A 144,179-nucleotide genomic window follows, 5' to 3' on the forward strand; every position below is an offset into this window, starting at 1 on the left:
CCCATTACCAGTCTACCTAAATAGCCAAGTGTGACTCCCCAAACCCTATCACAAGAAAAGACCCTACCAGACAAGGCCCACCAGTTCCTAGCTTTATAGATTATTTATAAGGAGGCTGCAGCCCTGTGGACTCAGAATTTGCAAAATAAGGGTCCCAGAGCTTCAAAAATAGTTGTTTACATTTGTAGGAGCCACTCGCCTCCTTAGCTTCCCAAGTGGCCAGTATATGAATCTGGTTACGCCAATGCCAAGATATTGCAAGCTCCCTTTCAAATTCTAAAGGAGCCTCGAGTTTAAGATCTAAAAGTTTTGGTAGTTGTTCCATAAGAAAAGAGATGAAGTCCGTTCCTTCGGAGTTTTCCAGCAGACCTAATATGTGTGTTATTACACCTATTTCGATTTGAGAGGTCTTCAAAATATCTTTTTAGTTGTAAGATCGGGTTTATCGAGTCTTTGCAATTCAATCAAAATGTCATGTGTGTGTTCTTTAAAATTACCTATGTGATGTTGAGCATCAGCGAATTGAGAGAGATTCAAATTCTGAACAAACTGTCCTTGTTGCATTTACTTGTTTCATCATGATTTATTTAAGATATTGCAATGCACTATTTTGCTGCCATTTTGTCAGGCATGCTCGGCTCAGGCTTAGATCTCTTCATATTGGAGGCTATCGCAAAAGATGAATCAGACTTGCTATTTTTGGATGTCGCCATCAGAGCTGAGTGACTGTTGCTCATCCCCCCAGTATCTAGTTTAAAAGCTGCTCTATCAGAGCTAGGGATTTCAAGATGGCCACTGCTAGCTCAGTCTGCACGCACCCTGTTTTCCTGTGCCGTTTCAATGGGAAAGTGAAAGGGGAGTTGGCACTTTTCTCGACATCTGGGGCATAGCACAATGCAAGAGATGCAGTCCGAGCAAACCCTGACCTCGATGTTGCCACTGGAGGGAGTGAGAGGCACTTCATTTGGGGAGGTCACTCTTAGTCTGGACCAGAGAGCTATCCCTCCGCAGCCCAGAGTTCTCCATTACCATCTGTGGTGGCGCCATGGCGTTGATTCAAGAACATGCCACTGCTTCTGGAGCACAACCGGGTTTGGATGGGGGCCCCTCTGGTTCATGTGGGGCCCCATTCTTTCTCATAAGATATTGCATATTATAGCCACCCAGCTCTGAACTGCTGTCATCTGTTTAACTATTCTGCCACCTCTGCAATAACGCTACCTTTCTTCAGATTTCTATCTCCAACCACTGATATAGCTCTCAGAATTACAGAGTCTCTTGATTGGGGCAATACTTCTGAACCTCTGACTGTGAAAGTAAACTATCTATACTTATTCAATAAAGCAAAATAAAGACGCTTCAGGTGTGTGCTGATGTGCCGAGGTTATACTTCTAGGATATTAAAGCTGCACAGATATTACGCTGTAAAGGGCCTTGACAGGAAATGATTAAGGATTTAACTGCTTTAAAATTAAGAAATGAGACTGGAAAATACAGCTCAGAGTTGTAATTTACATGTTTTGAACTTTCCTAAAACTCCTGCAATTTCGGCAAAGGAACTGTTTGAAAGTTATTTACGAGAAGTGTTGATGGTTCCTGAAGCTAATTTTCCACGTTTGGCTCAGGTTTATCATTTGCCAACAACAAAACAAAGAATATCATGTGGAGTGGAGGAGTGGCCTAGTGGTTAGGGTGGTGGACTTTGGTCCTGGGGAACTGAGTTCGATTATCGGCACAGGCAGCTCCTTGTGACTCTGGGCAAGTCACTTAACCCTCCATTGCCCCATGTAAGCCACATTGACATACATAGTAACATAGTAGATGACGGCAGAAAAAGACCTGCACGGTCCATCCAGTCTGCCCAACAAGATAACTCATATGTGCTACTTTTTGTGTATACCTTACCTTGATTTGTATCTGTCATTTTCAGGGCACAGACCGTATAAGTCTACCCAGCACTATCCCTGCCTCCCAACCCACCGGCTCTGGCACAGACCGTATAAGTCTGCCAGCACTATCCCCGCCTCCCAACCAGCTCTGCCTCCCACCACCGGCTCTGCCACTCAATCTCGGCTAAGCTTCTGAGGATCCATTCCCTTGGAACAGGATTCCTTTATGCTTATCCCACGCATGTTTGAATTCCGCTACCGTTTTCCTCTCCACCATCTCCCCTGGGAGAACATTCCAAGCATCCACCACTCTTTTTGAGCCTGCCATGAGTGGGAAAGCGCAGGGTACAAATGTAACAAAACTAAATGCTGAGCTCCCTGAATTAGAGGTTGATAGATCAAATGTTTTAGAGTTATTAGAATCTTCTTTATCTGAGGAATGTGCTGCTTCCACATTGATAGTGACTTTTACACTATATTCAGAGAATGGCTCCTAAAATTGTTCTTTAGACATAGAGAAAACATGTTTCATTCTTTTAAAGTTTCTGTGTTTTCTGATCTGGCCAGGAAGACACAAAGAAGAAGGAAGAAGTTCCTGTAGTTCAAGCCTGGAATTGTGCAGTCGGGGATGTTATTTTTCCTAAAGTTTCCATGTAAATGTGTAATTAAGTTTCAAGCTGCTAAGTATGCTTTTTTTTTTTTAATTCTGTTCATTTGTCTATGTTTCTAGCTGGTAAACAGATTGAACAAATTCCTCCTCCACAGGACTGGTCTTGTAACCTCTGGGATTTAGCTCTGGTATAGGAGAACTGCGCTCAGACCAGCTACCTATAATTTTTCTTTCTAGTTATGTTTATTCTCCCTTATTCTCCTCTTGGATCTTAATATAATATTGAGGACTTTAGCTGTATGTATTTGGGGAAAAATTTTCCTTATTATACTAATAGCCTTTTCTCTCGAGATTTTATTCTCTCTTTATTCTCATTCATATGGCTTTTCTGTACAAGTTGTGTTTATTGCTTGATTGTATTTGGAAAAGTGAGTGATAAAGCTGCTCTATCTCCTTTTTTTAAATGTTGATGCCAGCAGCCTGGTTCCACCCTGGTTAAGGGTGTTGCCCAGTTTCTAACAAATCTAAAACCCTCTTCTCCCTGCATCATTGCCTTATCTATGCTTTGAGACTCCAAAGCAGTGGCGTTCCTGGGGGGGGAGGGGGTGGTGGGTGCGGTCCGCCCCGGGTGCATGCCACTGGGGGGGGGGGGGTGCCACGTGCCTGTCGGCGCCACTCGTTCCATGCTCCCTCTGCCCCCCAGGGGGGGGAATCGGCGATCCGCCCAGGGTGTTAGCCGCCCTAGGAACACCACTGCTCCAAAGCTCTGCCTGTCTCTTGGGTCTTGCATGTGGAATGGTGAACACTTCTGAAAATGTTACCCTGGAGGTTCTGGATTTCAGGTTTCTACCTAAGAGCCTAAATTTGGCTTCCAGAACCTCCCTCCCACGTTTTCTTGTGTCATTGGTACACACATGTACCAAGACAGCAGGCTCCTTCCCAGCACTGTCTAGGTGACACTTGAGGTCCACCACACTTGAACCAGCAGGCAAGTGACCAAGCGATCCTCTCCTCCACCAGCCATCTAGCTAACTAACTACATGCCTAATGATCAAAACTCCAACTATACCAGCTGTTCTAACCCTTCCCTCCTTAGAGGAAGGGATAGATAAAGGACCATTTGGCCTAACTAATCTGCCTATCCATACCATCTACTGTTTCAATTTTCTATATTTCTATGTCTGCAATAATTTAGCCTTGCTCCTTGGTCCTCAAAAGATTGCCTCAAAAAACTGGTTAGTCTATAAGGTGCTACCTGCTTCTGTCAATTTTGTTACACCAAACTAATAGGGTTATTCCTTTGAAAGTTCTTCTCAATACTGGTGTTTCAGAGATGGGCTACAGTATAAGTTCTGTACCTTGTTATAAGCTGGGAAGTTTGCCGACAAGTCATGTGACCATGTTTTAAAATCCTTTAGGAACAATTTTTTATTTTGCTCACACAGGTGTAAAGTCGGCGGCTATCGTTTATCAAAGGGAAGTATGTGGGTACTTTTCGTTTCAAAACTGTTGAAGGGAAGAGTACCTAAGGACACTTATGTCTCCTTTTTCTGCAGGCAGTTTTGAAAATACAGAAGTATGTCAGTTATTTTGCCCCCAGGAACATCTCTTCTAACTTCTGTCACCACTTTAGGCATTTTCAAACTTTGCTTTGAAACCTTCTGCTCAGTGTGCAGTGGCATCTAAGAAAGCAAATAGAATGTTAGGAATTATTAGGAAAGGAATGGAAAACAAAAATGAGATAATTCTTTTGTATCTCTCCATGGTGTGATTGCACCTCGAATACTGAGTGCAATTCTGGTCACCACATCTCAAAAAAAGATATAGCGGAATTAGAAAAGATACAGAGAAGGGTGACAAAAATGATAAAAGAGATGGGATGATTTCCCTATGAAGAAAGGCTAAAGCGGCTAGGACTCTTCAGCTTGGAGAAGAGATAGCTGAGGAGAGATATGATGGAGGTCTATAAAACTGTTGTGTACCAGTGTGGCAATGCTTATGATCTTATAATGTACAGTGTTTGCCTCATAAGATAATTGGCTAGTGGCAGGGCAGCTCTAATGATGCTTGATGACATTATATATACCAGCCTCCAGGACATTTCAGCAACTACTTAGAAATGGTGACTTGGAAATGTGACTAAAATCATTCTGTAAGTTTTATATACAATGAATATAATGATGACATAATCATAAATGCACATGGTTAAAATGCAATAATTATGATGTATTTATATATTTTTTGTTACATTTGTACCTTGCATTTTCTCCACTCATGGCAGGCTCAATGTGGCTTACATGGGGCAATGGAGGGTTAAGTGACTTGCCCAGAGTCACAAGGAGCTGCCTGTGCCTGAAGTGGGAATTGAACTCAGTTCCCCAGGACCAAAGTCCACCACCCTAACCACTAGGCCACTCCTCCACTCTCTATATAACACGCATTCACTATTAAACTAGTAAAATATTTGTATGTCTCCCTCCTTTTTCTATATGTATATACAGATAAAAATAACATTCCTAAATTAATTAAATGCAAATTTGTAGACAAATCTAGTGATTAATGTATAGTTATATACAGAAGTGCTGATGAATTGTACATTGCTGCACAGTAAGTATAGAAATGAATCATTTCTGTACAGTACACTTGTGTTGATTAATTTTACAGTGACTATTCAGATTTTCCTTTCTGCCCTGACTACACAATGCTTTCAGCTGGGCGCAGGGACAGGGCCTTTTTTTTTTTTAAACATTCTTCCTGTTTCATATCAGTTATATTTTTAAGGCTCACTGACAGATTATTGAAGAAATGTTTGTGTCCTTGCTCCGAGGGAGGGAGCTCAGCCATAAATGATGTCACTCCTTATCAGCCTGAATCCAGGACTCTTCCTTCACTGACCTATATAAGGAGGCGGGGAGGGCAGAGCATCTCTACAGAGCAACTGAGCACTGCTGTCCCTGCAGCCCAGCGTGAGAGGGCAATCAGACAGCCATGCTGCCAGCCACTTTTAAGCTCTGTGCTGGAATCTCTTACAGACACATGAGGAACTTGAAAGGTACCTAATGCAGCTTTGCTCCCGCCTCCCCTCGTTACTGCTTTTGCAAGGGTTTTTACTCTCCCGTTTGCTACTGGCTTTAGTACGCTTATCTAGGTCTCTTAGCATCTGCTGAGGTGAGGTACTAAGCAGGCGTTCAGAGGGGCTAAGAGACAGCGCATAGTTTGCCTTTCTCTGTCTTTCCCAGCGCTACTGAGGAAGAGTTTTTCTTCATTGTATTTGGTTTTATACTTAACAGTTTAGAGTGTGAGGATCGGTGAGAAGTAACTGTCCACGTCTTCCAATTTAGTCTTTTTTTTTTTTTTAATTTATAATCTTTCTTTCTTTTGTATACTACACTATGTGCAAGGACATGGGTTTCTGCTTTCTCTAAGAAAAGTAAAACTACGGGTCCCTGCATGGCACCTGCGAAAGGTCAGGTGTGAACTAGCCTTTCCCTTACGGAACACCAATTGACAACCGGGCTGGTAAAGTGCCTGTCATTTATAGGCAGCCTTCGTAATTAACTTCTTCATGCATCCCGTTGAAAAAAAATGCCTAAAAATACCATCAAATCCTGAAAAGGCAAAAACGCGTGATAGGGAGTGATCGCTTAGAAAGAACATCTGTAGCTTAGACTGGAGCACATGGAATAGTCGGCAATCTGCGCGCGTAGTTTACTGATTTGTTGCGCACATCATCCCGTTGCTGAGTTCACGTTATTCCTGCTCATTTCCATTTGTCAGTATGAAAAAGGGAGAGCGTGCAACTGTCGCATCTCAATTATGGCATTCCTGTATCAGAGGAAGCTGTCCTATTCTATGTAGTGTCAAACAGCTCTCATAGGTAACAACAAGCAATATTATCCTGCCGACTCGGAGAAGAGAGAGAGACTGTGATTTAAGCTTGTGTTTCAGAATTGCTGCATTACATCTCAAACCCTGCCCAGCAGACTGAAGATTTGTTCCCATCCCCCACAACGACTCTCGTCACGACTCATACTTCAGTGACATTCTCTCTCCCTATTTTCAGGTTTGAGACGAACAGCGGCTGCTGCCATTAGCCACGAACTGGACAAACTGGCTTTTGCTGGACCGGGTCCCAGTAAATGGATCAATCAAGTTCGCAGAAGAAGCTCCTTACTTAGTAAGTAGGCCACCACTTATTTTGTTATTGTTTTTAACATACTGCAAATTGGTAGGAAAATGTGGGATACAAATGCTACAAATAATACTTTTTAATTTGTTCATCTGGAACTGCTGTTTAGGAGACCTCATAGGGCTGGTGTCCCAGGGGCGTAGCCAGACAACAGATTTTGGGTGGGCCTAGACAAGAAGTGGGTGGGCACCAAGTGTTCTCCCCTCACCACCACCAAAAAAAATATCTCAGCTGGCGTGAAAACACTGCTTTCCACCTTAGCACTCTGCAGCAGGCCTGTGCTGAAAACTGAGAATGCGCAGGTGTCGGTATCGTGGAGAGTAGCATTTTTGTTACCATCAGGGGGAAAGACTTCAGCTGGTGGAGCTTGGACTCCCCACCAGCTACTGCTAAAAGTGTGTTACTGTCGGGTGGGCTTGAGCCCTAAGTGGGTGTGTCTACACCACTGTGGTGTCCTCTTCATCCACAGCAGGGCAGCTATGGGACCACCCACTTGTATTGCTGGGGAAGACACAATAGCTACTGCTACTTTGAGTGGCTCTAGCCCTATCCTCGGCTGTGCTGCTTCAACAGCAAAGTGTTTGCTCGTTCTAGGTTGCAGGGTCGAAGAGAAGCCATACAGTGATGTGGAAATGTCCTACATCCAACAGGGAGAGGAGGCGCTGCAGAAGTCACTGAGCATACTGGGAAATCAGGAGGGCTGGAAAACTGAGATTACAGCTGTAAGTGAGCATTTGTTTTTCTAAGCCTTGTTTAGATACCCCCATCTAACTGTTACAGATCAAGGTTTGGCCTCAACCTTCAAGTAGCCCATCTGTCTATTGTGAGTAGAAGCAGTTGGGTTGGAGGGAAGGAAGATCAATGGTCGTTCAATTGTGGTCTTTTTTTTTTTTTTACCCTGTAGTATCCAAATATTGTAGGCTACTAGGGTACAGTCCTTGCTCACTGCCATGGAGGCAGTAGAATTGGTGGTATTCATCGCTTGAAGAGGTGACATCTCAATTTAAAGTTGTGTGTGTGTGTGTTTTTTTTTTCTTTTAATCGCCACTTAGGAAAATGGAGATAAAGTTCTGAGTAAGGTCCTGCCAGACATTGGCAAAGTCTTCCGGCTGGAGGTGGTCTTAGACCAGGCCTTAGATGATATCTACCGGGAGCTAGTGGACAACATGGAGCAGATGGGAGAGTGGAACCCTAATGTCAAAGAAGTCAAGGTACAGCATATGATACTGGAACATTTAGATAGTATGAGTAACAGACTAAGTTAAAATAAAACATTTATAAACATAAAAAAATATATAGCATATGTCAAACTAGCAAAACCAAAAAAAAAAAATATATATATTACTAAAAACAGTCACAATGTATTCAAAGGAGAAAAATTGACAGCCTGCTGATCAAAGGTAAATATGGGTACTAGCATCCACATTTATCTTTGTAGCCATGAGTACTAGGCAAACAGCATCTGCACCCCTCAATTGCACACAGCTCTGATCTTAGGGGCAAAATAGCACCTTAACCCTACAGCAGCTCAGAGATGGCCTTAAGGTTAAGGCTCTGCTCCTCCCCCCACCCCAGGTCAGAGTCAAGCAGCCTGGCCTGTTTACTGGGGAGGGGGGTCCATTGGACCCCTGGCATCGCTTCAGCCCTGGTGACCAAGTATTCCCCCTCAAGCTCCCACCTGATACAGGGGCTGGAGGTCCAGCAGACCACTAGTCCTCCTGACAACCCCCCCCCCCCCCCCCAACACAAGGGCCCAGGGGCTGGAGAACCAGTGGCTCTCCAGCCCCTCCCACAACTCCCATCACTGCTGGCTCTGAGTTGCTAAGCTAACCCTGGGGGTCTAGCAGCCAACCCCCCCCCCCCCCCTTCACGATGGAGAAAGGAGTAGCACACCGCCACCTTCAAAATGGTGGCTCCCTGCACTGGGCATCCTTAGATGGTAGGGAAGCCCCACCCAGCACGCACTGGGCAGCTGCCACCATTTTGAAGGCAGTGCACTACTCCCTCCTCCATCTCACAGTAGTAGCAGCCTACTGGGACAGCAGTGATTTTTCTTTTGGAGGTGGGTTCAGAGGGACTAGAGATCCACCTGACCGCTACCTCCTCCATTTTGCTATTTGAATGGGGACACTAGGTTACCAGAGCTGAGTAGTGGCAGTGGGTCCAATGGACATCTGTCTCCTGCCTGTGACAGGTCCAGCTTTTGACAGGCTGGACCTGTCAAACAAGTACTCAGGCACAAACCTCCTGCACTTTTTCCCTATGATCAGAGCTAGTAGCTCTAATCATGGGGGCATTATTGCCTCATGCTGTTTTGGCACAGTGCAGGGCTTCTAATCATCAGGGCCTGAGAATATATTAAAGATGGTGATAAAAACCTCAGACTAACAGCAACTCAATACAGCTTGAAATAATTGACAGCTTCACAAGTTCTATTGTTTGAATGAATTGATCGCTTTACAAGTTCTATTGAGTGGTGGTTACAGTTCCCTGTGCTGTTCCCAAACAGCACTGTAAAATTACTGCTGGCAAAGTGTGGGGAAAGATTGCCCTTATGATTAACACTAATAACATACAAATATAGGCATGTTATTAGTGTTGATCACAGAGGACTTCTGCGGGCGGCCTGGGTGTGCACTCTGCCACAATCTTTCTGCAGCACAGGTTTGAAAAGTCCAGCCTTTTTTCTAGGACCTCTCACACTTAAAGCCCTAGTGGAGCTCTAGACCCCCCCCCAATAAATATCCTAATGGTCCAGTGGGACACAATGTGACCCGCCCTCCTCTCATAACTTGAAGTGCCCAATTCTGGAGCTCAGAAGCAAACTGAGGGCTAGAGTTAAAACAAAAGATCATTTACTAAGATAAGCAAAACAAGTTTGGTTGCTTGCTAATGTACTAGTACTGATACCACTAAAACAGGCGGTCTTTCTTTGATTACCTATACAGGTCCTGCAAAAAGTTGGGAAAGACACATTGATAACCCATGAAATTGCAGCAGACACACCAGGAAACATTGTGGGCCCCAGGGATTTTGTGAGTGTGCGCTGCAATAAGCGACGGGGTTCTACCTGTGTCCTGGCTGGTATGTCCACCAGATTTGGGGCGATGCCAGAACAGAAAGGATATGTGAGGTATGCTGTGCTAGTTATAAATTTGCTTTCACATGTAGTTTGGGAGGCAGGAGTCCCCACCCTTTAAGGGAAAAGACACATAGGACATTTCAAATCACCAACACGGCAGCCCTCTGGAGTCTGCCAAATTGAAGACTTGGGGGTGGGGGGGAGGTTGTTTTTTTTTTTTTTTAAATAATAGTTCTAATTTGTTTTTTTTCTTAGCAGTTGACAAGCTTTTCTTTTCCCCCTGCCTTTGCCCTGAAAAGCACTGACATGTATGCATAGGTATGTGGTGCATTCTTTCCCTCCACCCCCAATCCCCTCCTGTAAAAAAAAAAAAATTTTTTTTTTTTTAAACTTCTTATTGGGACTGGTCACCACAGGTTGCAGGCCTTGCATGGCTGATGTGGTGCACACAGCAGCTGCCTTACCATTCGGTTAAGATCCATAGAAGGGCCCAGAAGTGGAAAAAAAGAACACACCTGATCACTACTGCTAGCATATAGAGGAAGCAACACAGAAAATAGATAGCAAACCCTGAAGTGGGAACTGGAGGCATGGTGCATTAAAAATAGGTCCAAAAAGTAAATTCAGGGGCCCAGAGAGATCTGGGTTATCTATCAGAGGACAGTAACTATTTTCATTGAATAGTGCAGTGAAATTTATTGCCTTTTTAAACTTTCCTAATGCCAAAACTTTACTTCTCCTACAGAGCAGAGAATGGCCCAACCTGTATGGTTTTACATCCTTATATTGAAAACCGTGGACAGACAAAGCTAACCTGGCTCCTCAGCATCGATCTGAAGGTTTGGGTCTTTAGAATTTGTACCTAGATTAAAAATAGCTGAGGTAGAGGCATTCTAATCAAAACAAGCTGATGGATGGGTACAGGGCCATCTGGGGTATAACTCTTCTCTCTTTGCCAAACTATGCCAATAATTTCTAAGTGGTGCAGGCCAAATTTTTTTTTCTTTAGTTTCTGGTTTCATTTACAGACTCTTTAAAATTCATTCCAGCAGCAAAATTGTCAATAGTGCCTTATTGACACCAAGGGGGAAAACTTTTTTTGTCCCCATTACAGGTTAGAAAACTACACATTCCTAATTTTTCTGAGCTAAGAATTTTATGTAAAAGTAGCTACTGTCTCATTTAGTGGTGGGTTTGGTAAGTTAATTTAGGCAAGGCAGCATGAGTTAAGATGCTGCAACAGATAGTTCACATGTGAATGCAATTCTAGCTTTTGTTGAAGCCAGCTGGTTAACGGTTTGCCAAGATGAGCGTGAGTGTTAGCCTGGGCATTTCTACATTAAAAAAGGGTCCAGTTTATCTGAAAAATAAAAACTAGTGGTAAGGTAATTGTGATAACATACCAACAGCAAGAGGGGGGATCTATGTATAAAAATATCTGAACAAATATGTATGTCAAACATGAGGAACAACCTTTCATTTTTTGCTAGTAGATAAAAGTGAAACCTAGTTCTCATTGGCTAAGCAACAGTATGGTAAATGGAAGGCGGTATCAGATTCAGGAAGAAACTGAAAATGTAATTACTTAAACAACTAACTTCTGAGGGAACTTTTATGCTGTAGCTTCCCAATTTAAAATTGGCTGTTAATGTAATCCGCATTCAACCTAGAAGGCAACTCAGAATAAAAATATGGTAGTAATTGTTACGAAAGAATGGCAAATTCCATATTTAGTGATGGGGTAGGGGTGTGTGTCAGGGTGCTAGCTCTTTCCTGGTTTAAGTCTGTTTACTAATACATGTGTACTTCTCTTTCAGGGTTGGCTGCCCAAATCAATCATCAATCAGGTTCTCTCTCAAACCCAGGTAAATTTTGCTCACCACCTTCGCGAGCACATGGCTGTCAGACCTGCTCTGAATGCAGCAATTGCCTGTTGAAGACACACCAACCATATGCATCTTACACCATTCTGGCAAACGGGTGCCTTGTACTTTGGCAAGACCTTTTCAGATGTAATAAAGTTAACAGTTGCTTCTGGCCACTGATCCAAGACAAAAGCCATAGCTTACATTAAGGGCTGGATTCGGTGCCGAAAAAAAATCAGCACTGAACAGTATTCTATACTTGGCGTTCTGGGATCAGCACCCTTTACACAACAGCATGTAGCGCTGGGATCCATGCCCAACTTCGGGCGTAAGGATTTACACCAACTGAAACCTGGTATGAGAGTTAGGTGTGGATCCCAGGTATTCAGTAATATTACACGAATCTTTACTGAATGCCCCCGACTACGACCATGCCCCCTTCTGAGTTGCACACTAAAGATCTACGTGAAAAGCTTACAAAGAATGGAGCTTAGCAAGATGCATGTGAAAATCCAAATTGTTGGCAATGCCAATAAATTGTTAGCACCCAATTATTGCTGCTAATTTAACTGTACACGCAGCTCAAGATGGCATGCAATTTTGCACAGACAAAAAAACAGAAGGAAGCAGGCTGAACAAACAATGGGATAAACACACGTTTATCTGCCACACTATATAAGACTCGACACGGTGCCATATTTCAGCACAGAAGTACCTGCCTCAGGAATCTACAATAAAAGATTTTTAAAAAATGGATAACACTAACATACAAATTATAATATTACTCAATTACAACCACCTAAAATGGTAAAAGATATGTATTAAAAATTAACAGTTACCTTTTGGTTCATGCAATTTTGCACACAATCTATAGAATCCAGCCCTAAATGTATTTGCAACTCAGTAGAAAAACTGTTTTCAGGGGGGGAAGTATCGTACCACTGAGGTAACAGCAGTAATCTTCCTGCATGTATGTACCCCTCTGGTTTAAGACTGCAGTAGAAGTAGGAACTGGAGTACTTTTTCCAGGACTAGCTGATACTGCCTGCCACTAACAGCCCTATAGAAACCATTTCCTGTATTACAAATCACTCCCATTAAAAAAAAAAAACTACAGCTAACACTAGAATAAAATGCCTCAGTCAAGCTATGGCTAAGCTGCACCTTGCAGGTATCTATTTATTAAAATGAAACTGTACTTTGATATTTATTCATTCTGTATAACAAGAATTGTAGCTTTAATTATGTAAAATATGTAAATTAATTGTATATAGACTAGGTGATAAGGTCACAGGATATACAATGTACACCTCTTTCACCGTATTGTATTCCTAATTTAAAGGGCAACATTAAAATGGTGTTTACTAAACTGCTTTTCCTTTGTGAGAGAGAGCGAGTGTATGTGTGACCATGTGTAACAAAGGGGGGGGGGGGGGGGGGAGGGAGGAAGAAATACTATCCTCTAAAGACTACTGTTATAACTTAAGCAACCCAACTCTGCTTAGAACTGGTGTGGCAAGGACATTTTTCTGTGCTACATTAAGCCATAGACTTTTTTTTTTTTTTTTAAATCACTAACTGAGAAGTATTTTGTGGCAATAGCAAACACCTTCAGATGAAGTAAATCAAAAGTTCATGGCCCAGCCACAGTAGGCAGATTTAGCTGATAAACACCACCACTTTTAAAATAGAACATTGGTAAAACATTCCTCCTAATCGGAGAGCTATGGCATACTTTGTGTTTGACCGTAGGCATATGAATGGAAGAAAAAACACAGGCCATGATCTGCACAGGGAGGGGGGGGGGGATACAATGGCAAAGTGAAACTAGAATCATGGTTTCAGCTGGTATTATCAGTCACTGCTGCTGTAGACAGACTAGTGTACCAAACTAGACATCCTCCTAGAGAAAATGCTGCAGCCCAGTGTTCATGCAAGAGGAAGAAAAAGTGGTTCAAAAAAATATTTGATACAATCTCTTAAATGCAGTTTTTCTACCACGAGTGCTGTAAAGTCACACAGGCGTGTCAAGATTCATTTTTATTTTATTAATTAAAATTCACGTTTCCAGTGTTCAGTTTGATACCATTAGAACTTCAATTATGAAAAACTATTTACAATAAAAAAAAATTTAAATACGAGTCTGTAACATCTGTTCCCCATTGTAATACATCAGCAAGCTGAGACAAACTGCATGGTAGATGTACTACAACCAGGCCATCTTATTTGAGCATTAATTCTTTCATTTCCTGTATACAATTTAAAACACCTGCTCAACACTTATACAGAAGACAGCTCACAAGCTGCATGGCACCTGTACCAACCTGATACTTGACACTGACATTTGTTAAATCTGACACAAAAGGATAAGGTGTTGGCAGCAAGCAATAGCTATTTTTAAAAAATCTGTTCCTAAACTGGGAGGGGGGGTGGTGAGAGAGTCTACAAATTAGAAGGTTTAAAGAGCCCTCTCACACTGGACTAGAGTTCTGATCTACTTTTCTGGAAATCTACCACAGTGGAGATGGGCAGCAATACACCAAGTTCTAGCTGTGTGGATGGATTGCTCTCATTATCAGTTCTTGCCTGGTCCATATACTATTTCACAGAAACACTATCACTAAATGAACAAATAGCTTTGGCAAGTAACATCTTGTCAGGAGGTACAGTCTATCCAGAACCGAAATCCACCTCTAAATTCAGCAGTTTTATGTCAGCTTTGTATTGTTAGCCTTAATTACTTTCCTACTACAGGATGCGCCTGCAGAGTAGAAAAGTGGAAAACAAAAACTTGTCATACCTGATGACAATTTTATTCCTTTTAGTCCTACCAGACCAGTCCAGACCTATAGGTTATGTTCATCTACCAGCAGAAGGAAACAGAGAAAAAAAAAATTATAGTTCCAAGTAATTCACCCCTTAAGGGTATCATTCAGCCTAGAATGATCAGTATTTTGAATAGCCAAACAATGTTAGGCAATACAAATAGTGTACAGAATTGCATAATGTCCATGAAGATGGTAGGCACAGAGCCTTTACTGCCATGTCATCGCTGCCTCAGTGTTTTTTGTTTAGCACTACAGTAGTTGACTCTTCTCACAGTCTCTATTGTCATTTTAAGCTTATGCTTGGTGCATTCACTATCACTAGTCTTTTTAAAGGCTTGATTTGGCTTCCTCGCTTATGTTGCCCCATTCACTGGTTTACACAACAGACAGATTCCTGAAGCAGGTGTTTTTCACCGAAACACGGCACTGTGCAGAGTCTTTTCAGTTTTTTTAACATTGTTTTTTAAATAAAGTATTATCTATTACTCGCCTCCACGGTGTCTTGGAAGTGTCTTATTGATCTCGCTATTTTTTATCTTTACCCTCGTAACAAGAGGAAGGAGCCATGAGCAGTGTGAGCTGCTCAAATGCAAAAAGTTAAGACCTTACTATGCCCCATATCAGAGAAGTTCCTCAGTGAAGGAGAAGGGAACAATCACCCTTTAGTACTGTTAACAAGACAGCATACCCTGTAGCTGAAATGAAGAGGCCACCATAGGTGCCAGACTCAGAGACAATGCTCTACAGCATGGATGGATACTGCAGTTGTACCACAGCCAAGAAAGTATCTACCCCTGGAGAAGGCAAGGACACTGCCACTTTGCAGCCACCCTTTAATGCTCTGCAAGGGTGTAATTACCAAGGCAAGTTGACACCATAAACCTAACAAGAGGCTGCCACTCTGAAGCATCCAAGAAAACTACCATGCTGTAGCAACAAACAATGAGGACAACCTGATACACTGTTTATTAGGGTGCTTGATATACAGTCTTTCAAAACAAATCAAAGCGGTGTACAACAATGTTTCCTAAGTTGGTCACAGAGTACCTCATTCCAGTCAAGTGTTCAGGATATCCATCATAAATATGCATGATAGATTTGCATACAATGGAGGCCGTACATGCAAATCAATTTCATGCATATTCATTGTGGATATCCTGAAAACCTGACTGGCAAGGGGTATTCCAGGGCCGACTTAGGAAACACTGGTGTACAACACTATATAGGAATAAGAAAAAAGGAACACCAATTTTAAGAAAGGACAGGCCTTGTATCAGAGATTGGACACTGCCACCCTGCAGATATCCAGTGTGCCTCCACACTGCAGACTACAAGGGCAGTGCTACTAGAAGTGCTGAAGAACACTGGCATGTACAGCACAGCCAGAAGCTGTCACCTTGCTGTGACCAGTATGGAAGCACATGGTACCATACCAGGACAGAATGAGCCCTCAGCCTTCGCGACACTGGAACCATGCAGCATACCCAGATGGTGGAATCTGCAGAAGACAAAAATGCTGTCTCTCGACAGCCAACTAAATGCTGTGAACTGTAGCAACAAGCAGCACACAGAGATGCTGTCACCCTGCCACCGACCAAGATGCTGTTACTCCATAACAGGCAAGCAGGCCAACACAGATGCCGAAGACTGTAGCCCACAAGAACGCAGGCCTCCACAGAAATAAGCAAATGGCTATTGTGCAGCCAATAGCAGAAAGACCTTAGTCTCCAATGCAGAGCAGAAACCAAAAAGAAGTAGACACCTTGAAGGCTGAGAGGCTGCTAAACCATCACAGTCTAAAGGGCACCATCACCGCACAGGCCGAGAATCTGTCAAAATCAAGCAGACTAAGACTGCAGCCAATGTGCAACCTCAGAGAAAATCACTCCAGTGAGCGCATCGTGCAGCTATTACCTTGCTGATCAAAAAGTTGCTGCCAAGCCCGGGACACCACTGCCAGTGTCAGCTGATAGGGTGGAACTGCCCCATAGTCTGAGAGGCCACTGCCCCAACAGAAGTACAGAAAAGGGGTGCCCCCAAAAGATAGTGGTCAACTTACAGTAACCACCGAGGATGTGGCATTTGCGAAAAGGCTATAGGCACAGAGAAACCCCAAAAGGGAAAAGTGCCGAGATACAGCCCATTGTAAACCTAGCCTAGGCATAAGGCTAGAACACCCTGGTGAATCCGAGGACATTCAGGTGCTAAGATGGCCGTTGTCCCCAGCGGGACTCCGCACTAAAGCAGCACAAGTGCTACTTTCTTGGAGGCAAAAGGACCATGGACACAGCAATGACTGAAAAGGCAGCGGCCACAAGTCGTCTTGGAGGCTGCCAGCTTAGGACCACATTAGAAAAGCCAGCCTAAGGTATGCAGCAGTTGCCATCCCACAAAAGACAAGCTAGAACTGCCATCAAGGGCCCATAAGAATGCAGCTGCAAAGGTTATGCACTCTAGCATCTCCTGGTACACAAGGCTGCCTTAAAAATAAGCCTTACCAGGGGCCATGAAGAGACAGAGGACAGCAACAGAGGGTGTACACAAACGCCCCATAGAACAGATTGTGGGAGGAACGAGAACCCTCCCGTCTGTGACAGCTTCCCCTCCAGAAAGTCCGCAGTAGCTATGCCATAACTGATAGTGCCTGATGTGCAGAACTGGTTAAAACTGAAACGCTCAGAAGACTGGTCTGGCATAATGTGCGTTTGTTTCCCTCCGGCTGCCTTTGTTGCTCAAAATGGTGGCACGAGCAGGGAGACAAAAATCCCAGACTCACATTTAAGTGACAAAACCTGATAAACTCCTCTACAGAGTTCAGAAAAAAACACTTAAGCCAGGTAACATTTTTTAAATGCTTCAAACTGTGCCAATCAATGGGGCAGATAGCTACCTACCAAAAAGGCAGAGCACCTGATGGTCAAAGTCTAGAATATGAAATAATACCCGAGCTTACCTGTATGATGAAAAAGTGAAGACCATATACTAGCCAAATACCGTTAAAAACAGCAAAGGAACAAATCCTGCTTCATAAAAGTCTCTTCGTGCAAATAATGCCAACAGAAGTGCAGGTGGAAAGTGGAGGGAGCTGATAACACTGGCTGGTGGATGAGGGACCCAGCACCACTGGGTATCAATCCTCACCCACACAACCTGATAAAATGCCATGCGCCTTTAAACCAGCAAAACTCCTTGCTCACCAAGACCCAGACCAGCCAGGAAAGGAGCCACCAAAAAACCACCAGCCAGGAGCCACCAGAAAACCACCAGCCAGGAGCTGCACAATCCATTTACCATCTGTTTGAAGGCAAGGTGCAAATTACTTGGAACTAATTTTTTCCCCATCCTTTCCACTAGTAGATGCACATAACTTATTGGTCTGGAGCAGTGGCGTAGCCAGTATGGGGTCACGGGGGCCTGGGCCCCTGTAGATTTGTCTCTGGACCCACCTGCCGACGACCCTCTCGACCTCCCCTCCCGCCGCCAACCCGCCGTCGTTCTAGTCTGACAGAAATAGAACGAAGCCCTGCAGATCGCACGTCAGACTAAAACGAAGCCTTGCGCGGGATTGGGAAGAAGAGGACCTCGGTTCGGCTGACGGGGGTTGGGGTCCCCCGTCAGCAAAGGTAGGCAATGGCGGGTTGGCGGTGGGTAGTCAGCGGGGGGGGGGGGGGGGGGGGGGGGGTCAAACTTTGACGATCAAAGTTGGTGGCGGGGGGGGGGGGGGGGGGGGGGGCGCGCTAAAATGTGACCCCTCACCTTGGGCTCTGGACCCCCCTCCTGCCAAGGTCTGGCTACGCCCCTGGTCTGGAGTGGACAAAAAGGAAAGGGGGAATATAACCTACAGTTCAAGTACCAAGACACAGGAATTCTACAAAGCAGGCTCAGATTTTGTAAAAGGTACAATTTATCCACAACTTTCAGACATTTTTTTTCTTACATTATAAGCCTTGTTGGTGTGACTGGATGATCCAACTTGTAAAATAAACTCACCCGAGGAGCGCATCTAATATGGCATTAATTTCCAAACTAGTACCTGGCAACAAACTCTAGCTTGTATGACTATAACCTACTGGGAATAGAAGCTAAGAGAGCAGGGTAGCAAAGTTTTTCTCTCTTTTCCATAGCATCTAAAAATAGGAAAACAAATGTAGTAGAGTCCATAAAATCTAGTAATTGTTATGACTCCCAGGGTGGACTTCGCCTGCCATCTACTTCTGTTTCTACATGATACAGAACATCTGCTAGTGTGTGCTCCAGCACAGCTCCCCAGCCCATGTCACTCATCTGTGGACAAAACAAAGAAGACAGCAGGATGATTTTAGTCCCTAGGCCTGATCCTAGTAGTCATGTGCAACACACAAACAGGCCAATTCACACACAAATACAGCACCTTGTCACTCACTGGAAGCAAAGGAATGTAATTATTTCATCTTATCCTTTCCCTTGAAAGGAATTTTGTGTCCTTCTGGAGACTAACTCCCAAGCAAGAACCCATAAGGTAGCAATAAAACTATGAACTAAACAAAAAATTCTTAATTCCATTTCAGAGTCAAAAAAGGGGCAAACTCCTCCAAGCTCATTTGCTTCCATTGAGATTAGCAAAAGAGATTTACTACCTCTTTATGGCAAATTCAACCATGAAGTCCTGTAGTATAGGAAAACTCTAGAGATGGACTTCCACCCCCTCCACACACACCAAGCTCATTGCCAGGTAGTACTTACTGGGCGGTAACTGATTTCTTTTGGAGGATATTTGAAGTATGGTCCAAAATTGATTGAAACCTACAAAAAAAAAAAAAAAAAAAAAAGTAAAGATTATTTAAAAGATAGCTTAATAAAGAAAATATGACAACCACCACACACAAACTTCCTGGATTTTTGTTCCTTAGTGGACTAACACGGCTACCACACCTCTCTACTTGTTCCTTAGCAAAACAAAACAATTCACCCCGGCCTCCCCCCCCCCCCCCCCCCCCAACTCATTGGCTATACAAGAGACTTAACACACAAGTAAAAACTTCTAAAAGTAGTCTGATGGATGCTTCAACACTTGATGCTTTCTGGGAATCCCCAATATTACCACCAGAGATGTTCTGTATTTTCCTGGCATTGTATGAATTTAAACTCCCTAAATTAGCCCGTCTCTAGTTTAACAATGGCATTAGTAACTAAGGGTGGCATACAAACCAGCGGGCTTTTATATACATTAAAGTGGGCCTGATGCAATAAAGTGTGCTAGGCCTTAAATACAGGTTAGCTTGGCGCAGTTTTATGGGCACTCAATGTAAGGAGAAATTAGACCTTACCTGCTAATTTTCTTTCCTTTAGGCCCTCCAGACACTGACACTTGGGTTATGCTCGCCTACCATGAGATGGAGACAGACAATTTCTGATTTCTGTATAATAGCACTGTGCACACCCTCAGCCAGCCAGTATCCACCTGTCAAAGCAGATGAGCTAATCGTCTACATGTCCCCCTGGCTGTTCTCTGACTGCACACCTTAATCAAAACACCAAGCGTGAGAGGAAAGGAGGAAGAAAACAAATCTTGCTCTGCCTTATGGTCTTTTTTTTTCGTAAAATGAATACAGAAAAGACGCAGAAACCAAGGCCTCCAGAACCAAGCGAAGATTCCACTGTGTAACAATCATCCGATGAGGTGGACAAAGAATCTTAACGCCCCTCAGAAAACATCCCATGTCCGGAAGAGAAGACAAGGTCTTGCCTCTTATGAGATCCCAAGAACAAGCCAAGGCTGCAACCTGCACCTTCAACGATGCCACCGCCAACTCTTTCTCCAGACCTCCCTGAAGAAAGTCCAAAATCTCAGCCACTGAAGATCAAAATGGAGAGATTCCTTTCTCCTGTCACCAAGCTTTGAAAATCCTCCAACACTCACACATAAGCCAGGGAGGCAGATCACCTGCATGACTTCAGCACAGTAGAGATCACTCTCGAACAGCATCCCTTGCACCGTAAGTGTGCCCGTTCATGGCTGCAAGCAAGAATGGAGCTAGATCCGGCAGGACTACCGGTCCCTGAACCAGAATACTGGGCAAGGACCCTAGCGGAAGCACAGCCTCGTCGCCAACTATACCAGATCCCTGTACCATGGACGAGGCCAATTTGGCACCACCAGAATGATGGACCCCGAGTGCAGCTTCATTCTTTGGGTGACATGGCTGATCAGCAGCCATGGGGGAAACACATAACAGATTGGGCATCGATGCATTGATTCAGTCATGGCCAACGCACAATGTTCATAAGGTTCATTCCTGCAACTGAAAAACAGAGCTACCTTGTCACCATGCGATTCATTACCGGAATACCCCACGTCCTCACAACGGCATCGAAAGCTTATTGCGTTAAACTCCACTCAGCGAGGTCAAGCATATGTCTGGCTCAGAAAGTCTGCCTGCTGATTTTTGATCCCTTGCACATGCCTCGCAGACAGATCTTGCAGATGCAGCTCCACCCAAGCTAACGGAGACGACACCTCTGCTGCCACATGCACACTCCGGATACCCCCCCCCACGACGGTTCACACAGGCCGCCGCTGTGGTTGTAGGAGAGCACCCAGACCGACTGACCCTCCAGAAGGTCCTGAAAGGCCAACAGTGTGAGGAAGACTGCCCTGGTCTCCAGTCTGTTGATGGACCACTGACCAGTCAACTGAACACAATGGGCTCCCCAGCCCGACAGGCTGGCATCTGTAGTGACCACCGACCAATCCACAACCTGCATACTTGTGCCCCGACTCAAACTGTCCTGGTGCAGCCACCATCGGAGATTATGTTTTGCCTCCCCCCTCAGAGGAAGCCCCATGTCCAAGTCATCCACCTGAGGCGACCAGCAAGATACAAGAGCCTGCTGTAGGGGATGCATGTGAGCCCTGGTCCACTGCATCACCTCCAAAGTAAGCTGCCATGGACCCCAGTACCTGCAGATAATCGTGGGACTGAGGCGCCCTGACAAACAGAAGATACTGAATCTGTCCCTGCAGCTTCCGAGTTCGGGCATGAGGAGGAAACACTTCCCAACTTACGTTATCAAAATGAACTCCCAAATACTCGAGTCCGAGATGGGTGAAGGTGACTCTTGGTATGGTTGACTACCCACCCTAAATGTTCCAACCCGCAGACCTGTTGGTGGCCCATTTGCTCTCCTGAAAGGTCTTGGACCGAATCAACCATACATTAGGGTGAACCAAGACTGCTTCCGGAAGCAGCGCTGCCGCTACTCTCACCATCAGCTTGGAAAAAGTTTGCGGAGCCACTGCCAAACCAAAAAGGGAGAGCACAAAATTGATCATGCTGCCCAAAACAGCAAAATGTAGGAAATGCTGGTGCCCTGGTTGAATGGGGATATGAAGGTACACCTCTGATGTCCAAGGCCATCAGATACTCTCTGGGCTGAACAGCCACGATGACTGACTGAAGTGTTTCCATGCAAAAGTGAGGCATCCTCGGGGCTCTGTTGACTCTCGAAATCAAGAATGGGACGGAAGGCCCCTTCCTTCTTGAGAACCATGGAATAAACACCGGTTCCTCGCTCTGACTGGGGCACTGGTACAATCGCTTGCAGTTCCACCAGCCTCTCTGCAAGGTAGACCATCACCATCACGGCCTCCAAACGAGTCTGACACAGACTCCAAAAACAGATCTGGAAGGGGGTGCATGGAACTCCAAGGCATAGCCTTCCCTGCACTACCTTGAGGACCCAATGGTCCCAAGTAATCGGGGCTCACCTCTGACAAAAGTTCTGCAGCCAGCAGAGGGGGGACAGATAACTTTCATTGGGAGGAGAAGGACTGGCACGCAGAGAAAGGAGTGGACTCTCAAACCCATCTGCGTCCACCTGAAAGGACTGGGTGTGCTGGAAAAACCAACCCCGCTGAGGTCCATTTGACTTGCCTCCCTAAGTCTACCTTGCCCCGAGAAGAGCCTACTTGCACTCCTGGCCTTGTCCTTGTGCAAATGTGGAACCTTGGCCTCACCCAGATCTTTCACCAACTTGTCCAATGCATTGCTGAACAGCATGGAACCCTGAAAGGGTAAGGAGCACGGATTCCCTTTAGAGGCTGCATCCACTACTCAAGCCAAAGGGCTCTCCAAGTGGCCACCAAGGCCATATTTTTTGCTGCTCAACTACCATCTGCTGGAGACAGAGAACAAACTGGTTGGCTGAGGGTGGGTACAGTGCTATTCTACAGAGGTCAGCAATTGTGTCTCAAGTCTCCATCTGCTGGTAGGAAAGCATAACCTAAGCATTAGCATCTGGAAAGGTCTGGAGGACTACCAAGATAAAAGGAATTTTGCACATGACCTGTTCGCAAACCTCAGCACACAGCACTTAAAATCCCATGGTAATGAAGATATTAGCTTTTCAGCACAGAAAAAAAAAGACCAGAAGGCTGAGCTCAATGCTGGGGTTTTAACAAGGGTAAAGGGCTAGCTCAATCTTGTGCTGTCAGCATTAGTGAGGAATTTATATCCGTTTTTCAAATCTTTACCATGAACATACAGGACCTGCAACTTTTTCTGGCTTCACTGGAAGAGATGTGGTGGGCGGGTGAGGAGGAATATGCCGGAGCAAATAAATGCTGGACACAAAAGCTAGTATTTGCAAAAACTGTATTAGCACTTGCAGTTACATGTCCATACATCTGCGTGAGGACTGGAATGTTGGCACCTAGAGTTTCCAGCACTTGCATCGATGTATGTGCATGTAACTCTAGGTGCCAATACAATTTTTCTACTCCAAATATTGTTGCCTTGAGTGCAGACCCAAGTGCACATGCATTTGGCATGCTCTCCCACATTAATGAATACTTCTGTGCACTGTCAATTTGAATGCAGTTTGCTTACTCCATCAGGGAGCAATTTTTTTCATTTATACATATGTTAGGAAAGCCTGCACTGAACTGAGTTTTAGTGCTGAGCCCTAACACACATTTTCTGCATTGGCCCCCTTGTGAAAACTGGGGTTGTCATTGTTTATCTGGATCATATAAACAACATTTTTCATACAGAAGAAAGACAGTATGATACTGAAACAACTCACTCCACATTTACTTACTGTGCAGCACTTATATAATGAGATGGCAGGATAATAAACTCCTTCAAACACATCTTTAAAGGCGACACCTTGGCTGACTCCATTTTTATAGAAAATTATCTGAAGAATAGCACAGAATACACTGCTTACATGTCAAGAGCCTTTTGAGCCACACCAATAGGAGAAGAGTAAAAGCTTAATATAAACACATTTATTCTATGACTTCCAATACACAATACAGCCAAAATCACATGTATGTTGATGCTATACATATAAGTAAAATGCCTCAGTGTTTTCCTGGTTGTCTAAATATTATAGCACTACTAATACCACCTTTTGTAATTAACAGCAAAGCAATATGAGCAATGCAATACTACCCCGAACACAAACCCATTAAAAAAAAGTTACATATATATATATATCTTACCTTGCTGTCAAAAGCTTGCTTCAGGCTCTTCTCTGCTTTGTCCACAAAATCTTTCTCCTCAAAATATAAGTAGCTCTTGAACTTGATCAAAGCCTTTCAGATGCAAGTAAGAAACAATGTAAGTTATCACACAGCTCGGATCAATTTTACTGATCATAACATACTGGAAACCATGTGATAAACAGTAGTATTTATTTAGATTATAAGCTCTTTTGAGCAGGGACTGTCTCTTTATATCAGGTGTTCAGCGCTGCGTGCGTCTGGTAGCGCTTTACAAATGCTAATAATAATAATAATAATAATAATAATAGTAGAAGGAAGAATGAACTTATTTTGACTATTAGCTTTTGCACCAACATAAGAATCTAAGGGGCTCATTTTCAAAGCACTTAAACTTACAAAGTTCCATAGGTTACTATGTAACTTTGTAAGTCTAAGTGCTTTGAAACTACGTCTCAATATGGTAAAAATATGCCTTACCTGCTGATAATTTTCTTTCCTTTAGTAGCAGCAGATGAATCCAAGAACTGGTGGGATGTGTCCATCTACCAGCAGGTGGAGATAGAGATTACAAAGCTGAAGGCAGCGATACCAGACGGCCAGCTCCTCCCTCACCTCAGTACATGTCTTATCACCAAGCAGAATCAGACAAGAAACCAGGAAGCCTTCCTCACCAACCATACAAAAGAGAAACTTGTCAGTCTGACTTAAGAGAAGCCACGACTGCAATGAAGTCCTCTTCAGTGGTTTCTGCTCTCTTTCCTCTTCTTTCTTTTTTTTCAGAAACTGAAGACCAGGACAAGAGCATATAGGCAAAACAAGCATGGCTGACAAAGGGTGGGATTCTGGATTCATCTGCTGCTACTAAGGAAAGAAAATTATTTTTTTATTTATGTTATATTTGTACCCCACGATTTCCCACTCATGGCAGGCTTAATGTGGCTTACATGGGGCAATGGAGGGTTAAGTGACTTGCCCAGAGTCACAAGGAGCTGCCTGTGCCTGAAGTGGGAATCAAACTCAGTTCCTTAGTTCCCCAGGACCAAAGTCCACCACCCTAACCAGCAGGTAAGGCATAATTTTACCTTCCTTAGTGTATGTAGCAGATGAATCCAAGAACTGGTGGGATGTACCAAAGCAATGCCTAAGTAGGGTGGGAAGTTGCCGCTCTCTGAAACAGAACCGCCACTGCAAAGGCAGCATCTGAATAATGAAAGCATACCCATGCCGCCCAAGAAGTAGATAGCAAACTTGTGAAACGACCTGGAATGCCACCGGTGGGATGCAACCTTTCCAAAAAACCCACAAAGTATCTGCAATCCAATGAGAAAAAAAAATATCAGTTCAGACCAGAGGCTGCCGTCCCACAGCAAGAACCAGCGACAAGAGAAGATCTGAACGTTGAAAAACATGCAACATCTGCAAACACTGGAGAGCCCTCTGAACATCCAGAAGACGAAGCGCGGTGTACTCCGCGTGAAAATTCCCCTCCCGAAGAGAGAAGAGAGGCTGAAAAAGAAAAGCCAAACCACAGCCAGAAAAGAAAGAAGGAACCGAAAGCAAGGTCCAGATTCAGCAAATTGCAGAAAAAACACAGCTAGGCATGGCTGTGCTAAAAATTCAGACACGCTGTGTGCAGAAGAATTTGTGACCAAGAACACTGCTTGTAAGTTCCTAAGCAAAGCATTCTGCAAAGGAACAAAAGGAGTCCGAAGCAATGCTTGGTACACAAGGAGCCCCAAGCTAGACTCGGAGAATATGAACGAGGGTTTCGGGGAGAAGAAGGTCGCAGCAGCGGAAGAGCAAAGCACTCTGCAAGAAATGCACCACCTCGGAGTGCAAGGCCAGGCTCTTCTGCAACCCATCCTGCAGAAAGAACTCAATCGCTGAGGAACAGACGCCCACAATGAAGACCAAGCGTGTGCTGCAACCAGCCTCAAAAAATCCTCAACACCCGAGAATATGCGGTTGCAGCGGACCGTGGACCACATACAAAATCGCAACCGAACAGTAACCATAGCGTCCAAAGAACTCTGTTCCTCAGAGTCTGCCTCTCAAAAAAAACAGGTTGTAAGACCAAAGCGGAGTGGACCCAGAAGGAAGAGCCCGGAGTGAAGTGGATCCAAAACGAAGGCACCACCAGAAGCCTCACTATATCCGCATACCAAGTGCGCTGTGGCTAATCCGGAGCTACCAGAATGACTCGACCCCGGTGGAGAGCGATCCGAAAAGAACTCTGCCGCAGAGAGGCCACGGAGGAAACACTATCGAAGAACGTCCTCCAGCTAAGGAAGTGACAGAACCACCAGCCCTGCTGAATCACCTTCTCTCCGATGACAGAAGAAAGAAGGCACCTGGGCATCCAGCAGGAATGCCATCAGATCTACCTACGGAGCTCTCTACCTGAGGCCATGTTGGAGAAGCACTGGTGCGGAATAACCATTCTGCCGAGACGGCAGGCAGAAAAGAGAACTCACCGAAGGAAAAGCCCGCAAAGTGGGCTGCGTAGAAATGAAACACAAGGCCCTCTGCCCACTCCATGGGGGTGAAAAGAAGCAGCCACCTGCCGTTGTAGAACATGAGGCGAAGAACCGCCTAGCCCGCAATGTGTCCTGAAGTGCTAGAAGACGAACAGCACCAAAAGCAGGTCCAGGTGGGGGAGACGGCACAAGAACCGCCTGACCTGCAATGTGTCCTGAAAGGCTAGAAGACGAACAGCACCAAAAACAGATCCAGGCGGGAGACCGGCTACACCGTCCCCTGTGCCATCCACCACCCCAGAGACGGAAGGAGGAGGCAAAGGGCTCTTCAGTTCGAGAGACTCGCATCAGTGACCACCACCATCCACTGAGGAGGCGCGAAGGCATCCTTTCCACAAGGAGGAATTGCAAAACCACCAGTTCATGCGCAGGCATACCGAGAACAGCCATGGAAGATGTAGGAAGTTCTCCTGTACCCAGGACCTGCCCACCAGGGGATGTACTATCCTCTTGCACCGAGGATGGGTCTCCCGGTGCTGCACGGGAGGGAAGGGGTAGGACAGCTGTTGTAATAGGTGATTCAATCATTAGGCACATAGATAGCTGGGTGGTTGGTGGATGTGAGAATCGCCTGGGGACTTGCCTACCTGGTGCGAAGGTGTCGGACCTCACGCGTCACCTAAACAGGATTTTAGAAAGTGCTGGGGAGGAACCGTCTGTCTTGGTACATGTAGGTACCAATGACGTAGGAAAATGTGGGAGAGGTTCTGGAAGCCAAAATTAGGCTCAGTAGAAATCTCAAAACCAGATCCTCTAGAGTAGCATTCTCTGAAAAGCTACCCATTCCACGCGCAGGGCCCAAGACACAGGCAGAGCTCCGGAGTCTCAATACTTGCAAGGAGGAGGGTTTTAGATTTGTTAGGAACTGGCCAACATTCTGGGGAAGGGGGAGCCTAATCCGAAAGGATGGGCTACACCTTGACCGTGATGTGGGTCCAGGCTGCTGGCATCGATATTTTAAAAAAATTGAGCAGCTTTTAAACTAGAAACGAGGGGAAGGCCGACAGTCGCACAACAGCGTATGGTTCGGAATGAGGTATCTTATAAAGATATTGCCCAAACAGAGAGGATGGGGGTTCCTGATGGTGAGGTTGCAAAGGCGACCGTAATAGATTCATCTGTAAATAGAAATAATAAAAATCAGGCAGAAGATAGTAAATTAATACAGTCAAGTAATCAACATGTGACTAGGAATAACAAACCTTACTTGAAGTGTCTTTATGCAAATGCCAGGAGCCTAAGACATAAGATGGGAGAATTGGAATATATTGCACTAAATGAAAAAATAGATATAATAGGCATCTCTGAAACCTGGTGGAAGGAGGATAACCAGTGGGACACTGTCATACCAGGATACAAATTGTATCGCAGTGAAAGAGTGGACCGGATTGGGGGAGGAGTAGCACTGTATATTAATGAGGGCATTGAATCAAATAGACTGAAAATTTTACAGGAAACAAACGACCTCTTGGAATCATTATAGTTCGAAATTCCATGTGTCAAGGGGAAAAGGACGGTGGTAGGAGTGTACTACCGTCCGCCCGACAAGGATGAGCAGACGGACGCAGTCATGTTAAAAGAAATTAGGGACGCTAATAAAATGGGCAACACGATAATAATGGGTGATTTCAATTACCCCAATATAGACTGGGTTAATGTAGCATCGGGGCACGCCAAGGAATTCCTTGATGAAATCAAGGACTGCTTTATGGAGAAGCTGGTACAGGAGCCGATGAGAGAAGGAAAAATTCTAGATCTAGTCATTTGTGGAGCACATGATCTGGTACGGGAGGTAACGGTGTGGGGGCCGCTTGATAACAGTGATCATAATATGATCAGCTTTGAAATCTGCTTTCAAAAAAGTAGACAACGGAAGTCAAATATGTTGGTATTTAACTTCAAAAAAGGGAGCTATGATAAAATGAGAATGGTAAAAAAAGAACTTAGAGGAGCGAAGGATGTACAACAGGTGTGGATGCTGTTCAAAAACACCGTCCTGGAGGCCCAGGCCAAATATATTCCATGTATCTGTAAAGGAGGGCAGAAGACCAAACGACAACCGGCGTGGTTAAGAGAGAGGTGAAGGAGTCTATTGGAACAAAAAGAGAATCCTTCAGAAAATGGAAGAAAGAACCGACTGAAGATAATAAAAAGTGGCATAAGGAATGTCAAATCAGATGCAAAGCGCTGATAAGAAAGGCTAAGAAGGACTTTGAAAGAAAGATAGCTATAGAGGCAAAAACACATAGTAAAAATTGTTTCAGGTATATTAAAAGCAGGAAACCGGCAAAAGAATTGGTTGGGCCACTGGATGACCGGGGAGTAAAAGGGGCACTCAGGGAAGATAAAGAAATAGCGGAAAGATTAAATGAGTTCTTTGCCTCGGTCTTCACTGAGGAAGATTTGGTTGGGATACCGGTGCCGGACAGGGTATTAGAGGCTGACGAGTTGGAGAAACAATGAAATCTCTGTAAACCTGGAGGATGTAATGGGGCAGTTCTGCAAACTAAAGAGTAGCAAATCTCCTGGGCCGGATGGTATTCATCCCAGGGTACCGATGGAACTAAAAAATGAGCTTGCGGATCTACTGTTGTTGATATGTAATTTATCCTTAAAATCGAGCGTGGTACCGGAAGATTGGAGGATCGCTAATGTAACGCCAATTTTTAAGAAAGGTTCCAGGGGAGACCCGGGGAATTATAGACCAGTGAGCCTGACGTCGGTGCCGGGCAAAATGGTAGAGACTATCATTAAGAACAAAATAAAGCACATTCTAAAGCATGGACTGATGAGACAAAGTCAGCATGGATTTAGTGAAGGGAAGTCTTGCCTCACCAATCTACTGCATTTCTTTGAAGGGGTAAACAAACATGTCGACAAAGGTGAGCCGGTGGATATTGTGTATCTGGATTTTCAGAAAGTGTTTGACAAAGTCCCTCAGGAAAGGCTCCAGAGGAAATTGGAGAGTCATGGGATCGGAGGTAGTGTATTGTTATGGATTAAAAACTGGTTGAAAGATAGGAAACAGAGAGTAGGGTTAAATGATCACTATTCACAATGGAGAAGGGTAGTTAGTGGGGTCCCTCAGGGATCTGTGCTGGGAACGTTGCCTTTTAACATTTTCATAAATGACCTGGAGGTGGGGGTAACTAGCGAGGTTATCAAATTTGCTGATGACATAAAGTTGTTCAAGGTCGTCAAATCGTGGGAAGATTGTGAAAAGTTGCAGGAAGATCTTGCAAGACTAGGAGACTGGGCATCTAAATGGCAGATGACGTTTAAATGTGAGCAAGTGCAAAGTGATGCATGTGGGAAAGAGGAACCCAAACTATAGCTACGTCATGCAAGGTTCAGCGTTAGGAGTCACGGAACGAGAAAGGGACCTGGGAGTCATCATTGACGATACGTTGAAATCTTCTGCTCAGTGTGCTGCTGCGGCTAAGAAAGCAAATAGAATGTTAGGTACTATTAGGAAAGGGATGGAAAACAAAAATGAGGATATTATAATGCTACTATATCGGTCCATGGTGTGACCAGACCTAGAGTATTGTGTTCAATTCTGGTCGTCGCACCTCAAAAAAGATATAGTGGAATTAGAAAAGGTGCAGAGAAGGGCAACGAAGATGATTAAGGGGATGGGGCGACTTTCCTATGAGGAAAGGTTAAAGCGGCTGGGGTTCTTCAGCTTGGAGAAAAGGCGGTTGAGGGGTGATATGATAGAGGTATATAAAATGAGTGGAGTGGAACAGATAGATGTGGAGCATCTGTTTACGCTTTCCAAAAATACTAGGACAAAGGGGCATGCGATGAAGCTGGAGTGCAGTAAGTTTAAAACAAATAAGAGAAAATTTTTCTTTTACTCAGCGCGTAATTTGACTCTGGAATTCGTTGACGGAGAATGTGGTTACGGCGGTTAGCTTAGCAGAGTATAAGAAAGGTTTGGACAGCTTCCTGAAGGAAAAGACCATAGAATGTTAATAAATGGACATAGGGAAAAAATCCACTATTCCTGGGACAAGCATTACAAAATGCTTTGCTCCATGGATCTTGTCGGATGATCACGACCTGGATGGGCCACTGTTGGGAGACAGAGTGCTGGGCTAGATGGACCTTTGGTCTGTCCCAGTGTGGCGATGCTTATGTCTTAAGACACTGCTGACACTCCTGGAAAACAGGAGACCACCCGTCGAGAAGCAAGAGCTATAGAAGTAGTTTATGAGCACCGCCCACAGCACTACCTCCAAAGTGTCCACCATAGAGCCCAAGACATGAATGGATAGCCAGGCCCGAGGACTCAGCGCCCTGAGCAGACTGCGCACCCAAGTCTGAACCTAGATCCTCCAGTCCTCAGTCAAGAAAAAAAATTGTACCAGAGCTGTCTGGAATGGGACTAGGTGGCTCATTTGAAGGGTGACCACCCAGCTCAAGGATTCCAAGAAGACCCGGGAAGATAAAACTCTCGGATCTTGCCTAGAGCGAGGTGCACTCTGATGCTGTCCTTGCAGAGAATGCCGCAAAACTCCCAAACCTAGAAAAAGATGAATGGAGCCATAGCCATGCCGATAGGCAAAGCCTGGAACTGAACATGAGGGCTCAGAACGGCCAAACAGAGGAACCGCAGATGATGGGGCTAAAGAGGAAAGAAAAGAAACGCTTCCTAAGGGAGAAGTGCAGGGAAAATTGAAGTGCAGGCTAAATTGAAGTAGCTCTGAATATAGCTAGCTGTCCAATATAAAGAAAAAGTGCAAAACTGCAATAAAAGCCTTAGAGACACTCAAACAAACAGCTAGCTAGAGGCGCCAGATACAGTGGAATCTGGAGCTGGAATGCAATAGTTTGATCATTGTCAGAGAGCAAACCTAGAAGAGCAGAGCTACTGTGGGAAACCACCACAGCTAACCTTTGCCACTGTAGCCTAGTGTAAACTGTCCCAGCTATGGAAAGAAGTGCTTGTCAAGGCAAGCAATATGAGAGAGGGAAGTAAAATATGCCCCACAGAAAGGGAGCCAAGGCCTACAGCTTCTAATATGATGCACAAACCAGCCTTAAACCTGTGACCTTCAGGCTGAAAGCCAACTATCTTCCAGAAAAATAAAACTATTTTGCTGAAACTACTGCACCTGGAGCAAATGCCCCCATGACAGCACTGAAGTTCCATGGTTACCATGGAGACCAGAGCACTAGCCCCAGAAAAAAACAATAGGTAACATTTCCCACAGAAAGGTGGAGTCAAAGGCACTAAGCCTAGAAACTCCAATTTGTAAAGGAGCAAAAGTAGCAGAAAAAAAAAAAAAAGAAAACCTACTGCACCAGTATTCCCAGGCAGTCTCCCATCCAAGTAGAAACCAGCCAGGCCCAACCCTGCTGAGCTTCCAAGATCAGAAATCAGGCACACTCAGGGTGCTGTGCTCATAGGCAAAGCCTGTACTGCCAGTATAAAAAGAGTTTCACAAAGGATGGAGGGAAACTTCCAAGCTGTTCAAGCAACTGCCCTCAGAGAAAAACTGAGGGGACAGAAAAGTCTGTAAATAAAAACACTAAATAGGCCCTTTCACAGGCCCAACATACAAGGAGCCCTGCTCTGATGCTGTTCACTGTTTCCCACACCAGGAACAGCCTTAGCCAACGCAGGAACTATAAGAAAATCTAAACTCACCACAGACAGCGAGGCATATTGCTATCAAAGTACCCACTTAGGCAAACATGGCTTTCCAGCTCAGGTGATTCTTGCTGCCTTGTGCAGAAAGCAACTGCCCTGAAAAGACTCCCTCCGAATAGAGGAAGACAGGGGAGAAAATGTACCCTATTGCTGAACTGGAGAGAAAACATCCCCTCTTTGGGGCAGGGTCCATCAGAGAGACTGAGACAGGGAACAAGCCAGAAAGAGAAGTCCCCGGTGGCTGACATGCATCCCGAAAAAAAAACAAGGCACATCACAGGACCATCAGATTGCTTCTGGAAAACTTAGCCCTCTAGAACCCATCTACCCGAGATGGGCATAAAAACTCCCCCAATCACGAAAAGGGCTACCGAGGCCAAGCTCTCTTAAGAAGAAAGGTTCAAATTAAGGGTCCCAGAAGATCCTGCTCAGAAGATATAGAAACAGCTTAAAGTAATTCTGTTCTTCCCTTGGATCCCCTTGCACAGTGGGGGCAGTTTAAGAAGAATTTGTGCCACTGCCCCAACTACATGCAAACAGTTTCTGACTCAACCGTGATTTGGGTAAAAGAAACCAAAGGCTGGAGAAAATAAAGGGGAATCTCCTGTACCAGCAGTCTCTAATGGAACACAAGGTCCTTTAGGAGAAGCTGCCCACATCAAGGCCGCAGGGTGGGAAAGGATCAGAGCTGATATCAGGAGAAAAAGCCATTTTAGTGCGGGAAAAGGCTGCTCTGGGAAGGAAAACTTCAGCACTTCCCTCCCCAGAATTCAAACACACCACCACACAGAGTCCTGCTGCAGAGCATCTGCTAGCTCAGCGGGAACCGCTGTCAAACGCCAGCGTTGCCCACATTAAAGCATGGTACCTCCGCGCCAAAAAGAGAAAGGCAGGGACTCACCGAACAGCAGGTGTCTCCAGAGGAGAAGCCGAGTCAAACGCCAGCGTCGCCCACATTAAAGCATGGTACCTCCGCGCCAAAAAGAGAAAGGCAGGGACTCACCAAACAGCAGGTGTCTCCAGAGGAGAAGCCGAGTCCCACAGATGCAGCAGCCTGCTGCCTAACCGGACTGAAAGCACAGCACTAAGACAGGGAAACCCTGTACTGCCCGGTCCGGTCAGAAATCTTCTGTTTCTTCTGGGTTTTTTTTTTTATTTTTTTAAACACCGAATGAAGGCAAAGGAGCTCTAAAGACTGGGAGGCAAGGGGGGAAAGGGTGAAGCAGAATATGAATATGCCCCCAAAGTCGGCACCAACAGCTACCCCTAAACTCAACTGGCCCACAAGACCCAGGAGTATCCCCAACAGACAAATCCAGGAGCTTCTGAAGCGTCACCCACCACCTGCTGGAGATAGAGATGTACTGAGGTGAAGGAGGAGCTGGCCTCGCCACCTGCAGGTAGATGGACACAACCCACCAGTTCTTGGATTCATCTACTGCATACGCTAAGGAAGTTCCATTTCCCAGGTATTTAGATAAATATGAAGTGGAAGATGGTCATCTCATGGATCCTAAGGGCTGGCCAGGAAACAAATCAGCTGGAGAGATATGCACTCTGAATGGCTATAAGCAAAGTCTGTTAAGTTACAGCTTTCAATGTCCTCTTGGTTGTACAATGGAGGGTTTATGAACCGAAAACTTCCAAGAAAGATATCTGTTTTGAACAGAACCTACTGATTACACTTCAAGCATGGCTGCTGCCCACTGCCCACAATGTCTATGTGATACACCATGCAAAGAATACAGATATCGGACACTTCAAATCATTTAGGATAGGTCTATTATAAGCAGCATTATAAAAACACAAAACCTAGCCTATTCCCATGATTGATGCATTTTGACAGTTCAAAGGAATGAAAGTGAAAAAGATATCTGGTTGGTTATCACAAGTCCAGCATATACAGCTGACCTGAAGAGCATACCTTATCTTTGTAAGTGTCCGGAAGGGCTTTAGCTGTCTCTGTATCCTCAGGAAGAGAAATATAAAAGCCCAATACATCGCCTTGCCCATAACCATCGGAATAATGCTTCCCGATGGATTGATGGAACTTTGTTCCTTTCTTGCTGCGCCAGGAGTAGCTAAACTTGTCATAGCCCAGAGGAGCCTGAAGGTTTCCTGACCATGCATAATAAAAAGAAAGGGAACTTAAACCATTTTAAAATAAAGCTACATCAAAAGGCAACATAATAAGGGGCTCATTTTCAAAACACAGACTTACAAAGTTACATAGGTTACTATGTAACTTTGTAAGTCTAAGTGCTTTGAAAATACGCCTCTAAATCAACTTACAGGTTTCTTATTGTTGCTCCAATGCAGATACCAGCCAAGTATAGACATACTCTACCTAGAGCCTGAGACCACCCAAGTCTGGCAGCTGTGTCTGGGGGCATTTCATCTACAGATATTTCAAAGTACCAGGCTCCTTTACGCACACCATGTGAGGCTCGGACCATGGAGTATCCTTTCTCCCCAATCACAGTCAGTCGGTCATCGGAGATCTTTAACTGTGGAGCTAATACATAAAAGATGTGTCATGAGCACTCCATTGTACAGAGGACACAAGCAGGAAAGTGACTGCTCTCTAGTAGTTCTAGTCTCCTGCAGGTATACATTTAGCAAAAATGACTGCAATTCAAACTTAGTGCATATAAGCCTGAGAGAGCTTGAAAGAGTTCCTCACCCTCTTATGGTCCTCGTACTCTGACTAGAGACCAGGGAACTAACTTTTTTGCATGGATGTTTGACTTTTAGAAAACATGAACACGGCCTACTGCTCAGAAAACAGGTAGGATTTTTCTATGTACACTCCCAAACACAAGCTAGTTAAGTACCTCATCTCCTCATTCATTTTTTTTGGACAGAAACTCTAAATGGCTGCACAAGTTGTTTGCTTTTGAACATGCTTCGTATACACCATCCAGATTTTCTTTCCCATCAGAATGGCCCAATGTGAGGCACAAGACCCTTTCTACCTCTGTCATGTAGTGCTAGGAGAACCCTCTCATATAGGCAGGCTCTGTAGAGATCTCCAGGAATAGGCTTTCCTGCCCAGCAGTCAAGCTCCAGCTTTTCTGGATCAGGCGCATGGGGGTCAGGCTCTGCCAGAATGTAACGGTAACCATCTTTATTAAATGGGTGTTCCAGCGGGTAGCCATGAGGGGGAAGGCGCTGAGCAGAAAACAAGGGATCACTGCAAGAAAGAACAGGAAGCACCCATCACTTAAAACAAAAAAAATTATTAGATTCTTAATATACCGCCTTTCTGTGGTACATAACATTGGCATAAACATACCTGCCTAATACTTCACTCTTTACTAAATAAAGCTCATTCCTGTACTAATATGTTAATTTTAAATGTTATGCTCACCATTTGCAAATGCCCTGTCTACTTAATTGTGGCAACCCCCCTCCCACCCCATATCTCTAAAGTTTGGCCTTGGACATCATGGTTGTAGTGAGGAAAAAAGATAACTATGGATAACGGGAGCCAGATTAGATGTAGAAAAGGACAATTTCTGAACTATCCATATATGTTTCACACAAAATCTTTGCACCAATTTTCAAAGGAAAAGCGTGTAATGATTTTCCTTTTAAAAGATGCTATATGTAGAAAGTGCATCAGAGGTTTGCACCCACTTTTTGTGCACAGAGGGGTCCTTTTACAAAGGCGCGCTAAACACTAGTGACACCCATAGAAATATATGGGCGACATTTAGTGTGTGCTAAAAACGCTAGCATGCCTTACATTACTTCACAGTGAGTGGCCAATTTTCAACTATGTAAATCTTACTGAAAATTATACCACCCCCCCTCCAATGGTTAAAGTTTATATTATAGGAATATATACCAAAAGTCAGCTCCATGCAAAAGATGCAAAATATGAGAGTTGCTGCCAGCAGGACCAGAGATGACTCACAGCAAAGCAGGCGAGATGTACTGACTGGTGAAATCAGTGCAATACTGAACACTGGAACATGACTTATAAACCTTATAGTTTAATGAAGTAAGGAACTATCCCCTTATAACTCTGAAGAGGGGGACAATGGACACAGGTTTTTTGTTGCTCTACAGGACTGCGATAGATAACTCTTGCTCCTTAGTGAAAAGGCTAGCAAAACCACTTCCAGCTGTCATACTTAGTATATTTGCCAACAGTCATGTAATTAGGGATCTGATGACACAAAAGGATTTCTAGTCTAGGGCTGAGAATCACTGTGCTAGACCAGAAGGGATGATACCATACGGCAGAATACACCAGATCAAGTGGAAGAGGATGGATTCTGTGTTTATTTACCTTCTTGTTCTCTTGGTTGTTCCAGTAGATCCACCATCCTGCTGCTTGCGTTTTGCCCCCCTTCCTTTTCCACTGCTTTGTGCTGCAAGAACCCCTTTAAAAAGCCAACCCCCCCCCCCAAAAAAAAACAAAAAAAAAAACCAAGCATATTAAAAATTGTATTTTATGTTCTGTTAAACCACACATTCAACCACACTAACTGACTAAACATTTTGAAATGATCTTTTCCCAAAAGAAATAGACAGACAATGAAACAGTAACTGATCAGCAAGTTAAACAAAGGAGACTTAATATTAGGGAGATTAATAAAGGCTTATTTATAAAGCTTCCTTTGCCAGTCTGGTTTATCAAGTGTTTGTCTGCAATCAACAGATAGCTTCAAGCTAAAATGGGGACCACTAGTAAATATTAGTTTTTTTTCCATCATACAAACAGTTCAAGAGATTTGAGCCGAGACTTGTGCATTTTTAAAGCCTTCCGCTTATAGCTAATATAACCGTTCATGTACTTGGACTACTTGTTGCTTTTATGTGTACATGAAAAAAAAAAAAAAAAAAAAGACAGGCAAGGGAGGCCTATAAATCCACAGCAATGCATCAGATACTAGGAATATCGATGAGAGCAGAAACTCCATGGTCCTAAATAGTATCACTGCTTTGCACTTTAGAGTTTAAATGCAATCTACTAAAAGGCCATGCAAGTGACCAAAATGACTACCTGATCTACATTGTTCCCATTCATGGGGTTTCCAAATACTCCCAAAGATACAAGCAGACACAAAGCTATTTTTTGATAAGTGCCAGAACAAAAGCAGCAATTTATAGCAAGCTTCTATTTAAAAAGACTACACATGTGCATGTGATGTAGAAGAAGTTAGTAATAATCTTTATGGTACTAGTGGCCTCAAATTTGCCTCCCTCCTCTCGTAGTTTCAGTGTAAGCATATGATAACATTATTTGCTGATTAGCATTTCCCCATGAGTAGCAGAACGCTAGAAATAAATAAAAAAGCAAAACAAAACTTTAAAATGTGTTAAGCTTTTGGAAGCTGAATATCCACTATGTTTCCTGGACTATCAAGGAATGTGTGACATTTAGTGAAGGTTCTGCCTGACCCACAACTTATTTTATCTGCTTCAAGGTCAGGTTAACACTATTTACCATGATGGAAAGATATAGGCTGAAAAAGTATTCTCAGCAAAATATCCTTAAATCCAGTTTTTCAGGACAGTAGCTGAAGCACTTAACATAAAAGCAAGACAACTGAATCAGATATATAAAAAGTAAGTAAAACAGAGAGCTGCAGGGGCAACTGAAAAGATGTTTTGCTCCAGTATTGTCCGTGCAGCAGTTGGTGTGTTGTATTTAATGTACACCAAGCGACACCAAAATACTATTTGAAAGCTGCGCTGTATATAGTTTGGAAGGATGACACTGTACTAAAGCCAAACATCTTTTAACTCTCACCTGCACCCCACCTTTTCAAAAAACGTCTAGCCTATATATTCTGCATTAATTGGCTACAAGCTGTGCTTGCATGCACAAAGAATGGGTACAAGGTCCATAGTGTTGTCAGCAAAAAGGCCAAAACGGAAGTGTTCATATACAGAAGTTCAGCTTCTTTGGATGTCACAGTGCGACAGGCAAGTTGCCTAACAGACACTAGTGCATTCCAAGATTGTAGTGCTCATTTCAAAGCAAATGGACTTTTCAAAATAGTAAAAAAACAGTCCATTGGCCAAAATGTCCAAATCACGATTTTTGAAAGGCAGACTTTGGATGTTCTACATTGCAGTTCATCCAAATAGCAAGGGGGCATGCTGTGGGCATGGTTAGGGTGGGAGTAGGTAGGGCCCAAAATCAGGACAATAGGAAATACTGAAGGGAAAGAAACATCCAAGTTAGACCTGTTTCAATCACATCCAGGGTATAAAAAAGGTGCCCTGATTGAGTACCTGACCACTGGAGGGATTAAGGCACGACCCCTCCTTCCCCCAGTGGTTACTGTTCCCCTCCCTCTCTCCTGAAAGTGATACTGCAAAGGGAAAATAAGTTCCCTGACATTGGGTATTATGGGCATTCTGAACACAGCGTCAAGCAGGTAAGGTAGCCTAGTGGTCAGTGAATCGGGGGACCCAAGTTCAAATCCAACTTCAACTCTTATTTTACCTTTAAACTGTCAGCCCACCAGAAAAGAGAGAGATATACCTATTGTACCTAAATATTAAAGACACCTGTATGCCTGAGGGCTATTGAGGTGGGTACAGTAGGTATTTCCCTGTCTCTTGAGGGCTAACCATTTACAGTAACAGAGCTGCAGAGGAGTATGAACCTGATACCCTGGATTAAAGTCCACTGAATGGACCACAAGGCTGCCCTCTGCTCTGCAGGATTGTCTGTGTGTCCATTTTTGTACAAATGCTACCAGACATCTTGTGTCTGTTTTTTTTTTTGGTGTTCATAATTTGGACATTTTATTTTGGACAATGGCTATTCATTTTGGGCGTTCAAGTCTTTCCGAATAGGAAACCCCAATTTTTTCCTGTTTGAAAACAGCTATGATATGGGTGGGGGTTTTTTTGGACGTTATGAGCAGGACATCCCAACTCTGACTTGGATGTTCTTTTGAAAATGCCCCTCCACTCATCACAGAAGGTAGATGACTATACCCACCTTAGTTACAAACCAAATAATTCTAAGATCCAGTTGCTGCTGCTTCTAATCACAGCAACTGGCTGCTCTAACACATGGTTATTGGAGGATTTTCCTCCCCTATGATCAGATTAAGAATTGCAAAAATATTCAATTTGATAAAAAGCTAAAAATCACACAAAATACATGTTGCAAGACCACTCAGAGCTTACACATGCCATTTCATTTTCAAAACACCTTATAAAAGTATCTGGAAGTCAATTTAATGTACTAAGAATTTTGAGAGATCAACAGTTGTGGAAGAAAATTTAAGATTGCCGTATAAATCAAGATTAAAAAAAAAAAAAAAGTCATGCAGAACACAAAAAAATTTAGACACTTCTGAAAAGTTATAATTTACATCATGACATAACATTGCACACTTGCAATGACTCTGAACACATAATTTAGATTTCCAAACCGATCACATAATACTTAGGGTTCAGAAGCTGAAAGGTAAATATTCACCTGCAAAAGAGGCCCCACCTGAAAGAACAGAAGTGGCACTATGCATTGGTCACATTGCAAAAAAGTACAAGGAACAAAACCATCATACTGAATAGCTAAACAGCACACCAGAATACACAGAATAAGCAGTTCGGCACATTTCAAAGAGGTGAGGGTTCAGTATCGATACACTCAGTCAAAGCAAGATGACACAGGGTGGATCTCCTTTTCTATGTGCATTTTATTTCTTTACATGGCAGTGAAAATATGGTGAAATTCAAACTTTCCTGTTAAATCTTTTCATTGAATGGTGTCAGACAAGTCCAGACGAGTGGGTTATGTCCCCCTGCCAGCAGATGGGGCCAGAAAGCTCAGAGTGGACTTTAGTATTCTGAAGGGCAGAAGGTACATCAGACCACTAATGTTAGAAACTAAGAAGCCAGGATAAATAGTCCACTAAAGACAACAAAAGTTATTTTATTTGAACAGAAGGCCAAACCTGGGAGCATGCCTAACAGAAGGCTATAGACTTGGGGACATGCCTACTAGCGACAGCTAGAGCTGAACCCTAGAAGCCTGCCTACCAGTATCTGCTCTATAAGGGTTTACAGTAGAACAAGCAAAAGCAGTCTGACACAGTATGGCATGTAAAGGAATTTATTGAAGATCTAAAAAGACCTGACATGGCCATGTTTCAGCTACTGCCTGAATCAGAGGTACACTTATCTTCAATTGCCAACAAAAGCTGAATTTCAGTGATAAAATCAATATTGAAGAACACCTTAGTGTGCCACTTTATCCTTCCCAAGCTTTATAATCAAAATCTTTTTGGGCTCTCTCACTCCAAACTGTACCCCTCATGCAGGCAATAGATGAAACATATCCTCCTGCTTTCCTGCTCTACAAATGGCAGCTGAAGGCTGAACCCTGGGAACCTGCTCAACAACCAGGAACATACATACCAGCAATTAAGTTAGGGGAATCAATCCACAAACTGGGACATTGCAATCCTGCTGCATGAGACCACACATCTGCACCATTTTCTCAAAAATGAAAAGTACTGAATACAGAAGGCAGCAGTAGCTGCCTATAAGAGGGGCGGTCAGCTCTGAGCTGGTTTTCAGCATCAATTTGCTGGCAGGGGAACAAAATCCACCTGTCTGGACTGGTCTGGCATGGATAAGGAACTAAACAGTGCAAGGGGTATCAACAGTATTTATCTGGAGGAAATTTTTAAACTGTTTAATATTTAAAAAAAAAGAGAATTTTAAGCCAATAGAATCTAATTTGAAAATATTTGTGCTCATGTGGAGATGAAAATTGTACCAACAGTGTCACCAAAATAATCTAAATTTTTTTGGAAAAAAAAAAGTATCCATAAGAAAAATGATTAAACAACTTTAAAAACAATCACAGAGTTATAGTTTAAACATTCAAACTGCAGTAAAGCTTGAATAGAAATAAAACTCTTAGCTTGCAATCTGGGTGCCTTCTTAATTCTCCTTAATCATAAACTGCCAGGTCCTCAGGAAAATTAAGCAAGGATCCAGATCACAAACTAACCCTCCAGTTTACTAATCCATGCTGGCAGCTGCTGTGCGGCAATGCCGACACAGCCCATTCAAAGTGAATGTGCTGTGTCGGAATTAGTTAAAAAAGGCTTAGTAAACAGGGGTTAAGATTTACTGCAGTTTTGATGTTTAAACTATAATTCTGATTAAACTTCAAAAATATTTTTCTAATGGATAGTTTTTTTTTCAAAATAATTTTGTGCACCTATTAAAAATGATGAGATTATTTTGGTGACACTATTGGTGCATTTTCCATCTCAACGTTATTCTGTATGGGATAAGGAACTAGCATTTAGGCACTTTCCTTTCCCTCCTGAGCACAAATGAATCCAGCACCATTTCAATGGAGAGCTGACATTTTCCTGGACCAATGCATCAGAATCCAAGTTATTTTCATGGCATTACAGTTCTTTAGTCTTCAGCAGATTTTAAGATTGCATTGAAATTTTACCCCTACCACAATTATAAGGATAACTTGTGTAGATAAGAACAGATCTCAATTTTTTTATAGAGTAGTTTCTGAATATTTTTTTTATGTCCAATTAATTTAATTTGTCTTAGTCATTCTCCCTGCATTACTGGTACCCGCTACATTGCCTCATTTTCTCTTCAACACCAGCCATCACGGCCATACTGAGTGAGGGTATCACTCTTCCCCCTCCTCCAAACTTGACACCTTCAATGACTCTCAGGTGGTTTGCAGCTTGGAAGACAGCAACAGTGCAGTGCACTGGGTCACATCCTCTTCTGCTGCACACCTACTCTCAAGCAGCCTAGGAGGCAAGTGAAGCCTAGAGGTACTGCACTACTATCCTCTTCTAAGCCCTTAGGTAATACAAGAGGAAAAATGAGAGGCTCAGAGGTTGGGGGAAGGACAGAGAGCTGAATTGCCTTCATCATCGTTAACAAGGCCAATAACTTTTACTGAAGCATCAATTTTGACCCCTGGTCTCCTATGGCAATTTCAAAGCAAAGCCCAAATTTGGCAGCCTTTGCCATGGCAATGTGGTAGACTGGGGCCTCGGCCATGTTTAAACAAACTCCAAAATGTAAAAGTGGATCTTTACATACATCTATGCAGAGAATATCCTGGATAAAAGGTAGCCATACAGAGGTGGGATTAGCAGCCTAGTGCTAAAACTCAGGGAACATAGGGCCCAATATTCAAAATGACAAATGGCCAGAAGAGGCTCCTGGCTGTTTAAACTGCCTATCTAGGGCTAACCAGGCATCTCCAGTAGCACTTAACCAGTTAGTGCTGCTGAAAATGCCTAGTTTGCATCCAAGCCAAAACTGGATATTTTGTGGGCGTTCTAGGGGGTGGAATCAGCAATTAACCTATTAAGATAACCACAAAAATAGGACCACATAAATTACAGTCCTATCTTTGTGTGGTTCTTCATAGCTGTTAAGTGTCAAATATCACACTTAGCTAGCTATGATTTAGTTAGCTCCCTATACTTTGAAATTCAGTGCTGGAGCCTGGACATGGTCCAGTTTTGAACTTCCAGGTGTAACGTTGGTGGCGGTCAACAAAATGCCCCATTGCCTCAGGTATATATTAACTCATTTGTGCTGGACAAAAAGCCTTCAGCTCTAATCTGGTAAGATTATAAAAATATCCTAAAGCAAGACCACAATGATAATGCTTATGTAACTATCCCACTAGTAATGCATCTCCCAGAACTTCCCCATGTTAGCCACAGATGAAAGGAAACTACTAAGCATGGAAGGTATGATAACGGGGGGTGGGGGCAGTAAAGACTATGCAAAATTCAGACCTCCAAAGAAACAATGTGCAGTAAGAGTGAAGATACCTTCTAACTGAATACAGAAATATCCATAGCTTCATGTCAAATCACATCATGCTTCACTATTTCAAAGGCAGTGAGGAAGCATTCTTTAATCTAAGTCAGGAGTTCCCAAACTTGTCCTGGAGGAACCCCAGTCAGTCAAGTTTCAGGATATCCACAATGAATTTTCATGAGTGATTTGCGTACACTGCTTCCTTAGTATGCAAATCTCCCATGAAAATTCACTGTGGATATCCTGAAAATCTGGCTGGTTGGATGGAGTTCTCCAAGGACATGTGTGGAAAAATCACTGGTCTAAGAAAATGATTGATGCCCACACCAGCGAACTCCCCTGTCCCACCACTAACAGCAGAACAAAACTAAAGTTCAAAAGCAGCCATTTTGAGAAGACTGCAGTTTGCCATCTACACGGGTGCTTTTAACATGCATACATGATGAAAGCTCCTACCTACATAGCAAACAATGTGGCCTCCACAAAAGTTGCTTTTGATTGTTTTTCCCTCTGGTGTGAGCATCAGTTTTAGTATTAAAGAATGGTTCTATACGGTTTTATTTCTATGACTATACTTTTCAACTTGGCTACAAATACACTTGCTATAGGAGCCTGCAGTACAACTTAAAATGGCTATTTTCAGCCAAGCTATGTTTACCTGGATAAACAGCTTTGGAAAATGCTACCCAAAAGCCTTTAAAATAGGAGAGAAAGCCACAAAGTTTTCCATGGCACAATGTGCTAAGAAAAGCACATGGCTTTAAAAAAAAAAAAAAAAAAAAGTAGGCGATAGTGCCTCTGTTCAAGTCAGTGAGACCCATTTAGAGTACTCTGTACAATTCTGGAAGACATATCTTTTTGAAGACATATCTTCAAAAAGATATGAACAGTCATTCCAGAGGGCAGCTACTAAAATAGTCTGTGGTCTTTGTCAATAAGTGTAGGAGACAGATTAACGATCTCAATATGGGTACTTTGGAAAAAAGGAAGGCGATGAGAAACATTTAAATACCTCCGTGGCATAAATGCACAGGAGGTGAGTCTCTCAATTGAAAGGATGCTCTGGAATAAGGTGACATTAAGATGAAGGTGAAAGGGGTTAAACTCAGGAGTAATCTAAGGAAACACTTCTTTACGGAAATGGCAGATGCGTGGCCGGTGGAGGTGGTGGCGACAAAGACTATTTAAATTCAAGAAAGCATAGAATCTCTAAGGGAGAAGGAGGAATAATAGATAGTAACCTAATCTGCTGGTATGTGCACACACGTCAGTGTATGCTTGTGTGGGGGAGAAAACAAAGTCAGACCACCATCTTGCTTTGAATCCCCATTACCTTAGCCTTCCAAGTACTATATGACCTTGAGAACTTTATCTCTACTCTTCCCTGTTAGATTATACCTGGGTGTATATGACCATCCAACATAGCAGGTGCTAAATAAATCATGAAAAATTTGTACAAGAAAGATCAGAGATTAGCTTTAAAAACCTGTACACAATCTATTTGCCAAATAACCACATGTTAATGGATCCTACTATTTGTATTCCTAGTACACTAAACATCAACAAATAAAATAAGAGGTATTAATCTTACCATTTAAGCTTCCACTAGTAGATACAGTACTGCTTTGCCTCTGGTTATCATAAGCTGGCCCAATATTGCCAAGGTCCTCAAAAACAAAACAAGCTCAGATTACAATTGCAGTTCTGCAAGTTGCAGAATTTCCAAGCCACATTTACCAGAACAGGCCTCACGGAAGTTTCCATTATTTCTATAGGACTTGTAGTAGCACTTTTCAATTGTTAAAACAGACTGCCTTCCTGCAAATGACAGACACCATCAGTGTCATGTACTACAAAGGTTTCAGACACTTAAAATTTCCCCTCTTCCCTTTCACAGCTCCACATATGAACCTGTTTCCCCATATAAAGGTGACATTCTTCCAATCAACTGACTATATGGCTTTTAAAAAGAGCACAAAAAAATATTTGAGCCTTCTATTTAGCAGCACATGTTGAAGGAAACAATATCAACGCCAACAAGCTATGAAAATTTTTCTGTGTTTACATTTCTTCATTACCTGATCTAGTATGCCAAATTTTGGATAATCTTCCTCTGGATCTTTACTCCCAGGATCTGGGTGTTCTTTCACTAGGAATACATCCCGCTCTTTGCACTGAAACATAGCAAAGCCTCCTGAAACAGTTTATCTGATGTTAAGCAGTCTAGTTAATGAGGGTTCTTGTAAAAGGAGAAATTAGGTCATACCTGATAATTTTCTTTCCATTAGTCTTTCCCACTATTCCAGAACCTGTGGAATAGTTGTATCCATTAATCAGCAGGTAGAGATAGAGAACTGAAAACTGAGCTGAGACCTCTCTCTCTTGGCAATCAGTCCAGCTCCTCAGTATTTACATAGACAAGCAGCAACAACCTTAAAACAACTTGCTAACCTAACACTAACCAGATGAGCAAACATGTGTGGACCTCTCTCATCTCTGGACAACAAGAGATATGCAGGAAGCACCATGTAAGGTGACAGTTATTTGACCCACTACTTCTCACTGACTAAACATCTCGGAAATCTCAGGCAGGCCTCTGGAATAGTGGGAAGGACCTGTGGGATATTCAAAAGCAATCCCTAGAGTGGGTGGGATCCTGGTGCCACCGCCCCGAGGACAAAAACCCGAAAACTGGCTTCCAAGCGCACCGCATCATCCACCCTGTAGTGCTTGGCAAAGGTATGCAGTGTTGACCATGTCCGCCGTCTTGCAAATATCTGCTGGAAACGGTAGTCTCCGTCCAGGATGTCACTCTACACCTCGCAGAATGAGCCCACAGGGCCTGAGGAGCAAATAAGCTGAAGTGATAGTCTCCTTCAGCCATCTAGCAATTGAGGGCTTAGAAGCCATGAGGTCAAGCCTCTGTTTATCAAAAAGCATTGCCTGATTTGCAAAACTCATTCATGACTTCCAGATATCTAATGAGGACTGTACACACATAGAGAAGCTTCAAGGAAGTATATTGAGCCTCTTCATCCTCTCTGAGAAAGGACGGGAAGCTCCACAGATCGGTTGATATGAAATGCTGATACCACTTCGGAAGAAAGGAAGGAACCATAAGCAAGGAGACCTCTGCCTCTGAAAGCAAAAGAAAAGGGATCCCGACAAGAGAGTCTGAAGCTCTGAAACCCTACATGCTAAAGCAACAGCCACCATGGACGCTGTCTTTAGAATAAGATCTTTCAAGGAGGCCTTCCAGAGTGGCTCAAAAAGAGGTTTCTGAAGAGCATGAAGAACTAAGTTAAGGTTCCACTCTGAACATGGCATATGAAAGGGAGGCTGCAAACAGCCCGCTCCCCGCAAGAACTGAATGATATCTGGATGAGCCGCAAGAGAGATCTTCTGTAGTCGGCCACTGAAACAAGCTAAACCCGCAACCCGAACTTTCTGAAGACCTGTCTGGAGAAACGCTACGATGTGTGTGATCTGAGCAGAGAAGGGAGATAGTCCGCATTCAGAACACCAGCCCTCGAACACCATGGATGTAGAGCATTTCAGAGTCTGAAGTAAGGTAGCAATGACTGAATCAGAATAACCTTTTCATCTCAACTGAGCCCTTTCAATGGCCAAGCTGTAAGATCAAGGGGCACGGATCCCCCATGAGCATCTGATCTTGTTTCAGTACGCCATGTACCTGTGAAAGGAGGACAGGATCCCCGTCTAGAAGTCAAATCAGGTCCACAACATACCACAGCCTCCTTGGCCAATCAGGGGCTACGAGAATTATTCAACCCCGACGCAATACGAGATCCTTTTCAACATGTGGCCTACCAGGGCCAAGGAGGGAAGGCAAACAGTAGATGGTCTCCAGCCAGGGCTGCAGTACGGCATTGATCCCTATTGAGCACAGTTCTTTCCAACGGCCAAAGAACTTGGGCACTTTGGCATTCCTTTTCATCTCCAAGTCCAGAAGCAGAGAACCCTGTGGGTCAACTATCAGCTGAAACTCCTGGCTGGATAGTTCCCATTCTCTCGAGTCCAAGGAGTGCCTGCTGAGAAAGTCCGCCTCCATATTTAAGGACCCTGTGATGTGAGCTGCTGACAAGCAGAGAAAATTCTTCTCTGCTCAACTCATGAGGGAGGTCACCTCCACCACTATCAGTTCTTTCTAATGGCTGAAGAACTTGGGCACTTTGGCATTCCTTTTCATCGTCATCAAGTTAAATAAACAGAGAACCTCATTGGTCCACTATCAGCTGAAACCCCTGTCTGGAGAATTCCCATTCTCCTGGATCCAAGGAGTGCCTGCTGGGAAAAGTCCGTCTCCACAAAGACCTCTTGATGTGAGCTGTTGACAAGAGAAGATATTACTCTGCCCACCACATCAGGAGGCTGCTTCCACCGCCATCAGACAACCGCAGGTCCCGCCTTGTGAACTTATATAAGCCACCGCAGTCACATTGTTGGAGAAAACTCGGACCAGGACCAGCCCCCCCCCCCCCCCCCCCCAAAAGGGAGCACTACCCTGAGCTCCAAGTGATTTAATCGTCCATCTGCCCTGTGCAAAATGGAACTTGTAATGAGCTCCCAACTCAACTTGAGGGCATCCGTTGTCAACACCTCCCATTGTGTTATCGGAAAGGGGGCTCCAATGGTCAAATCCTGGGTGACAATCACCACTATATACTCCGTCTGGCAACTAGTGTCCAAGGAAGATGAAGGTTGTACTTCTGTGACACTGGAGACCACTGGCTGAGAAAAGACTCCTGTAATGGCCACATATGGCACCACTTCCATCGCCGGCGTCATCGATCTCAGAACCTGGAAGTAGTCCCAGACCCTGAGATTGCCTTGACTGAGAAGACAATCTGTTGAACCAGCTTCAACATACTGCACTGTGAGAAAGATACTCTCCGTGCTGTGTCAAACAGAATGCACAGATACTTCTGCAATGGAATTAGTCTGCTCGTCTCAAAATTGATTATCCAACGACTGCAGAAAACAGACAACTTTGTCTGTTACCACCACACTGTCCAAACAGGACAACACATGAATGAGCAAGTCATCAAGATACGGGTGAACTCAGGTTCCCTGGCACCATAACCTTGGTAAACATTCTTGGAGTTGTAGCGAGACTGAAGGGCAAAGCCCTGAACTGGAAGTGATGGCCAGTACCGCAAAACGTAGAAATCTCTGATGCAGTGGCCATATGGGTATATGCAAGTATGCCTCCTTGAAATTGAGGGCGGTGAGAAATTCTCCTACTTGAACTGAGGCTAAGACTGCTCTTAAATGTCTCCATGCGAAAGCGGGACACTCGAAGTTAGCAGTTTAGACCTTCAAGATCTAAGACTGGACAAAAGGTGCCTTTCTTCTTTGGTACAATGAAGTAGACAGTATCTGCCCTAACAATGGCTTGGAGCACCAGCAAGGAATCTACGGTGGCTTGAACTTTGACCACCTCTATTCCCTTTTGACAAGGAGACTGCAAGAAGAGAGAAGTGACCAGGCGGTACAACTCCAACTAGTAACCTTCTGTAAGAATATCCAGAACCCACTGGTTTAATGTGATTTGGCTCACTCCTCCCGAGACTCCTGAAGACGTCCTCCCACCAGAGGAAGAGAAGAGTGGACCAGCCTCCCACCAGAGGAAGAGAAGAGTGGACCAGCCTTGCATCATTGTGAAGCTCTAGAGGCACTTGGTGCTCTAGCTGTCCACACGAAAGGAAGATTAGCGTGTCTGAAAGTGGGACTTCTGATGACCAGAACGGTACCATCTGTCACCTCGAAATTGAAAGCCCCATGAAGATGGATGACCACAGACTTCTAGCATATCCTCCGGCAACTGCTGTGGCTTAGTTTAACTAGATGTGACTGACGCTGCAATATCACAACCAGGAGCTGCCGATGTGCCATGACAGCCAAATACATAATGCAGGCTGTGAATTCATAAATAGTACCCCAACTTGCTTCCAACAGGGCATTATGGCACCAGTCTTGTGTTGCCAACTGCTGATGCCAATTTAGGAATGCTCTTGCCACGAATGAGCTGCATACTGTTGCTTGAAGGCTCAAGAGAGGCCACATCTAGTTTCCTATCCTATAGGTCTTTTAGGGCAATGTCCCCTTCTACTGACAAGATGGTCTTCTTAGTCACCACCATAGCCAGGAAGCCACCCTGGGAAGCTGCAATTTATCTTTCTCTTCTGGAACTAATGGGTAGAAGCAAGCCATTGCTCATCCCACTTTTCAAAAAACATCAAAAGGAACACACTCCCTACATGCAAACAAAAGCAAAAAAGTAGGGGTGGACCAAAGATGACCTTAGAGATAGGATAAAAAAAAAAACAAAAGTCTTTATTATGCACCACAACTATGTACTGACCTGATATGGGGCAGTGTTTCGGTGGGAATGCCGCCTGCTTCAGGGAGTCACAATAACTAAAAACAAAAAAACATGAGAGCAAGAACATGAATGGAAATACAATATATAAAACAGAAACATGAAAAGCAATGTTAATTATTGACAGAGTATATACGTAGCTTCCTACTTTCAGCACCACATGTCTGGTGAGGCCCATTCTCCTATAATCAGGTCCTGAATGTCTGGATGCAACGGGAAATCCTTAGAAGGACCTCTAAGTTCCCTATGACTGACCAAGATGGAGCTCCTGATGCCAAAGCAAAAGGCTCCTCAATGGAAATAACTGCCAGTGCCTCAGAAATAAAAGTACTGAGATCTAACAGCTCCTTCAACAATGGCTCTTCTGAATAGACTGAAGCCACACCAGATAAGGAGGAAGACAGAGATCTGCCCACTCCTGGAGGTGCCGAAGGGCAGTGGGGCAAGAACTGAAGCACCTCGCAGCAACTCTCTGTTTCAGTAAATAGGCCTGGTGTAAGAGCAATAGAAACTCTAGAGAAAACAAAGATCCTGATGCAGCTGAATGCTCTGTTGGGCCCTGAAGCTATAAAATGATGGCTGTGCTCTGTGTGTGATCAGAGGCTGCTCCTAGCTGCCAGTCAGCCCCAACAAAATGGTGCCCGTTCCGGCTTTCTCCTACGTCTTTGCACCAGCCCAAAGACCCCAGCATATTTGGAAGCTGCACCGAATCAGAAGATGTGCTGCTGCCGTTTCCTCCGCATTTCATGGGATTCCCGGCTTGTATTCACTATAAAGCCCCGATGCTTGCCGGCAGGTGACATAGTGGGAACACAGCTTAACTGTCTCAATGGGAGTCGCCATTCATACTGCCTGTCACAAGCACAGCACAAATGTGTCCAAGCGGTGAGTCAGGATCCTTCCTCTGCACCAAGTAGAACTTGCAGCCCTCCAAGTGGTTAAGAGGCAAACTTTAGTTAGATTTACCACTGCCGGCTGCACCCCCAAGCTCACATTCTCCAAGTCTTACCACAGATGAGAATATTTTGAGATACTCTGGTCCCACGTTCTCCAGCAAACCTCTTTCCTTTTTAAATTAAAAAGGTGTTTGTGCAGGAAGAGGAGATCTCCACAGCAAAACAGGGGAGAGGTGAAGGGACGAAAGAAGTAAATTCATGGGACACCAGAGACAGGGATTTGAAGACCTCCAGATATGACTCTGCAGACTCAAGCCACCTGCAAAGCTATACTAGGGTCCAGCTGACCAACTAGACCAGGAGCAAACCACTCGGAACCAGAGGCCAAAAGTGTGCTCATCCGTGGAGATAGAAGATACTGAGGAGTTGGCCTGAATGCCAAGAGAGATGAGTCTCAGCTCAGGTTTTCATTTCTCTATCTCTACCTGCTGGTTGATGGACACAACTATCCCACAGATTCTGGAATAGTGGGAAGCTATGTAACGGAAAAACAGTTTCACACCAAGTGGTTGAGGCCAAATTCTACACTGCAGTAATACGAAAAGCATGATGTGAGAGAGTCTCTTCCAGGCTTTTGTTTGTATAACTTACCATTGTTTTCACAATGTTATTTGGCCAAGTCATTTTTCCAGGTCTTTGTCTTGTTGTCATACACTCCCAGTATTTGTCAATGAAGGGTATGATATCCTGTGTATGAAAAGGGAAGCAAAAGTGCACTAATCTGTGACTGTTCATACCTCCACAATTTCACAAGTTTAAGCATATCAGGTTAAGTTTGGTAGATCCTGATGTAAAAACCTGACTTTGATATGGAGCAACATCCTAGGTCCATGACTAGCAGTAGCCTTATAGTGTGGACTGGAATAATGGTCAGACTGGCTGTGTTCTACTCTATTAAGTGGCTAGTTCTTCATAAATAAGTAAACACAATCTTATGAACCACACTTGCCTTCACTCCTGCTCAACTCTGTAGTGTTACCTTGTCTTTTGAGAACATGGTTTTTGGGTGCTCATCCTGTGTTCTTGATTGCCAAGTTAAGTTAGCCAGAGCAGTCAGGCACATTTCCTTCAGATCTGAAAAGGAAAAAAAAATATTAAGAGATTAAAATTTTTGGTTCAGCCACATTAACAGAGTAAATCTGTAACAAAGGAAGTAAGTCAGTCAATGCAAACCAATTTTAAAAAAGTGTATGATTAACTATACTACAGTGAATATGCACACAGGTGTACAAGCCTTTAAAATCTCTCTAAACATGAGGTCTCTGTGAGATACTCACATTAATAACCCCCCCCCCCCCATCGCTTCCACTCACCCTACTTGGAACACAAATCACCCCAAATCATTGAAAAAGCTACAAACTCTCCAAAACACAGCAATTAGGTTACTCTGCCACGCTCGTTGCTCTGATCATACTACCCCTCTTAAAAAAGCAACGTGAAATCTTTAAAGGTAGCAACACTCACCTTCGGCTGTCCAGATTATCTTGCCTCCCTCACCATTCCTTATCCACCTGTGTACTCTCCTTTCGCTTAATGACCATTGCCTTGTCCTTCCCAGTCCTAAGGTTGCCCACTGCGCATGTTTCTTCCTCTCACCTCACGTTTGGAATAATCTCCCACTTCGCTCTAAATCCTCCTTTAAAAATTTTAAGGTCAATCTGAAGGCCTAGCTCTTTAGGCAGGCCTTTGGAGAATCGTATTGATTGGACACATCAGCTAGACACGCTCCTTTTCTGATTCTATCCTCTTTGTGCAATTGCTAACTTTACTGTTACTGATAGAGTTTCTTTCCCTTTCATATTTTTAGTTTGCACACTGCTCTGTACTGCTTTGGCAGCTAGAGCAGTCTAGCAAGTTTAAATAAACTTGCCTTTGCAGGAGACCCAGCTTCACGGATCAGTTCAAAACAGCAAGCATTCAAAACCCAAAGGGTGATAGCAGGCAGTTTCTAAAATGTGCTCCACGTGGCAAGACTGTGCTTAACAGAGCAATGAACCAGTAAATCCAGTTTTCCTACAAGATAAAGCCTGCTCAAGAAAATAATTCATCCTTGGGGCTCTTTCACATACTTACTTGCTTGTTTTCTAAGAAAGTACGTGTTTCCACTGTGATGGCACACATTGCAATGAAAACTGTAGTTTGTCATGAAAGGAAGGCATGATCTAGGAAACAGTAAGAAAGTAAATTGGAAGAAAGAAGAAATAAAACATTTCTGTTTAAATATAAGTAACTATTTGGGAAGAGAATGAAAACCCAAGTTTTCTTTGATGAGATCACAGAAATGTATTTATCAAGTGCTGAACATTAAGGAAGATTTTTCAATCCTCAGCTGGGACTATGCACCCCTCCTGCTGCAAACAGCCATTGTAAATGCTTTTCTTTTCAATGTAAGTCACTAATAGAAGTATTACATACGTAGTGTCAATTCCAAAGGTGTCTGCTGTGAACCACTTCATGCAAATGCCACATTGCAGCTCAATCTCTCCAAGCTGCCGCCCATTCTCTTCATCCACAGAACCTGTCTGAGTGTCCATAACTTCCAAATTGTCCCCTGTGCCCTCCTGAAAGCATTAATACTGTACATTAAAAAATCACTGTACTAATTCACACACAAATTTACCATGCAAAAGAAGGATAACATGAGAGATTATACCCCTATTTCCAGGAATTTAAACAAGTTTTACATTTAGACTATACCATGTATATTTTGTACACAGTTAGGAACCTCAGGTAAAAGTAGAGTAAAAATGGCATTTTAATCTGCAAAAGGAAAAAAAGTGAACATGACTCAAAAAACTTGATTTCCTAATGAAGTAGACAAATGTTAGCTACTATTTGACAAACAAATCTATTCCATTTGAACTCTATGAAGGACATAGAAGATACTTGCCCTACAATAAAAAGAGGAGAGATAACAGACACTCAATTACCTGGAATAAAAGTAATGCAAAATAAGGAAGCATTTTGCAACAAAAGAAAGTTCTAGAAGGGAAAATTAGGTTCTTACCATGATAATTTTCTTTCCTTTAGTCATAGCAGATGAAGTCATTACGTATGGGTTATGTCCATCAACCAGCAGGGGAGATAGAGAGCACTCAAACTTTCACAGTGCCCTCTTGGCCAGCTAGCTCCACTGCCTCTTCAGTATTTGAAGCTTCCAAAGCAGTATGGCAAACCGCAATGGGAATCACAAGAGCTTTCCTCACAGCGAACGATGGCCCATCACAAGGGCATGAACTCATAAAGGAGGGAATGCACATCCTCCTGGAGGGAATAAACTCATCCTCCTTATTGTAGAAGTGGAGGGGAACACACGCACCTCCTGGAGGGAATCACACATCCTCCCAACACACTGGAGGGAATGAACTCATCCTCCTAAAGTTAAACTGAACATGAATCCTGAAGATTGTTTTCCAACTTTCTCCCAAAGAAGGAACTTCAGGAAATTAGAACAGAACCTGAAAAAACCCAATTTACAGCATACTGACAATCCAACAGGGAGGGCTCATGGCTTCATCTGCTATGACTAAAGGAAAGAAAATTATCATGGTAAGAACCTAATTTTCCCTTCCTTGTCATCAAGCAGATGAAGCCATTACGTATGGGATGTAACAAAGCAATCCCTAGATAGGGTGGGAACAAGCCACACCACGCGCTAGCACTTGTGCTCCAAAACTCGCATCCCTCCTGGCAGCCACATCCAGCCTGTAATGTCTGCCAAAGGAGAGCTTAGAAGCCCATGTTGCTGCACTGCATATCTCTTGAAGAGAGAGTGCTCCAGTTTCAGCCCAAGAGGAAGAAATCGCTCTAGTAGAATGCACCTTAAAGGCTACAGGCGGCACCCGGCCGGCAAGCAGATAAGCTGAAAAGATAGTCTCTTTGAGCCAGCGGGCAATAGTGGCCTTAGACGCTGGAGACCCTCTGCGAGAACCTGATAGTAAAACAAACAGATGATCAGAAGTCCTGAAAGTGTTAGTAACTCGCAGATACTGCAGCAGAGTCCTGCGCACATCCAAAAGGTGCAGCTGCCCAAAAGATTCTGGAAACTCTTCCTCTGAAAAAGAGGGCAAGAAAATAGGCTGGTTTAGGTGAAACGCTGAAACCACCTTAGGCATAAAGGAAGGCACGGTCCGAACCGTGACTCCTGACTCTGAAAATTGCAGAAATGGGTCTCTACAGGACAGCGCCTGGAGCTCTGACACCCGTCTCACCGAGGTAATGGCCACCAGAAAAACGGCCTTCAGTGTCAAATCCTTCTCCGATACTCGCCGAAGCGGCTCAAAAGGAGATGCCTGCAGGGCTTTCAAAACTAGCCCCAGGTTCCAAGCTGGACAGGGTGCTCGCACGGGAGGTCGGAGCCGAAGCACCCCTCTAAGAAACCATGCCACATCTGGGTGAGCAGCCAAAGACACGCCTCCCACCTTACCACGAAGGGAGGCCAACGCTGCCACTTGCACCCGCAGGGAATTATAGGCCAAGCCTTTTTGTACACCTTCCTGCAAAAAGTCCAGAATCGGCGAGACAGGAGCCCGCATTGGTGCAATGGCTCTGGAAGCACACCAAGACTCAAACAGGCACCAAATCCTAGCATAAGCTATGCAAGTGGACCGCTTGCGGGCTTGCAGGAGAGTGATAATCACTTTATTGGAATAACCTTTATCCCTCAATTGCGCCCTCTCAATAGCCATGCCGTAAGACCAAAGCGGCAGGCGTCCTCCATGGCTACCGGACCCTGAGTCAACAGGTTCGGTACTAGAGGTAACGGCAGAGGAGCCTCCAGGAGCATCTGTCGGAGGTCTGCATACCAAGGACTCCTTGGCCAATCCGGGGCGATGAGGACCACTTCTCCTGGGTGCAGCCGAATCCGCAAGAGCAGGCGCCGTATCAAGGGCCATGGGGGAAACACATAAAGAAGACCCGGAGGCCAGGGTTGAGCCAAGGCATCCAACCCCGCCGACCGAGGATCTCTCCGTCTGCTGAAGAAGCACGGGACTTTGGCATTGGAACTTGTCGCCATGAGATCCATCACGGGCTTGCCCCATTTGGCACAGATCTGCAGGAATACTTCGTCTGCCAGATTCCATTCTGCTGGATTGATCTGATGCCTGCTCAGATAATCGGCCTGCACATTGCTCTGACCTGCAATATGAACTGCCGACAGACACTGAAGATGCAGCTCGGCCCAGTGGCAAATCAGTTCGGCCTGTGCAGCTAGAGCTCTGCACCTTGTTCCGCCTTGTCGATTTATATAGGCCACCGTTGTCGTGTTGTCTGACATCACTCTGACAGCCAATCCTTCCAGGGTCACTTGAAAAGCCAGAAGCGCCTGAAACACCGCTTTCAACTCTAGGCGGTTGATGGACCACTCAGACTCCTCGGGTGTCCATAGACCCTGGGCATGCTTCCCCCCTTGCAATGTGTGCCCCAGCCCTTCAGGCTGGCATCCGTTACCACCAGGCACCAAATGGGGAGCGTCAGCGGCATTCCTCGCCGCAGCATGCTGTCCGAGAGCCACCACTCCATGCTGAGTCGGGCCGCAGGGAGCCAAGTGAGTCTGCATTGGTAATCCTGAGAAATTGGAGACCACCTCTGGAGTAGGGAATACTGTAGCGGTCTCAGGTGCGCTCTCGCCCAGGGTACCACTTCCATCGTGGCTGTCATCGATCTCAGCAGCTGGACAATGTCCCAAGCTCGCGGGCAGGGCATCCTCAGGAGCAGACGGACCTGATTCTGAAGCTTGCACCGCCTTAGCTCGGGTAGGAACACATAACCCGAGACTGTGTCGAACCTGGCCCCCAAAAATTCTAGAGATTGTGAAGGGGTCAGGTGACTTTTGGCCATATTGACGACCCAGCCTAGAGATTGCAGTACTGAGACCACTCTGGCTGTAGCTTGTAAGCTCTCTGTTGCAGAGTCTGCTCTGATGAGCCAGTCGTCTAGGTACGGGTGAACCCTGATACCTTCTCGCCTGAGAAAAGCAGCTACTACCACCATTACCTTCGAAAAGGTTCGGGGAGCTGTGGCGAGGCCAAAAGGCAAGGCCCTGAACTGGAAATGTTTTCCCAACACCGCAAACCTCAGAAACTTCTGGTGCGGGGGCCAAATCGGTATGTGCAAGTAAGCTTCTTTCAGGTCTAGAGACGTGAGAAACTCTCCTGGCTGAACCGCCGCAATGACGGAGCGCAGGGATTCCATGTGGAAATGCCGCACTCTCAGGGACTTGTTCACTTCTTTTAAGTCTAGAATAGGGCGAAAGGACCCACCTTTTCGCGGCACCACAAAGTAGATGGAGTATCGGCCGCAGCCTTGCTTGGCGGGAGGCACCGGGGCACCGCCCCTAACTGAATCAGACCTTGTAAAGTCTCCTCCACCGCCGCCCGTTTGACGGCAGAACCGCAGCGGGACTCCACAAACACGTCTCTTACTGGGGCGTTGAATTCTATTCTGTATCCATCTCCGATCAGGTCCAGAACCCACTGATCTGAGGAAATCATGGCCCACTCCTCGGCAAAGAGGGAAAGTCGTCCTCCGATGACAGGCATCGAGGAGAGGGCCGGCGCACCATCATTGAGAGGGTCGCCCCTGAACTCCTGGCCTTGAGCCACCAGCTGCGGAACGCTTGTCCGAGCGAAAGAAGTTCCTCTGCTGACCACGGGCACGTGAAAGTGAACCCAGCCGAACGCCCCAGGCGGTACCTTCTAGCTTCACGGAAGCGAGGTCTGTACGAGGAGTGGACCGCCTGGCCCTTAGAGGAAGGCCTCTGCCTATCTTCGGGCAAGCGCTGGGGTTTTGGATCACCCAAGCCTTTCACAATTTTCTCCAACTCCTCACCAAATAGGAGAAGTCCTTGAAAAGGCAACTTCACCAACCTTTGCTTAGAGGCCATGTCCGCTGCCCAGTGTCGTAGCCACAGACGACGGCGAGCCGCCACTGCTACTGCCATTTGTTTAGCCGAAGCTCTGACAAGGTCATAAAGGGCATCAGCCAGAAAGGACAAGGCCACCTCCATCCGCGGAGCCACATCCAAGAAGGGCTCCGCTCCATCTCCGGGCTGTGCCACTGCCTGTTGCAGCCAAGCTAGGCAGGCTCTAGCAGCATAACAGCTGCATGCAGACGCCCGAACAGTGAGACCTGCAATTTCAAAGGACCGTTTCAATGCTGTTTCCAGCCTACGGTCTTGAACATCCTTCAGGGCAACACCTCCTTCAACAGGGAGGGTAGTTCTCTTTGTCACCGCAGTGACTAGGGCATCCACTGTAGGCATTTGAAAATGAGCCATATGCCCCTCACGCAGAGGGTATAACTGCCTCATAGCCCTGGAAACTCTCAAAGGTCCCTCGGGGTCAGCCCACTGAGCCGACACAAGCTCTAGGATGGAGTCATGCAAAGGGAAGGCCCGAGCAGCTTTCTTGGTACTAGCCATCCTGGGATTACCCGAGGAGGCCATGCCACTGTCAGGATCTTCAATCGAGAGGGCCTGCAGGGTATCTGAAATAAGCGCTGGCAGCTCATCACGGTGGAAAATCCTCACCGCGGAGGGATCATCCAGATCCTGTAGTAAATCCGCACCTGACTCCGGTTCCTCAGACCAAGAACGTCTGTCAGAGTTCTCCGAATCCTCACACCCCGACCACGGGGGGGAAAAAGGTGCACCACAATCTGAAGGGGAATTAACCCTTCTGCGCTTATCCTTGGGCCAATCATCCGGGAAAACCTCACTGGGCAGTCCCAGGCCAGAATCCATCGGGGGGGCCATCAAAGGGGCCTCAGGCGACCCTTGAGGGAGGGCTCTTTTCATCATGTATGCTTTATGCAGCAAAAGCACAAAATCCGGGGAGAAAATCTCACCCTGGGCAACCAAATCCTGTCCGGTGCTAGCCACTCCTGAAATAACCTCATCTCGAGGTGCCCCACCCGGCTCAGGTCTCTCCGTGTCCACGGAGACCGTGCCATGCGGCGTAAGCAAAAATGGCGCCCGCTGCCAGCTCAGAGCGGGAAGAAACATCGCTCGCCATGCTCGGGCCGGCTCCTACGCCTGTACAGCACGATTTACAGAGCCCTGCTGCTGATTTGCACTTGCCACACGTGGAACAGCGCTTTACATTGTCCGCAGCCATCGCCGAAAAACGGCAGCAAAATCCAAAATGGCGGTTTCGCGCCAAAATCGCCCCGATCACGGGCCCACCCGGAGGAGTTGGAAAACACTCTTACCTCAAAGGATCTAGCGTACAACTACGATCCTGCTGAAAATCAGGTCAAAAACCTGTTCCAGCGTCTCTGCGTTTAAAAACGCGACGCGACTTTTTTTTTTTTTAATGCTGTGAGGAAAGCAGAGGTATTGAAGACTCCGGAGGCTCAGATGAGTGGGAAAGGCAGGGAAAGGGCGAACCTATATGCCTGCATCCACTGTTGGTGGGTAAGGACAGGGAAAGCAATGCAATATGTCCACATCCACGGAGGTATGGGTAAGGCAGGGAAAGGGCTAACCTATGTGCCTTTAAAGTGAAGCTGCTATAGCCTCCAACACCCCGGTTAACAACTGGCAAGCCAGGAACCACCTCCCGGAAGATTTTTCTGGAGCTCGAACAAGCTGCAGCCACCCTGCTAAGGGAGATAGAGAATACTGAAGAGGCAGTGGAGCTAGCTGGCCAAGAGGGCACTGTGAAAGTTTGAGTGCTCTCTCTCTCCCCTGCTGGTTGATGGACATAACCCATACTTAATGGCTTCATCTGCTTGATGACAAGGAATAAAAGGTTATGACATGAGGATCTATAGGTATCTGGTAAAGAAGACATACTTCTTCACCAAGTGGTGGATGAATGGAATAAGCTCCTATACAGATAAAAGGGTAAAGAGATGTCATGTGATGACCTGGCAGCGACCAGATACAAACATGTATACAAACTCCCCGAGCTCTCCTAGCTATAGTGCCTTTTTGCGATATTTACCCCTTCTCCAGGAAGATATGGTGCACTGTGAGGGGTAGCTGACCATCGGGGCAATGATCAGACAGTAAAGTGGTGGGTATGACCAGCAAAACCTGGAGAATCTCTGTTCTCTGCCAGCAGAGACAAATACAAAGATGGCAGCTTATGGAGACCAGCTGGTGCAGCTAATGCTGGAAGAGGTGGCATGGCAACTCACCCAACTAGGACAGCAGTACTGGAAGATAAGATGTTACAGCTGCAGTCTATATTCAAAAAATGAGGAACACAAAGGAGGGCCTGGCAATGGAATTAGCAACAATGAGAACTGGATCCACAGTACAGGAGATAGCGACTGAAAGAACAACACATTGCCGCTTGATCACATTGAGGATCGGGAAAATTGAGTTAGGAGAAACAATGAATCACTAGCAGATAAAGAGCTCCTGTAAGTTTGTGAACAGAAGATCTGAGTGCCTGGGTCTCATGCAGCAGCAGTGCCAGCTATGGGAGAAGAGTGTGCATAGGTCAGGTCCTACCTGGATGCAGCCCTTATTTTGAACTTTGAAGATAAAACTGATCTTATGGGCCTGTGGACTACAGGTGTGAGAAGGGAAGCCCACAGCAAAGAACCAATGTCATATTGTTCCTAATTGTTCAACCGGGGGATCCAGTTTGCACCGCAATATCCTGCACAGGTGAAGCTCTTCCATCGAGGGAAGACCCAGGCATGTACTAAAGTTAAGGAACTAAGGGCCTTCATAACAGCACAGTTAGGCCAAGTGCCCTGGTGCCAGTGATAGCAAGCACAGCGCTCTCCACATACAGGCTGTAGTGTGCTTAGTTTCAAAGCAGTAGTTCACGGCGATGTTGTGAACAGCTTGGAGCTGAGAACTGTTCTGGGTATTGATTATTGCAGATATTATTAAGGATAGAAAAACAGCGGCTGGAGAGCCTAATGCTTCACATAATTGTCTGACTGGTGCAAGTACTAGGAGACAGTTTAGGTCAACGGTATAAATTTTGTGTGTGTTATATATGAAATACACAACAGCTGGTGTATGTGTGTTATATATGAAATACACAGGATAAGGTTTCTGGACTAATTTCTGTGACTGGGTGACCAGACAGCTGCATCAAGGTAGAGAACTAGATGTGGTTAGATTTTAGCTCTAAAGTAACTGACTGCATTAGAAACTGGCTGGAGTGGAAGGTGACAGAGGGTAGTGTTAAATTGAGTTCACTCTGGGGGTGGGGGGGGGGGGGGGGGGGGGGGGAAGAGAGACATTAGATAATTAAATACATATATAATTGGATAAACACCCAAGAATATATAAGGACACTTAAAATAAAAAAAATATATGAATTATTAACATAAGTGGTTTAACACACAATTCATATGAACAAACATTGCTAAACATTTGTACTAACACATATACATAAAATCTCATGTGTATAACAAACTGCTGCATGTGATAATATACCTATAGTACAGAAAATGAATTATTGAATTCATGAAAGTTTCCCAAATAATATAAGGAAGAAATATAAATATTTACAACTGTACTGTTAAAACTTGTGGACTTGGGCAATAAAACTGCAGTATTAGAGCAGACAGGCTTTAACAGCAAGTGCCACCCCAAAGAAAATCCCCCTCCCTTGAAAAATAAACTGATGTGTGCAAATTACATGATGTTCCACCTTGTATAGCCTCTCTTTTGAAAATGTACACACTATGACATTCTTTGCACTCTGCTGACAAGGGTCTTTTAGAAGTACACCATTTATCATGAGTCTTTATTTAGAACTTCAGGGCCAATTCCTTGGAATGCTGTGCCAGATTATGTACGGAATGTTTCAAAAACTACTCAAATACACAGGCCTTTTCTAAATAAGTTTGCCAGCAGCACACCTATGGGCAGATGATCATAAGCCCCGCGCTGTTCCAAACAGTGCTCAAAAAAATAGCGCCCCTATGATCAGAGATAATAGAATGCAAATTTAAGCACATCATTATCTCTGATCATGATCCAACTCGAGGGCCAAGGGAGCTGAAGATCTGGTGGATCTCCAGCCCCCCTAATCCTAATGGCAAGTCCAATTTAGGCAGAATGAAGGGACTGTCCTGATAGCTATGGCACTTTTTGTAATGGAGATACAGGCTTTCTCCTGTAAGTGTTAGTACCCATCTCACTAAGTGGATCGCACCAAGAAGGTAGTCTTTATGGTCAGGACCTTCAGAGTGGTCCTCCGAGGGCTCCAATGGTGCCCCCCCCCCCAAGACATTTAAACACTATACCAAGAAGATTCTAGAGCAGTGACACAATGTATTTGACTCTGCACAAAAACATTACAGCATTGAGCTGGACTGCTAAGGAAACTCCCTGAATCTTGCCCCAGAAACAGGAAATGGTTGCAAGTTTAACCTTGAGAAAATTCAGAGCTAGCCCTTGTACCAGACTTCTTTGCAAGAAGGCTAGAATGGAAGCCAGTTTCACCTTCCAGAAGGATAATTCCTGCTCCACACCACTGTTCAAATGGCTTCCAAACTCAGACATCAGTTGAGGAAGATTGCCTGTGGGCTCTGAGTAGAAATGGACAATGCTGAATATCTCTTGTTCCTCAGACACTGCCTCTGAAGAGCCAGGTCATAAGACAGAAGGGATTCTGATCCTCCATCACAATTGGCCTCTGGACCAAGATTCCTTTGCCACTACATAGGGGAAGCAGGAGCCCATCAAGTAAGTGAAAGAGGAATGGAAAAGGAATGGATGGTTGTCCTCTAACAAACAGAGAAGAGCACAATAAGAGAACACACACAATTATTGGAACAAATGCCAGACATGGCCACGTTTCACCTCCTAGAGGCTGCATCAAGGGCTGAACTTTCCACTACAAAAAATGCACATAAACATAAAAATCAAAATAATAATAAATAAAAAAAAACATACATCTCATATACAAACACACACTTAGGGCTTCTTTTACAAAGCCGTGCTAGCAATGTAAGCCGAAAAAATTGCCTTCTGCAGCCAACAGAAGGGGGGGGGGGGGGTCACAACAAGCAATTTTACTGCTGCAAGCTTTAAAACAATTGAGAAAAGCGCAGAATGCTGCAAAAATTGATAAATGTCAAAAAAAAGCTAAAGTGTCATCAAGAAGCATAATGGGAAGGGCGTGAATATTTAAAATATCCTTTATACAAAAAATGTTTCAATAATAATCTCTATTATCCTATCCTACATAATAATTTGCACCTCCAACGTTCTACGTCTGGATGCCTGAGTTCATAACATCCCTAACCACTCATTGCACCGCCCTCACATCAAAACGTAATGATGTCAGAGGGCGGAACAGTGAGAGGAAAGGGAAGCCAGCGCCAGCCAGCCAGAGAATGTTCAGGTACAAATTGAGGGGAGGAGAGAATCGCGAGGGGAGGGCAGGGCAGAAGAGAATGGATGGGATGGGAGGACAGTAGAGAACAGAATCGCGGGACACGGATGACAGGGAAGAAGAGAATTGCTGAACATGGAGGGAAGGGGAGGGAAGAATTGCTGGACATGGAGGCATAGGCGCCAACTCCATGGGTGCTCGAGCACCCCCAATATTTGACCCGCCCGAAGTCCCGGAACGGAATTTCTCCCAGTCCTTTGCCTGCTCCTCCCCTTCCTGTGTGCCGCCCAGAATTTAAAAGTTCTTACCTCGGGGTCTGGCGGCAGCAGTGAAAGGCGAGCAGGCTCGGCGCTTCAGCCTGCCTTCCCTTTTCTCTAAGCTCTGCCTCTGGTCCCGCCCTCATTTCCTGTTTCCGCAAGGGCGGGACCAGAGGCAGAGCTTAGAGAGAAGGGAAGGCAGGCTGAAGCGCCGAGCCTGCTCGCCTTTCACTGCTGCCACCGGACCCCAAGGTAAGAACTTTTAAATTCTGGGCAGCAAGCAGGAAGGTGAGGGGCAGGCGGGGGACTGGGAGAAGAGGGTGGGCAGCGCAGGTCGGGCTGCCACTCGGAGAGGAAGAGAGAGAGGGAGGGAGGCAGGGGGGCCTGGGACTCAGAGGAGAGGGGGGCCTGGGACTCGGGAGCCCATACGCCGTACGTGTTAATGAGCGCTGTGTCAAACTCAGAATGGCCGCGAGGCAGGAACTCACGCCACAACTGGCCATTGACGTCCAGACTCCTGCGCCGCTAAAACTCCATCGTAACCAATGGGGGGGGGGGGGGGCAGCACGGAACTCGCACCACAACTCGCCTAACGATTCCCTTAAAAACATAATCGCCATTACATAATAACCTTGCTAGCGCCCGTTTCATTTATGTGAGAAACGGGCCTTTTTTAGTAGTCCATAAATAAATCATTAAATCCATAGATATATATTGCACTCCACACATTAATATTGCAAGAGCATATAGAAATCAATAATTTATTTCATTTAAAAGAACTCATAGTTTTTATAACTACACATATACATGTCATTCCAAAAGTAAAAGATACCTGTCCGTTTTAGATCAGAAAAATGCCAAACAATCTGATTCCATATTTAACACTTTAGGTGACAACAGCATCCAGTTTTAAAATAAATCTTGTTCTTCCTGAAGGAGGCCTGCGGTCCACATCACCCCCTTTCCAATGTGACATTATCTTATAGATTACCAAAAAGCACAACTCTTCAAATATATGTTGCATATTAATCATGTGGTCTACAAGTGGTTTGTCTACCACTCCCCTTTAAATAGCATTTTTGTGTTCTATAATCCTTTGTTTAAAGTACTTGAAGTCTTCCCTACGTACAGAAGTTAGCAGGGGCAAATAATCATATAGACAACCTTTTCAGTTTTACAATTAGAAAAATGTCTTAGCTCATACTTCTCCCCCTGTCTTTGAATGTTCAAAAAAAACTTCAGTTTTTAAATTCACTGAACAAATTGATAATTGTGGCAAGAATGGCTGGCCACCTTGTGTAGGACCCTGCTGGGGCCAAAGCTGTACTATTATTAATAGGATTTATTTACCGCCTTTTTGAAGGAATTCACTCAAGGCAATATAGAGCACTGATCCCATCTCCCGTCTATTGCTGAAGCAGTGTGGGAACCACATTCTAATAGGATGCCATCAGGTCAAAATATGGTGGGCCCGACACCTCTGGGCTCAGATCCCACTTTCCCAGGTCCAGCATCATGTGACTGAGGAAATCTATTTGCACTTCCTCAGCCCTGGTGATGTGGCCTGTCGATATGGCTGCAACATACTGCTCTGCCTAAATGCACAACCATCTGGCTTCCAGTGCCACTGCTGAATGCCTGGTTCCTTGTTGACGTAGGCCACTGCTGTGGCACTGTCCAGCATCACCTGAACTACCTTCCCTCTGATGAAAGGAATGAACCGCCTGAGCACTAAGCTTATGCATTTGGTCTCCAACCAACTGATGGACCAGGACACCTACTACTCAGACCAGTGGCACTATGCAGGGTGCACTTCACAACAACCCATCCCTTAACCTGCCAGACTGGTATCTGTAGTTGACTACCATCCCAAGTCTGGAGAGTCTAGAGGCATTCCTTTAAGTAGGTGAGATGGCTTATCCCACAGGCGTCAAGCTTTGAAGTCCTGGGAGCAGGGAGCCCAGAAAGAGAGAACAGCACAATCCATGGGGGACGCATGCGAGCCCTAGCCCATGGGACCATCTCCAGGATTACTGCCACAAATCCCAGGCTCTCAAAGCTCCTTGTGCACAGAGTTCCCTTTTCTGTGCCTGGAGCTTGAGAATCTGCTCCTGTCAGGACTACCATACCCTGCTTGGTGTCAACTACTACTACTTATTTCTATAGTGCTACTAGACGTATGCAGCGCTGCACAGGTACTCCATGATCTGGTACAAGCAGGTACTCCATGATCTGCGATGGAACCAAATGACTTTTGGTGAAGTTCACAATCTGGTGTGGCTGCTAGAGCTGACTGATTACAAATTCCATGATTCCCCTTGAGTCGGACTTGGAATCTGTCCAGAGGAGCCAGTTGTCCAGATAGGGATGGACTTGGTGGCCTTACTCCAGAAGCACTACCCTCAAAAGAAGTAAGGCACCATTGCAAGCCCAAAATGACATTGCCTACAACTGGAAGTGTCTTTCCAAGACAAGACAAACACGCAGAACACTGCCTGTGTGGAGCTCTGATGGTGAAATGCAGGGTTAAACCTTTTTGATATCCAAGGTGGTGAAGAACTCGCTGGGCCTGACCGAGGCTATCACAGAGTATACTGTCTGTATTCTGAAGTATAGGACCCTAAGGGAGGCCCTGATCCAGGATGAGTTGAAAAATGCTGCCACTCTCTGGTACAACATAGTTGATGGAATAATGTCACAGGCCCCGAGATGCTGAAAAAGGTGTCCTGAATGGCCTGTCTTTTGACGGGGGGGGGGGGGGGGGGGGGGGGGGGGCATCATAAAGGCTCTATGAACTCCATAGCATAGTCCTGAAGAATCACCCCAGTACCCACTGCTTGGAGATAAGGTGGTAGAAAAGGCTGAGCCTGCCGCCCAATCACCCTGAAAAGCTGACCATCATTGGGACCTTTCTGAGGTGGCAAAGCTGGTGAAGGGGCTAGCATCTCTTGCCCTTCTTGCTCCACAAAAGGGTTTCCTCCCCCCCACCCCACCTTTAGGGCTTGGGATCTTGAGGGTTTGCAGATGGTCACAAAGAGAGGGGCAACCTCCTCCAGTCTCTTGAGCACGTTCTGTTCCCTGAGACCCACTGGTGTCATCTGGCAGCCCCTGTGGCTCAGTCTACCCTACACCCTTCAATATCTTCTCCAGTTCTTTGCCAACAGCGGCCACCACTGAAAGGGTAACTTACTGAGGTGTGCCTTAGATGTGGCATCTGCCAACAGCGGCCACCACTGAAAGAGTAACTTACTGAAGTACGTCTTGGATGTGGCATCTGTCACCCAACGCTGCAGCCATAACCACCTCTGTGCCACAACCAGATCCCACCAACATGAAACATAGTTAGACCAAATTGTGCAAGGCATCTGCCAAGAATGCAGTACAGGATTCCAGTTGGACTGCCATCGGAGACTCTGACCAAGATCTGGGAGCCTAGTACTGCTAAGGAAAATGATTTTCTGAAGATCTGCTCCACCTTTCTTTCAAGGGCAATCTTTAAGGCTGCCCCTCCCGTCAACCTGACAGTCATCTTCTTGATCACCACGACATCCACCTTTGGCAAGCTAAAACAACTTGTCCAGCTCCTCTCGGGGAAGAACGTAGAGTCTTCCCAAGAGCCTTGCACCCTTCAGAATACCTTCCAAAACTTCCCTTCATATTAGGACCATCTGGTAGAGGCCCTAACTAGTGAGAAGGCTTTTGGCAGTTTCCAAAGGCCCTCTAGAACGGATGCTCATCTGTTGATTTGTGCAGTATGGGGACACAAGAGCTGCACGACAGAAGCTATAGAGACTATTAGGTGACCCAACACCTAGTTTCTGAATAGCCTGACTACTGGGAAGTCCTCTTCCTCCTGCAGGGACACATCCAGGGCATGGGACTCCAGGGAAGGGAGTGATCCTTGCTTGGAGAGCCCCAAATGCTTCCATCTCAGTCCCACATCATATCTGGTCCCTCTTCCTGAGGAGTGGAACTTTCCATGACTTCACCTTAATGGCAGGAGAGCTGGCTGGGCCCCTAAAGGTGTGCATCTTATCGGTGAGGAGGAAAGAACCCTGCTCAAGCATAACTCCCCTTCTAACACCTGCCTGACAGTTTATGATCAGGGTGACCATTTCGGGCCCTGGGGGCTCCCCCCAAACCACCATGTACCATTGCCCTCGTGTGTCCCAAACTTTGTGTTGTGTGGCAGCCAAGGTAGCTGTCATTCTCACCAAAGCCAACAGCTCAGTGGCCATCAGAGGTGGCAAGGGTTCAGATGCAGCAACAGAAGGGCCTCTTGTGAGGGCACTCGCCAACCTACAGCCAAGTTCGGGCCATTGCTGCCTAATGCTGGACAAACTGCAGTACTAAGCTGTTCGCTCTCGTGTGCCCCACATTTCCGGCCCACTGGTATCTCCTCACACATGGTCAAGGACCCCACCCCACTGCTTCTCTCTTGGATCTGAATTCACTTTGCTGGGCCTGTGGCTGTCTACCTCCTTCTCCTGGGAAATATGCTGATCACCACTGCCTTGGACTTTGCCTGCTGTTTGTCTTAACTTAATCCCCAGAAACAGCCCGAGGGAATACAACAAATCCAAAAAGTTTTTTCTCCCCCTTGGCTGTCATTTTCTGCATGAAGTGTGTGCAGGAGCCCATGGTTTTAAAAAAATTTGTTTTTTTTTGTGTGTATTCCCCAATTTGTTTTGTGATTAATTGGGCTGTTTTTTTAGTAGGTGTTGGTTCTTTTGAGTTTATAACCACAATTCCAACACATATACTTAATCAAATTTTACCTTAACTAGTAAATGACGATCAGACAGCAGTCATCTTAGGAAGCTAAGCTATGAATCAGTAAACACACTTCAGGTAATTATGGCATTATGGGTAAACAGCCTCAGAAGAACACGGGCAATGTTGGCAAATCTGGATTCTCAACGCATTTGATCAGGTAAACTAGGAGTTTATGAAGTAGGTATTAGGATAATATGGTATCAGAGCTGGCTTTTTGAAGTGGATACAAATTCTATACCATCAGCCAGAAGAACTTGTGAGATCCATGGGAAGCTGACCTAGCCTTTTGCCCTTCAGAGGGGGACTCAGGTTTGCCCCTTTATCTCCATTACTACAGATGCTAGAACCCCTGGCAATTAAGATTAAGATAACATCAGATGTCAAAAAGGGATACATTTAGGGGGAAGAGAACAGAAAATCTACTTATTTGCAGATGATATGCTTTTCTTTCTAGGAAACCCAGAACGGGATACGATTAGGGCAATACATATTACAGAACAGTTTGGGACGCTAGGACACACTTTTGCTCTCCACTGACAAGATCGGCCTCGGTTCGCCAATTATATGGGCTTTAACTCACTATCCTAAATTGATTCTACTGACCTGACACAGGCGCTTGATGCTAAAACATAGCCCATGTTGGGTCTAATAAAGGATTCTTGACTATTCCATGCTTGAATGGCCCTTGGTGCTTTTTTTTTTATTTTTACTGTTGTGTGTACTTTGACTCTCTCTCCTGCTGTCCCATTTCACAAGCAACAGCAAATTGGCCTCTTCACACAGATACTTCTCACCAACTAAGGTGAAGGAAGAGATTTCAAGAGAACACCTGCTGCCATCTGTGAAGGGGAAGGCATTCCTTTTCCGGAGATACGAAGGCGGTAGAACGAGAGGACATGAAATGAGATTGAAGGGGGGCAGACTCAAGAAAAATGTCAGGAAGTATTTCTTCACGGAGAGAGTGGTGGATGCTTGGAATGCCCTCCCGCGGGAGGTGGTGGAGAGGAAAACGGTAACGGAATTCAAACATGCGTGGGATAAACATAAAGGAATCCTGTTCAGAAGGAAAGGATCCTCAGGAGCTTAACCGAGATTGGATAGCAGAGCTGGTAGTGGGAGGCAGGGCTGGAGGTTGGGAGGCGGGGATAGCGCGGGGCAGACTTATACGGTCTGTGCCAGAGCCAGTGGTGGGAGGCGGGACTGGAGGTTGGGAGGCAGAGATAGCGCTGGGCAGACTTATACGGTCTGTGCCAGAGCCAGTGGTGGGAGGCGGGACTGGAGGTTGGGAGGCAGAGATAGCGCTGGGCAGACTTATACTGTCTGTGCCAGAGCCGGTGGTGGGAGGCGGGGATAGTGCTGGGCAGACTTATACGGTCTATGCTAGAGCCGGTGGTTGGGAGGCGGGGCTAGTGCTGGGCAGACTTACACGGTCTGTGCCCTGAAGAGCACAGGTACAAATCAAAGTAGGGTATACACAAAAGTAGCACACATGAGTTGTCTTGTTGGGCAGACTGGATGGACCGTGCAGGTCTTTTTCTGCAGTCATCTACTATGTTACTATTATAAGGCATAATGAGAAAAATGATTTAGAAGTCATCTGATTCAAGTACATAAAAAAAAATAAAAAAAATCAAGCACATAACCCCCCCCCCAAAAAAAAAACCCAAAACAAAACAAAACACACAGCCCTTCTCAGCCTGGGTAATCTCAGCAGCAACACAAAATCTTCTGACTATGCCAACCCTGTCTAAGGGGTAAACAGGTACAGTCCCACAATTCATAATACTCAGCAATACATACCACAATATCTTTCCCATTGGAGGATTCGGTATCCAAGCCAGTTGTCACATCAACTAGAGCAGCATCCCTGTTACAGACAAGCACTCTTTAAACCCAACATTTTATGATGACTAAACTTATCATTTTTGTTAAGAATGTAACATTCTGTACAGATACTCAGCCTCGCCACTCCAGTTCCAACCCAATCCTATACCAAGGCCATTAGCGCGGCTCTAACACTTCTATCTGCTCCCACTTCTGAACCTTCCCACCAGGATGGACTTCACAAGTTCACACCCCTTACCCCGTTCCTCGCAAGGCCCTCACACAAGATTCTCTCTCTTCCTCCTCTTCTTGCACCCCATCACAGCCCCTTTTTGTCTCTCTCACCCGCTCTCGGACTCCACTGCTGTCACCTCCTGTACCGCCATGGACTCTGCCGCTGCCGGCTCCCCGTCTCCTTCCCCAACCACTGCAACTCCAGTTGCCCGTGGGGATCCCGAGCCCGCTACAGGCGCCGCCATCTTTTTAACTTCCAGTCTCGCGAGACACACGGCGTCGGCGCGTCTCTTTACAACTTGCGCCAGAGCAGGCGAGTACGTATGCGCATAGCAGTTGAGCTTAGACTAAAATAGGACACCAAGGATAGTGGAACAAAAACAGGAGCCGAGATGATGTCAAAACATTGAAGCCACTTCGGTTAATCTCAGTTTCCCCCTCCCCCCGCGCAGCTATCATTTAAGTACACTCAAAACAAACCAAATGAACGTATCAGTAAGTTGCTGTATCCATGTGATCGTTACTTACGGCTGGTAGCATTTTTATTTGATCTCACTTTTATTTTCAAACATGTATTTCTCCCTGTATTGTCAAATGTAAGCCACATTGAACCCGACTTTGCTTGGGATAATGTGTAATATAATTTACTAGTAAAAAAGGCCCGTTTCTGACACAAATGGAACGGCGCTAGCAAGGTTTTCCTCGGAGTGTGTATGTTTGAGAGAGTGTATGTGAGAGTGACTGTGTGTGTGTGTGAGAGAGAGAGTGAGTCTGCGACGAGTGTGTCTGTGAGAGAGAGTGTGTGTGAGAATGAGTGTGTGTGTGTGCAAGTGCGTATGTGAGACACAGTGTGAGAGAGAGTGTTTCACACAGATACAGCGTGTGTGAGACACAGACTCTCTGTGAGACTGAGTGTATGAGACCAAGAGAGTGTGTGAGTGACTGTGTGACACATAGAGAGTGAATGATACAGTGATACAGTGTGAGACATAGAGTGTGTGAGAGACAGTGTGTGAGAGAGAGAAAAACTGTGAGAGAGAGAGAGAGTGTGTGTGTGTGACAGAGATACCTCCCCCCCTCTCTGGTGTCAGGCCCCCCTCCCTCCCTCTCTCTGGTGTCAGCCCCCCCCCCTCTAGGGTTACCATTTTGTGTCCTCTGAAAAAGAGGACACATGTCATGCCCCCTACCCCGCCCCCGCCACGCCTCATACCCCGCCCCCGCCACGCCCCCTTCGGGTCCTCGTTCCGCCCCTCTATTCCCCGCCCCCCGTCACATGGTTCCCCCCCTCACTTACTATCTAGCCCTGGTGGTCTAGTAGGGTCTTCTCTTCGGGGCAGGAAAGAGCCCCCTCTTTCCTGCCCGGAGCGCTGCCTGTCCTTGCCTGCTGCATCCTCCTCGGTCTGGCTGGAGATTCAAAATAGCCACCGAGAGTTGAAGTGGCCTCGCGAGAGTTCAACTCTCGGCGGCCATTTTGAATCCCCAGCCAGACCGAGGAGGATGATAGACAGGGGAGGCAGCGCTCCAGGCAGGAAAGAGGGGGCTCTTTCCTGCCTCGAAGACGTCACTAGACCACCAGGGAACATGGTAAGGAAGGGGAGGGGACGGGAGTAGGGTTACCACGGCGCCGATCGCCCGCCCACACGCACGCGCCTGCCCGCACCCGCGCCGACGTTTGTCCAGAAATCCGGACAAACGTGGGTGCAGGCAAAATCCGCCGGACGCCCCGGACATGCCCTCAAAAGAGGACATGTCCGGGGAAATCCGGACGAATGGTAACCTTACCCCCCTCTCTCTCTGGTGTCTGAGCATTACTGTGCAGGACACTGAGCTCTGGCTGTGCTTCAAGGAACTGACCAATCCTATTTAATAGAATGCACCTCCAACATTCTGAAGCTGAGAAACCTCGTGTGGTTGGTCACTTCTGCTTGTGACGAACCCGGAAGTACGTGATGTCAATTCAGGAGATGGATACAGAGAGCAGGAATGCCTCAGCCATGCAGTCAGCTTCAGAATGTTGGAGGTGCGTTTTATTATATAGGATAAATGTTAAAAATATTTTTAAAAATCTTTTATCCTCCACCTTTTAAAACATTGCCTATCTAGCTGGATGGTGATAGCATGACGAAAGCAAGTTTGGTGCAGTGAAGACTAACTCTAATAACCTATTCCTTAGCTAGGCCCTAGTATTACCATATTGAAAATGCGACCATACCATGCCTCTGTGGTTATGTTCCATTAATAAGTTAATCTTTTAACTGGCTTTCTTGAAAGGAATGTATAAACCTTGGATGCATGACTAGGGACATAAACATAAGCCCAACAGAGGTACCAAGTTACCCAGTTCCAGGCTGGAGATTTTTGGCCAGTCTTGGTTTTGAACTTACATCCCAAAGCAGTGTGGGATTTGGAGTGCCTGGTCCTGCCCAGTTCTGACCACTCCATAATGCATCAGGATGGGGTGGTCAGAAATCCAAGATTGTCCAGCCTAGAACTGGGTAACTTGGCATTTCTGTACCAAGAGTCCATCTTCAACAAACCAGAGCACATATCACATGCTTTTGTACTGGGCTAACTTAATACATTGCTTGATTGTTTACTTTCCCTTGAATTTGTTAATGGAAAAGTAATTCATATGATACAGTAAAGCAAAGTTGCATATGTGTAACAAATGTTCTTCCTGGACAGCAGGATTGTGACATCACTACCTAAAGTTCAGAAAACTTTGGAAAAAGTTTCCAAGCATGTGCAAGAATTCCCACCCAGGAATTCCCCTCAGAACAAGTGGAGGGGCATTTGTGAAAAGATCCCGTTCCCTATCTAGTCCTGCCTAATTACGCTCTCACCTATCCATCCTTAATAATTTTTTTGTGCTTGAGATAGTCTAAATCCCTGGTTACTTACTGCACATGTATTAATTTGTTTCTTGAAGTTATTGTAATTTGTGTTATATTCTGTACATTATTATGTTTTATTCACTTTATTGTTTGTTTGTAAGCCACATTGAACTTGAGTCTATTTCGGGCTAATGTAGGGTATAAATGCCATGAATAAATACATAAATAAATAAATAAAATAAATACCAGAATTGGCACATCCTGCTCATAACATCTAAAAACAAATTCCATCTCATGGCCATTTTTGAACAGGAAATCCGTTGGGGTTTCCTCTTCGAAAATATGCGAGAACGTCTAAACCCGAACAGTCATTTTATAAACTGAAACGCCCAAATTATGAATGCCATAAATCCAGGGACAACGATGTCTGGCAATACTACTACTACTTAACATTTCTAGAGCGCTACTAGGGTTACGCAGCGCTGTACAATTTAACAAAGAGAGACAGTCCCTGCTCAAAGAGCTTACAATCTAATAGACAAGTGAACGGTCGGTCCGATAGGGGCAGTCAAATTGGGGCAGTCTGGATTCACTGAACGGTAAGGGTTAGGTGCCGAACGCAGCATTGAAGAAGTGGGCTTTAAGCAAAGACTTGAAGACGGGCAGGGAGGGGGCTTGGCGTAAGGGTTCAGGAAGGTTGTTCCAAGCATAGGGTGAGGCGAGGCAGAATGAGCGGAGCCTGGAGTTGGCGGTGGTGGAGAAGGGTACTGAGAGGAGGGATTTATCCTGTGAACGGAGGTTACGGGCGGGAACGTAAGGGGAAATGAGGGTAGAGAGGTAGTGAGGGGCAGCAGATTGAGTGCATTTGTAGGTAAGAAGGAGAAGCTTGAATTGAATGCGGTATCCGATCGGAAGCCAGTGAAGTGACCTGAGGAGAGGGGTGATATGAGTATATCGGTTCTGGCGGAATATGAGACGTGCAGGAGAGTTCTGAACAGACTGAAGGGGGGATAGATGGCTAAGTGGGAGGCCGGTGAGGAGTAAGTTGCAGTAGTCCAGGCGAGAGGTAATGAGAGCGTGGACGAGAGTTCGGGTGGTGTGTTCAGAGAGGAAAGGGCGAATTTTGCTGATGTTAAAGAGGAAGAAGCGACAGGTCTTGGCTATCTGCTGGATATGCGCAGAGAAGGAGAGAGAGGAGTCAAAGATGACTCCGAGGTTGCGGGCAGATGAGACGGGGAGGATGAGGGTGTTATCAACTGAGATAGAAAGTGGAGGAAGAGGAGAAGTGGGTTTTGGTGGAAAGACGATAAGCTCGGTCTTGGACATGTTCAGTTTCAGGTGGCGGTTGGACATCCAGGCAGCAATGTCGGATAAGCAGGCCGATACCTTTGCCTGGGGTCTCCGCGGTGATGTCTGGTGTGGAGAGATACAGTTGGGTGTCATCAGCATAGAGATGATACTGGAAACCATGAGATGAGATCAGGGAGCCCAGGGAAGAGGTGTAGATTGAGAAGAGAAGGGGTCCAAGGACCGATCCCTGGGGAACACCAACAGATAAGGGGATGGGGGTGGAGGAAGATCCATGAGAGTGAACTTTGAAGGTGCGGTGGGAGAGATAGGAGGAGAACCAGGAGAGGACAGAGCCCTGGAACCCAAATGAGGACAGTGTGGCAAGAAGTAAGTCATGATTGACAGTGTCAAAGGCGGCGGATAGATCCAGGAGGATGAGGATGGAGTAGTGGCCTCTGGATTTGGCAAGGAACAGGTCATTACAGACTTTAGAAAGTGCTGTTTCTGTCGAGTGAAGAGGGCGAAAACCGGATTGAAGCGGATCAAGGATGGCATGAGAGGAGAGAAAATCAAGGCAGCGGCTGTGGACTGCGCGCTCAAGTGTCTTGGAGAGGAAGGGTAGGAGGGAGATGGGGCGGTAGTTGGAGGGACAGGTAGGGTCTAGTGATGGTTTTTTGAGGAGTGGCGTGACTACAGCATGCTTGAAGGTGTCGGGACAGTTGCAGTGGAGAGAGAGAGGTTGAGGATATGACAGATGGAGGGGGTGATAGTAGGAGAGATGGTGTTAAGTAAGTTGGTGGGGATGGGATCAGAGGAACAAGTGGTGCATTTTGAGGAGGAAAGAAGGCAGGCGGTTTCCTCCTCGGAGATATCAGGAAAGGAGGAGAAGGAGGTCTGGGTTGGTTGGTTGAGGGAGAGGGTTGAAGGGTGAAGAGGAGGAGGTGGCTTGGTAGTGAACTCAAGGTTGATCTTTTGCACCTTGTCGCGGAAGTAGTCAGCCAGTGATTGAGGAGAGAGTGACGGGGGGGTGGGAGCGGAGGGCACTTTGAGGAGGGAGTTAAGGGTGGCGAAGAGACGACGAGGGTTAGAGCTGAGAGAATTAGTCAATTGGGTGTAATAGTCCTGTTTGGCAAGGAATAGTGAGGACTGGAAGGAGGATAGCATGAATTTGTAGTGAAGGAAATCTGAATGGGTGCGAGATTTCCTCCAGAGGTGTTCAGCAGATCGGGCGCAGGAGCGAAGGTAACGGATGCAAGGGGTCAGCCAGGGCTGGGGATTAGTACGCCTTGTGGGACGGGAGGTGGATGGTGCAAGGGTGTCCAGAGCAGAGGAGAGAGTGGCATTGTAAGCGGAGACAGCCTCGTCAACAGACTCGGAGGACATGATGGAGGGGAGGAGATTAGAAATACTAGATGATACTTTTACAGAAATGGCTATACAGATGTCCATGCAGAGCAGAGAAGTAGCCTAGTGGCCAGTGCAATGGACTGTTATCCAGGGCACCCAGATTCATATTCCCCTACAACTCTTTTAAATGCTGAGCCCTCCAGGAACAGGGAAATACCTATTATACCTGACTGAACACCACCTCAATAACTTTCGGGCATGTAGGTGTCAGAAATATTTAGGTACAATAGGTATATATCTGTTTCTGGAGGACTCACAATATAAAGGGGGGGGGGGGGACCTGAAGTGAGACTTGAACCTGGGTCCTCTGGTTTACAGTTCACTGCACAGACCACTAGGCTACTACTTAGACTTTTGTTCAGAATGCCCATAATACCTGATGCTGTCATAGAACCTGGTATTCCTTTCTGGTTTTACTTTCAGGGAAATGGAAGGAACCAGCAACCACTAGGGGGTTCCTGAGGTATCATGCCTTAATACCTCCAGTGCAGAGATGCCAAGGGGAACCCATCTCAAATAAGGAAATTTACCACTGCTATGCTAGAGATTGATGGCCAATGAGTGAGGTTTGTCTCGTGGGCCCCAAGCATGTCTAAAATCAGTTCTGGCATATGTACGTTACAAAAACTAACATTGTCTAATAGAAACTAAAATTACTTTTTCTACCTTTGTTGTCTGGTCATTTAATTTTTCTAATTGTGTTGGTCCGATTCTCTGGCTTTCACTTTCCTCTGTCTTCTCTTAACGCTTTTGCCAGGGTCTCCTTGTTCATTTGGCATTTCTTCTCTGTCCATGTCCATCATTCAACTTCCTTCTGTGTCCTATCTCCTATCTACCTGCCATGTTGAGCATCTCTCCTCTCTGTATCTTTATTCTTGACCTGACCAGCAGCACCCCTCTGTGTCCCTATACCCCTCTCCATATTCACCACCTTTCTTCATCCTTTCCTCCCTTCCTCCCTCCCCCAAGGCCAGCATTACTCTTCCTTCTCTCTTGTTCTCCCCTCCCCCCAGGGACAGTCTATCCATTCTCTCCTCCCTCCATGAGGCTCCAGCAAGTGTCTTTCTCTCTTCCATCCCTCCTGTTCCCTGCCTTCCACCCCCTCTTACAGGTTCAGCATCTCTTCCTCTTCCTTCTTTCCCAGCATTTCTTCCTCCACCTCCTCATAGAGGTACATCAAGTGTCTCCTCCTTCCTGTCCCCACCCCCCGTGGGTCCAGCCTTGCTCCCTCTGTCTCCTTTCCTTGCAAGTCAAGGCATATGTTCCTGTCCCCACCTTGTGAGTCGAGTCCTCCAGCATTTCTCTGTCTTTCTCCTTCCCTCCCAGGTCCCAACATATCTATCTCTGTCCTTCCCCTTACCCCTATAAATATCTACCTCTCTCCTCTACTGCCTCCAGCCCGCCAACCTAGCATTTGTGTCCATCAATGCTTGAGATATGCTGCTTCCAGCTGTGCAGGGCCTTCCTTCTGCCACGTCTCGCCTGTCAGAAAGACGAAGTTGCATCAGAGGAGGTGGGGCATGGCAGAGGGAAGGCTCTGCACAGTTGGAAGCAGGACTCCTGGCCAAAAATGCTAGGTTGACCAGCCATAGTGAGGAGGGAAGAGGGGAGGAGGAACAAAAGTACTATATCATGCTGTGGGAGGTGGGGAAGGAAAGGTGAAAGAGATCCCATTCCATGGTGGCAGTGAACAGGGAGCTGGGTAGGGTTGCCAACTTTTTGACAAAGAAAAACCTGACACCTACCCCACTCCGTGCCCCTCCCTTGTCCCACCCTATTCCCTGATCCAAGTCCCTTACCATACCTACTGAGGCACCCTTCCCCCACTCTGCACAAACCAGATATTCTGCATAGTGATTTTAAAGCTGGTATATGTCCACAGAAAAACAAAATCTGTGTAGGTCCCAAAAATCTAAATATAATCAAATATATTCAGGTCTGATGTCAGCACTAAACACCCTGTCTGGGAAATAATCCCAAACCTAGGCTACAGTTAACCAATCATTGGTCAGAAAACCTGAAAATGAATGGAGAAAAAAAACACTAGACCTAAAAACCCCCTCCATTCAATGAGTGTTTAGTAATGTCCAACTAACATCCAAAACCAGTGATAAGAGCACTAGGTTGAAACAGTTCACTTAGTTTCCTCCACAGCAGTGGCGTAGCCAAGGGTGGGCTGGGGTGGGCCCAGGCCCACCCACTTTGGGTTCAGGCCCACCAAGTAGCAGCACACCTATAATGTGGCTGGCAGGGACCCCAAGCCCCACCAGCCAAAAACTCCCAACAACTGTATGCTGCCGGTGAAAATCTACTATTTAAAAGGTATACGGAGGAGAGGGGATGTTTGAAAGACCATATGGCATGCAGGCGAGAGAGGGAGAAACCAAATCACTTGTAGAAGAAGGTGGAGTTCTGCCTACCCACCTTGGGTCCAGGCCCACCCAAACTTGGGTGTCTGGCTACGCCCCTGCTCCACAGCATGCATATAATACATTACTGCTCAAGAATACTGCAGAAAAAGTTCCACTTATCTGCCGCTTCAAACACATGCTGATAGAAGATGCAGTCAAATCGTCAAAACCCCAAGAGCCACTTGATTCGCTCCATCAGGAGTGTGAGAGAAATAATAATAAACTCTTGATGAAGGCTCAACATGGTGGCGTACTAGAAATATGACATCTAACTTCAAATCCTCCAGTCAGGACACAGACATTTAAAGAAGGTACATCCATTCAGAACACAGAAATTCAATAATGGTTACTCATACTACAGATACATCATGTCATCAATAGAAAGCATTCCACTCCAACCCACCAGGTCCATAGCATCCAGTTTGAATACACAAAATTGCTTCAGCTGACAAAGATGATGTATGACATCACCATGATGCAATTGCAAAAGGATATGGTCAGTGATCTTACAGTGTAGATGATCAAAGGTATGGTTCTAATCTATGTAGTGTTGAACTAGAAGTTCCTCCAATTTACTGCAAATTATATAGGGTGTGAGCTGGGTCTCCTTTCCACGTGGTGGCCTGAGCTGATCCTGCTTAGCTTGGCTGACTTTTCCCTGGTATGGGCTCCAAACCACCTTTCCTCCTTGCACTGCTTGTCCTGGTTTAACCGCTCTCCAGCGAACCTGCGCCCCAGGGTCAGCTCACGGCTGGGACACACAAAACTTCAGCAGTCTTATAGTTCTTGAAAACCACAGGTCTTTTATTTTCTCAGCACCTTTTAATACAGTCTTAATCTAAATGCAGTTTCCTCATCAACAATGCAAGAGTCAGTTCAGGTTTCCACATTCATCTTATTAACACAGTTCAATCTTAACTCAGAATATCACAAACAGCAAATCCTTGTCTTGCTCACAATTGTAGCCTTACCCTCACCAGCACTATCTTCTACCCTCAGATAGTTTATGGGTTAGCTTCTTCCACCAGCGGCTTCCCCACTGGATTATTTTCTCCTCTCCAAGTATACACAGCTTGGGCCACACTGATGCCACCAAAGCCTTTACCTTTCTCGATGAAGTTTGAGCAAGACCTCCAACCTCCATGCACTCCTCTCCCTTCTCTTCTCCTCCTTCCTCTATATCCCATTCCATCTCCTCCTCCACCCTGGGTTCCCCCAGCTGCTGCTCATTCCCTGGATCAGAACTCATTTCCCAATCATTCACTCCTCCCTCCTCAGGGCCGTGCCAACACGGTAAGCGAGGTAAGCAAGGCAGGAGGGCGCCGTCCTCTGGGGGGCGCTCGCCGCGCCATGCTTACCTCGCCCTCCCGCGTCCCAACTGCCCGCCCTCTTCTCCCCCCCAAGATCCCTTTTAAATTTACCTTCGTCCGGCAGCGAAGGCACGCCACAGCGTCAGTGAAGGAGGTGGCACTCCCGACGTCTCTACTATTCTTCCCCCTTCGTTCAGAGTTCCGCCTTCTTCTGATGTCAAGGAAATGACGTCAGAAGAAGGCGGGACATTGAGCGAAGGGGGAAGACTAGTAGAGACGTCGGGAGCGCCGCCTCCTTAACTGACGCTGTGGTGCGCCTTCGCTGCCGGACGGAGGTAAATTTAAAAGGGATCTTGGGGGGGGGGGAGAGAAGAGGGCAGGCAGTTGGGACATGGGAGCGGGAGGGCAGCGATCATTTTCATGGAGGGGAGGGGGCGCCAACTGTTCGTCTGCGGGGGGGGGGAGGCGCCAACTGATCTCCTGCAGGGGGGTGCCACAGACCCTTAGCACGGCCCTGTCCCTCCTGTTCCTGAGAGTCCTGCTGATGTCTCAGTGGTTTCTGGGACTGGTAGTTTCTTTCCCTAACTAGTGTTTTCACTGGGGCTTTGACCATTAGAGGGCGAACCTTTTGTCTAGAAGGAATTAGTGAAGAAGAATCATTACATTTCAAAGGAAAACCTCTTCCCCGTCCCGGTCTCAGCATGACTGGACTGGACTCCTTTCAGAGTCCTCACAAGGGCTAGATTCTATATATGGCACCTAAAAAATCAGCACCAAGAAAAAAATGCTTATGCAGTATTCTATAAGCCATACCTACAGTTTGGTGCGGTTTATAGAATTAACACTTAAGCAGAGAGGTTGCGTGTAAATTTAGGCACCGCCATTTGCACTAACGAAAACATGGTGCAAATGCCCATGCCTAAATTTACGCACAAAACACTATTATTCTAGAATTACATGTGTAACTCAAAACCATGCCCCGATCTGCCCTAAAATGCCCATGACCCCCCCATTTCTGCCCTCCCCTTTTTCAGCCCACATGTAAATTTTAGGTGTGGATCCCACGCCTAAATGTACACATGTAAGTCCCAATTAATCTAACTAGTGCCAATAATTGCTTGCTAAAAAGCCAATTATTGGCACTAATTGGCTCATTGTTCTATTAAATTGCGCATGTAAATTAGGAGCGTGCCTAAATTTGCACACACAATTTTTCGCAACTCTTATAGAAACAGGGGATAGTGTCTGCTCAATAATTCAGGTTTTCAATGCATGGGAAGTTTGTCCAACATATAAACATAAACACGGCTACAGAATGAAATAAACCATTTGAAAACTGACACATGTAGTAGAGCATCTCAGATGCACAACCACACCGGTGTGTGTGTGGATCCTGAAATTGTGTACCCTCCAATGTGATGGCACAAACACTACAACGGCTACATTGTTGATGTCCAATCGTTTTGCAATCCTTCTCAGACTATAATCTGATTTAAAGAGCAAATCAATTAAGTTTGTGATTCTGCAGTATGCCATAATGCAGCATGCGGTCAAAAATCAAGCATGTGCTTCCAAAATTTGCCAATGTTTTTTGATAACGCATGCTACTGACTCAGAAGGTTGGGTATACTTGAGGACACAACTACTACTACTACTACAAATAATTTCTATAGCGCCAGCAGTCGTACGCAGCGCTTCACAATTGAACATGAAGAAAAGACAGTCCCTGCTCAAAAGAGCTTACAATCTAAATCAGGACAGACAGACAGGATAAATAAGGGATAAGGGTAGTACAGACAGATAGGACACATAGGGAAAAAGGGACTAATGAAGAGAGGAAGACAAGATAAGGTTATGAGCAGGTGACAAGTTAGGAATTAAAAGCAGCATCAAACAGGTAGGCCTTTAGCCCGGATTTGAAGGCGGCCAGTGATGGAGCTTGACATAATGGCTCAGGAAGTCTATTCCAGGCATGAGGTGCGGCGAGATAAAAGGAACGGAGTCTGGAGTTGGCGATGTAGGAGAAGGGTGCAATTAGGAGAGAGTTATTAGATCCTTCTCAGGCGCTTCCACTTTAGGTTGCTGCGGGAATTCTCTATGGTTATAGAGAGCCCTGGTTCTTGTATTCTTAACTATCTTACTAGGAATCCTCACAAACTAAACTGCTTATTCAACCTCAAGGAAGCGTCCTAATAGTCAGATGTAGTTCTGCAAATCTGTCTATATCATAAGAACTGAGAGAATGGTACACTGTTCTTTAAGAGGCCCTTTTACAAAGCGGCGGTAAGTCCAACATGGGCTTACTGTGCGCTAAAACGGAAGTACTGCCGGGCTACTGCAGCAGCCCAGTGGTTGTTCCCAGCCCTAGTGCGTGCCATTTCCGGCGCTACAAAATATTTTTATTTTTGCCAATGTGGTTCTGCAATACGCCATAATGCAGCATAAATTATGCATGATGCAAGTGAGGGACATTTAAGAGGCAATTCTATAACTTGGTGCCTCTAGGGCTCTGCTGCTAAAGTGCGTTAAATTTTGAGCTTAACGGGCTATAATGTAGAATGTTAACTTGCAGCAAGTCCTGAACTATCTCTGCATCATGAAGGGGCATTCCCACTATTTTCTTTTATTGCAGGTCATACATTAACATTCAGATTGACATGGTACCTGCTCCTGGTTAATGCATAAACAATTACCCCCAGATTCTATATAGATCACCTAAAGATGGATGCCCAAATTTGGACACAGATGTGAGTGAAAACTCATTAGTCAAATGGGTGCTAACAAGCAATTATTGAGGTTAATTGGAGTAAATTGGCACTAATTAGGAATTACATGCGTATCTGCCTACCACACTATTCTATAAAGCTGAGTGCCCAAAGTGTTTTGTACAAATCCCAAGAGGGGGTGTGGCCTTGAGAGAGGCATGGGCAGGTTAAGGGCATTCTAATTATTTAGGTGCAGTGTTATAGAATACGGGGGTTATGCGACCAACTTTCTCACCAAGATTGACACCAGGTTTCAGCTGGCATAAGTCCTCATGCCCAAAGTTGGGTGCACGAATCTGCTGTAAGCATTATTCTATAAAGGGCACTCAGTTCAGAGCACCCTTTATAGAATAGCGATAGCGTGGGTTTTTCCCCTAACGTTGAGTGCCATTTACTGAATCTGGACCTTAGTGCCTCCTGTTTAGGAGGTGGTAAGTGGTCTCATGTTAACGCTGCATTAGCCAATTAGCATACAGTAAGTGTAACACACTAACTGGCTAACACTTCCGTGTCCACTCTTCACCCATGCCATACCCCCTGACAGAAAAAATTTGTTAACACTCAGTTTAAGGTGTGGAAACGTGCAAACTACCAAAAAACGTCTTAATGCAGTCACATGGTTTCCTTGATATACAGCCTTTATATAATAATAGGTTGAAGGGGTTAACAATATAAAATATTAACATAAAATCAAATCAACGGAAAAGAATGCCATTATCAATAGGAAAGTAGACAATCATCCACACAAAGATAAAAAAAAGTATCTACATTTAAAAATTTAAAGTTACAGTGTGTGTAATCCAAATAGAAACAGGCTTGGTGAGTCTAACAAGAACTAGACTGAAAAGCTAAGTAAAAAAATAAATGAGTTTTAATTTGTTTTTAAAATTTTTTCAAAGAAAATTCAGACCTAATATCTGAAGGTAAATTATTCCATAGAAATGGAGCTAAAAAATAAAATGCAGAATTGTGGGTTGACTCACATTGGGCTTGTTTAGGGGATGATAATACATTTATTATTCTTCTTATTATTTATTTGTTACATTTGTATCCCCCATTTTCCCACCTATTTGCAGGCTCAATGTGGCTTACATAGTACCGTTACAGTGTTTGCCAGTTCCGGTAAGAACAAATACAAGGTGATATTGTGGTAGATTAAGGTTCATGTATGGTAAATACAATGGGGGAACGTAGAGAAGGAAGAGGAAGAGTTAGAAATGTCCATTTCGGTCTTTGGGAGGGGCCAGGATTCGTAGTGCACTGGTCCCCCTGACATGCCAGAACACCAACCGGGCACCCTAGGGAGCACTTCTAAAAATAATTTAAAAAAAATAGCTCCCAGGTGCATAGCTCCCTTACCTTGGGTGCTGAGCCCCCCAAACCCCACTTCCCACAACTATACACCACTACCATAGCCCTAAGGGGTGAAGGGGGGCACCTACATGTAGGTACAGTGGGTTTCTGGTGGGTTTTGAAGGGCTCTCATTTTCCACCACAAGTGTAACAGGTAGGGGGGGATGGGCCTGGGTCCGCCTGTCTGAGGTGTACTGCACCCACTAAAACTGCTACAGGGACCTGCATACTGCTGCGATGGACTGGAGTATGACATTTGAGGGTGGCATGGAGGCTGGCAAAAAAAGTTTTTAAAGTTGTTTTTTTTAGGGTGGGAGGGGGTTAGTGACCACTGGGGGAGTCAGGGGAGGTCATCCCCGATTCCCTCCGGTGGTCATCTGGACAGTTCGGGCACTTTTTTGTGACTTGGGCCTAAAAAAAGGGACCAAATAAAGTGGACCAAATTCTCGCCAGGGACGCCCTTCTTTTTTCCATTATCGGCCGAAGCTGGCCATGTCTTAACCACGCCCCCCTCCCGTCCTGCCTTCCATACCCTGTCGACACGCTCCCTTGAACTTTCGCCGGCTCTGCAATGGAAAGCAGTTGGAGCTGGCCAAAATTGGCTTTCGATTATACCGATTTGATCGGCTTCAGGAGATGGACCGCTATCTCCCGATTTGTGTCGGAAGATGGCTGGCGATCTCTTTCGAAAATAAGCTGGTAAGTGTGCCATGCAATGAATCAATTTATAGTATTCTATAAATTGTGCACATAATTAGAAGACACGCCTATATCCTGCCCATGTTCTATCCATGTGTATGCTCACCTTCATGCTCCCTCATAAGCCAATGCCAATTAAGGTGCCATTTACACATGGAAAGTACATGTAGCCACATATGCCCAATTATAGAATTGCCCTGTTTATTTTTATTTTTCTCCATATTGAAGACAATTGCTGCCAGATCAAACTCAATTTTTGACTGTAAAGAAAAAAATCCCATTTTAACAAAGGGACACAAATAGACTTCTCCGGAGTTTGAAAAGAAACTGAGGTGTTCTGAGGGAAGATCTCAGACAGGAACTCTTGCATATGCTCAGAAACCTTTTTCCAGAGGTTTCTAAGCTTTAGAAAAAGGGATCAGCTCAGCTCCATCGGATGATGACATCATCCACACGTGTGGCTGCTGTGATCCTGCATGTTCATGGAGAACAGGCAGTTACACTGTTTCGAGATAGAAGTTGGTCCAGTAGGGTAAAGCTGGGACTCATTCTGCTTGACTCTGATTGTGACATGGAATTAGTTGGCAGTTTTATCCAGGACAATCTCCAGGTTCCCTGTGTTCTTGTTTGTACCAATCTGGGAAAACTTGATTTTCTTTGTGTTATTATACCTTTCAAAAGAAACAAACAGATTTTTCCAAAGATGATACTGTGTACCAGATCTTCAGACAATATAGGCCCCATCTTCAGAGGTTACATTCTAGACAAAAAAAAAAAAGCCTTAAAATACATTTTTGCGAGAAAAGCTAGAAGATGCCAAAAGGCATAAGATACATTGTGGTGCCCTTTTAACTACTGCAGGCCCAATGCGGGTGCTGGTGGTAGTTCTAGTGCATGCCATTCCCAGCGTTAGCGGAAATATTTTAAAAATATTTCTGCAGGGGGGTTACCCGGCAGTAATCGGGCAGCGTTGCGTGCTGTTTACCACTGGGTTAGAGTGGGAGCCCTTATCGCCACCTCAATGGTTAAGTTCTCCTCCTGAAATGGCCACGCGGCAAGTGTGAACTTACCACACGGCTTTTTTTTTTTTTACTTTTTTACCCGCAGCCTAGTAAAACGGCCCATACATTTCTTAAAAACCCTATACATAGGTGTTAAGAGTTGTAGTTAATGGAATGGTTCCATTTCTTCAACATTTTTGTTGGAGTTAAATGGAAAATAGTGACTATCTAAGTTTAGGAGCAAAAAGTTATTTAGTTCTGATCAGCCAAATATATATTTTTTTGATCAGATGTTCTTATTCAGCAATAAGCAGATGCATGATTGAGGGGGGGGGGGGGCTTTTACTAAAGCTTAGCTCAAGTTATCTGCATCAGGGCCCCTAGGAATAAAATGGGCCCTGCTACAGATAACTCGAGTTAAGCTTTAGTAAAAGACCCCCTGAATAATTTTGTGGCAAAAGGAGAGCTGAAGGATTGAAATGTTCAACCACTAGAGGACACTGTTAGCTGTCAGCAGACTCTAATCTTAACTGTTGAATTTCCATGTATGCAAGCAAATCTACATTGCCATAAAAAAAAAACCAGAACAGACAAGACCACTAGAGAGTGCATTTACTCCACAAGGTGTTTTATAGATTATGAACAAAACATTTTGGATCCCTTTTACAAAGCTGCTCTACTGACTAGCAGTGCGCTGAATGCAAAAAAGCCCAGTGCAGCTTTGTTATTTAGGGATGCATTTTGATTAAAATTTTAATCATGATTAATTGCGTGATTCAAAGTATGTTATTTTTTTTCCCACTGCAGCTCTGTGTGACTCTGGGCAATGGAGGATTAAGGGGTCCTTTTACAAAGGCACGGCATTTTTAGTGTGCGCTAAAAATAAGCATGTGCTAAACGCTAGAGACACCCATATGGCTTCTTAATCAATTAAGTTGCACGCATAACTTTGGTCACCATATATAGAATCCGGGCCTATATACGTGAATGCTTAGAAAAATGGCATTATGGGCTGGATTCAGTAAATGGTGCTTAAAAGTCAGTACCGATAAAATGGGCACTGAACAGTATTCTTTAATGGGTGTTCTGGGATCAATGCCCTATATATTTATTTATTTAGATTTTGCTCACACCTTTTTCAGTAGTAGCTCAAGGTGAGTTACATTCAGGTACACTGGATATTTCTCTGTCCCAGGAGGGCTCACAATCTAACAGGCAGATGATCAAAAGCCCAGCACTGTTCCAAACAGCGCTCTAAAATAGCGCTGGAACAGCGCGGGGTTCTATCAGACCTATGATCAGAGATAATGCATGCAAATTTAAGCAGCACAATTATCTCTGATCATGGGGTAGAAGTGTGGGAGAATTGTGCCTGAGCATGCGCTCAGCACAATCCTCCCGCACCTGTTTGACAGGTCTGGGCTGGAGACCAATGAAAAGAGAAGGATGTCCATCTTTAAATTGGAAGATGGACGTCCTCAACTGCCCTGTTGCAGCGACGGCCAAATTTCAAGGGGGTGTCAGAGGTATAGCGACAGGGCAGTTGAGGACGTCCAAAATTTGGACGTTTCTGTGACTGGGCAGTAGAGGACGTCCAAATTTGGGACATTTCTGCAATGGGCAGTTAAGGACGTCCAGAATTGGATGTTTCTATGAGAAAGACATCTTTCTCATAGAAACATCCAATTTTGGACGTCCTTAACTGCCCATTGCAGAAATGTCCAAATTTTGGACGTCCTCAACTGCCCTCGCTGGCAGGTTTGCTGTAGGGGGGGAATGGAGGCCTGCCAGCATGCAAATGCATGCTGCACAGGGCTCACCATTCCTCCCCAATGATCTTCAAACCCTAACGCCAGCTCGGAGCTGGCATAGGGTTTGTCGCGGCCAGCGACCCAATCTTTGGCGCGCTGGTCACTGATCATTGGGGATGAATGCGTTAAGCGCTGATTAAGAGCCCTGTTTAGCATGCATTTGCATGCTACTTGCGCTAAGAGCCATCGAGCGCGTTGTTTCACACGCTCGAGGGCTCTGATCATGGGGTGGTAGCAAATGCCGGCACTAGTATGGTGCTAACAGCCTCTAGCTCCGGCGTTTGCTTTTGATCATCTGCCTGTAAGTTTGTACCTGAGGCAATGGAGGGTTAAGTGACTTGCCCAAGATCACAAGGAGCAGCAGTGGGATTTGAACTGGCCACCTCTGGATTGCAAGACTGGTGCTAGAACCACTAGGCCACTCTTCCACTCCACATAGAATAAAACATAGCACCTTTCTGTGGTTACAGTCAAAGCAGTTTACATATTATATACAGGTACTTATTTTGTACCTGAGGCAATGGAGGATTAAGTGACTTGCCCAGTCACAAAAAGCAGGGCTTCTCAACCCAGGACACACCCAGCTACCTGTGGGCATTGGAGCCGACTCTGTGGGTGCTTGAGCACCCCCCAATATTGAGAAAATTCCTTGTATGTGTCCAGGGAGGGGTCATTTCCATTGGGCTTAGCACCCCCAATAATTTTGAAAAGTTGGCTCCTATGCCCGTGGGTATCTGGAAAACCTGACTGGCTGGGTGTGAAGTGTCTGTTTACGCTTTCCAAAAATACTAGGACTAGGGGGTATGCGATGAAGCTACAATGTAGTAAATTTAAAACTAATCGGAGAAAAGTTTTCTTCACTCAACGTGTAATTAAACTCTGGAATTCGTTGCCAGAGAATGTGGTAAAGGCGGTTAGCTTAGCAGAGTTTATAAAATGTTTGGACTGCTTCCTAAAGAAAAAGTCCATAGACCATTATTAAATGGACTTGGGGAAAATCAACTATTTCTGGGATAAGCAGGTTATCAATAGAAATCAAACAAAATAAAACATGGAAAAGAAAATAAGATGATACCTTTTTATTGGACATAAGAGTGGACTAACACTGCTACCACACCTCTCTACTTGGGATAAGCAGTATAGAATGTTTTGTACTTTTTTGGGATCTTGCCAGGTATTTGAGACCTGGATTGGCCACTGTTAGAAACAGGATGCTGGGCTTGATGGACCTTTGGTGTTTTCCAGTATGGCAATACTTATGTACGAGATCTTTGCATAAAATGGAGGCAGTGCATGTAAATTTATTTAATGCATATTCACTGATGAAAACCAGACTGGCTAGGTGTGTCCTGAGGGCTGGGTGGAGAACTTCAGACCTATCCAAACTGTCCCCAGTCTGTACCAGCTACCTCACCTTCCTTCACCAAGATCTGGCCATGAGACCTTCCCCCCTCATACTATCTTCCCATTGGCCATTCTGGATTTGCATTTCAAACCAGCATCACCAAAGGCCAGCTATTAACCAGTACCATGATAATAAAGGAACCAATCCCAGCAAGAAGAAAAAAAACCCAACCCATACAAAAACACTGGTTCATAAGAACTGTAATGCCCACCTCATCTGCCAAATTTACTTCTTAGTAGGTCAAATCTCTCTTGATCATTGGTTTTCCTTTTACTTTTTTGCTTCTAAGCAACATAAGAAGCAACACAAGTAGTGCTAAGCTAGATGCAAAGCACTGATAAAGGAGGCTAAAAGAGAATATTAGAAAAACTTGCTGTGGAGACAAAAACATATAGTAACAGCTTTTCAGGTAAATAAGAAGCAGAAAGCCTATGACTGAATTCATGGGACTGTTAGATCATGGAGCAAAAGGGGCACTCAGGGAGGACAAGGCCATAGCAGAGAGACTGAATAAATTCTTTGCTTCGGTCTTTACCAGGGCTTTTTTTGAGGGGGTACTTGGGGGTACTGAGTAGTACCGGCACCTTTTCCATTGGCTGCTAAAATTGACCCATGGTCCCCAAGTTTTAATGAAAGAACTCAGGCTCTACACACCAAATTTGCCTTGTCATAGATTCTGTGATGGGTTGCAGGCAGCCTGGCTATTGTGGGGTGGGTCCCTCAGTGATCACCCCAGCCCTGAAGGGTGGTCTGGCATTTGAGTGCCGGCACCTTTTTCGCTAGAAAAAAATGCACTGGTCTTTACAGAAGAAGATGTAAGAGATCTACCCATACCGGAAATGGTTTTCAAGGGTGACGATGTGAAGGAACTGAAAGAAATCTTGGTGAACCTGGAAGATATACTGAAGTTAAAGAGTGATAAATAACCTGAACCAGACGGCATATACCCCAGGGTACTGAAAGAACTCAAACATGAAATTACTGATCTGTTGTTAGCTATCTGTAACCTGTTGTTAAAATCATCCGTAGTACCTGAAGATTGGAGAATGGCCAATATAATCCCGATTTTTTAAAAGGGTTTCAGGGGTGATCTGGGAAATTACAGACCAGTTATTCTGACTTCAGTGCCGGGGAAAATAGTGGAAACTATTATAAAGAATAAAATTATGGAACACATAGATAAACATGGTTTAATGGGACAGAGTCAGCATGGGTTCAGCCAAGGGAAGTCTTGCCTCACCAATTGGCTTCATTTCTTTGGAGGTGTAAATAAACATGTGGATAAAGGTGAGCTGGTTGATGTAGTGTATAGATGTTCAGAAAGCTTTGACAAAGCTCCTCATGAGAAGCTCCTGAGAAAATTAAAAAGTTATGGGATAGGAAGCAATGTCCTTCTGTGGATTAGGAAATGGACCGAAAATAGAGGGTAAAGTTAAATGGCCATTTTTCTCAATGGAAGAGGCTGATTAGTGAAGTGCCGCAGGAATTTGTACTGGGACCGGTGTTATTTAACATATTTATAAATGATCTGGAAAACGGGACGATGAGTGAGGTGATTAAATTTTTGACACAAAACTATTCAAAGTTGTCAAAACACATGCGGATTGTGAGTAATTGCAGGAAGAGGAAGACTGGGCATCCAATTGGCAGATGAAGTTTAATATGGACAAACGCAAAGTGAAGCATATTCTGAATCATAGTTACCTAATACTAGGGTCCACATTAGGAGTCAGCACTCAAGAAAAAGATTTAGGTGTCATTGTAGACAATACCCTGAAATCTTCTGCCCAGTGTGCAGCAGCGACCAAAAAAGCAAACAGGATGCTAAGAATTATTAGGAAAGGGATGCAAAATAAGACCAAGAATATTGTAATGCCTCTGTATTGCTCCATACTGCAACCTCACCTTGAGTGTTGCATTCAATTCTGGTCGCTTTATCTGAAAAAAAGATATAGCAGCAGTGGCGTACCAAGGGAGGGCGGTCCGCCCCGGGTGCATGCCGCTGGGGGGGGGGGGTGCCGCGCGCCTGTCGGCTCTTCGTTTTCATGCTCCCTTTGCCCTGGAACAGGTTACTTCCTGTTCCGGGGCAGAGGGAGCATAAAACGAAGAGCCGGCAGGCACGCGGCACCCCCCCCCCCAGCGGTGTGCACCCGGGGGGGGTTCTTTCACCGGGGGGCGTTGCGCTGTTCCGGGGGGGCGCTGCACCCGGGGGGCAGGGTGCATCGGCTATCTGCCCCGGGTGTCAGCCCCCCTAGGAACGCCACTGTATAGCGGAATTAGAAAAGGTTAAAAAAAGAGTGACCAAAATGATACAGGGGATGGAACTCCTCCCATATGTGGAAAGGCTAAAGAGTTAGGGCTCTTCAGCTTGGAAAAGAGAAGGCTGGCTGACCGGATGTGATTGAGGTCTATAAAATCCTGAGTGGTGTAGAAAGGGTAGAAGTGAACTGATTTTTCACTCTTTCGAAAAGTACAAAGACCAGGGGACGCTCAATGAAATTACGCAGAAATACTTGAAAAACAAAGAGGAGTAACATTTTTTCCTCAACGAATAGTTAAGCTCTGGAACTCGCTGCTGGGGGATGTGGTAACAGCAGTTAGCATATCTGGGTTTAAAAAAAAGATTTAGACAAGTTCCTGGTCGACAAGTCTGTACGTAGTCTGTTATTGAGATGGACATGGGGGAAGCCACTACTTGCCACGACATTGGTAGCATGGAATGTTGCTACTAATTGGGTTTCTGCCAGGTACTTGTGACCTGGATTGGCCACTGTTGGAAGCAGGATACTGGACTAGGTGGACCATATGGCTATTCTTATGTTTTTGTTTTTTTACTCTTCTCATAAACTCAGTATTGCCTGCTATAGCATTTCTGTACCTGAAATTACAAGAGTAAAGTTTATCCAGACTGATAATATCCAAGACTCCCTATTGTGAGTGGCTACCGCATATGTGCAGCGCTCATCAAGTTCTGAGCTTTGAAAGCCCTGCTAAAATTGTTTCTTCTGCTTTTACTTAAACCATTAACACTTAAGTTCCCAGTAAATTAATAATGAAAATATTTCCATGCTTGATATACAGTAGTTTAAAATCAGGTGTTTTATAAAGGTTATTTTTCTGCCTCTGCTACACTGCTCTGTGCTTCAATGATTTAGCTACCTGGGTTCAAAATGGTGGAACTCAATTCCCTTAGTCATAATAAGTATCACAACCTAACTCCAGAAAAGAACTAAAGACCTACCTCTTCGGGAAATTCTATGAGTAAAATATACACTAATTATTCTGGAACAATAATACACAGCTCTAACTGTAGCACATCTTTAATGAAGGGATACGAGACCTATCACCCACCTTTTCCTCAGATATAACATACAATTAACTGTAATAGTAATACATCAATGATTGCGACCAATAACTTTATTGGTATAAAACAGGCCGCAGCTTTGTTTATTGGTGACACATAGAACCCGAGCTAATAGGAACAGATACCATTATTTATTCAGTAGTAACCCCGGACTACCTGCCATTTACAGCAAGGAGTCATAAACAAAGTATTAAAACCCCCAAATCCTTAACCACCATATCAGCAAGGCTTAACCCTCAAGACGTGGACCTCCCCATTTGTATTGAGTTGGGACCCAATGTACACTGCCAGGTGAACCTTGAGGCTGTGCCTTACGCGCAATGCCTTAACCTGCCATGCTAGCTAGGTTAAACCATCAAGATGTGGACCTCCACATCTGTATTTGCACTGTGGCCCAATGAACACCACCAGGTGAACATTAAGGCCTTGTCCAGAAGGACCTCCTTCTGCACAAACTGTAGCTCGGGTACCCCCCTCCCCAAAGCTGTGACTAGGCAAAATAACCCGCATCTTGGAAGCTCCTCAGAAGCAAAAGGGGTGGGATGGGCGGGAGATCAAACCCCCTCCAGGGAGCAGGAAGGTTCCTGGTTCCCGGAGGGCCCTCCCTTTAACAGAATTACATCCCCATTGGCAGGTGATTCCTACCATGCAGATTTAAATGTAAAGCAATAAGGGTTAACCATGTCCCCGTGCATTGAATGCAGGCCATGTTAAGGTTTGCCTTCCTTTTCGGACCCTAGAAGACCCGGCCTGAGCACAGGGCGCCGGAAAAGGCGGGTTGGCTCATCCCCTCATTAAGGGCAGGCTCCGGACAAGCCATTCACCCTACTAACTTCATTTAAGAAATGAACTAAGACATATTTTTTCAAGAAACCCAATGACTATTCCATACGCACTAACAGTTATCTTGCCAACCTCTGTAAACCAAAGCACCATACAACCTTGTAAATGTAATTGAATCAATGTAATTTGTAACAACTGTTAAATGTTAGCCACATTGAACCAAAACTCGTTTTTTGGTTAATTTATTTATTTATGTGGGATACAAGTATGAATAAAAATCATTAAATAAATACTGCCTGATTTTTCCCACTTTCTACATATCAAGTCTATTCAGTAATCTGGAGTGCTCATTTGATTGTCCTTCCAGTTTTCTCAGGCCTCCAAGGAATCCCCACTATAATCTCCAAGGGTTTTATCCCTTTAAATACCACTTCAGTACACATAACAGGATTAATTTGCTCTGATTTCTCTGTTCTGAGCTGCTAAATTCTTTAACGACTCTTGTCAATTACTCCAGGACCCTTCATTCATTACTGGAATAGCCTCAGTGTGAAGTGTTGCATGTGAGTTGTAAGCTGGGGACCAACAAGCTTTGATCCATGCCAGAGAAGGGTGTGCTGATGTGGAAGCCAGACAGCCCTTGTTTATCTGCTTGTATCTTCCCCTTCTCAGATGTGGATTGAAGTTAACTGCAGACAGCATGATAGAGCAGCCCTAATACCATTAAGAGTCTGCAGCCATTCGCACTTCAGGAGAGGACAGGGGGCAGTCTAGGCAATTCAGAAACTTTCCTCCCCTCTGCTCACTCATCCTCTTTGTACCGTGTCCACTCTTTCCTTACTTTGTATATTACTCACTTGTTTACCTACTAAGCTCCCTATTATCAGCTAATCAAGTTGTAGTCCGTCACATCTCCCGTAATCCGTGGTGATATGTTTGTCTTTCTGGTTTATGTATGGGTGCAGGTTCTATAAAGAATGCCATGAATACCAATGATAAGCTACATCACAAAACAAGAAAGAAAGAAATGTGCCTTTTTCATTACTTGTTCCCTCCCGCCCCCCACCCTTTGATGCTATCTTGTCATCTTATTTCAAGGGCCTTCCTTATGAAGAATTTTCTTTTTGCATGCCGATCAAAAAAAAAAAAATCAGCACTGATAAGGCTGCAGGCTACACAGCTCAGGTGGCCTCACTGTTTTCTGACTCCAAACCCAATCTTCTGCAATTAACAGCTTTCCCTTTCTGCTGGTGCCTGGAGCCGCAGGGGCGGTGGTCAGGTCAAAGAGAGTGGTGGGGGCGGGGCAGGTTCAAAAGGCGCCTCAGAACGTAGGTTTCCCTACAAAGGCACTTTAAAAGCAGGAACGCGCTTTGATTTGTATTTACTGCGCTTGATTGCTCGCCTTCTGCTAATGAGCATTTTGTTGCTCTTCTGCCTCCTGTAGCAGAGGTGTAAATGAGAGTGTTGCTAAAATAGTGCAGCTCAGCCATGGTGGTTTCACTGTCTTTACAGCACCTGTTACCCTTCATTTCTAATTCAATTCTGCAGTATGCAAAATAGGTCCCCTCCCCTCCATTAGGGTCATTAAAGCATGAACAATACGATCTGTGACAGACTGCGGGGAGCACGATGGCTCATTCATTATGTAATTTTAGAATTTTTGGCATTTTTCAACTGTGCTCAAAAAAGTGCACGTGTTTGCATAACTTCTTCTACTGGGGGAAAAAAAGCCTTAAACTGATGAGATTAGGACTCATTTTCTATAAGGAAACGTTGGGAAAGAGTTCTTTTTTTTTTTTTTTTTAGGCACAGGTGATATCACACAGACATTTTGTGCAGTTTAAACTTTAGAGTTATTTGGTAATAAGACAGAAGAAAGCCAACAGGATATGTTCTTATTTGATGTAAAAGGTCATTCCAAGCAGTTTGCAAGAGAAAAATGTGAATTGAGCTAATCAGCTCCCTTCCCATGTACAGAATGGGGCTTTCCTTTATTAAATTCCACTTGGAAATGGTGGAGACTGCTTTCTGGGATTTGCATATATGCAACTCTGCATATGTAATGGTCACCAAAACAAACAGACAAAAAAAAAACCAAAAACAACCTGCCAGAATCCTCTTGCACCCCTGACATGGCCTGAAAATCTGGTGTACAAGAAAGGCTGTAAGCCTAGAGATCATCATTTAGGACTGAACAATAGATTTAATTACATGGTTATAGCTTCCCAGATGCAGAAACTAAAAGATGAAACAGTTCCGGCCATCAGCTAATTGAAATGGAGAGGAGGGGGGAGGGATTTCTTCAACATGATTTCAAATGCTTGTCATCACAAAGGAGTGCATCATTCCTGAGTATTTTATCCTTAAGGGCAATAGGTCAAGGGTAAAAGGACCCACTGAGGCACCCCCAACCCCACATTCTGAATCATTCAGCACCAGATTTAAGATTTTAGCATCTACAGGCAAGACTGGAGGGACGAAGCCAGGAATCCTCCCTTGGAACTTGGAGATCCACAGGGGCTCCAAAGACCTAGAAAGCAGAGGTGGGGTGTATGGCCAGTGCTATGGTGGTGCCTTTCATATAGCACCAGTGGACAGCCCTAAAGTAGGTGGGAGAAGGCCAAGGCCTGGGTACTTGGTGTCATCAATATTTGACACCTTAGGCTGTTGCCTATGCCCAGACCTGGAATATTTTATTTGCCTATTCCATATCAATGATTATATGGAATGTCGATATAAGAACTGGTTTAATTTTTTTAATTCTCTCTTTTTTTTTTTTTTTGTTAATGTGACCTAGTCCCAAAAGTATGATCATTAGGTTTAGGTGTATGTGTGACCTTATCTTTCACTTATTATTATTATTAACATTTGTAGAGGGTAAATTATCAAGGTGCAAGAAAAGTTGAGCTTTGATTTACCATGAGAGTCACCAACCAGTCCACAGGTTCCTGACTCCCATGTGAAATTAAGAACACTGCTTGTGAGCCACCTTGCAAGCAACATTATTTCACCGTCCCCAGAGCATCAGGCCACAAAGATGCAGCCTGATGCTTCTGGGCTGTACCTTAAGAGGCCTGAGCACACAGTTACTTCTAGGTGCCCCTCAAGACCCCTCCCCCAAGCAGAAACCCTTCCTGAAGCTCTTTCCCAATTAAAGCCCCCCCCCCCAATCTGAAGTTCTCCTGAAGGGTCCCCAGAAAGCCCCAAAGGCCCCCAAGGCCTACCGTTCAAAATCACTGGTCCCTAGTGGGGACAAATTCCTGGAGGAAAAGTCCATAGTCTGCTATTGAGACAGACAGGGGAAGCAACTGCTTACCCTGAGATTTGTAGTATGGAGTGTTGCCACGATTTGGGCTTCTGCCAGGTACTTGTATTCTTATGGCTATTCTTATGTCCACCAGCTGCAACAACCCAAAGAAACAACAAAACCCACCCCCAAAAGACCAGTGCTGCATGGGAGGGTGAGAGGATAAGCCACCTTAGTGGAGCAGGGAAAAGCCCTGATCCTCAGGAGAGGCCTGCTGTTAAATCATTTCTGGTGACCTGCCTCACTTTTTGGGAACAATCCAATTGGGGTCACCGGGGGCCGGCCGGAAATGTAGCTTCATTTGAATGGCTAATCCTAATGCCAGATCAGCACGCAAGCCTCTGCTTTCACCCCAGTACTCCTCACCCTCTGGAAGCTTCCATCTCCTATAGCACCCAGCCTCCAGGTAGGTGGCCCAGACCCTGGTTAATGGAGCCCATTGAGACCAGCTCTAGGGCTAGTCTCTTCTAAAAAGGACTACATTAGTAACCTGCATTGGTAACCTTTGTTAAAGTCTGTTTTGAAGACAAAACACCTGATGGGGTCCTAGATAGATCGAAAGCAGAAGGTTAGAAAATTGGACAGATGCAATTACTAGGGCAAGTATTAGCAGTAAGTTTGGGAGACTGAGGTTCATTACTGTCAGGTATGGGCAGAACTAACCTATTTGAAGACATTGTCCTCGACAGAAAGTTAGAAAATGAACATCGGGGGAGTCGTCCATTTGCAAAAGCTGATCTATACTAGTCTGGACAGATTTTAAGATGATAAGGAAGTGGGGACTCTTAATCGTACCTCTGAATTTTTGTGGGTAAGTTGATTCCCCACCCACGTCTTTCCTGATTGCTTCTATTACCTCACCTAATGTAATTTATTGCACTGAACTGAAGGGCAGGGAGAATATCCTGTCAGCCTGAGGACAAGCAATAAGGTTGTAGGAACAGAATACCCAGGGATTGTTTGACAGCTGACCATGTTATATCTCGCTCACATGTTGCATATAAGCCCTTAACTTCTTTCGGTTCCTTTACAGTTAAACAAGGAGTTTTAATCATAGCTTGACGCATGACATGTTGGGGAGAAAAACAATAAAGGGTGCGAGAAAGATTAGTACATTTTTTTTCCCTCAAAGTGCAGGTATGAGCAAGGATGTACTGGTAAAAGAATCTGGGAGAATATAGAGAGGACCAAAAATCCTCCAAAAACATATAGAGAGGACCAAAAACAAACAGTTTCTGATTGTTTCGAATTGTTCATTTCATAGTGTTTGTACTAGCCAGACTGTATGTTCAAAAAAAATCTGCAACCAAGCGGAGAACTCGAACGCCCCACGGGAAAACACAGATATAGGTAAAAAGTGGGATGTTTGACCACGGAAATACAAATCCTGGGGACAATATCATAAAAACTTCTTTATTGAAGAAAAGACTCGACACAAATGTTGTGTTTTGGCCTACAGGCCTGCATCAGGAGTCTATAAAAACATAAATCAAATAAATCTTTCAAACAAATACATATACAGAATCAAATAATCAAATAAAACATTCAAATAAGTAATAAATATACAATAAAAGGTCAACATATAATAAAATACAACAATAAAAATAATGATAATAAATAATGATGAACGTAAAAGCTCTAAGTGACGTATACACAGATTATGCATATGTGTGATGTTATAATATCACCAAAAAATTACACAAAATGGTCATGTAAATAAATAAATAATTGTAAGAGGGACTAATTATAGGAAGGACTAAACATTATGTTTAGAAAATTGGACAGATGCAATTACTAGGGCAAGTATTAGCAGTAAGTTTGGGAGACTGAGGTTCATTAATTATAGGATGGACTAAACATTATGTTTAGTCCTTCCTATAATTAGTCCCTCTTACAATTATTTATTTATTTACACAACCATTTTGTGTGATTTTTTGGTGATATTATAACATCCCACATATGTATAATCTGTGTATACGTCACTTAGAGCTTTTACGTTCATCATTATTTATTATCATTATTTTTATTGTTGTATTTTATTATATGTTGACCTTTTATTGTATATTTATTACTTATTTGAATGTTTTATTTGATTATTTGATTCTGTATATGTATTTGTTTGAAAGATTTATTTGATTTATGTTTTTATAGACTCCTGATGCAGGCCTGTAGGCCGAAACACAACAGTTGTGTCAAGTCTTTTCTTCAATAAAGAAGTTTTTATGATATTGTCTCCAGGATTTGTATTTCCGTGGTCAAACATCCCACTTTATACCTATATCTGTACTAGCCAGACTGCCATGCAGGAGGTAAAGTGCTAAATGATAGGAAAGGAAACGTCTTACAGAAACAAGACTCTGACGGCAGATAAAGACTGGCAGTCTCTGACCAATTTACTTCCCAGTCCAGAGCCAGCAATCGAGGCCCATCTAAGGCTTTAAACCTTGGAGCGGGGACCCGTTCTCCCCCTCCCCCGTCCCCTTCAATAACTCTCTAGAAACCAACATTGGGAAAACCTAGGCCTCAGCTTGCTTTATTAACAATTCAACATTGATTAACTTGTACAAACATGCCCCCCTTGCCCTGAGCTACATGTGTCCAGACTTGACATCATCCTGGACCCCCCCATCCGCCGATTGCCATGTCAGCAAAACGGCAATCTCTTCCTCATGCCACCACCTTCCAGGCCCCGCCATATCAGCAAGGGCCCTGCTCTGTGTGGACCTCCACACCTGTCTCCCGGGTCACCCGACCTGCCTTCCATGCTCTGACTCAGCCCCCCCCCCCCCCCATGAGCCATATCTCTTGTAGCTCGGGGTTTGTTGTGTTCTTTATTATTGCCACAGGAGGAGGGCCTTGAACCTGCAAGGACCCTCCTCCACCGCCAAAGAAGCTGCGACCTATTCCACCCTCACCCTCCAAATGAACTCCAAACATTCTTGAATATCCAACAAAAACAAGTCGAGTCCCACCTCGGACAAGTGCACCCGGTCTCTTGCAAATAGTCCCGCACACGACGTGTCCACCCATTCATGCTTTATTTGAACTCCCCCCCCCGACCATAACCCAAACGCCCACCTGCCTGTTGATCTTGCTCAAACCCCACCGCCACTTACGGGCCAGCAGGCAAGCCGGCCTGGGAATGATATCGGCCCAAATCACTTTGGTATCCGGGTACCAAACCATTACCAGGCGTAAGTCATCCTTCACCGCATCAATCAGCCTCTTGCCCGTCAGACTGTCCACCAAATGGATCAGCAACACTCGGGGATGTCAATGCCTTCCTCGCAGCTGATACAGCAATGACGTGAGCTGACTTCACCGCATTCAGTGCACACCCCACCACGATATTCGGATGCCACATGGTGCCAAGCCAGATGAAGTCCTCCTGTGCGCCTTGCTGCCCGAACGCCGGCCCAATGGACAAAGGAATGCTCGACAATCCATACTGAGTAGGTGACACCACCACCTACAAAGGGGAGCCAACCAACAACATGCAGACCAGCAATCGTGCCAGACGGCCCCGCTAACCTCCCCCCCCTCCACGAACTGGTCCCCGCGTGCTCTGCCGCTATCAACCCCTCAGGCGGGCCTAATATAACCTCGATACGCTCCTGACGCCCACTTGCCTATGCTTCTGATGGCATCCATCCCTAGCCCCGCCTGATTAGTGCTGGTCGCTGCACCGATCGGAACGAATGTGCACCAAACTGCCTCGGATCTTCCCCCACACCCATGAGACATTGGCACAACACCGCCGCAAATTGGTATCTCATCAACACCTCTCCGTCCGCATGCACCAGCAAGGATTTAGGACCCGTGGGGCGGACCTCTAAGTAGGCCTCTAACAATGCTACCGGACAGTAGTCCGCACTCGGAACTCCTCTCAACACTATCGTGCTGCCTACTCCTCTTTGGTCCATTTTTGATCGCAGCAGTCTGATGCGTAACTACCCGTCTTGTATGTGGACATTCTCGCGCAATAGGCCGGTACACACGGCCACAGCCTTGTGTCGCTCTACTAGCTCTCCCACCCAAATCGCCCCATAGAATGCCAAAGCAAAGGCAGCGCGGAAGAGCCTAGCTTCAAAACCCGACCGGGCCACCTGGCCCACCACCTGTAACAGCCGCACTAATAGCCCGTGCGTGATAGGCCTACGTGCGTCCCCCACTGGAGGCACTGACCTCCCCCAGCCCTTCAACGCGCTACCGACCAAAAACTGGGAAACAGGCACACCCCATCCAAACGCCTTACTGAAAAACATAAAACCCGCCAGATGCCTTCTGACCGCGCTGCGCGAGCTACCAAGCTCTTTGGCGCGCGCAATGTATGCTGCTAACAGCTCATCGGAAACCCGCCCCTCCAACCAACCCTGGCTTTGGAGAAAACCCATCACCCTGTCAAAACCACATACATAGGCTGTCCACATGGCTGGCGCTACCGAAGCCTTCAATATCTGCCACACCTCAGGTCTCCAAGTCACCAAAGCTGCTCTGACATCTGCTGCCCGTCCCAATCTGCCCTCGGCACTAAGGTCCTGAACGTCTGAAATTGAAAATGAGACAGCGTGTCAGCCACCCGATTAGCCATCCCCGGAACATGCCGCGCCCGTAAATGCACATTCAAATGTAAACAGCGCAGCACCAGTTCCCGCATTAGGGAGTTCACTAATAAACAGCTCGCTGTCTGCTTGTTCACCACCTCCACTACCCCTCAGTTGTCACACCATACCACAATGCTCTTATTCCACAGACGTCCCGGCCACAGCTCGCATGCGACGACAAACGGAAACAGCTCCAAGAATGTAATGTTTTTTGTGATCTCGGACGCCACCCACTGGTCCGGCCATACAGCCGCGCACCAGGCACCTGCACAATACTCCCCAAAACGGAACCCCCCGCCGCATCGGTAAACAACTCCAGATCGGCATGAGCCACTACCTCGCTCTGCAACGCTAACGTGCCATTGAACTCAGCCAGAATTCCAACCACATCCGTAAATCTCTGCGCACCCCCGCTGACAGGCGCATATGGTGATGTGGCTGCAATATCCCTGAAGTCGCCACCGCCAGGCACCTCAAAAAGGCCCACCCCATTGGGAGCACTTTACAAGCGAAGTTTAAACTGCTCAATAAAGACTGAATGGCCTCGAGGGTGGCCTTTTTTGCCTGTAGCACCCCCACGATCTGCGCCTCTAGCTGTTCTACCTTCCCCCGCGGTAACCGCATCACCATCCGTTCAGTGTCGATCTCGATACCCAGAAATGTTAAAACAGAAACTGGATCCTCCGTTTTATCTGAGGTTGAGGGGATACCAAACTCAGCTGCCACCTCCATGAAGGCCGCTAGTAACTGACCGCAATTCCCCCCTTCCTGTGCCCCTATATACAAAAAATTGTCCAGGTAATGCACTAATGTATCGATCCCCGCCCTCTGTGCTGTCACCCAGTGCACAAAGGAGCTGAAGCACTCGAAATAGGTGCAGGACACTGAACACCCCATCGGCAAACATCGGTCAAAATAAAAGGCACCGTCGAAATGAAAACTGAGCAAGGGAAACGTGGATGGGTGCACCGGAAGCAGTCGAAAGGCCGCCTCAATATCAACCTTCGCCAACTGAGCGCCCACACCGCACTGGCGCACTATCCGCACCGGCGCACTATCCGCACCGCACAGTCGAACGAGGTGTAGTGGACTGAACAGCAATCTTTTGGGATACCCGCATTCACTGACTTGCCCTCCGGGTAAGAGAGGTTGTGGATGAGGCGAAATTTTCCTGGTATTTTCTTCGCAATCACCGCCAATGCGGATATCATGGAAGGAGAAAAGGGGGGATTATCAAATGGTCCTGTGATCCGACCCAAACTCAACTCCTCATCCAATTTCCGCTGCACCACATCCCTCAGTCTCGAGACCGACACAGAGTTCCGCACCCAAGTTGACACTACCCGTCCTTGATAAGGAATAATAAACCCCTCCCGAAAACCGCGCTCCAGTGATCCAGCTGCCTTCCGTGCTGGATATCGATAGAGCCATGGCAGCATCGCATCGACCTGCACCGGCGTGGGGGCTCGCCCCATCCGCTCACTTAGCAAAGGGTGCACCCCCGCTCCTTTCTTGGTACATTTAACCGCCGCATATCCCTGCCCACAAGTTGAGCAGGCGTGTCGAAATTTACAGTCGGGGAAGAGACATGCCGCTTGATTAAACTGCCAGCAAACATCCACCGGTGCGCGTGGCCCGGCCCCAACAACACCGCCCTCCCCTCTTCCCGCGGCACGAAAGGACCGACTACTCGAGGCCTGAGGAAACCCCCCCTTCCTACTCCCCCCGCCGCCGCTGCGCGGGGGGGGGGGGCCATGTGGACTAACCATAAATTGATATCTTGTGTCCCCCACATCATGTGCAAGTTCTCCTCCATCTTGTCCCGAAAGGCTTTGTCATAATTCAACCAAGCCCAACCCCCAAAACGCTGAAACGCATCCAGAACCTAATTCACATATGCCAACAAAAGGCCATACTGACCCTGGTCCCGCTGCCCCCAGATGCTAGCCAAGCATAAAAAGGAACACATCCAATTGACTATCGTCTTTGCCACCTTGCACTCCTTCCCTGCCTCTGCCTTCTTATCGTGCTTCTTACCTCGCCTAGGCTTTCTACCTTCCAACAGCCGAAATATGTCAATGCACCTTCTTTGCCGAATCCTCCTTTGCAGTGATCGTGGTACTTGTTCCCACAACTCCAACAACGCCAATAAAGCCGGCGGCCCTCTCGCACCCACCCCAGGGATCGCCGGCGCAGCCCCTCCCAACTCCCCGCCCTCAGCCTTAGAACTAGAGAAGGAGGAAGTAGAAACAGTAGAGGAGGAGCCAGAAGACGAGGAAGATGTCCTGTCCCTCTTACCCCTCCCCCGCTGCCTGCGTCGCCCCCTCCTCTCCCTCTCCTTTTGAAAGCGCCCACTATTACCGAGTCCAGACGCTCCAGCACTTGAGATCGTTGTCCCCTCCGCTGCTGCCGGGCTACTTCCTGCTGCGCCTTCTGCCTGCACTGCGTTCTCTGCACTCCCTGGGGGCCGCTCTTGTCCTGCTGTCTTCCCGTTCTCAGATCGTCCCGCCTTTGTTGTCTCGGGCTGTTCAGGTTCCTGTCCTGGCCCTCCGGTCGCGTGGTCTCTGGCACCTGCAGCGTCACCTCGCACCTGCAAAGACAAAGGGGGGGGGGGAGCAGCAGGGCCAGTCCATCTTGTGTCCCAACCTGCTTCCCATACACCTAACTCGCTGCTTCCGGGACACGCCCACCTGTCTGCCGATGAGGGTGCCCCGCCCCATGGGGGCCGACCACTGGCATGCAGCCTGTGCCACCCATGGGTGCATCCCAAACCCAGGCCACGCACCCCATTGGTACGGGCCCCACCCCATCATGGCCCCACTCACACCCAGAGGGAAGCCCTCCCCGAATCCGCCCATTGCCGAACCCGCCGCTAACGGCGGGCATGCACCTGTGGCACTCCATGCTCCACCCACACCCCCAGCCTGTTCTTGCGCTCATTGCCGCTGTCTCCCCCAGGCGAGAAAGGAACTGCAGCCCTTGAATCTACCGAGCCTCCAATACTGAGCGTGCTCACTCCTCCCCCCCTCCCCATGGCCTCCTGGCCGCCCTGCACTTCTTCCTCCTCTGGCCAAACCCCCGCCTCTGCGCACTCCCTGCCCTGCCCGCACTAATGTGGCGGGTCTTTTTATGTCGCTTTTTTCCTGTCACTGCTGCATCTGCTGCTATAGCGGTTCTCACTATTTTGTTTGACGTCCGAGGGCCTGCAGTCCCCCCATTGGAACTCACTGCCTTTGGGCTTCTCTCCAGCGAGACACTCGCGCAGAAGGACACCTCCGCTCCCCTGTCTTCCTCTCCCGTCTCCACTGCTCCATCCGCCATGTTGCCCCGAAAAACGCCTCCGCTCCTCAAACCACCTCCGAGGATCGCCAACACCCTGGCATCTGTCGCCACCCCCCCCTATATCTCCTCGCCCCACACTGCCCCCTTACTCTTCCTTCAGCCAATAGGCAGCTTATCCTCTTGCTGGGACCTCTGCGTCTTCTAACCTCACCAATCACAGCCCCGAGGCCTCTCGGCATGGCCCATGCTCACTTCCATCAAGCCTCAGAGCCGACTCGAACGGGCCCAGCCCTCGTTTAACTGGGCCCTTTGAGACCAGCTCTCAGGCCTCCTATTCCTTCCTAGTCTGGCAACTCAGAATCCTCTGTGCCTCTCCCAAGATTTGCTGAATTCTGTTATAACGATACTACTACTACTACTACTACTACTACTATTTAGCATTTCTATAGCGCTACAAGGCATACGCAGCGCTACACAAACTTAGAAGAAAGACAGTCCTTGCTCAAAGAGCTTACAATCTAATAGACAAAAAATAAATAAAGTAAGCAAATCAAATCAATTAATGTGAACGGGAAGGAAGAGAGGAGGGTAGGTGGAGGCGAGTGGTTATGAGTCAAAAGCAATGTTAAAGAGGTGGGCTTTCAGTCTAGATTTAAAGGTGGCCAAGGATGGGGCAAGACGTAGGGGCTCAGGAAGTTTATTCCAGGCGTAGGGTGCAGCGAGACAGAAGGCGCGAAGTCTGGAGTTGGCAGTAGTGGAGAAGGGAACAGATAAGAAGGATTTATCCATGGAGCGGAGTGCACAGGAAGGGGTGTAGGGAAGGATGAGTGTGGAGAGATACTGGGGAGCAGCAGAGTGAGTACATTTATAGGTTAGTAGAAGAAGTTTGAACAGGATGCGAAAACGGATAGGGAGCCAGTGAAGGATCTTGAGGAGAGGGGTAGTATGAGTAAAGCGACCCTGGCGGAAGATGAGACGGGCAACAGAGTTTTGAACCGACTGGAGAGGGGAGAGGTGACTAAGTGGGAGGCCAGCAAAAAGCAGATTGCAGTAGTCTAAACGAGAGGTGACAAGGGTGTGAATGAGGGTTTTGGTAGCGTGCTCGGAAAGAAAGGGGCGGATTTTACGGATGTTGTAAAGAAAGAAACGACAGGTCTTGGCAATCTGCTGGATATGAGCAGAGAAGGAGAGAGAAGAGTCAAAGATGACCCCAAGGTTTCGAGCTGAGGAGACAGGGAGAATGAGAGAGCCATCAACAGAAATAGAAAACGGGGGGAGTGGGGAGGTGAGTTTGGGGGGGAAATGAGAAGCTCGGTTTTGGTCATATTTAATTTCAGGTGGCGTTGAGACATCCAGACAGCAATGTCAGACAAGCACGCTGAAACTTTGGTTTGGATGCAAGGTGAGATATCAGGGGTAGAAAGGTAGATTTGGGAGTCATCAGCATAGAGATGGTAGGAAAAGCCATGGGATGAGATTAATGAGCCAAGGGAAGAAGTGTAGATAGAAAAGAGGAGGGGACCAAGAACAGAACCCTGAGGTACGCCGACAGGCAGAGGGATAGAAGTAGAAGAGGATCCACCAGAGTGAACACTAAAGGTGCGGAGGGAGAGGTAGGAAGAGAACCAGGAAAGGACAGAGCCCTGGAATCCAAGTGAGGACAGGGTATCGAGAAGTATGCTGTGATCGACAGTGTCAAAGCAGCGGAAGGATCAAGAAGAATGAGGATGGAATATTGACCTCTGGATTTAGCCAGTAATAGGTCATTGGAGACTTTAGTAAGCGTAGTTTCGGTTGAGTGGAGAGGGCAAAAACCAGATTGTAGTGGGTCAAGAATAGCATGTGAGGAGAGATACACTACAAAATGCTTTTAAAAATCTGATTTCTGGTAATATTTATTTGATCAATAAAGGACATTTAATGTACATATTAAAAATAGCGTTTTGTCACTGTTTGTATACCTTTGCACTGTTACTTGATTGATATATTTTTGAATTGCTGCATTGTTCTTGTTTTAATTATTATACTAATAAAAACTATTTGAAGTGAAAAAAAAAGGCTAGCATTTTCTCTTATGACTGAAATGAAGCAGCACTTTAGAAGAGAGACAGCCTATTAAAGAAAATATTTCTCCATCGTCCTGCAAAATCGGAGTATAAACCTGGTAATATTAACAAAGTACTATGCACAAGTAAGGGGAAGTGGAAGGGCTGACTATGGACCTGTTCCCCTATGCCTCGCAGAGTATTTCTAATACACCCAATCTGTTTTATCTTAATTCCCCCTAAATGATAGGCAAGATAAGAGACGCCAGGAACAAATCACTCTATAATAGAATCCTGGCTTTCAGGGATGTAGAATAGTAACCTCCTCTCTTTTTTGACAAGATAAGCATAGGGGAGCGACCCTGTTACACCAGATCACTTCCTAAACCCTGGCTAATGCATAAGAATAGGCGCTCGTTAAGGAGACAATGAACTTGCCAGCTCTGACCTTTTGATGGAAAGTCTTTGATCAAAGGCTCCCTGATCAAAGGGAGGGGGGATCCTCAGAGCTATATAGAGGCCTGCCCCAGAGAGAGAGGGAGGGAGAAAGGGAAAGGGCTAGGAATACAGCAGGGCTACTTCAACCTGAAGACAGAAGCGGGTCAACTTCCACTGAAATGGGATCCCACAGCTCCACAGCAGCTCTGGAGCTGCTCTCCTTGTGCCTTCTCCTCTGGATACAAGAAGGTCCCTGTAAGCCAACTCATTTGGTGCAAGTCGGGAAAGGGTCCCCAGCATCCAACCAAAGGCTGAAGTCTGTAGCTACAGTGTATGGGATCCGGCATGCCCAGCAGGCTCTCAGATACCCTCTGTATATGATGCAGCTGTACAAATCCTTCACTATGGGCAACCATTCGGGCTTAGCGCTGCTGGAGCATCCGGTGCTGCAGGAGGCCGACACCGTCCTCAGCCTCTTTGCCAAAAGTAAGAACTCGCCATTACCTTAACAGTAGATGCCTAATGATTGTACAGAGAGGAACCGTAGGGCTACTACTACTACTAATCATTTCTATAGTGTTACTAGATGTACGCAGCGCTGTACACATTATATTCAGGTACTTTCTCTGTCCCTAGAGGGCTCACAATCTAAGGAATTTTTTTTGTACCTGGGGAAATGGCTGATTTCTCTTCTGAAGCTGGTATCTGTTCCACTGGTTTTTATCAGGAATTGGCTGCAGATATAACTTTATGGGGGTTTTAAAAAATTCTTTATGTAAATACATTTTGGGATAAAATGTCTTGAAGGTTCTAGAGAAATGGGGGAAGGACCCTACGGCAATAAACTTCAAATTATTGGTCAGCTAAAATGATTCTTTTCCATATGATTGAGGTTCATAAAAGGACATGTTGCAGTACGAGGATGTGACTTAAGTATGGAAGCAAACAAAAGAGCAGATCACTAGTGGTATTCTATATTAGATTAGAAGAATGTCCAACATCTTTTATTATTTGGCAAAATTTGTTTAAATTGTGATACTTTTATTGCGTTATGCTGTAGTATATGATCGCTTGTATATGTTTATTAGGCTGTCCTTTATATTTATGGATAACGTTACTGTCTTCTATACTAGTTTAGAAGATTGTCCAATATCTTTTATTACATGTTGTAATTTTGCTATTTTTATTACGCTATGCTGTAATATATGATCGCTTGTATATGGTCATTATGCTATCTTTTACATTTATGGATATACAATTTGAATATGTGATCATTTTACTAGGAGGATTATTGTTTTAATATTGAGTAGTCTTCTTTTGGTTATATAATTTGTATTTATTAATTATGATTATGTATTTTGTAGTGAATATTTAGATGTATTTATTTGAGATTTTGTTATTGCACATGTCATGGTATCCTATGTATTTCTTTCTTTTTTCTTAATTATTTTTTCTTAACTTTCTTTCTTAAGTTCTTTATTTATTTTTCTATATATATTATGAGTGGTATTATATATGTTGTTGATTCATTTATTTTATTACTGTTTGTTATTTTAGAGCCCCTGACGCAGCCCTTGTGGGCGAAACACAGTCTGTGTCGGGCGATTATTTCTCCAATAAAGTCTTATTAATACCACCTAGTGATCTGCTCTTTTGTTTGCTTCCACGTTGGATTTTGCGGATCATCTGCCTTCTTGTTTTCTGTGACTTAAGTATTGCTTTCATTCTAATTTATAGTTTTTAAGTTTTAGGAGGTTGCTGTGGGATGTTTAGTTGTCTTGAAACACCAGCTTACAATTTTAGAATATAATGATGCACTTTGAAATGTAGTTTCATGCTGTGCATTTGGGGAATGGAAGTCTTGTTTGTGTTCCACTGATAGATGATGTCCTATGAGACCCTTCCCTGTGGGACCCGGGGTGCTACAATACTTATTTCTTCATTAGTTTTGTGGATTGGAGCTGAGACGTCTGTAGAGCAAAGCCTGCATAGAGACTCAATCCACATCCTCAATGTTTTGACATCTGGCAAGAACAAGCACTTTGGGGGGGGGGGGGGGGGGGGATTCTTTCTTTCAAACAGCTGATATAATGTAGAAGAGAAGGCAATCATAGCCTTTTAACATAGTTAAGCATTTTATTTTGCGTAAGGGTACACATGGCCTGAAGCTCTCATAAAAATTCATCAGAATGGGGCTGAGTGTCTTTCTGTTATTTTCCAGATTGCCTGGAAGTGGCCAACCGCTGGACTCTCTCCTTTGACCTGTCCTCTGTCTCTGGGAATTATGAAGTACAGCTGGCAGAGCTCCGGGTCCGCCTGCCTTCTTTCTCCCAGTCCAAGAATGTGACTGTGGAGATCTACCACAGCCACGATCGGAAATGTGAGGAGAATCAGAGCTGTCAGGAAAAACGTTACCTAGGCACCTTCAGCACTAATCCTTCCATTCGCCCTGGCTCCTCCTGGAAAGTGTTTAATGTTACTCAGATGCTCAAGCAATGGATCCATCAAGGCACTCCCCTCCATGGCACAGAATATTCCCAGATTCACTATTTGCTCGATGATGCCCAGGAAGAGACAGCTGAACCCAACAGCAACTCTGGGGGGCTGACGGAAGAGTGCAAAGAAACGGAGCAAGAGAGTGACTCCACTCCGGTGCCTCATAACACTATGGACAGGGTCATGCTGGTTATCTTCTCAAAAGACAAACCTTCAGGCCCCTCTTCTGGAGGGCCAAGGTTGATCAAGGAGGCTCAGAGGTCCAAGTATGTCCTTTCAGACGTTGCAGACGTCATGGGAAACCGCAGGCATAGAAGGAACAGAAAGGAAAGGCATCGCATTAAAATGGGGAACCCCCCCTCCAGATTAACAGAGGAAGGCAAGCCACTGTGCAGGAAGGTGGACATGTTGGTGGACTTTGAACATATAGGCTGGGGCAGCTGGATTGTCTACCCCAAAAGATACAATGCCTACAGATGTGAGGGGATCTGTCCAGCTCCAGTGGATGAGTCTTTCAACCCAACCAATCATGCATATATGCAGGTAAGGTGTCCTGGAAGGGACAAAGAGCCAGATGCTCTAACTCCACGGAAAGAGCCCTTCCCTTACCGATCCCTCAGCGAATCGGTAAAAAACAAGCATGCATGAAGGAAATCGTATGCAAATGAGCTGCTTGCTGATAGCTCATTTGCACACGATTTCCTTCCTAAGGAGGGGAAGCCAGTCGGCCAGCTGAGCATTCACAGAGCAGCCAAGCGTTATGCTGTGCATGCCAATAGCCATCAATAAATTGTTGGGCATTTTGTGCAGCAGAGGGAGAGAGCGGGAGAGAGAATCGGGGATCGGGACGTGCAAGGACGCCCGAATCAAAACTAGTTGGACGTCCTTTTCGATTATGCCCCTCCAGGTCTCTCTCAGCCATTCACAGCGCGTTTAGCTGACATCAGTGCATGTCTTGTTTTACTACTTGCTTGCTAGACTGGCTAGAATTGGTTTAAAAACCACATTGCTGGCCCAAAGATCTTTATTCCGAATTCAACACCTGATGCCTGTCTTAATAAATTATGACACCCTGATGCCTTTGCATCTCTACTCTCTTGTCCTTTTCTAAAAAAAATTGAAACACAAGTGAAGTGTTCTCATAATCTTTTATAAGGGAGAGATTTAATCCCGAATATTGATATAACGTTAACTGCTGAGGTTCTCTGTAGTAAAGTTGAACTCCCTGAGCTGATTCAGCCATATTCGCAGCGATAAATTAAGCCTCTCCTTTTTAAGAAAAAACTGAAACACAAGTGAAGTGTTCTCATAATCTTTTATAAGGGAGAGATTTAATCCCGAATATTGATATAACGTTAACTGCTGAGGTTCTCTGTAGTAAAGTTGAACTCCCTGAGCTGATTCAACCATATCCACAGGGATAAGTTAAGCCTCTCCTTTTTCAATCCTCCTGTGCGTGCAAGGCTGAAGAAAAGCAGCTCTACAATTTCATGCATGCACATGGGGTAAAATTAGGATCCCCCCACCCTTGAGATGGAGCTCTAGGACCGCACTAACTGTAGGGGATCACTGGAATCTTTAAACTGAATTGGTGCTCTCCATTTCCATAATAAGACACGTTGTAATATAATGGCACATGTAAGTCTGGCTTTCTCAAGGTTGGGAGATAACTGTGAAAGTTTCTTAATTCTGTTCCTGCTCATGGGATTGCACTGAGCCACTAATACACTAGAGTCTTCTTATGTGAAAGTTTCCGGAATGCTCACCAGCAGCCTGTATGACCTGTGAAGAGGGGGGGGGGGGGGGGGGATCTGTGTATTTATATTTTCCTTCACAGGTCATACAGACTGCTGGTGAGCATTCCGGAAACTTTCACATAAAAATCTGGTGTATCAGCAGGTCTGTGCAATTCCATTGGGCAGCATGAACCGTCAGATGGGGGTGTCAGCAGGAGTATTTAAGGGGCCCTTTTACTAAGTCGCGGTAGGTTCTATGCGTGTGCAGTGCGCACCCAAATGAGACTACCGCCAAGCCAGCACTCCCTCCTGGCGGTAATTTCAGATTTGGCGTGCGCCTATAATGTGTGGATGAATTATTTCTTTATTTCCTCCTGTGTGCAATAATCAGCACTTGGCGCGCGCTGACCGGTCACCACGTGTGTAGTGCATCAGCCTTTACCGCTAGTACAATGGGTGACATTAAGGGTTCAGTCCTGTTTTGGGTGCATGCTGGTTTGTTTCTGTGCCATTTAAAGAAAAGCCATTTTTGTAGATGCGGTAAAAATTGGCCTGGTGCACGCTCAGTAAACGCACCTACACTACCACAGGCCACTTTTTACCGTAGCTTAGTAAAAGGACCCCTAAAGCAGCCTCTCTGAGGCTCAAGGTTTCCTTTTCATAAGTACATAAGTACATAAGTATTGCCACATTGGGACAGACCAAAGGTCCATCAAGCCCAGTATCCTGTTTCCAACAGTGGCCAGTCCAGATCTCAAATACCTGGCAAAATCCCAGAAAAGCTCAATACATTCTATGATGCTTATCCCAGAAATAAGCAGTGGATTTTCCCAAGTCAATTTATTAATGGTCTATGGACTTATCCTTTAGGAAGCCATCCAGACCCTTTTTAAACCCCGCTAAGCTAACCGCCTTTACCACATTCTCTGGCAACGAATTCCAGAGTTTAATTATACGTTGAGTGAAGAAACATTTTCTCCATAGCTTCATCGCGTGTCCCCTAGTCCTAGTATTTTTGGAAAGAGTAAACAAAAAATTCACATCTACCCGTTCCACTCCACTCATTATTTTATAGACGTCTATCATATCTCCCCTCAGCCGTCTCTTCTCCAAGCTGAAGAGCCCTAGACACTTACTACTACTACTACTACTACTACTATTTAGCATTTCTATAGCGCTACAAGGCATACGCAGCGCTGCACAAACATAGAAGAAAGACAGTCCCTACTCAAAGAGCTTACAATCTAATAGACAAAAAATAAATAAAGCCTTTCCTCATAGGGAAGTCGTCCCATCCCCTTTATCATTTTTGTTGCCCTTCTCTGTACCTTTTCTAATTTCACTATATCTTTTTTGAGATGTGGCGACCAGAATTGAACACAATATTCAAGATTCGGTCGCACCATGGACCAATACTAAGGCATTATAACGTCCTCACTTTTGTTTTCCATTCCTCAGAGGCAACTTACCCTCCCGCCCACCCTTATGTTGTCTTGGCTTGGGATTGTTCTCCTGTTGTAAGGGTGTGACAATGTTTGGGGTTGTCATTATGGTTGTGTCAGTGGGTGGACACCTGAGTTACAGGGGTTGTTGCTCATGGGGGATGAGCCAATAACAAAAGCAGGGTTCACAATTTGATTATCAGTGGGGGGTTCTCAGGACCCGGTTAACAAACATGGAGGTTCATACCTACTCCAGGGCTCCAGCTGTCAAAGGGGCTGGCAGAGTGGAGATCGTCACAGATCGAGTGTTTGACGGACTTGCTACTTTGCTGATAAGGCGAGTAGCTGGGGTGGGGGGTGTCTCAATATTTAAGTGTAGCTCAGGGTGTTACTGTTTGGAATTTTTTTTATAATTTCCATAGAACTGTTAATAAACAAAGCTGCAGCCTACTATTTACTTCCAGTTGATTAAAGTGAAGGAAGGAAAGGGACAGGGAGTCATAAGTAAGGCAGTCCCAACTCCAAGGGTTAATAAATGGCATGTTGTTTCTTTTTTTTACATAAATTAATGCCATCACTGCAAAACTTCCCAAGTCCATAAAGCCCAAATGGTGCAGGACTGACCCTCAGTTGTTCCTGTCTGACACAGTACTCCAGTATGGTAGGGTCTGGCACAATTTTGGAGTAAAGCATCAGCAGGGCAGAAGTGACTGGGGGTCTTTTTTGTCCCATTTGGACACCATGGGGTAGGATGAGGGGGATGGGGAAGGACATCTGGTCCCACCCATGGACAGTTTGATCAGAAAGATGGGAGGAGGGGCTGGGCCAGACACTGGCATTTTTGTAGCTTTTTAATATATTTTTCATTTGCAAATAGGTGGGAAAATGTGGGATACAAATACAACATACAGCACAAATTAAATTACCTTCCCCTACCCTGAATTAAAAAACAAAACAAAATTTTTGCAATACAAACCTTCATTATTCAGAGCCTCTGAGAAACAAAAAGTGGGCAGGTCAGGGGCAGCACTAGGGATGAGCCCGAGTTTATATGGGTGCTGGCAATATTCAGTGCCGGCACCTGCATAGCTAAGCAGCTTAATTTAGGACAGCTGAAAAGCTGTCCTAAATAAGGCTGCATAGCTATGTGAGTGCAGACACTGAATATCCGGCTGGCACTTGCAAAGCTTTTTTTTGTTGTTTAAAATAAAAAGAGCCCCGTGGCAGCCATTTTGGAGAGGTGCTGCAAGGGGCAGGAGTGAGGGGACTGCGCTACTGCCCCAATGACCCCATTAGACCACTAGGGATTTAGGTAGGCCCGGTGGAGAGCCTACTTGGATGGCTGTGAGGGTGGGGGGGGGGGTTCTTGCTGGAGGGGGTTCTTTCTGCTGACTGGGGGAGGGGGAGGGGGAGGGAAAGAGGGAGCATTGTTGAGGGTGGGTGGGAGGGGACTCAGGGGCTCTTTAAAAAAAAAAAGGTTAAGCGGGCCCTGACCACATAAGTACCGGTACCCATCATCCCCTGATATTCAGTGCCGGTACCTGGACATGGCCTGGCACTGAATATTGAGGGATAATGTAGCCACCAACAATTAATGTTTAAAAAAACATTATAGGTGCTCCCCCCTATATTTAATGGCCGCAAAAAAAAAAAAGAAAGAGAGACATTTTGCAGTTTTGAACATGGCTATATTTGCTATTTGGATTCTGGATGCTTGGATAAGGTTGCTTTTTTTAGGGAGTGGGTGGTGACGAGATGATAATTGTATACAGACTAGGTTTGGTATGCCTTTGTTTGAATGTTTTATCTTTGCCTTACTGATCATTTATTTTTGTGCTGGAAATGTGAGACTAAGGCCTTTTAGGTAGGTTGTAGAGATCAGAATTTGAGATGTCCATGTCAGGAAGTGCTGAGTTCCACCTGTATTTACAAGAGGCTCAGGTGAATGCACGTCAGCAGACGCAGCTGTTTAAGAAATACACATATGCGCAGAAAGAGTAGCATCAACTCTGCTTCTTCCACATTAAAGTTCTGCCACCAGGGCCGGTCTTAGCAAGTGCGGGGCCCTCTGCAGACCAATTTGATGGGGCCCCACCCTAGCCCTGCCCCCATCCTAACTCCGCCCCACCTAGCTCCACCCCTACCCTAGCCCCACCCCCACCCTAGCTCCAGGGCCGGCCACCCCTCCCTCCGAGCTCCCGGGCCGCTCCCTCCGAGCTCCAAGGCCCCCAGCTCCAGGGCTTCCCCCCCTAGGGCTCCCAGCTCCAAGGCCCCCCCTCCCTCCCGGTCATTTTTTAACACCCCCTCCAAAATCCAGTACTAGGTATGCTGAGAATACAAAACACTCAGGACCTATAGAGCAATTCTACCATACCATAAGCAGTCATTTCTACGAATCACACAAAGAAAAGGACAACATCTTAAAACACTACAGTGAGCACTAGAACATCAATTCACCTATTGTAAAATGAAACCAGGCAGAATAGTACAGATCGTCGATCCTGCACAGTCAGTGCCAACTGAAAGCCATGTCTTTTTCACAAACACAGATACACCCTAATCCACTATAGAATAAGTAGTAATATTTAAACTTTCTATTTAGACAAAAATTAAACTGAACCCCCAAGATACTAGACTCTGCATACAATGCGACACCACAGAAACAGAAAATGTCCCCTAGTACTGTGCAAAATATAAAGACAGCAGATGTAAATTTGAAAAAAAAACCTAACAAATACCGATCACCACTTTACAAATTAACAAATAGAAATAAAACAAATATAGAACATAAAATAATACCATTTTATTGGACTAATAGATTTACCTTTCAGAGGCCAAAACATCCTTCCTCAGGTCAATATAGTATAGTGTTGTTACAGTATCCTATCCTGACCTGAGGAAAGGGGTTTTGTTCTCCGAAGGTTAGCTAAAATGTATTAAAATTAGTCCAATAAAAAGATTACCTTGTTTACATGTTCTATTATAAACATTTATTAACACATCTACAATACTACTTTATCCTAGAGCAAAAAAATAAAAATATATATTTTATTTACAGTTTGTTGTCTCTGGTTTCTGCTTTCCTCATCTTCTTTTCACTGTCTTCCTTCCATCCAGCATCTGTCTTCGGTCTCTCTCTGCCATCCAGTGTCTGCCCTCTCTGCTGTTCCCTCCATCCAATGTCTGCCCTCTCTCCCTGCTCCTTCCATCCACATCTGCCCTTTATGTCTGCCCCTTCCATGATCCATCCACCATCTGCCCCTGTCTGCCCTCTCTCTCCCCCATCCATTCACTGTCTGCCCTTTCTATCCCTTCCATCCACTGTCTGCCCTTTCTCTCTGCCCCTTCAATCCACAATTTGCCCTCCCTCTCCCATCCATCCAGGGTTTGCCCTCCCTCTCACTCCCCCATCCAAGATCTGCCCCTCTCTCAGCCGCCTTATCCCACCTACCCTCCTTTTCAGCCCCCAGTTCCAGCCCTTTCATCCACATGCCTTGTATTAGGGCCCCCCTTTTCAGAACCATTCTTCCACCTGACCCACGCATGCCCCATTTTCCCACCAGCCCCAGGCATGGCCCCCATTTTCCCATATGGCCCCTTCTCAGACCCCAGTGCCAGTCCCCTTCTCCCATCCGAGAACCCCCTCCCCAGTCCCCTTCTCCCATCCAAGAACCACAGTCCCCTCCCCACCCGTCCCCTTCAACCATCCAAGAACCCCCCCACCCCCTTCTCCTATCTGTGAACCCCCTCCCCACCTCAGTCCCCTTCTCCCATCTGTGAACCCCAGTCCCCTCCCCACCGGTCCCCTTCTCCCATCCGATAACTCCCTCCCCAGTCCCCTTCTCCCATCCAAGACCCCCAGTCCCCTCCCCACCCGTCCCCTTCAACCATCCAAGAACCCCCTTCTCCCATCCGTGAACCCCCTCCCCACCTCAGCTTTAGAAATGTTAAGTAGTAGTAGTAGTCTCCTTCCCATTTGAGAACCCCCTCCCCACCCTTCCCCCACCTGAGAACTCCCACCCCACACACCCTTCTCCCATCTGAGTCCCCCCCCCGACCCATCTACCAGCTCCGTTCTCCTGCCACCCACCACCCTCACTGCCTTTAAAAAAAGAATTTGGAAGTGCCGGAGGGACAGGCAGCGGTAATTGGAAGTTACCTCAGAGGAGGGTGGGACTCAATGTGAGAAGGCCCAATGACATCGAAGAGATTTTTAGTAGCAGGGCAGACTCGAGGCACTGCCTGTCACTCCGGCGCTTCCAAATTCTTTTTTTAAAGGTAGGACAGGGTGGGAGCAGCGGGAGCGGGGCACCCCCCACCCACTGACATCCGGGGCGGACCGCCCCCACCACGCCGCCGTCGAGGACCGTCCGAGGGAGGGAGGACTGGAGCTTGGGCGGTCGGGGCGGGGCGACCTCAGGCATGAGGCCCTATGCGGCCATCTCGGTCGCCTCACCTTAAGACCGGCCCTGTCTGCCACTTACACATGAAAGTACCACCTGTATTTACAAGAGGCTTAGGTGAATGCACGTCAGCAGACGCAGCTGTTTAAGAAATACACATATGCGCAGAAAGAGTAGCATCAACTCTGCTTCTTCCACATTAAAGTTCTGCCACTTACACATGAAAGTACCAATTTAGGAACTTCAGTGTGTTAGTACTGGTATTTTCACATGTGGGTTGCACATTTTACCAACATATACGTATAAGAGATGAATTTTATAAATGGCGCCTAAAAATATTGGTGCTGAAAAAAAACATTTAAGAATTATTCTATAAGCCACGCCTAAAGTTCAGCATGGTTTATAGAATAACGCTTAAGCGGAGAAGTTACGTGTAAATGTAGGTGTCACCATTTGTACCAGTGAAAACATTGTGCAAATGCCCACACCTACGTTTACACATGGAACACCACTATTCTATAATTACTTGTGCAACCCAAAACCATGCCCTGATCCACCCTGAAACGCCCATGACCCTGCCATTTCTGTGCACCCTTTTTCAAGTCACGTGTAAATTGTAGGAGCGGATCTTGCACTTAACTTTACACGCATTAGTCCCAATTAAATCTAATTAGTGCTAGCTAAAAAGCCAATTATTTGCAGTAATAGGCTCATTATTCTATTAAATGGTGCACACAATTTTTTACTACATAAGTACATAATAAGTACATAAGTATTGCCATACTGGGACAGACTGAAGGTCTATCAAGCCCAGCATCCTGTTTCCAACTGTAGCCAATCCAGGTTACAAGTTCCTGGCAAGATCCCAAATGCTGCTTATCCTAGAAATAAGCAGTCAATTTTTCCCAAGTCCATTTTAATAATGGCTTATGAATTTCTCTTTTAGGAATCTGGCCAAACCTTTTTTAAACCCCGCTAAGCTAACGGCTTTTACTACATTCTCTGGCAACAAATTCCAGAATTTAATTACACATTGAGTGAAGAAATATTTTCTCTGATTTGTTTTAAATTTATTACTTTGTAGCTCCATTGCGTGCCCCCTAGTCCTAGTATTTTTGGAAAGAGTAAACAAGACCCATTCCACTCATTATTTTATAGACCTCTATTATCTCCCCTCAGCTGTCTCTTCTCCAAACTGAAAAGCCCTACCTGCTTTAACCTTTCGTGATAGGGAAAGAGCAAACAAGCGATTCACGTCTCCCTGTTCCACTCCACTCATTATTTTATAGACCTCTATCATATATCCCCTCAGCCGTCTTTTCTCCAAGCTGAAAAGCCCTAGCCGCTTTAGCTTTTCCTCATAGCGAAGTCATCCCATCCTGTTTATCATTTTTGTCACCCTTCTCTGTACCTTTTCTAATTCCACTTTTATAGAACCAGGGAGATAATGCCATCAATTAAGTAGTAAGGCTGCAGTTTTTACTTTTTTCTTTCTTTTGGTAGAAATAAACAACAGGGGATTAAGGAGAATGACTCCCTTAATTCCTTCTGTCAAAGCCTGGCTGAAAGGAGCACATTTTAAAAATCTGCGTGGTTCTGAGCTGGTACAAAACCTGCCAGGAAAATTTTTCCATAGATTTATATTCGCTATGTAAGATGGGGCATACGCATATAGATTTTTGGCCCACCCATGCTACACCGCCTTGGAAATCTCTGCATTGTGTGGATCTTTATGTGTAACTAGCAGCAGTGGCGTAGGAAGGGGAGGAGCGGTGGGGCGGTCCGCCCCGGGTGCACGCCACTGGGGGGTTGTCGGCTCTGCTGGAACCCGCAAATAGATGAGAAAATGTGGGATACAAATGCAATAAATAATAACCAGCGGAGCCGACGCAGCTCCCAGCGACATGCGCTCGGGGCGGAGCGGCCCTTCCGCCCGTCCCCTTTGGTAAGAATGCGCTCGGGGGAGGGGGTGTGCGCTCCGGGGGGGGGGGGGTGTGTGCTCCGAGGGGGAGTGCACCATGCTGCACCCGTGGGGGCGAACCGCCCCGGGTGTCAACTACCCTCGCTACGGCACTGACTACCAGCTTTCTGAAATTACCATTTACATGGATATATGATCTAGATTTGTAAATACCACTAATTACATGTGAGTACACTTTTTAAAATAAAGGCCTAAATATGGATAAATAAATAAATAAATAAATAAATAAATAAATACAAATAGTCATGCTGTATAGCTGGTATCTGGGCTATATCTCTGCAGGAGACAGGAGTAACTGGGCAGACTGGGAGGGCCAATTGCTCTTCTTTGTAGCCATCTGTTACTATTTTCTTTTCTAAGCGGAATAAATATATAGTATTTTGAAAACAGGGGAGCTAGGGAGATTTGAGTTGGACTTGGGGGTATATATTAACTGTTGAAACTGGATCCTTGGTAGGTAGACTGAAACCTTTGATTAGAAACTACATAGGAATTATCTAAATACAATCCGTCAGATGTTTAAAACAATTTAACTGGCCAGGAACAGCTCCTGGCTGGTTAAATGGCACTTAACTGGCCAGTTATCTCCTGCTGAATACTGCTAGTTAGTGCTCAGCATATAACCGGTTATAACGTGCAATATCCACTAATATTCAACACATGACCAGCTAAGTGTGGTGGCCAAATTTGGTCACCAAAACAGCAGGCCTATTTTTGGCCGGTTTCAACGTAACCAATTAGTGCTGAATATCAGCATGGCCAGTTAAATTGAAACTGGCCAAAAAACACCCAGATATTCAATGTCGGAAACCGGACATGGCCCAGCACTGAATATTCGGGCTGAGCGCCAACTGCGGGAGTCAGCCCGGTTAACTATCATAGTCTGAATATCGGGCCCAATGTTCTTCAAGATCAGATGAAAGGAGGCGAACTGTGTGTCAAAAATGTATAACTTGGAATGCCTCAAAATGAGTTTCATGCTAGCCAATGAAAGGTATCATAAGCCTGAAGATGTCTCACATGTATCTTAACAAATCCTTTATATGAAATAGGGTTTGTAGCAGGGGCGTAGCCAGACTTCGGTGGGAGGGGGGTCCAGATCTCGAGGTGAGGGGGCACATTTAACTCCCCCTGCGCCGTCACCGCCAACTTTGACCCCCCCCCCCCCGCCGCCGACCCTCTCGACACCCCTCCCGCCGCCAACCCTCCCCAGCCGCCTACTCTTAATTGATATTCTAGCACCTAAAACTATGTGCTTCTGTTTACACCAATGAAACATGGTGTAAATCCTGGCGTGTAGATTTAAGTACATTGGGCCATATTCTATAATAATGTGTACACATTTTGGAACAACCATGAAATGCCACTTTTCCTGCCCATAACTATGCCCCTTTTTGTCTGCATGTATTTTTTTTTGGGGGGGGGGGGGATTTTTGCTCACACCTTTTTCAGTAGTAGCTCAAGGTGAGTTACATTCAGATACACTGGATATTTCTCTTTCCCAGGAGGTATTACAATCCAAGCTTGTATCTGAGGCAATGGAGAGTTAAGTGACTTGCCCAAGATCACAAGGAGCAGCAGTGGGATTTGAACCCCAATAGCCACCTCTGGATTGCAAGACTGGTGCTCTAACTACTAGGCCACGCCTCCACTCCACTAGAATTTAGGCTTAGCAAGTTATACGCATAAATTCTAAATATTGCCAATTAATGCTCATTATTGCTTTTTAAGTGCTGTTAACAACGCTGATTAGCTTCTTAAGCCAATTAAGTTATGCTCATTGTTACAGAATATGCTTGGATTTCAGGGTGGAATGCTAGGCGTGCTATATAGAATCCTAAGATAAACGCAGATTTTATAAAAGCACTTGCTTGTGCAACTGCCATTATGGAACACTAGCATCAGTCTGCATTTACATGCCTAACTGTAGGCATCGCTTACTCTGTAAGTCAGTTCAAGTGGTATAGTAAATTTTTAATAAACTGCTCTGACCCACCCATGCCCCTCCCAGGTCTACGCCCCCCCCATGGAGTTGTGCACTCTGGAATTTGAGTACGCAACTTATAGAATATCGACTAAGGGCGGTTACACGCATATCACCCAATTAGCACCAATTCACACTAATTATAGCCAATAATTGGTTGTTAAAATCAATTAGCATCTAATTCATCTATTAAGTTATGTGCACAACTGACATTATTATTCTATAAGTTGTGTGCAGAAATTTTCATACTAGTTGGAAATTTGGGCATGCAACTTTCTAGAATTAGGGGTTTAACATGCAATCGGAGACCTGCTAACTTCTAGAACACACTATCATTTGAATTTCTAGTACCTGTGTGCTTCACAAACATGCAAGGAGATGCTTAAAACAGAAGGTTTGGCTGTCAATTCGAGATCCTTAACTCTGTAACACCACATGGAAAGGAAGGTGTCTGGGCATGATCAACCTGTTCTCCATGGGGTGGGGGTGGGAGAATACCTTTTGTATTAGTTCTGCAGACTGGATGGATCCCAGAGGTGCCAGAGGTGCCAGAATGGTTCGATTTAAAAGGGTTCCCAGAGGAAAATTTCATGAACCATTTATTAGCCAGCCAACTTGGGAAAGCCACCACTTATCTCTGGGAGTGAGGAACAAGGAATAGATTTATTTTTTTTTAGATCCTGCCAGGTACTTGTGACCTAGATGGATCACTGTTAGAGACCAGATGTTAGGGATGCGCATTCACCTGAAATGGTAGGAAATTCAAGGGCACTCCCTCAGTCACTTTAAAATAAAATGATTGAAAAACTTCGAAATGTTGGACTTTTTGTCATGTCATCAATGACATACACTAGTTTTCATTAGTGCTATCAACAACATGCCAACCTGAAATGAAACTTTTTACAACAAATCAAAACAAATGAGAGAAAATGAAAAAGACCTGACAGACGAAATAAAACATTTTTCAATGCACACCCCTACTTGATAGACATTTGTGATCCTCTCTGGGAAAAGGTGTCTAAAGCAGCAGATCCAAAATTTTGGCTGATTTTTCATGTTGTGGGTCTATAGGCAGTCTGTAAACTAAAAACATTTTTCATTTAAAAGGATGAGGTTTGGACTGATGCATTACAAATTGTTTTCTCTAATATAATTCATTAAAACCTCATTTTTTTTGTTTCTGGTGACTTTAATCACCTTTTCCCAGAGTTGGTCACATTTAGTCTGACCAAATCAGAAGCTTTTATGTAATAATTTTGCTATTATCCAACATTATTTGCGTAAAGTTGTTGCCTTTCAAAAACCTTTTGAGCAGAAATACATTTCTCATTCTCTCTCTCTCTCACACACTCTTTTTCAGAGCTTGGTGAGTTTGTACCAACCAGAGAAAATTGTCTGCCCTTCCTGTGTGCCTGTGAAGATGAGTTCTCTGTCCATGCTGTACTATGAGAACGATGAGGTGGTCCTCCGACACCATGCTGACATGGTGGTTGAAGACTGTGGCTGCAATTGAAGTAGAAGATATGTACTTCATTAGCGTTGGAATGACTTTGCTTAATTGTGCATGTTTGCACACACATGCACACACAAATCAGCTCTTGTTCTCATACAGACTGAAGAGGGACACAGAAGCAAGTGAATGACATGAGTTTCTCCTCTCTGTAAGCTTTGGATAAACCAAAAGATTGTCTGTAAATGTTTATCATGAACTTTGTAAATTGCTCTTCAGAATTTATTAATAGATTATCCAGATAGATTATATATTTTTGTATATAAAGTCAGAACAAAAAAATATTTGTTAAAAAAAAGTGTAGTATGCAAAAAAAAAAAAAAGTTCTATGTGTTTAGAATATTCATTTTATGTTCAAAGGAATTATTTTTTAGTTAAAACTGTTAATATGTTAACTTAAGTAATGTGGTTATTGTTTTGGTCTACTCGGATGTATAAATATAAAAGCCATCAAATAAGTGAGCTCCTTTTTCACTGATATGAAGAAGAGAGTTTAACTCTCAAAAGCCAGGCACGTTAAATGAATTTGGCAATTTATTTGTAGGGACGTGCTATCATTTTCCTCAGCTTGAGCTACTACTGAAAAAGGTGTGAGGAAAATCCAAATCCAAATGAAAGCATTGGCAGAGGATTGGGGTGGATCACTGCAGCAATGGCCCAAGCCAGAATCAGCATTTGAGAGTTTGGGGACAAGGACGGAGATTGGTTGATTTGGCCCCTCTGAGCAAAAAAGGTGTTCTGCTGCCCCTGAAATAGGAAATGCCAACGTTTCCTATTTTGTATCATTTCATTTTGAAACTGAAATGAGAGGCGAACAAATGAAATTTTATTTTGCTTCCAAATCCCTCCCCCCCCCCCCTTGCACTGACCAAAAGTGATTAAAAAATAAGTTGAAAAGGCCTCCATGCAGGACTATACCAAGCCGGAATTGTGCACTGTATGACACGCCCCCTGGCAGCCCTGTCCCGCCCACTGTGCTGCATCCAAGCAGAGGAGACAATGGATGGATGAGGAGCCATTTTGGTGCCCCGCCTCCTGTGCCAGTGCTTGCACAGCCCTCAGTACAGCCCTGCCTCCGGAGCTTATTCTGCCTCCAAGATGACCCCAGCTTATCCGCTATTCCTGGGGTCTTTATTGGGTTGAAGGAATCCTCCTGCCTCACCAGTGCTTTATTTCAAAATAACACTAGCCAAGGCTGGCACCACATTAGTCAAAGGTAATGGGAGGAGCAAGGGCAGGGGAATCAATTGTGTTTCTGCAGCACAGATTTTCATTTTAGTGCACACTAAAATAGCACACATTAAACAAAAACAAAACAATAGTAAAAGGAAAAAGGAAAACTTAATGAAACCTCCCCATTATTGAAACAAGACAAAAAAGAATGCTATATGCACCCTCACTTATTTGCTGGCCTTTATTTCTACACAGTAAACTTAATATATGTGTGAATTCTATCTATGAGAGTTCTAGAAGACTGAGAATTATCCATTCCAGGAATGGAGCTGGAGGGCAACATTTTGGGAGCTCCTGAAGGGCATTACAAAGGCAGGAATAATATTATCCATATGCTGCAGTTGAACAGTCTGAGGCATGTCATGACATGTAATTCTAAGTATAACATGCTCCTGGTGGGAGGATCCTTCAGCAAGACTGTTTGGTTCCTGAATACCCATAGGAGGCCATAGGTGGGGGGGGGGGGGGGGCTTTTTCTTTTATATGAAAGCTGACCCTCTCAAATCCCTTCAGCAGAGGTGGCAAATACTTTTGTGGCCTCAATTCCATCATTAGTAGCTCCTACAACTTCTATTGAGAGATTTAATTGGGCTTCCATGCAATCAGTAAAATCCCTGGAAACCCTCCCAGCCCAACCCCCAATCCCACCAGTTTACTGTTCTATTATAGTGAACATTGAAATGGTAGATTTGATTAGAGTGAATTAGTTACTGATTTTTCAAGAACTAGGAAGCATGGTGTTATTTCTTTTGTTGAAGCTATAACAGTTAACCATGGATCTCCAAGACTCTTGGGAGGTAGTCATTGGACCAATTGATGGGGACAACACAGCTCCTAATGGGATAGTGATTCTACCAGCTGCCTGCAATCAAGCCACAGCAGAAATTATTTTAAAACATTTTTCTTCTGGATTTCTTGTAGGTTATGATACTTATACTGCATTGGATATAACAAAAGAGAGGGAACGAAGTACAAACTAAAGTCCAAACAAAAAAACAGCACCTCGGGCCTTTAAAAATGGAACACAGTTCTTTAATGAATGAGCCTTGACAAAAAAACCCGACACGGGCCGTGTTTCGGTGACTAGCACCTGCATCAGGGGTCTACATAGAATACAAAACATAGAAATAATATATTAAATTTTTTTAACATATAATGAATAAAACCAAAGATTAATATTTAGATTCATCAAGCATACATATATAAGCCTATATAAACACCTAAAGCATTTAATATTTTAACATTCTGATATATTATTATATAGTAAATTGAAAATAAATGGATAATTAATTAAAACAAAAATGGCACGTCATCACTGTGGTGACTTACCATTTTTGTTTTGATTAATTATCCATTTAGGTGTTTATATAGGCTTATATATGTATGCTTGATGAGTCTAAATATTAATCTTTGGTTTTATTCATTATATGTTAAAAAAAAATTTAATATATTATTTCTGTGTTTTGTATTCTATGTAGACCCCTGACGCAGGTGCTAGTCACTGAAACACGGCCCATGTCGGGTCTTTTTGTCAAGGCTCATTCATTAAAGAACTGTGTTCCATTTTTAAAAACCCGTGGTGCTGTTTTTTTTGTTTGGACTTTAATTTGTACTTCGTTCCCTCTCTTTTGTTATATCCAATGCAGTATAAGTATCATAACCTACAAGAAATCCAGAAGAAAAATGTTTTAAAATAATTTCTGCTGTGGCTTGATTGCAGGCAGCTGGTAGAACCACTATTCCTTTGGTTTCCCAATAGGAGCTGTGTTGTCCCCATCAATTGGTCCAATGACTACCTCCCAAGAGTCTTGGAGATCCATGGTTAACTGTTATAGCTTCAACAAAAGAAATAACACCATGCTTCCTAGTTCAGAAAGAGATTTTGTACGTGATCTTTGGAGATTACACACAAGGTCCTGTCTTCAGCTTTCATTCCAGATGCTAATTTTTGGCTAAGAATGAGCAAGGTGCTGTCCATTTAAAATCTTTTAAAAAAATTTAAAATTTATATTGTGCTTCCAAGCATTCCTCATTTTCCCGGTAGAGTTTTGGATAGAATGACTTAGCTTGCATTGACTAAAGCAACGCTGAAGGCATGTTATAATTTTCCACTTACTGAGAAGGGCCTGCATAGTGGTTCAGTGGTACTGGTCTGTTTTTTTAATGATGGGGCTAAGTAAATTGGGGTTGGGGATATAAAGCAGGAAAAATAATCCCTCGCTATTTGTAAATGAAGGCTTTTGGTGTTGGATCATATCCCCTGAGCTAGAAACCCCAAATGAGCAGGAGGTGATTGTCTTCTTATGATCTTCCCTCTTCCCCTAAATAAATAGAAACATACAAATGATGGTATGTAGGCAGGGCCGGTCCAAGGATATCAGATGTCCTAGGTGAACCATCACCTGTGCATCCCCACCTACCCTGTCTTACCCCAGCCATTCCACCCTTCCTGTAGTCCATCCCACCTCACCCATAGTTCAGAATTTCCCCTTCCCTTTCTAACTCCCAGATCTCCAGCATCTGCTCTTCCCTATTCCCCCACTCCCTGTAGTCAGCATCTCCCTTTCACTATCCCCTTCCTCAGGTGTTCAGCATATGCCTCCTTCCCTCCCTCCCCCCAAGGTGTCTAGGGTATTGCCATGTTCCCTTCACCCTGCCTACTACTGCTGCCCCCACCATCCTTCCATCATGGAGCCCAAAGAAAATATAGGCTTAGGGTGTTGGGGTGGGGATCAGGTAGCATAGCGCCAGCATAGCCCACTGGGAGTGGCAGGCCTTTCAGCACCCCAGCATGCTCAAGGCCTGTCACTTCCTATCCCCTTCGATGTGCTATTGGCAGGAGTGGGATGTGGCATACCTTGAGTGTGTGTGATCTCAATGGGATGCTGAAAGGCCTGCCACTGATATATTTGCTGGCTGTGCCAGCACAGTGCTGCCACCCCTGATGTCTTTTGCCCTAGGCAGATGCCTAGTCCATCTGGTGGTAGGGCTGGTTCTTTTTGTAGAGTCTGGCAAGTTCACCTGGTCTGCTGTTTCCTGATGCAGTACTGCAGAGTCCACCTAATCTCAGGGCGGTTTGTTGTTTTTTTATTAAAATTTCTCAAACTTACATATATTCAAATGCAAGAAGAAACATACAAGTCCATATTACGAAGATAACTTGAGTACGAATCATAAAGAAAATCTCAGGTTTTTATCCTTGCTTCCTTGAAATTAAACATCCTCTGTGCTTATTCTGGGCTTCCTCTTTCTTTAGGACCTTGCTCTATGCTAAAAACTTTTTAGATGTTGCATTCTGAGTCTCTTGTAGAAGGGCATTATCAATTCACCTCCTTTTTCTTCCTTTTCATATGCATCTCTCAATGCTGAATTATAAACATATTATATGTGTATTCTGAGAGACTCCAAAAAAGTCAGTGTAATTCTTACTTCAAAACCTCTGAGGGGAGGGTAACAAACTTTACTGCCACTTCTAGCTATGTTCTCTTTAAAATATTAAAAAATATCAGCTACAGCTAAGAAGCATATGGAAAAAAATTAGAACTTGTTCAAAATCTGCAATTTTTGCTCATAGAAAATGTTTCTAATTTTAATAAAAAATTTTATTATTCACAGTTTTCGTCCGATCATTAGCTTTTAAGAAAACTGAATGGATATAATTTGCAAAGTCTAATTGGTTGGTGGGTTGACAACTATGTGGTGTGCTCACAAGGCAGACACTCCATCTGCATAGACAAAGTTTCAGTTTTCATTCCTCCAATAACAATGATCATGGATCCTTCCTGCCTAGTTACCAATAAACTACCAACTGAAATTTAAAATTCTGACCCTTGCCTTCATGGCCGTATCTACTGGCCTACAGGAACAGTAGGAGAGGGAATCCAAAGTACACCCACACAACCAACAAACTAAAAAAGTACAAGGAACCTTCAAGAGTGGGGGACATCAACTCAATTTTTTATTGATCAGACCTGACACGGTCCGTGCCTGTATCAGGGGTCTGGCAGTGGTCACAAAGTCCAATTATGTCTAACTCTCAAACTGTAATCTTTCTGCTGCAGTCTGTATTGAATCTCTGCAAACTGCAAGAGAGGATTACTGCAAGAGAGTTTTAGTGCATTTGTAATCGTGCCCTTTGTTGGTGTCTTTTTGGGTTAGCTGAGATTTGTCATTCTCCATTGATTGTTAGACATAATTGGACTTCGTGACCACTGCCAGACCCCTGACGCAGGTGATTTCACCGAAACATGGGTCTTGTTGGGTCTTATCAATGAAACACTGAGTTGACACCCCCTCTCTTGAAGGCTTCTTGTACTTTTTTGGTTTATTGCTCATATCTACTGGCCTACCACATCATCTATTCCCCACTCCCCCTCATGACCATTGTGATCTTAGACTTACAAGCTTCTGTACATTTGGCACCCTGCCCGTGCCTGCCTGGACTTCACAGGGAATTCTGCATTCTATATCTTTGCTCCATTTCTGTGGAATTCCCTCCCTAAGTACTTCCAAGCTGAATCCTCCCTAGCCAAGTTTAAATCTGGCTTTAAGGCTATTATGCCTCAGTAATCTGTTTGGACTATTACAATACATGCTCCTGGGGGAATTTTGCACACCTGCACAATGCAGAATTTCTCACCTGCACAGAATTCTGCACTTGGGGGTAAATTCAATAAGCAGTGCCTAAAAATCATCACCGAAAAATTTACACACCGAGTGCTATTCTATAAAGGGTACGCGTTTAGGACATGCTTGTCTTGTTTTATATATCTTTCCTATCCCAATGGAATTCTGTTACTTCTTATCTCTTTTTTTTAAATGTTTTAATTGTAAACCGCCCTGACCTGTCTGTTCAGAGAGGGAGGTATAACAAGTTTTAATAAACAAAAACATAAACCGTGCCTAACTTTAGGCACCCGCAATTACGCCTGCTAGAAGCAGCTGTAAATGCTGACACCAAAATTAGGCACAATTTGGTCGAATTGTGTATTTACGTGCGTAAAATTTTTGAATGCCCCTAGCTATGCCCCACAAAAATTTACACGGGTTAGGATTTAAGTGTGGATCATTATAGAATATGATCTGTGCATAAATCCTAATTAAGTCCAATTAATACCAATAATTGGTTGATTAGCTTGTTAAGCAATTAAAGGGTCCTTTTACAAAGCCGCGGTAAAAAGTGGTTTGCGGTAGTGTAGGTGCGGGTTTTGGGCGCGCGTTGAAATATTTTTCAGCGTATGTACCAAAAATGCCTTTTTTAAATTTTTCCTGAAAATGGATGTGCGGCAAAAAACTGCCGCGCATCCATTTTTGGTGTCTGACCTTACCGCCAGCCATAGACCTAGCGGTAAGGAATCTACGCAGTAATGACCTACCCATGTCAGATGCCACTTGGTGCGCATCCGCTACGCATGGCAGAAAATAAAAAATACGTTTCAGACACGTGTAGTGGATGCACGACAAAAATGAAATTACCGCAAGAGCCACATGGTAGTCGGGTGGTAAATTCATTTTGGCACATGTTGGGCTCACGTTGACACACAGCTTAGTAAAAGAAGCCCTTAGTTGCATGCACAAATTGGCTACATGCACTGTTTTGCGCACACAACTTTAGTCGCCTTTTATAGAATCCAGGGGTTGCTGTGCAGGACAGGCACTGGCATTGGTAACTCTCCTCTGTCCCTTCTCCCTCTCCAGTAAGGATCACAGGGGAAGGGGAGGAGGTGAATGGCTGTGCATTGGGCTACTATCTTCCTACTCTACCATCCTAGGCCTGACTATTCATTTGAATTGTGTGGACTTTCAAACAGCTCCTCTGTTCGAACAAACAGCTGAAGACAGAAGAGGAGCAGAATGCAGCCTGATGCATAGCCCTTCACCTCCTCATATTGTCACTGTGATTGGGGCAGGGAGGAAATGTCAGTAGACTGATGTAGGAAGCATGGGGGTAGGTGGGAGAAGCAGCTGGAGCACACTGGGGAAAGGTGGGACACAGGGGTAGGGTCACTGGTGGGGGTGTATATCATAGGGGGAAGGGAGAGGGGGTTGCTGGAGAAAGCTGGGTGTGGTGTTCCATGGGGGTAGAAGTCATTGGAGCAAGCTAAGGGCATGTGTTATGGACATAGAGGACTGCTTGATAGAGAATGACACAGACAAAGTTTGTCCCCATCCCCGCCCCATCTCCGTGGGTTCTGTCTCCATCCCCGCCCCGTCCCCATGGGTTCTGTCTCCATCCCCACCCCGTCCCCGTGGGATCTGTTCCTGCTCCGTCCCCGCAAGCTCTGTCCCTGTCCCCATCTCCGTGGTTACTGCAGGACCCTGTCCCCATGTCATCCTCTACTGCTTGAGCAAGGTGAGGTGGTGGAGGGGAGGCGGGGTAATTGGAGCAAACTGGGGGGGGGGGGGGTGCCACGGGACCTCTGCAGAAAGGGATGTTACCAGCAGAGTGCCTCAAGGTTCAGTTTTGGTCTGCTTCTTTTTAACATTTTTGTAAGCGATATTGCTGAAGGGCTGTCTGGTAAGACTTGCCTCTTTGCAGATGATACCGAAATCTGCAATAGGGTAGACACCCGTGAAGGTGTGGATATGGTGAGGAGGGACCTAGCAAAGCTTAAAGAATGATCCAGGATTTGGAAGTAAAGATTTAATGCTAAAAAATGTAGAGTCATGCATTTGGGCTACAAAACCCATGGGAGCGGTACAGTATATGGGGTGAAGCACAACCAGAAGGTTGCTTGGGTGCATAGGGAGAGGAATGGGCAGCAAGAGAAAGGAGGTGATAATGCCTCTGTTTAAGTATCTGCTGACATCTCATTTACAGGGGGATGATCAGAAGCAAACGCCGGCACTAGAGGCTGTTAACGCCATACTAGCGCTGGCGTTTGCTAACGCCCCATGATCAGAGCCCTTGAGTGCGTGAGACAACACGCTCAAGGGCTCTGAACGCAACTAGCATGCAAATGCATGCTAAACAGGGCTAAACATATTCATCCCCAATGATCAGCAGCCAGTGCATCAAAGATTGGGTCGCTGGCTGTGGCAAACCCTACGCCAGCTCCGAGCTGGCGTTAGGGTTTCCAGATAATTGGGGAGGAATGGTGAGCATGGTCCAGCATGCATTTGCATGCTGGCAGGCCACCATTCCCCCCAACAGCAAACCTGCCAGCGACAGGGGGCTGGACGTCCAGCGGACCTCCGGTCCCCCTCGACGACCCCCCCCCCCAGGTTCAGGGAGGGCTAGAGATCCAGTGGGTCTCCAGCCCCCCTAACTCCCCCAGCAAAAGGTCCCTGACCAACCAACCCTCCCCGCCAGCACAGGGGGGCTCAAGGTCTGCTGGACCTCCGGTCCCCCCCGATGATCCAGCCATCCTAGTGGGCGACCAACCAACCCCTCTCCAGCGACAGAGGAGCTGTAGGTCCGCTGGACCTCTGGTCCCCCCCAACGATCCCCCCCAGGTGTATAGCCCCGCACAGCGCATCCCAGGATTCAATGGGCAGGGCTGGGCGCTGCCATTTTGTGGCATCGCAGGAAGAGGAGGGAGGCAGGCTACCCTCCCTCCTCCAATACACAAGGTAGGGGGAACTGGACATCAGTCCACTTGGGCCACCAGGGATTCTTTTTTGGGTGTTGGGTGTTTAGGGGGGCTGGAGATCCACTGGACCTCCAAACCCAGGGCTCATGCACAATCCTCCCACACTTTCCCCCTACGATCAGCGCTAATAGTGTACCTATATTTGCATAACCCCCATGCTGTTCCAGCGCTATTTCTAGAGCGCTGTTTGGAATAACACAGGGCTTCTGGTCATTTAACTGTAACCAGGGCTGCTGAGAGGGGGGCAGAGGGGGCAACATTCTCTGGGTCTCCAGGGGGGGCCCGGGGCCGGGGTCAGGCCACCGGCGCTGCTGTCCCTGGTCTCACCTGCCTGCCTCCTCGGCTCCGGGCCCCTTGCATTCGAAGCGGCAGTCACAGATCGCCTCCCTTCGGGCCTTCCCTCCCTGTATCCTGCCGTCATGGCAGCGGCAGGGGGAGCGACGTGGAGGCAGCAGTGGCGGGGGGCGGAGGCAGGGCGGCCTTGCCCCAGGCCCGGACTTGTCTCTCGGCAGCCCTGACTGTAACTGCTTAAATTGAGGAGAAACCACAAAAAAGTGAAGAAACATAGAAGCAATGTCATGGGCCAAGAGCCTCTCCTGGCTGGTTAAATCGCTTTGAATATTGATCCCTGTGTTTCTATGTTTTGTCTTTTTGCTGTGCAGTGAAACACTGTTTTTTCTATCATGCTTCTAATTCATAATTCTTGTTTCTGGTTGTTGTCATGAGGCTGACTGTTCTCTATAACCCCTGCAACTCTTTCCACTGCTGGGTTTGAAAGGATGGATGACTTCTTTTCTCCACTACTCATATATTGCTTATGAGGTTTCATTAAATGCTGGAATATCTTTTGTATTTCATTATTTTTTGTTTGCTGGTATCCTGTTTGTTGATTATTCTTTGTTAATTCTATGAGAATCATTTTCAAAAGTAATTTATACAACTAACTTGCCTGGATTTTAACTAACCATCAAATTATCCCAACTGACTCTATACCACGCATCTTGTTCCCATCATATATCTGCTCTTGGTCCCTCAGCTATACAGTAAGCCATATTGTAGAAACTATTTAGCATCATATCTATGTTAGTTGAATGCTCTAATGCATGCTTATTCAAACTAAATGCGATTTCTTGATTGGAGACACTGCTTGTCAAGGTTTTTTTCCAAGACCGGAGCACATGCTTCCTTACGTTGTGATAATTTTACAAGTGGATGACTCTATTTGATGTATGAGACTCCTGATGCAGGCCTACCTGGCCGAAACACAGCTGTGTCGAGTCTAGAATCAACTGTTGGATCCAGAACTATCTGCAATAAACGTTTTGATTGACTGGAACGTCCTCCACCCATTTTTGTGTCATCTTCGCTGTCTTGCTGCATGCATGCTTAATAGATATAATCTCTGGTATTTGAATTCCAGTGCTGTTAAATGTGTATATTTTTGATAATGTTTCAGGGTAGTTTTATTATTACGTTTCAATTTACTGTTTTCAAGTTTCCCACATTTATTGTATCTATGTTTATTCTTGGTTATTTTACTATTGTTATGTTGTTAAAATAATTTTATTTTTATGTTAAACTGTACCTGCTGTACAATGCCTTGGGTGAATCTCTTCATAAAGGCAGTTAATAAATCCCAATAAATAAACAAAAAACAGGAGCAGAGAAAAGGAGAGAAAGAGAATCAGACTGCGGGGGGGGGGGGGGGGGGGGGGGGGGTCATGAGGGGAAGGAACACCTTAGGATTCCAGACCCTCCCTCCCTCTTGTCTTCTCCTTAGCCCTGATCTTCTTCTTCTCCTCCCCAAAAACTTCATCTTCCCCTCTTTTCCATCTCTCCAATTTCCCTTTGGTTTCTTCTCCCTATGCCTGACATTTCTTTTTTCCTCTCCTCCTCTGCATCCAAGAAACTCTCCAAAGAATGAAATACAGTCTAGATACTCATGCCATGTTTGTAAAAGTATTTTTATCATGCAAATTTCAGCATATGTGTCACTGGATTGCTGCAGAATCTACCCCTTAGCTGCCAAAGGGGAATTAAAGGCCATGTTAATGACTGCACTTTACAGTAATGTTTTTATAGGCTGTAATCCATCTTGAGCACTGCCATATGGCAAGGTATAAATGTAAATAATATTTAAAGGTTGCAAAGAACCAGAAGTAATTCTAAGATGCAACAACATATAACAAAAGCATAAACTGTGTCGATATTATTTATTCATTTTTATTATTATTATTTTAGAAATGCACAAGGCTTTAGGATATAAATGAACAATTTATTTCTCTCCTGTAGGTTCTGCAGAATGTAAAGCTTGGTGAAAAAAACTGTTGGCAGATTTAGAATGCAATGATGTATCCTGAAGAAAGAGGACAAAATTCAAATATATATATATATATATATATATATATATATATACAGTGGTGGAAATAAGTATTTGATCCCTTGCTGATTTTGTAAGTTTGCCCACTGACAAAGACATGAGCAGCCCATAATTGAAGGGTAGGTTATTGGTAACAGTGAGAGATAGCACATCACAAATTAAATCCGGAAAATCACATTGTGGAAAGTATATGAATTTATTTGCATTCTGCAGAGGGAAATAAGTATTTAATCCCTCTGGCAAACAAGACCTAATACTTGGTGGCAAAACCCTTGTTGGCAAGCACAGCGGTCAGACGTCTTCTGTAGTTGATGATGAGGTTTGCACACATGTCAGGAGGAATTTTGGTCCACTCCTCTTTGCAGATCATCTCTAAATCATTAAGAGTTCTGGGCTGTCGCTTGGCAACTCGCAGCTTCAGCTCCCTCCATAAGTTTTCAATGGGATTAAGGTCTGGTGACTGGCTAGGCCACTCCATGACCCTAATGTGCTTCTTCCTGAGCCACTCCTTTGTTGCCTTGGCTGTATGTTTTGGGTCATTGTCGTGCTGGAAGACCCAGCCACGACCCATTTTTAAGGCCCTGGCGGAGGGAAGGAGGTTGTCACTCAGAATTGTACGGTACATGGCCCCATCCATTCTCCCATTGATGCGGTGAAGTAGTCCTGTGCCCTTAGCAGAGAAACACCCCCAAAACATAACATTTCCACCTCCATGCTTGACAGTGGGGACGGTGTTCTTTGGGTCATAGGCAGCATTTCTCTTTCTCCAAACACAGCGAGTTGAGTTCATGCCAAAGAGCTCAATTTTTGTCTCATCTGACCACAGCACCTTCTCCCAATCACTCTCGGCATCATCCAGGTGTTCACTGGCAAACTTCAGACGGGCCGTCACATGTGCCTTCCGGAGCAGGGGGACCTTGCGGGCACTGCAGGATTGCAATCCGTTATGTCGTAATGTGTTACCAATGGTTTTCGTGGTGACAGTGGTCCCAGCTGCCTTGAGATCATTGACAAGTTCCCCCCTTGTAGTTGTAGGCTGATTTCTAACCTTCCTCATGATCAAGGATACCCCACGAGGTGAGATTTTGCGTGGAGCCCCAGATCTTTGTCGATTGACAGTCATTTGTACTTCTTCCATTTTCTTACTATGGCACCAACAGTTGTCTCCTTCTCGCCCAGCGTCTTACTGATGGTTTTGTAGCCCATTCCAGCCTTGTGCAGGTGTATGATCTTGTCCCTGACATCCTTAGACAGCTCCTTGCTCTTGGCCATTTTGTAGAGGTTAGAGTCTGACTGATTCACTGAGTCTGTGGACAGGTGTCTTTCATACAGGTGACCATTGCCGACAGCTGTCTGTCATGCAGGTAACGAGTTGATTTGGAGCATCTACCTGGTCTGTAGGGGCCAGATCTCTTACTGGTTGGTGGGGGATCAAATACTTATTTCCCTCTGCAGAATGCAAATAAATTCATATACTTTCCACAATGTGATTTTCCGGATTTAATTTGTGATGTGCTATCTCTCACTGTTACCAATAACCTACCCTTCAATTATGGGCTGCTCATGTCTTTGTCAGTGGGCAAACTTACAAAATCAGCAAGGGATCAAATACTTATTTCCACCACTGTATATATATATATATATATATATATATATATATATTTGTTAGAAAGGGTCTTTCTGCTTAAATTTGAAAGGAAAAATGAATCTACAAGAACTGTAGGAACAAGGGAGGGGATATGTTTGCATAAGCAAAGAGGACAGGGCAGAGCTGGAAGTGCTTCAGTCACAGAGATACTTGAAAGTGTCAATGGCCTGTTTCACAGAAACCTGCCAGTTTCCTGGTGCTGCCCTATGGATGGGATATTCATGGGCTATGTCTTAACTTACCTACTGGCTAAGCATACATTCCCCTTGTCACAGATTTAATTTGGGCTGGTCCTGGCTCCTCAATGGGCACCAGCAGCTGAGAGAACATTTCTCCTCTACCTGCTAAGGGGTTGAATGAAAAAGCAGCCGGAGAGCTTGTCTCTAAGGGCCCCCCTTAAATGAGGGTCGGGCCCATTCGAGAAGGCTCCAGAAGGGAAATCGGGCAGGGGGCAGAGTTGCCAGATTAAACCAGTTGAAACCCGCCCAAAATTTCACACCCCTCCCCCGCCAACATCAACCCCGCACCTGCCGTCATCAACCCCCTCCCCCGCCATCATCAATCCCGCCTCCGCCATCATCAACCCCGCCTCTGCCGTCCTCAACCCCGCCCCGCCGTCACTAACCACACCCCCATCACTAACCACGCCCCCAATGTTACTAACCATGCCCCCGCAGGGTGAAAAACTGCAGACGGCGAAAAAACCCCCCCGCCCAGCCAAATAAAAGCCACCCAAAAAAACGCAACCCGCAGCGGGCAAAAATTTTCTGCGGCGGGTCGCGTAAAGCCACCCAATTGGGCGGGAAAACCGCCCATCTGGCAACCTTGGCAGGGGGAGGTACGACCTCGAGTGAGGGAAGGAGGAGTGCATGGTTGGCTGAGCAGAGAATGTTAGAGTGCCTGGTAACGCAGAAGGAGCTGCCCATTGGAGGAGAGGCGGCTCGGGGGTGGGGCTAAAGAAGAAAATTAAATTCAGGGCTCCTCTGAGGCTCAGGACATTTCTTGACCCGCGGAGGTTTGCCCACCCTCATGGCGGGCGAGGGGAGGCGGGGTGGGGGTTTGCGGTGAAGTCTTGTTCTTGTGTCTTTCAGATGGAGGACAGTGGAATTGTCGCAGTGGCAAATAACAAACCCTGAGCTATGGAGAGTGGGCTCAGGGGGCTAAGCCAGGGCTGGAGAGGCGGGTCGGGTGACCCGGAAATTGTGTGGAGGTCCACACAGTATCGGGGCTCTTGCTGGGAAGGCGGATCCCGGAGGATGGCAGCCAGAGGTGGAAGTGGCGCTTTGGTAACAGGGCGAGCGGGGGGGGGGGGGGGGCCCACTGCTGATGTTATGCCCGGACACTAGTAGCTCGGGGTGTGGGGGGGCTATTCTGTTATAATGTTAAAGTTGAATTGTTAATAATAAATCAAGCTGCGGCCTAGGTTAACCAACATCAGGTGTGAAGTGAGTTATTGGTAATGGGAGAAGGTGATGGGGAAAAGGGAGAAAAGGGGGGGGGGGGTGGAGGAATATGCCGGGTTGAAGGGGCCCGGCTCCAAGGTTTAAGTACCCACCCACTGTGCACAGCAGCAAGACTTCAAACAGAACCAGTAGCAAACTGAATCTGTGACACCCTTTAATGGCAATCAGTGGCTCCGGGGAAACCCCATGCAGTTCTGGTTTTCAGGAAATTTGGTGTAAATATTTTTGACATGCACTGGAGCCTAAGAGCCATCTTAACTTATCTGGAGAAGGAGACTTATTGGGGTAATAAGCACAGATTACGAACTCCCCTCCTGCATATAAATGATTGGTTTTAACACTGTTACTAGAGAGCCCTGGGGGCATTTAGTGTTTAAAGAGTTAAAAAAGCCACCTCCTATTGCTGTATGCTCTTTTTAATTTGGTGGTGAAGGGTCAGCCATTTACCCTCAAGTTTACCCCCCCCCCCCCAGTCTGTACTAATGAACTGACAGGATTTTCTGCCTCTCCTATTCTGTTTAACGACCATCGGGACAATTAAACAGTCTTGTGAGTGAAACTAGGGCATATGTGTTTAACACTATGGAATCCAGCTGAACTTCTGTTCTGATGCTGAAAATGTAAAGTTAACAAATGAGTTCAAAGGAGGCCTTTGGCCAAGAATGATGGATGTCACCTGTCACAGTAAGTTTTCTGTTCCCTTACATTCCTTCTCCCTGTCTCCTTGCTGTCACAGACCCCCCCCTCCCCACCTCCACCTCCTCCCAGGACTCTCCTGCACTCCCTTCCTTCCCCCTTCCCCCCATGCCTCCTCCTTGGGGATTTTCTCATTCCTAAAGTGCCAAAACAGAAACTCCAACAACAAACAGATAATATGTCTGCAGCTCTCACTTTATGTGGATTACATAGTACCAATCACCCCACACACACATACACACACTCATACTTGTCTGCTAGGCTGGTTTCTGTCCCCTGCACCCCATCCCACCCCAACATACATGCACACTGGCATCTTCTAGCTAAGGCCCATCAATTTTAATATATTCTTGTGGCCAACATTTTTTCATAGTTTCTGCTAGTGGCTTTGTCTGCATCAGCACATGAAACCTCTGGTTAAGAAGTCTGGGAAGCCCTCCTCTAGGGCAAAAAAGGTATATTTTAATCATTATATATATCTCTTTTGCCCTAGGCAGTGAAGTGCTTACCCTGCCCAGAAGCCCACTACCAGCCAGCATTTTGAGTACAATTACTACATGACAGGTTAAAAATAAAAAATATATACGTGTTTATTACCTGGCTCTTGTAGCTGTGTTGTGGGGCCATGGGGGAGTGCTACTACTGCTGCTGAGACTGTGATCGATTAACTCCCCAAGAAGAGAACCAACTGAAAATCATAGACCCGGCTGGCAGGGCAGGTGAGGGCACCAGGCACAGGCAAGAGCACACAGTGTGAACTAAGGAGCCGTGCCCGTGACACAGTCAGGCCAGCAGTCTTTCCCATGCGGCACTGCGTGCGGCGTGGCGCCATTGTGCCATGTGCACTTCGGGGTCGGGATGGGCCGGGGAGGGGGGGAGCAGGCAGTGCCGCTGAGGTTGCTTACTATACATGAATAACAAAGTGGCCTCAAGACTTTAGCGTGAGATTACATGAGGTGCGGCGTCGCCGGCGTGGGATGGCAATGCAGGCAGTGCTGAGGAGGAGGAGGGTCAAGTTAGAAGAGCTGCCGGTGACTGCCAACTGCTGAGACTGCTGAGCAGGTGGGAGGTGGCTGAGTGGGCCGCTGCCATGACGGCAGAAACTAGGCTGTGGCTGCTCAGCTGCTGTAAAACTGGGTGGGCCTGAGCTGAGATTGGGTGGGCCTGGGCCCACCCAAGCCCACCCGTAGCTACGCCCCTGGTTGGGAGGGGGTGGAGCTGAGACTTATCAGGTTAAGAGCTAATATTCAGCCCTTAACCAGCTAAAAGAGAGGTTGTCAACCCAGTCCTCAGGACACACCTAGCCAGTCAGATTTTCAGGCTACCCACATTGAATATGCAGGAGATAAATCTGCGTACAGTGGAGGTATGGCATATAAATCTATCTCATGCATATTCATCGAGGGTATCCTGATAACCCAACGAGCAAGGTGTATCCCCAGGACAGGGTTGAGAACCTCTGGGCTAAGATAACTGCATAAATAGGATTGTGTTTTATGCAGTTCATCGTAGCTGGTTAAGGGTCCCGTTTCCTAAGCTGCGGTAAAAGGGGACCTGCTCTGGCATCAGCATCTGCTTTTGATGCAGACTGAGGCCCCCCATTTACTACAGCAGGTAAAAGGCTGTCTTTAAAAAAAAAAAAAAAGAAATGGCCATGCGGCAAGTGGAGATGAAAACGGAAACGAAATTTAAAAATGCGTGGGATAAACATAAAGGAATCCTGTTCAGAAGGAATGGATTCTCAGAAGCTTAGCGGAGATTGGGTGGCAGAGCCGGTGGTGGGAGGCAGGGCAAGTGGTTGGGAGGCGGGGCTAGTGCTGGGCAGACTTCTACGGTCTGTGCCCTGAAAATGGTATACACATAAAGTAGCACATATGAGCTTATCTTGTTGGGCAGACTGGATGGACCATACAGGTCTTTCTCTGCCATCATCTACTATGTTACTATCCAGCTTATTTTCGAAAGAGAAAGACGCCCATATTTCGACACAAATTGGGAGATGGGCGTCCTTCTCCCGTGGGCGACCAAATCGGTATAATCGAAAGCCAATTTTGGTTGTCTTCAACTGCACTCCGTCACAGGAACAACCAAAGTTGACGGGGGCGTGTCGGAGGCGTGGTAAAGGCGGGACTGGTGTGTGGTTATCGGTCGAGGAGAGATGGCCGCCTTCGGTTTTACCGGGATTTTGGGTCACTTTTCTTGGACCCTTTTTTTTCACGAACAAGTCCCAAAAAAGTGCCCCAACTGCCCAGATGACCACCGGAGGGAATCGGGGATGACCTCCCCGGACTCCCCCAGTGGCCACTAACCCCCTCCCACAAAAAAAAAGAACTTGAAAAAACTTTTTTTCCAGCCTGTATGGTAGCCTCAAATGTCAAACCCAGCTCCATGACAGTAGTATTCAGGTCCCTGTAGCAGTTGTTAGTGGGTGCAGTGGACTTCACCCAGGTGGGCCCAGGTCCATCCCCCCCCTACCTGTTCGACTTGTGGTGGTAAATGGGAGCCCTCCAGACCGCCCCCAAATCCCACTGTACCCACATGTAGGTGCCCCCTTCACCCCTTAGGGCTATGGTAATGGTGTAGAGTTGTGGGCAGCGGGTTTTGGGGGGGGGATTTGAGGGGCTCAGAACCCAAAGGAAGGGAGCTATGGACTTGGGAGGTATTTTACTTTTGTTTTTTACATTTTACAAGTGCCCCCTAGGGTGCCCGGTTGCTGTCCTGGCATGTGAGGGGGACCAGTGCACTAAGAATCCTAGCCCCTCCCATGACCCAATGCCTTGGATTTGGTCGTTTTTGAGCTGGGCGCCTTCGGTTTCCATTATCGCTGAAAACCGATACAGCCCAGCTCAAATCCGCACAAATCCGATGCATTTGTCTGGCACAAACCGTATTATCGAAACAAAAGATGGATGTCCATTTTTTTCGAAACTACGGTCTGTCCCGACTCTTCACGTACCCGTTTTTGGACATAGACGCCCATGGAGATGGGCGTTCGCGTTCGATTATGCCCCTCCACGTTACTTGCCGTGCAGCCGTTTCGGGAGGGAGCACTTACCTCCACCCATTCAGGTGGTAATAGGGGCAGTAATTGGGCAGTGTGTGGCACTGCCCAACTACCATTGGGTAAACACTGGCACTACAAAAATAAAAAATATTTTTGTAACGTTGGAAATGGCGTGCACTGGGGGTAGGGACTATTGCTGGGCTGTTGCGGTAGCCTGGAAGTAGTTCCAGATTAGTGAGCGGTAAGCCTGTGTTTGGCTTACTGCTGCTTAGTAAAAGACCACCTAAGTGCTGAATATCACGCTTGGGGCCCTTTTCCAAAGGCGCGGTAGGCTTTATGCGCATTCAGCATGTACGAAAATAAGACTTCCGCCAGGCTAGCGCGCTCCCCTGGTGGTAATTTTGGATTTGGCGCATGCCCATACCGCCGGGACAAATTAATTTTTTATTTCCTATTGAGTGCAACATTTCTTGCGCTAATCGGTAGTTCACGCTTGCAGACCGGTCACCGCGCGTGTAGGGCTGGAGCCCTTACCGCTAGATGAATGGGTGACATTAAGGGCTCAGGCTGTAAATAGGCTCGTGCTGTTTTCAATTTTACCACAGGCCCTTTTCCCGGCCCATTGAAAATAAGCCCTTTTTCCCAGACACGGTAAATACTGGCCTGGCACAAACCAAAAAGACATGCCCGCACTACTACAGGCCACTTTTGCTGCAGCTCAGTAAAAGGATCCCTTAACCAGCTATGTTTTAGCTGGCCGCATATGTCCGGATATTCACGGCTCGGCATTGAATATCTCAGATAAAGCCAGCGATGGTCTGCAAAATGTTGACTGCTGCTGACTGAATATTGACCCCATAATAAACATAATCATACAGCAAGTATAGGGAGAAGCACGTGACGTGATGAGCTGAGCAGACGTGCTTTGCCTCAGCTCCTGAGCCCTCACTCTATAAATCGTCAAAATACTGCAAATCGCAAGCAAAAAAAAAGGAAGCCTGAGCTCTATATAGCATATGGACAAATACTTTAAACAATCCCCCGCTGGAATGGCGTTGCGTACTGGGAAGAAAGAAAAGGAAAAGAGTAAAACGCCAACAACAGAATCCAAGATGGCGGACGATCCGCTCTCGTCGAACCAAATATTCACAGCGGCGCAGCTCGAGCAGTTAATGCTTGCGGTGGCAAATGCTTGGCAAACTAAGTGGGACGCTCTGGATCAAAAGCTGGACTCTTATCAAACGAAGCTGGAAGGTTTGGGGACCCGAACGGAGGATTTGGAGACCAGGGTATCTGCCCTGGAAGATGATTCCCAGGGCTATAGCACAGACCTGCGAGAGATTAAAAAACAGCTCCAGGAGCACATGGACAAATTAGAAGACCTTGAAAATCGCTCCCGCAGGAACAACGTGCGCATCGTGGGCCTTTCAGAAAAAGTACCTGAAAAAAAACCTGGTTGACTGGCTCACGGAGTGGTTATCAAAGGAGCTGGCCTTGTCGGATGGCTTCGGGCCCCTGGTAATCGAGCGAGCGCACCGCGTGGGCCGTAACAGGGAAAATCAAGAAAGACCTAGAGTGGTGGTGGCGCGGCTCCTCAACTACAGGCATAAATTGGAAGTGCTGCAGGGGTTTAAGATCCGGAGAGGAGATTTGCAACATGAAGGCCGCCAAATTCTGATATTTCAAGACTACTCATCAGGTGTTCAGGAGCGGCGACGTAAATTTCATCCATTATGCACTGCATTGGTCCAGAAACAAATTCGTTTTGTTCTACAATACCCAGCGGCACTGAAAGTGCTGGTACATGGACAATGGAAAGTATTTAAATCACTGGAAGATGCAAAAATCAAGCTCCAGGATCAAGGTATCCTGGAAGGAGACTGAGAACAATGATAAACTCTATGAGAGAGTAGGTTTCAAAATGTTTTCATTTTCTTTCTGTAGCAGTAATAGCTATAATAATGTTTCCAGTAAGCAGGAGTAGAGGGCTCTTGACACGTTAGGTGCTCCATTGCTAATTCCCGGTTTTGGTTTGGGAATATGGCAAATGGGTTAGTTTTGGGGGGGGGGGGGGGGGGGAATGAAGGGGATTGGGGTAAAGGGCTTAAGATTTCCGAGGGAATATCTATTTGCTATGGGACTAGGGGGACGTTTCGACAGTACAGGGGGCAGTATCACGCAGGATTAAAAAGTAATCTGCTGGAGTTGTATCTGCAGAGGGTGGATTTGGGGCTGGAGGGCCTTGCAGCATACCAGGAGTGTAGGGTCAATGGGAGCGGAAGGTTCCAGGGATGACCACTAGAATTGTATCTTGGAACGTAGGTGGTATCAGCTCCCCAATCAAAAGATCCAAGATCCTTTCAGCACTTAAGAGACACAGAGCTGATATTGCATGTTTGCAGGAAACACGCCTCACAGATTTAGAACACTCTAAGCTGCAAAAATATTGGGTGGGGGAGGTATTTGCGGCGTCATCCCAGAGTCGTAAAGGAGGGGTGGCGGTGCTGTTTCGAAAGGGGCTCCCATACAAAGCAACTGTAATAGACAAAGGGGCCCAGGGGGACCACATATTGCTAAAAATATGGTTATCAGGTAGAGTCATTTTGCTATTGGTCCTCTATGGACCTAACAATCATAATCCGGCCTTCCTTACCAACTTAGCTGGGAAATGCCTACAGAGTAATAGTGGGGATTTGATTGTAGTGGGAGACTTTAATGCGGTCTTGGACCCGAGGCAGGATTGCTCTAGTACAAAAGATTCCCAATACAGAGGAGTGCGGGCCAAAGAATTTCAGACATTTAATAGGACCCTCGACCTGGTAGACACGTGGAGGATACTCCACCCTGGAGAAAAAGATTACACGCACAGGTCGAGGGCCCATGGCACATTTGCCAGGATTGACTATATTCTGTGTGCTCGCTCCTTATTCCACCTAATAGCTGCGGTATCTATAGGCCCAGAGGAAGTAGCAGATCATGCTATGGTGTGGTTAGACCTTGTTAACTCTGCGGCAGCTGGGGGAGGTAGGGGGTGGAGATACCCAATGGGCCTCCATCAAGATTTACAATTACGGGCACACGTACAGCAAAGTTGGGAACACTATATAGATGACAATCACTGGCACGCAGTTCATCAACCTGAGTTGTTCTGGATGACCTCGAAGGCGGTCCTGCGAGGTGCCATTATAGCCTACTGTAGTATGAAAAATAGGAAGAAAGCGGCAGGCATCCTGAATTTGGAGCGCCAGTTACAAAAAGCCAAAAGATTACATCTTCACCATCCCACGCCAGTTAACTTAGAGAATCTAAAAGCTACCCAGGCAGCGTTAATAGCTTATTACATGAAAAGGAGATGCAGTCCGCCCTGTTTACAAATATAAGTTGCAGAGGTTTGGTAACCGGGCAGGAAGAATGTTAGGTAGGTTGATTAGAAACTCGGGAGCCCCAAGGACAGTGACTGCATTGAGGGATGCAAAAGGGAACATAATAACAGATAGTCGAAAGATCGGGCAGGCCTTTACAGAGTATTTTAAAACATTATATAAATCCAGAGTGTCTCCCTCAGCACAAAAAATGCAGGAATACTTGACCCAGATTGGGCTCCCAAGACTAACAGGGGAGCAATTGGAGAACCTGAACAAACCGATAACAATGTTAGAACTGCAGGGTGTGATTAAAAGTTGAAGCTTTGGTCTGCCCTGGGCCCAGATGGATTTTCAGGGGAGTACTATAAAATTCTGTCAGGGGAGGCCCTGGCAGCCTTGCTGGATATTATCAGGAGGTGGTGGGGAAAAAAGAATTTCCGAGGCATGCCAACACAGCGCTCATAACCTTAATACCCAAGCCAGGGAAGCCTTTGGATAATGTTGAATCTTACCGACCAATTCTTTGCTAAATGTTGACACCAAAATATTGGCAAAGCTGATGGCTGAGCGTTTGGCAGAATATCTCCCATCCCTGATAAGTCAGGAACAGGTTGGGTTTGTTAGAGGGCCCGTCAGTCGGTTCATAATATCAGGAAGACTTTGATGGCTATGGCAGCCAGCCAGCAGCTTGGGGCCTCCACCCTGCTCTTGAGTCTAGATGCCGAAAAGGCTTTTGACCAGGTGGGATGGGAGTTCATGCACCAGACCTTGGCTGCCATGGGTATAGAGGGGTGGTTCACACATGCAGTTCAGGCACTTTATTGTCAACCCAAGGCAGGAGTGTTTGTAAATGGAGGTCAGAGAGCCAGAGTTCCAAATAAGCAGGGGTACGCGACAGGGTTGTCCCTTGTCCCTTTATTATTTATATTGTCTTTGGAGCCGTTGCTGTGGAGGGTCTCTTCAGCCCCAGACCTCCAGGGGGTTAATCTGGCAGGAAAGGATATTAGGATCCTAGCTTATGCAGGATGATTTATTAGTAATTTTGAGAGAGCCCGCTAAGACTTTATCAAATTTGCTGCGATTATTGAACAGTATGGGAGATACTCAGGGTTTTGTTTAAATTTACATAAATCTATAGCCTTACCAGTGTTGTCAGAAGAACCAATAACCTGGCTGGGGAGTTTCCCCATCCAATGGACGCAGACCTCCTTGAAATACTTGGGAATCACCATCACTAGGGATTTATCACAACTATATGTGCAAAATGTACAGAGATTATTACGAGACACTAAAAGGCAGTTGGAGGCCTGGGGGCCGTTGCCACTTTCTTGATGGGAAGGATTGCGCTGTTTAACATGGTTATGGCCCCTAGATGGCTCTACACTTTCAGTCACTCCCATTGTTTTCTAAAA

At 45.5% G+C, this 144,179-nt stretch overlaps 3 protein-coding genes across 5 annotated transcripts; 2 read left to right on the forward strand and 1 right to left on the reverse strand.

Annotated features, from left to right (window-relative positions):
- Window positions 1-5,398: 5,398 nt before the first annotated feature.
- STAR (steroidogenic acute regulatory protein) lies at window positions 5,399-12,385 on the forward strand. Its single transcript, XM_030201946.1, has 7 exons — window positions 5,399-5,551; window positions 6,563-6,676; window positions 7,283-7,410; window positions 7,741-7,899; window positions 9,637-9,821; window positions 10,516-10,609; window positions 11,588-12,385. Exons 1-7 carry the CDS (start codon window positions 5,488-5,490, stop codon window positions 11,705-11,707), a joined length of 864 nt encoding a protein of 287 aa, XP_030057806.1. The 5' UTR covers window positions 5,399-5,487; the 3' UTR covers window positions 11,708-12,385.
- Window positions 12,386-18,218: 5,833 nt separating this feature from the next.
- ASH2L (ASH2 like, histone lysine methyltransferase complex subunit) lies at window positions 18,219-69,944 on the reverse strand. Of its 3 annotated transcripts, XM_030201947.1 has the most exons (17): window positions 69,837-69,944; window positions 69,468-69,534; window positions 52,733-52,878; window positions 52,391-52,479; window positions 51,297-51,391; window positions 50,909-51,004; window positions 45,037-45,132; window positions 44,550-44,625; window positions 39,603-39,620; window positions 36,444-36,537; window positions 35,122-35,339; window positions 34,494-34,661; window positions 34,071-34,264; window positions 23,948-24,040; window positions 23,542-23,640; window positions 19,186-19,245; window positions 18,219-18,747 (listed from the first exon to the last, which is right to left on the reverse strand). In XM_030201947.1, exons 1-17 carry the CDS (start codon window positions 69,875-69,877, stop codon window positions 18,640-18,642), a joined length of 1,758 nt encoding a protein of 585 aa, XP_030057807.1. In that variant the 5' UTR covers window positions 69,878-69,944; the 3' UTR covers window positions 18,219-18,639. The 3 variants fall into 3 exon arrangements, with proteins under 3 accessions (XP_030057807.1, XP_030057808.1, XP_030057809.1); XM_030201948.1 differs by lacking the exon at window positions 39,603-39,620; XM_030201949.1 differs by lacking the exons at window positions 52,391-52,479; window positions 52,733-52,878; window positions 69,468-69,534; window positions 69,837-69,944 and adding an exon at window positions 51,782-52,112.
- Window positions 69,945-106,013: 36,069 nt separating this feature from the next.
- LOC115469726 (nodal homolog 2-A-like) lies at window positions 106,014-121,389 on the forward strand. Its single transcript, XM_030202515.1, has 3 exons — window positions 106,014-106,320; window positions 108,056-108,873; window positions 121,237-121,389. Exons 1-3 carry the CDS (start codon window positions 106,014-106,016, stop codon window positions 121,387-121,389), a joined length of 1,278 nt encoding a protein of 425 aa, XP_030058375.1.
- Window positions 121,390-144,179: the final 22,790 nt, after the last annotated feature.

The sequence above is a fragment of the Microcaecilia unicolor genome, chromosome 4 (assembly GCF_901765095.1).
Source record: "Microcaecilia unicolor chromosome 4, aMicUni1.1, whole genome shotgun sequence".
NCBI classification, from domain to species: domain Eukaryota; kingdom Metazoa; phylum Chordata; class Amphibia; order Gymnophiona; family Siphonopidae; genus Microcaecilia; species Microcaecilia unicolor.

Excerpts from the sequence above, each read along its gene's own strand:
- LOC115469726 (XM_030202515.1), top strand. The coding sequence starts at position 106,014 with ATGGGATCCCACAGCTCCACAGCAGCTCTGGAGCTGCTCTCCTTGTGC. Across the intron at positions 106,321-108,055 it reads CCTCAGCCTCTTTGCCAAAA|ATTGCCTGGAAGTGGCCAAC; the intron begins GTAAGAACTCGC and ends GTTATTTTCCAG. Across the intron at positions 108,874-121,236 it reads CCAATCATGCATATATGCAG|AGCTTGGTGAGTTTGTACCA; the intron begins GTAAGGTGTCCT and ends ACTCTTTTTCAG.
- ASH2L (XM_030201947.1), bottom strand. The coding sequence starts at position 69,877 with ATGGCGGTACAGGAGGTGACAGCAGTGGAGTCCGAGAGCGG. Across the intron at positions 52,879-69,467 it reads CCAATGGGAAAGATATTGTG|GAGGGCACAGGGGACAATTT; the intron begins GTATGTATTGCT and ends TAATGCTTTCAG. Across the intron at positions 34,265-34,493 it reads TGGGTGGTCTCAGGCTCTAG|GAAACCTTCAGGCTCCTCTG; the intron begins GTAGAGTATGTC and ends ATGCATGGTCAG.
- STAR (XM_030201946.1), top strand. The coding sequence starts at position 5,488 with ATGCTGCCAGCCACTTTTAAGCTCTGTGCTGGAATCTCTTACAGACAC. Across the intron at positions 5,552-6,562 it reads ACACATGAGGAACTTGAAAG|GTTTGAGACGAACAGCGGCT; the intron begins GTACCTAATGCA and ends CCCTATTTTCAG. Across the intron at positions 9,822-10,515 it reads GAACAGAAAGGATATGTGAG|AGCAGAGAATGGCCCAACCT; the intron begins GTATGCTGTGCT and ends CTTCTCCTACAG.